The sequence below is a fragment of the Pinus tabuliformis genome, chromosome 4_1 (genome assembly GCF_031772625.1).
Source record: "Pinus tabuliformis cultivar Carrire ecotype Pingquan chromosome 4_1, CPIR1, whole genome shotgun sequence".
Taxonomy (NCBI): domain Eukaryota; kingdom Viridiplantae; phylum Streptophyta; class Pinopsida; order Pinales; family Pinaceae; genus Pinus; species Pinus tabuliformis.
This window is the reverse complement of record NC_142303.1, coordinates 324,679,184-324,823,362: the sequence shown is the minus strand read 5'-3', so window position 1 is coordinate 324,823,362 and position 144,179 is coordinate 324,679,184.

Here is a 144,179-nt window from a genome sequence, read left to right as displayed (position 1 = left end):
TGAACATGCTTCTGAATTAAACAAAAGTTCCAAGACACATATGTACATCATACATCACTAGTCCCAATAGTGGGACATTGTGGCCACTCCTCGCTCCTCAATGAATTGGATGAAAACTCGCTATGCTTCGTGGGAGGAGCCAAGGTGAAAATTTCTTGCTCATACAATGGGAGGGGTATATATATCCAAGGATGGTGCTTTCCCATTGTGAATCTTGGACTACCCTCATGACCGCTCAATTTCGTATGAAATTTCAACTGACATGACTCTTCATATTCATTGTGTGTACACTGGACTTTCACTTTACATTACATTCCGTTACAACATATATGGCCCATAGTAGTGGTGTGGCCTCAACAACTCATTACACAAATTGACATGATACTGCTGACATGGACTAACTGACCATGGTGGCAATGTCAAGTTGTTGTTCCTGCTGAGTGATGGATGAGAGAGTTAAGCTAATGGGCCACTGTCAATGTGATTAATGCCTCCTGATGCATAAGTCGAGTTCTCCATGTTGTAGCTATTATAGGCTTGGGTCTCCACATAACCGATGACAATCCACCTTCATGATACCAATCTGGTATCTATATCGCATGGCCTAGTTTCCCTTTATCGTTGGTGAAGATGGCATTCATTGTTTCCTTTCCTATTCAACTCAAGACACTTTCATGATATTCACGATCTGGTGTATGCATTGACCAAGGGGCAGTTATCATCTTCATATTTATATGTTTTATGTTAACATGCCCCAGCTTAAATAATAATGCTTCCCTCCTTCTGTGAGGATAACACATCCATTGAGAGAGTAGGATGTGTCCCTTTCACTTACTACAAGTCACCTTCAGGCACAAGTCGCAATTGGAAGGTGACTCACATTGCCTAGAGCATATCAGGTTTTAGAACTACAACTAGTGGAGATTGCAGGGTTGCCAATTTAGGGTTTCGCCCCAAACCTTAGTATGGTTAACATAATGAAAGCTAGATTGGAGTCTTGTCTACCCATGCATGGTGCCACCACTAATTGAATTGCATAATACATAGGGATAATCTCCAAAGTCCTAGGAAAGTCACCACACCTCCAAAACCCTAATGCAATGGGAGGGTCGATGCGTGAGATGAGACATGACAAAAGAATGCAATATATATTGCACGATTGCACGTGCAACTGCATTGACAGGGTCTCATAAGAACAAACCATGGGGGGATTAGCCAATCAATAACTGGAGAATCCCTTAATGGCTTGAGACAAGCAGAGGGGTACCCCAAAAATTTATATATGCCCAAACATTTTGGGTGGTGTTGTAGAGGCTACAACAGGAGGGTAGGACCAAGGTGAAAGCATGGACCATGGTGAGTTGTTTGGAGGATACCAAGACTAAATAGGTGCATTATGACTTGAATTGAAAGAAGGAGGATCGTGTATACCTTGCATACATTGTTGATATGGTGTAGGGCCTTGTGGCCGCCTTTGGTTGTGTTGACGGTGTGGAAAATCCGTCAACCAAGGGGATCTCCCTGATATGAAGTCCCAACTAAACCTCACACTATTTGGTGTAGGAGTCCCATCCAGTATAAAGGTCTAGTTGCCATATCCTCAGAGATCTACTTTGGCTCTAGCTGTCATCACATGAGAGTGTTACGCTCGTATCTTCAAACAACAATGTAAGTGTGCCTAGTGAGTGCATAACGTAATCATGCCAAGGTTCTCTTTCTACAAAATGGGGAGAAAAGTGAGCCTCTAAGTGAGAGGTAATAGTACCACCAAGGAAGAGACACATGTGAACTAGGAATGGTTTGTCTAGCATCCAGTGGAATAGTCCATAGTGGACGCAATAGTCGTTAAAACCAAAGTATGAGGGAAGACCCATCCACCATCTAGTGGAGTAGTCTACAACGGATGTGACGGTCGTTATAACCAGTAAGCGAGGAAGGTATTTCAAATATCCTATAAAGTAGTCCACAAGGATGAGATAATAGTGATAACCAATACAACACATTCCCAACAAGGTAAGTAATAAAATAACCGAAAGAGTTCAACTATCTTAGTACATGTGAAATGAACATGAATTACAAATGACGAAAGAATAGTCTTACAAACATCTACAAAACATGCATGAAAATGTGTTGGCCTGAAAAGGCTTTTGAATTAAGAAAAATTTCCAAGACACATATGTACGTCCTACATCACTAGCCCCAATAGTGGGACATTGTGGCCACTCCTCGCTCCTCAAAGAACTGACTAAAAAATCTCTATGCTTCGTGGGACGAGCGAAGGTGAAAATTCCTTGCTCATAAAATGGGAGGGGTATATATAACCAAGGGTGACGTTTTCCCCTTGTGACTCTTGTACTACCCTCATGACCATTCAACTTCCTATGAATTTTTAGTTGACATGACTCTTCATCTTCATTGTGTATTCATTGGACTTTCACTTTACATTACATTCGGTTACAACATATATGGCCCATAGTAGTGGTGGGCCTTGACAACTCATGACGCAACTTCACGTGACATTACTAACATGGACTGGCCAGCTATGGTGGGAATGACCATCTTCTAGCATGTTTGCTTCTTCTTCATCCTGTTCTTCATCTCGCCATGATCTATCAATGTACCTACTCCTGCAATTCACTCATGACAGGACAACATCAAATCCAAAACCTCCTAGTCAAAGATGATGCATTATTTTTCATGGACCGAGCCTGGTGTTGAAAAGGGTGCAACAAGAATGCTAAAAATAGAAATTGCTAAAAATAGCACTGATATAAATATCTGGGCTATAAATAGCAGTTCAACCATTGGAGGTCTTAGCTACAATGGGTCAAAAGTGAAAGTGCTAAAAATAGCTTTCCTAAAAATAGCATTTTGGGATCCCTTCTTAGTTTAGTCAATCCCTGGACTAAACATAGGAAGTAAAATTCGAATTTGATATCAATAGCAGTTTGAAAAATAATTAATTAATTCATCTTGAGTTAATTAGTTAAGGAAAATCAAACTTGAAGTTTATGTGAGCACATGCAATAGTTTCTCCATTAATTGAGGAATTTAACCTTCAGTTAAAGAGATAAGGATGAGTTGTAATATTTAGTTGTAATCAGTTGACTTAGTTTAACTTAGTCAAGTCCAGTCAGATTAATTTAACAGTTTGTTAAATTAATGAGTTCAATTAGTTAATGCTTGCACAAATGTAACTACTGTATTTCAGATAACTGAGTATTCACTCATGGATAACTCATGCATGTCAGTTCAATCAGAGACCCAGTTGAGATCAGATGGAGGGACAGTGTACTATCAGTTGCTAGGATATTCCTTGGTGAATATTTCTTGCATGTAGAAGGAATATTATTCCTTATGGATTGCGCAATTGGACCTGAGGTTACAGTGAGTGTGATGAGGCCAATTCACACATGTGATATCATTGGACACCAATCAAAACTGTGCAAGGAAATAGGAGGCTTGGAGGGCTTGAGGAAGATATATTCTATGTCTATTGAGTATGTGAGTTGTATTGTTTGATTGCAGAGAGAGCAGGATAGCTTGAGAGATTATTCCTTTTGTAACTTGAACAAGATTTCCACTTGTATGATAATACAGAGTTGGGGTTTTAGGCTGGTGCTTTCCCCAGTGATATATCTTCTGTGTTATGGTTGATTACTTGTCATTCTCATTTATATTTGTTCATGCTTGATGTTGCTCATGTTCAATTAAGCTTCTGGTCAATTGTTGTAGAAGTAGATCAAGTGTTTTTCTTTAGTACATTGCATTACCAAGTGATCTACAGTGGGAAATTTCTACATGGTATCAGAGCAAAAGTGATCAAGGAAGAATAGTATACAAGCAGGAGAAGTTTGAAGTTTGGTTCTGAATATTTAATTGAGTTCTTATCACATCTATTTCATCGATGGCGTTCAGTGGTTTAAGACTCAAATATGCACTTGATGGCAGTTCGAATTATATAGCCTGGAAGGATCGCTTGGAGGTAGTATTGGAAGATAAGAGCCTTAAGGACTTCATTGATCAAGAAGTCCAGAAGCCGACTGATGCTACTCAACTGGCAGAATGGAAAAAGGTTGTGGCTAGAGCAAGGAGAGTCCTCTCGGAGGAAGTTCAAGATCACATTGTCTCGAGCCTCCATGGGAAGGAGACTCCATTTTCAATGTGGAAAAAATTGAAAGATATTTATAAGAATAGCAGCGCTCAAAGAAAGTTGGCGTTGAAGGACAAACTTCGCAAGATCAAGTGCGAAAAGGGTGACACAATCTCTACGTTCATGCAAAATCTCACCACCTGCAGGGATGAGCTTGTAAGTGTAGGGGTCGTGACTGCTGATGATGACATGTTGAGTCTAGCACTCCTCTATCTTCCAAAGAGCCGGTATATCTACCAGGACTCAGTTGATGGAAGAGAGAAACTGCCAGATTGGGAACGACTTTGGTCAGACCTAATTGTTGAGTGATAAAAGGTGTCTTTTTAACCCCTATTTATCTTACATTAATTATCAATCTAGGTATGATTTTTTATCTCAAAAGTGTACTCAGTCTGAGGCGATCACCTGATTAAAGAGTTTGCAGTAGAATGCTAAATACAAGAGTAAACAAATGCTGGTAATAGAATCTACTTGTAATTAAAAGAAATGCTTTGAAACTTAAATCATTCATTCAGTAAACTAAAACAATTTATCAGTCAAGGATGCAATAGTGATAACTCTTTCCTCTATCAACTGATATAAATGAAATTAACCATAAACAGGATCTCCAATCTGAGAACTTAGACAACAATAGCCAATGTTCTTTATAGCTATTGATCTTTCAAACCACTCTAGAGCAAACAACTGGAAATGGTAATTCAATTGGAAATGCTTACTAAAACACACTTGTTGCACTATCAATTAAAAGGTGAAAGAAAATCTTTGCAGAAAAGAAACAGTGACTAAGTTTGTTGGAAACCTGAACAGTAAAGCTTAATCTAACAGAAATGAATTGAATAGCAAAGCTTTACTCTAAATGGATTGAACAACAATCTAAAATATAATGGAACAATAAAGCTAATTAACTAGAAATACACAACGACTGTAAACTAAATTGAATCAGTAATCTTAGCCTAGCTAATGGACATTAACCACAGGGATAAAGGAACGACAAATGCAGTTATAATTGAACGTTAGTTAAATGAACAGCAATCGCAATTGTAAGTGAACCGTAGTTAAATGAACAACAATCGCAATTATAAATCAACAACAGAATCTGAATTAGACAGTGCAATATTGTTTTAGAATAAACAGCATGACATTTTAAGTTATGAATAATAATCTTGCTATCCAATTACGATTTCGATATAACAAAGCAATTTAGTTAAATGTTCAGAAACAGAAGATTACCGTATAAAGAGAGTTAAGTAAATGCAAAGGAAATTAAACCACACATGATTGTAATTGTAAAATAGTGATACAAGAAGCAAGTGGATCCACTAGGGTCGGGCCCTTAGCCACCAGTGAAGCACCGTTGAGTTTACTCCAGGATCAGATAATGGAATAGAAACTTAGTTATATATTAATCATATACAGCAAGGTTTACAACTATCGCTCTTCAAAGAGAGTCGATGATAAAATTTGAGATTACAATAGTAAGTTCTACAAATTGATAATAATCTCCCCTGGGCTGCAAGCGCTGTCCCTTTTTATAATGGCCAGGCAGAAGTATCAAGAGTATAGATAAGTCTTGAAGCAGCAATCCCTAGGGATCAAACGATCCTGAGGGATTCACTATATCTTTGATCTCCAGTTTATCATTTTGTCTTCTTGCGCTGATGCCACGTTTTCTCTTCCTGTTCTTGGACCATGCGCTCCAATCTTGATCTCCTTGTCCAGATACGGCTTCCTGTCGAAGGGACAGTAGTTGCTTCTGCTTTTTCTTTTCCTCCTGAATAGTGATTTTCTATTTCCTTCACTTTCTGTATAGAAAAAGACAATAATTAGTTATTTTGTATCAATCACAAATCTCCTTAATTCTATCATAATTCTTTAACATATTACCATCTTAGAATGTAAAGGAGTTATGATTCAAAGGAAAAGATAAAGAAATAAATGGTAAATACATACCTTTTCCATCGCTCAACACACCCCCCTGCTTACCCTTTTTCATGCCCTCATGAAAACCATGTAATTTACATGCGAGGCAATTAGGGAATAGGCTAGAAAGTGATTTTCATGAAGTGGTCTAAAACCATGATGTGCAGATAAAACTTCAAAAATGCACCCTGTCTGCCCTTCAGGAAATTCATATAGGGCCTTATACCCTGCTGTAGGATACCAGATAATTGGACTTCGAAACCTACAACCTAGCCAATATGGGCCTTCTCTCAAGATGAGGTTACTATAGGTAACCAGGCGACCAGCAGCTAACTTAAAATTTTCGTAATTGAATGGCTCTCTATCCTGAACATTCCGATTGGAAGTCTTCCATTGGATTTTAGTTGCTGCTATGGTAAGGTCTTTGATGGATAGGAAGTATTCTACCCATTGCTGGACAACTGCTCTATGAATGGGTCCCAATGTCTGAATCACACCCTTCTTTCTCATTAAGCTTCTATGCTTATCCCATAGTTGTAATGGGTTTTTTTGGTTCACTCCTTACCCTAAGGTCTAACCCGTTTTCTTGTCTATGAAAGGTGTTATAAGCCTTGAGCCACTTTAACTGGTTAACAACAAATGAAATGAATGCTTGAAACTGGACATCACCCACAAAGGGACTTGGATTCATTTCCATTTCCTCCTCCAATATAAAGTTATGCAAATAAAACTCACAGAGTAATCGTTGAACTTTTACTCCATAGTGTTTATAGCAGTTAATGAAATCATCAACAGTTTTTAATTCTATAGGCTTCCCTACCTTAACAACGTTAATTTTTAACTGAAAATATCTTTCTAATAAAAACAAAGCATAATTTTTGGCAGGGGACCTACATGCTAGAACATTTGTATATAGAGAACAGAGAGTATCCATTTGACTCATGACTGTGTCTAGTCTATTGGTTCCTTTTTAACATTTTCCTCCGCCCTCTGACATCTATCGAAGGCCTCGCTCTCTAATGCATTGATGTTCTTTACTTGCTACTATAAATTTTGATATTTCTCCTGAGGAATAGTTTCTTCTGTGAGCTTTTCTATAGTCTGCCGAGCTTGTGCTAGATCCTCTTGGAGTCTTACTACCCTAGGTTCATTGTTCGTCAAAATACTTTTAGGTTGAAGATCTATCTGGATCTTCTTATTGCAACATCTGGTTTCCTCAGTCTGTGTTTCTTTGTCATGAACTGTCCAGTTGGTCGTGATGCTAGAGGACAATGCCTCTGTCTGGATGTCCTTATTACAGACTAGTGTGTCTTTTGTTTGGGCCTCTATGTTTGTAATAGCCACATGCTGTTCCTTGTTGTCCCTAATGGATATGGGCTTGGTTTGAGTCCCCTTGGCCTTTATTTTATGGGGTTTCGTCTGGGTGGCTACATCCTTTGTTCTTGGGGTTATTTTTTAGATTTTCCCCATTTTTAGGACCCTTATCTGTTGTCTGAGTTGTTTTACTATATTTAGTAGCCTTTGTTGTTCCTTTCACAACTTCTTGATTTCATTTGTCTTCTTCTTATTTTTCTTGAGAGGAACAGCTGATTCTTTGAGTGGACTTGGTTGTTCAGCTAGGTTTTGTTCTTCAAGGACTGTGCCCCCACCCTGGCTTATTTCCACATTTTCTATTTGGAATACTTTTTTAGTGTTCTCGTCCTCCTGATTAGATTTCTCAATGGAGGTAGCCCTAGTTTGATATGCTATTTCCCGGGTGGCTTTTGCTTCTACTTCTTCCTCATCATTCATTTCTTCAGATGCACTCTTATTGTGAGTAGAGTGTTCCTGTGATTTCCTTGCCTCAATATTGAGGTTGAGCGGGCTCTGAGGTTGAATGTACTCACCCAGATTGGCCAAAATTTGGGCCAATTCATCTTCCTGTAGTATATTTCGTAGTGGACTTGCGCTGGAGGTTGTGGAAGATTCTGCTTCTTCCCTTTCTCCCTCATCCGAGTGCTTAGTTTCTTCCTCCAATTCTTCTTCCAATTCTTCTTCCATGTTTTCCCCTCCTTTGATTTGTGGGGGTTGCTCATCCTCTGAGCCATATATCTCTAAGGGTTGGCTACTATTATCTTGGAGACTTCCCATCATTCCCCCGTTTCTCCCCAATCTGGCAGACTGTCTGCGTTTCTGCGGTCTAATTGATGTGCTAGTGGTTCTTTTTCTTTTTGGGGATGTTAAGGCCTATCCCCCATCTATTGAGAATACCAATTATTCCCAACTAATCTGCTACTAAGCAAGACTATAACTGATTATTAGTCGAATTAAGCCATGATGACTTACTACCGTCTCTGTATGACGAAATTTCCTTATGCTCCGAGCAGCATCATGCAATAAAAAATTTAAGTATGTGGGAAAATTTACAACACATTTTTGTCTTAATACTGCTAATAATTTGAGATGGCATGGTCTTACCACATCCTTTCTCCCATCGCATGTGATGTAGCTTTGCACTATTCTAGCTAATTCTGCCCAAGGTTCTCCCAGGGTTGCAGGCAGGAGTCCTTTTCCTTTGATGGTAAGGTTTTGTCCTTTGTCACAAAACATAGCTATAGCCTCCTGAAGTCTCACCTTTCTCTGGGTCCATATTGGTCCAATAGTTGGTAGTCCCAATACTTCAGCAATTACCGCATCTGTTACTATTATTTGCCTCCCCCTCATCATGGAACAATTTTCCTGCAAATTCTGCAGAAATTCGATGGCCACCATTTCATGAGACTAATGTAGTCGGTTAAGGTAGGAAATCCACCCTGCTCTCACTAGAATTTTGTGTGTAGCGTTGAAGATTATTAACACCTGTGGTTCGCTGCGTATTGATCTGCCTCCCATTTTGTTCAAACTTAGCACATTGTTAATTTTTACAGAGAAAAAACATAGAAATTACAATGGAATAGCAAGCCGTGCATATTGGGAAATATCAATGCCATTAAACTTGCTATTTTCGAGTTCTGATGGAGTCATAGTACCTCCAAATAGGGAGTTGACACATATGCCGGTGTATTCTGGAGATCACCCGCGCCCCCCTGAAATATGATAGGTCGTCATCGACCGACAAATGAAGGAGTAGCATGTGGGACTGCAGTCATACAGTTAAAAGAAAGGAATGGCGTATATATCCATGAAATGATTACAAAAAGTAGTGATTTACTGAAATTGAGGCTTATGATGAAGATCGCGAATAGATATGGAAATGTTATGAAATGATGCGAAAATAAGGGAGAGGACAGCTGACGTAAGTAAAAACACTTATACAGTCATTATCCACTTTAACCATTATGATTGATTTTTAAACGATATTTCATGTGTAAGAGGTTCGAAAGGGTTATATAACATAATATCATTTGAAATCAAGATAAAATATAAGAAAAGGGTTTATAATGACTATTGATGTATGAAAAGTATGACTTCAATACCATCAACAAAGCTCTGTTGCCCACAGGTGTTCATAACCTTGACAAAGTTGCCTTTTTCACCCTTGGAACCATAATCCTTTATGTATGCCTAGGAAAGTATTGTGTGATGTCAGAATGGAGGCCATTGTACTAGCTTGGTAACTAGATGAACCACAATGCGATTCACCAAGAAGGAGTGAAAGGTGGACAGGCCGGCTCGTGATAAGACCTCCTGTTCCAAGGAATTTTTTTCTTTCTAATATGCCTCTTGGATCATCTCCCTGGTGTGGTGGCCATAGTGGGAATGCCACTTCACTGCTTCCTTATGATCATGGTAGGCTGACTCTTGATGAGACCCCCTATCCTTCATCTAGCAAATCATGTTAGTAATCATATAGATATATATTTTCTCTTTTTTTTCTTTTTCTTTTCTTTTATATAGCACTTTCCTATTTATATACAGAGGATGGCTCAACACTCCTTAAGAGTAGGGATGGTGGAAGAAGTCTGAACATCTCAATAGAGGAAAATATGCCCTTATTCTTATTCAATAATAATGATCAAAGAGAATTATGAGAATTAAGGAATAACCAACATGATAAAAATAATCAATCAAATTAGGTTTAGCGAAAATAAATACAGCAAAGTGATATAAATAGTTGTGTCCTTTCCTCTTTTTTTCTTATTGATACAAAGCGATTTCTCTAAAGATAACAATTTTTCTTTGGTTTGTTGATTTCAGTATCCTCTAGCTTTGGTGTTCTTGCATAAATGTATACCTATGCCTTAAAGGGATCATGAACAATGAACCATCATTCACAAAAATCCTCTAAATGATGTTCTTTAAGAAACACGCACACACACAAAAAATGCACTCAAAAAGTGTTGTTCCTTAGATGGAACAGCTGTTGTTCCTTAAGAGGGATAGCAAAAAGAACATCTGCATGCAAAAACCATGGTTCCTTTAAGAGGAACAACAAACAAAAGAAAAGGATACACTCGAAACTGTTGTTCCTTAAGAGGAACAACAAATAAAGCAAACGCGAAATAAAATACCGATCCTTTGGCGGAACAACCTAAGATCATCCGAAATCGAAACTGTTGTTCCTTTGGAAGGAACAGCAAAAAGTAAAAATGCGAAGGAGGGTTGTTCCTTTAAAAGGAACAAAAAAACAATCTAGCGGAAGTGCTGTCCCTTTAAGAGGAACAGCAAAAACAACTTGGCGGAAGTGTTGTTCCTTTGAGAGGAACAGCAAAAACAATTGGGCAGAAGTGATGTTCCTTTAAGAGGAACAGCAAAAAAAATCAGGCAGAAGTGCTATTCCTTTAAGAGGAACAACAAAAATAATTGGCAAAAGTGTTGTTCCTTTAAAAGGAACAGCAAAAACAATCACACAGAAGTGTTGTTCCTTTAAGGGGAACAGCAAAGATAATCGGGCAGAAGTGTTGTTCCTCTGAGAGGAATAGAAAAAACAATCACATGGAAGTGTTGTTCCTTTAGTTGTTCCTTTAAAAGGAATAGCAAAAATAAGCACGTAGAAGTGTTGTTCCTTTGAAAGGAACAACAAAAAAAACAAACATGCAGAAACGTTGTTCCTTTGAAAGGAACAACAGATGTTCCTTTGAAAGGAACAACATATGTTCCTTTAAAAGGAACAACAAAAACAAACACGCAAAAATGTTGTTCCTTTGAAAGGAACAGCAGTTGTTCCTTTAAAAGGAACAGCCAAAACAAAAGTGCAGAAATGTTGTTCCTTCGAAGGAACAACAAAAATTGTAAAGTACGCAGAAGTGTTGTTCTTTAAAGAGAAACCATTGTTGTTCCTTTGGGAAGGAACGACAGCTATTCCTTTAAAAGGAACGACAAACAAATGTAAGTGCTAAAAATTGTTGTTCCTTAAGAGGAATGGCTACTATTCCTTAGAAGGAAGAGCAGTTGTTCCTTAAGAGGAACAACACGAAAAATATAGGCACGCAAGATTGTTGTTCCTTAAGTGGCACAGCAGTAACAATCTGTACACAAAAACAGTTTATACAGGAAAAATTCAAAGAAAAAGAGTTATATACAAAATTCAAAAACAAAAGAGTTATTTAGTGAACTTCTGTTGAGGAGGGGTTATCTTCCTCAGCAAGAATCTGCATAGTGGAATCTTCCCGTAATTGCTAGTAAAAGAATTCTCGAGTGAGTGTTTATGGCAAAGTCGCACTCGATGACCGTTTGCTTTGAACGAATGTCCAGCTCCATCAATGGTAATCAATGTAATGGTGCCATTGTCATGCACTTTCTGTATCTAATAAGGTCCAAACCATCGTGTCTGGAGTCTTCCTAGGAAATCCTGAAACTTGGAATCGTATAGGAGTGCCCAATCTCCTTTATGGAAGATTTCATTTTTTGATCAAGGCGTCGTGCCATTTTTCTCTCTGTTGTTGAATTAATGCAGTATGTTGAAGGGTCGAGAGCCTAATTTCATCTAGCTCATTGATTTGTTGTAGTCTGTTAGTCTGGGCCTCATTTAAATTCAGACTGATCTCCTGTGCTGTTCTTAATGTTTGTATTTTAAACTCTATTGGAAAGATGGGTTCTTTTCCAAATACTAGCTGATATGGTGAATAGTCGGTGGTGTTTCTCCATGTTGTTCGGTATGCCCACAAGGCTTTGGAAATCTTGAAGCCCAATCATGTTTGTGCGATGCAACTAGTTTTGTAAGTATTTCCTCTATCACCTTATTCGTGCTCTCTACTTGGCCATTTTCTTGTGGGTAATACATAGTGGTAATTTTGTGCTGAATGTGATAATTTTTTAATGTTGCAGCGATTTTATTACCTACAAACTGTGGCCCTCCATCCATGATTATGTCCCTCTGGAGGCCATATCGCATAAATATTTGGAACAGGAAATGAATCACAGAGTCCTCTGTAGCTCTTGGAAGTGCCTATGCTTCAACCCATTTGGTAACATACTCTATTGCTACTAGAATATATGTTTTCTGATTTGATGATGGGTTGATCGAACCAAAAAAATCGAGTGCCCAACACTCAAATGGTTCAATTACTAACTATGGGTTTAAAGGCATTTCGTCGGACTATCCAGGGCATCCTGCTCTTTGGCAACTGTCATAGGCTTGAAAAAATTTCTTAGCGTCCTTAAAGATTGTGGGCCAGTAATAACCTGTTTGCAAAACCTTATGACCAGTCCTGCGATCTGCAAAATGTCCACCACACGGTCTATAATGACAATCTTTTAGAATGTCAAATATTTCATCTTCTTGTACGCATCTTCTGATGTGCATATCTGGCCCTATATGAAATAGGTAGCCCCCAATCCAAGAAAATTGGGTACTACGTTGCACAATCTGTTTTCGTTCATTGGGGGTTAGATGCTTTGGTAATTTGCCTACTGCTAAATAATTTGTAACATTAGCATACCAGCGTGTCTTGATAGTAACAGCAAACAAACATTCATCTGGGAATTGATCTTCGACTGTTGCTACATCCGTTGGCTTCGGCATTCATGAGAGAAAATCAGCTACAGGACTCACTTTGCCAAGTCAATCTTTTATTGTGATGTCAAATTTCTGCAATAAAATCAACCATCTTGTTACTCTACCGTTTGTAACAGGTTTATTTGCTAAATATTTTATGGCAGAGTGATCTGTATATAAAACAACAGGATATCTAGTGATATAATGCCTAAATTTATTTATAGCATGTATTACAGCTAAAAACTCTTTTTCGGTTACTGTGTAGTTTAGTTCAGTAGTAAATAAATTATTGCTAATATAATAGATTGCATATGGTTTTTTGTCTTCTTCCTGTCCAAGGACTACTCCAATAGCTGTGTTCAGAGCATCCGATGAAATTTGAAATGGCAGATCCCAATTTGGGCCTCTGAGCACTAGGGCTGTTGACACAAGTTTTTTCAGATCCTCAAAAGCACGGTCGCATTTATCTGTCCAAATAAAATCAATATTCCCTGTCAGTGCGTATAGAAGTGTAGCTATTTGAGAAAAATGCTCTATGAATCTCCTATAATAACCAGAAAATCCTAGAACACTGTGTACCTCAGTCTGTGTGGTAGGAGTATGTATTAACAAAATTATTTGAATTTTGGCTAGATCTACCTGTATTCCAGCTGCTGAGATATAATGATCTAGGATGAGCCCTTCGGTCATCATCATATGGAACTTTTCATGGCTCAAGAAGATCCTGGTGGCGATACATCGTTGCGGCACCTTTTCCAATGTGTCTAGTGCTAGCTCAAAATCATCTCCGTATGGTGTGAAATCATCCATATATACTTCGAGCCCTTCATTTATTGAATCTGAAAAGATGTTGAGGATGGCCCTCTGAAATGTGGCAGGGGCATTGCATAGGCCAAAGGGTAGGACTCTGTAAGCAAATTTTCCCCAAGTACAAGTAAAAGTAGTTTTATCCTAGTCTTCAGGGGCAATCTAAATCTGATTGTATCCACTGAAGCCATCCAATAAAGGAATGAATTTCTTTCCTGCTAATGTGTCTAATACCTGATCAATGAATGGAAGGGGAAAGTGGTCTTTTTGGGTTTCTTTATTTAATTCTCTATAGTCTACACAAATCCTCCACTTTCCATTCTTCTTTAGCACCACTACTAGTGGAGAAATCCACTTGCTGTCAGATATGGGGTAAATAAATTTTACATCCAAAAGTTTTTGTAATTCAGGTTTCACAATATCATTAAGATGAGGGTTGAGTCTCCGTTGGGGTTGGCGAATCAGTCTAGCATCCTTTTCTGTATAAATGTGGTGTGTACACAGCTGGGGATCAATTCCTTTCATGTCTTGATAGCCCCATGCAAAAGCTTCCTTGTATTTTCTCAGTAGTTGGACCAACTTTTCTTCTTGTTCAGAAGTCAGGTTTTTGTTAATGTTCAAGGTTTTTCCTCGCTGAATCTCTATATTTTTGTTGTTTGAAACAGAGGTAGTAGGTATTGATTGAACATGGGTGTCTTTGAGGGGATCTTCTTCTAATTCATTTTCAAATGCTGCCTCTATCATGTGACATTGGAAATGGGATCTGGTTTCTGGTTGATTAATGAAACTGTTAGTGATGTCATCCTATGTTTGGTCTTTAAACTCGAAGGCATCTTCTGTGGTTAATGGTGATCTAATGTTTTCAGTCAAGTATGATACGAGTTGTTTCTTTTTTTTGATGATTGTTAAACTTGGCTGGGATGGAGGGTACAAGGCCAAATTCTTGATATTACTCCCTCTTGCTATGGTCATGCTACCTTGTCAGTAGCCAATGTAAGCATCAGCAGTTGCTAGCCAAGGTCTACCTAAGATTAAAGGGTGTCAATCGAGTCGTTTTTTGGGGTTGATTATCAGAATGTCGGTAGGGTATTCCTATGAATCTACATATACCATTACATTGTATAGTGTACCTTCTGGCCTAATTACCAATCGGTCAGCTAGTTCCAATAAGGTGGTGGTTGGTTCCACTGATGTAATTCCAAGTTTTTGACAAGTGGTGGTTGTTAAAATATTAATTGCAGCCCCTAAATCAAATAGGGCATTTGAAAAGGTTTTTCCATTGATTTGCACCATAACTATAGGATTCCCTGGGTCCTCATATTTTATGGGTGCCTCTCTTCCTGATAGTAAGTCAGATAGGGTGTCAACTACTTGGACGGTTGGGTTAGTTTTTATTCTCCTCTTTGGTTTCTTTATACACAATTCCTTGATGGTTTTTGCGTAGATTGGGATATCTTGGATTGCCTAGAGGAGTTGGATCTTTATACACAAATTTCTTAATTCCCCCAGAAGATCAAAATCAGGATGTTCTATAGGGCACGATATGATTAATCATTCTAGGAATGGGGGAGAAGATGTGGTTGCTTAGTCATGAGTTTGTTGTCTGACCACATCCTCTTCTTGTAGTGGTTGTTCTATAGGTAACCAATTTTCAACTTGAGCATTTTTATCTCCCTCAGTTTCTATTATGTGCCCAGACCTTAATTGAAGGTCGTTGCACTCCCTTACGTCGGTTTCTAGTTCTGGTGTTTTGATTATTTGAACAGATTGAACCAGTCTATTATTAGGATTCGAGTTGGATTGGGCTGGGAGTTGCGGTCTTAAGTTGGACTGGGGACTTTGTTGTAGTGTCTATGGCGTTGGCAGTGTGGGTTGAGGGAGAGGGATGGTTCCAGCTGGTTGATTCATTGGTCTTTTCCAGTTTGAGTGCCAGGCTTGACTCTGCAAAGTGGAAGGGGACCATTGTGTTGGATATGCATTGTTTTGCCAACATGGTGGAGAGTAGAGAAAGTTTGGCCAATTAGTTTGGCTTGTTTGATTTGGCCATGGTGATGAAGGAAATGGTTATTGTGACCAGCTTGGAAAGGGTGGTTGATTTTTCCACATTGTATTATATTGTTGAGCATGATATTGCGGAAGTTGGAAAGAAGAAGATGGATCGGAGGGCATACCTAGTTGTCATGGCTGTCATTGATGGTGCTAATTGAGTAGGTACACTAGTTCTAATTCTTCTTCCGCTTCTTTGTACACTCCTTTCAAACCCGGGAGTGAGGGGTAGTTCTCTGTTGAGTAGTCTTTTGTGCAAATAGCGAGACATGAACTGCATCTAGTGGGCACTCTTTATGGTTGTGTTTCTTTTTGCATCTAGGGAAGAATATTGCTAAGTTTTGCTCTGGTTCTATTTGCTTTTGTTTCGCCTGCATAATGTCGAGTTGTGTTGTCAGAGTCCCTAGAATATCGGTTTTAAAGTCTTCCAGTAGATTCCAAATTTCTGTGCGGGTTACACCTCCACCGGAGATCTTGTTGTCCCTTGTGATTATGTCATGTTCTGTCAGTTTTAGCCTTGTACTGCCTCTCGAACTCCTGATACATAAATCAATAATGTCAGCAAAAATTTCTTGATATATGTCACATTTTCCCATAATGTTTAATGTTTCAACCCATTGTTCCTTCATCCCTTTAATTAATGTAGTTTTTAACACATTGTTAGGTAAGGGCAAAGATGCATAAGGAGATCTCTGAAGATTGTATTGGAAGCATTCTACATATTCCTCCAATGTTTCATTAGGTCTGGATGTCATTTGAAATATTTCATCCTTTAATTCTCTGGACCTGCAATAATCCTGATATTTCTTTAGAAAAGCACCTTTCATTTTATCCCAGTCATTTATAACACCTCCACCTAACCCCATCAACCATCATAAAGCTACTCCTTTTAATGTGAAGGGAAATAATTTTAGCTTTTAGGGATTGGTGGTATAGTCATACCCCCAGCATAATACATCGAATTCAAATAGAAATGCATCTAGATCTTCTGATGTTAGGCCATGGAATGTAGGAATATGCTGGAGAGGAATGGCCTTCATAGGTGCATTAACTGTAGTATCTACAATGGGATATTGCAGTGTGGAGGTTTGAGGTGTTTGCTGGTTCTGGGCCATTTGATCAAATATGTGCCAATATCCTTCTAGGATTTCTAGGGAGTTATTCCTAGGCTGACTAGAAGGAGTAAGAATGGCCTTAATAACACTTCCTTGGTCTGGGATGATGAGAGTTCCTTACTGAACTAATATCTGGGGAGATCTTAGCTCTTCAAGTTCTTTAACTTTGTTCTGGATGATTTTGATAGCACTTCCCTTATCTAGGCTGCTTAGTGGCTGAACTATTCCAAGAGGAGATCTTGGTTCTTCTGTTTCCCCTGTTCCTCATCCTCCTTAAAAAATATTACTAAGGTTCCCCTTCTTGTAATGATTTTGGGCTAGAATTCTCAATTTCTTGAAAATCTTGCTCCTCTATCTGGCTATGCAACTCAACAATGTCTACAAATGGTGATTCTGTGGCTTGAAGGGAGCTGGTAGGTTGTCTAGAAGCAACTTTTCTAGGACCTACGGATGGCTAAGATTCTGCTTTTTTAATGATATCATCTATAAAGGTCGATCGGCCAAGGGTCACGGTCCCTTAGCTTTATCATGTTTGGGTAGTGGTTTTGGATTCTTTTCAAGCTTTTTCTGCTTAGTCATGCACACAAATCAAATACTTATTTCTACCCAAAATAATCAACAAATCTGCAAGAAAGCGGGCGGGGGAGCAGGGTTGTTACATGCTCCGTACGCAGGTTCTTACCTTTCGTTTTTAAAACCCAACTCTCTCCTAGCAGGGACTTATCAAATGCACACTACTCTTCATAAAAATAAATGGCTACACTCTCCCCGGTAACGGCACCAAAATGTTGAGTGATAAAAGGTGTCTTTTTAACCCCTATTTATCCTACACTAATTATCAATCCAGGTATGATTTTTTATCTCAAGAGTGTAATCAGTCTGAGGTGATCACTTGATTAAAGGGTAATGTCTTCTAGTTTGCAGCACAGTGCTAAATACAAGAGTAAATGGATGCTGGTAATAGAATCTACTTGTAATTAAAAGAAATGATCTGAAACTTAAATCATTCATTCAGTAAACTACAACAATTTATCAATCAAGGATTCAGTAGTGATAACTCTTTCCTCTGTCAACTGATATAAATGAAATCAACCATAAACAAGATCTCCAATCTGAGAACTTAGACAGCGATAGTCAATGTTCTTTACAGTTATTGATCTTTCAATCCAATCTAGAGCAAATAACTGGAAATGGTAATTCAATTGGAAATGCTTACTAAAGCAGACTTTTTGCACTATCAATTAAAAGGTGAAAGCAAATATTTGCAGAAAAGAAATAGCAACTAAGTCTACTGGAAACCTGGATAGTAAAGCTTAATCTAACAGAAATGAATTGAATAGCAAAGCTTTACTCTAAATGAATTGAACAGTAATCTAAAATATAACGGAACAGTAAAGCTAATTAAGTGGAAACACACAGCGATTGTAAACTAAATTGAATCAGTAATCTTAGCCTAGCATAATGGACATTAACATAGGTATAAAGGAATGACAATTGCAGTTATACTTGACTAGTAGTTAAATGAACAACTATCGCAATTGTAAGTGAACCGTACTTAAATATAAGTGAACTGTAGTTAAATGAACAACAATCGCAACTGTAAATGAACAGCAGAATCCGAATTAGATAGCGCAATATTGTTTCAGAATAAACAACATGACGTTTTAAGTTGTGAATAATAATCTTGCTATCCAATTACGATTTTGATATAACAGAGCAATTCAGTGAAATGTTCAGAAACAGAAGATTACCGTATAAAGCGAGTTAAGGAAATGCAAAGGAAATCAAACCACACATGACTGTAATTGTAAAATAGTGATACAAGAAGCAAGTGGATCCACCAGGGCTGGGCCCTTAGCCACCAATGAAGCACTGTTGAGTTTACTCTAGGATTAGATAATGGAACAACAACTGAGTTATATATTAATCATATACGAAAAGGTTTACAGCTATTGCTCTTCAAAGAGAGTCGATGTTAAAAGTTGAGATTACAACAGTAAGTTCTACAAGTTGATAATAATCTCCCCTGGGCTACAAGTGCTATCCCTTTTTATAATGGCCAAGCGAAAGTATCAAGAGTACAGATAAGTCTTGAAGCAGCGATCCCTCAAGATCAAAGGATCCTGAGGGATTCGCTATATCTTTGATCTCCAGTTTATCGTTTTGTCTTCTTACGCTGATGCCACATTTTCTCTTCCTTTTCCTGGACCATGCACTCCGATCTTGATCTCCTTGTCTGGATACGGTTTCCTGTCGAAGGAACAGCAGTTGCTTCTGCTTTTTCTTTTCCTCCTGAATAGTGATTTTCTATTTCCTTCACATTCTGTATAGAAAAAGACAATAATTAGTTATTTTGTATCAATCACAAATCTCCTTAATTCTATCATAATTCTTTAACATATTACCATCTTAGAATGTAAAGGAGTTATGATTCAAAGGAAAATATAAAGAAATAAATGGTAAATACATACCTTTTCCATCGCTCAACACTAATGCAGGAGGGGATAAGGTGGAGCACTAGGGATGGATCTTCATCAAAACAGGATGATGAAGAAAATATAGCTTTAGTGAGTAAAGCTAAGAAAGGGAAAGGGAAGGCGTCCCAATCCAAATCTTCTCATGGTGGGAAGAAGGTTGACAAGTCGAAGGTGCAATGTTTTCATTGTCATGAAGTGGGCCATTATGCTATGAATTGTCCACAGAAGAAATCCAAGAAGGGTTCCTCAAAGGGATCTAGTGTTGATGCACTAGATTCACAATTTAAGCTAGATTTCTCGCTTATCACATGCATGGTTTCATCCATGGTGGGATGTGTTTGGTACCTGGACAGTGGAGCTTCTATCCACATCTCAAGTGACAATAATCTTTTCAGTACATTGGAGGAGAAGGATCTCCAGATGTGGATCGAGATGGGCAATGATGGAAAATATTATGTCTCAGGTGAAGGTACAATTGTGTTTCATAGGGAACATGGTGCTCGTCTCACCCTATTTGTTGTTAAATATGTACCAGGTTTGAAAAATAATCTTGTGTTTGTTGCTATGCTAGAAGATAAAGGCTATGATGTAGTCTTTAGTAAAGGAAAAGTGTTCCTGAGGCATATCGAAACCGGAAAAACCAAGCGAATAGGGATTTGAGTAAAGAATCTCTACAAGCTAGAGGTAGATGACTGTGTTGCACTGAGTTCCAAAGCAGAGGTGGTGCAAATCCAAGATGTTGGTGAGCTATGGCATAGGAGATTGAGCCACTTGCATCATAGAGCCTTCAAGATCGTGCATCAAATTTCTACCGGCTTACCCAAGGGAAAATTGGAGCAAACAGACACATGCAAAGGATGCACCCTAGGTAAGTATGCGAAAGCTTCCTTTCAGGATTGGGATAGTAGAGTTGGAGCAATCCTGGAGCGAGTTCACTTAGATGTATGTGGACCATTCTCTATAGCCTCCACCGCTAAACAAAGGTACTATGTTATTTTCATTAATGATTTTTCTCGTAGATGTTGGATCTACTTTATGCAAAAGAAGGATCAGACCTTCTTGAGGTTTTGTGAGTTTAAAGCCTCGACAGAGAAAGAATCTGGGAAGAAAGTAAAAGCCTTGCGTAGTGACAATGGTGGAGAGTATGTTTCCCAGCATTTTAAAGACTTCTGTGTTGCAGAAGGAATTAAACGGGAACTGACGACACCTCATAACCCACAACAAAATGGGGTGGCCGAAAGGAAGAACAGATCTATTGTGGGAGTAACCTGAGCAATGTTGCATGACCAAAGCCTACCACTTCATCTGTGGGTTGAGGCATGTAATACAACCGTGTACCTTCAGAATAGAAGTCCTCATCGTGTTTTGGGGATGAAGACACCTATGGAGGATTTTTCGGGGAAGTGACCAGATGTGAGTCACTTCCGTATCTTTGGATCACCAGTTTTCTGTCATGTGACCAAAGATGCTTGGAAGAAGCTAGACCCAACAGCTAAGTTGGGGATACTTGTGGGGTACACAGATACACCCCACAACTATTGTGTGTTTCTGCCTGCCAGTCAGAGGACCATAGTGCGCAAGGATCTGAAGTTCGACGAGCAGAGAGCCATGCAAGTGTCACTTGAGAGGGGGCTCAAGTTGCATGGTGATGAGGAAATTTTAGTTCCAAAGGAGGAGGAGCCTCTTGATGATGTGGATCAACCACATGCAAAGGATTCAGTAGTGGAGACCACCACTGTTGCAGAGTCTTCCAGAGACGGGCAGAAACACTCACGGGAAGCTGACAGATTGATGCAGGATGCGAGAGAGAATGTGGGGTAGCCATCCTCTCAGCGCAGACAGAGGAGATCTCCCGAGAGATACACTAGCTACATGGCCCTGGTTGGGGAGTTTGTAGTGACCGAACCTTCTTCTTTTCAGGAGGTAGTGCAGCAACTAGTCTGGGTTGATGTAATGGTAGAAGAGTATGATTCTATCATGCGGAATAGTGTGTGGGATGTTGTCCCTAGAACTGGGGACAAGTCAGTGGTTAGTTCCATATGGCTTTACAAGTTAAAGCAAGAAGCTAATGGCAGTGTTTAGAAACACAAGGCAAGGTTTGTTGCCCAAGGTTTATCACAAGTTGAGGGGATAAAATACGATGAGACCTTTGCTCCCATAGCAAGGTACTCATCTATCAGATCGATGCTAGCTCTATCATCTCAGATGGGTTGGAAGATCCATCAGATGGATGTGAAGACGATGTTCCTCAATGGGAAGATTGAGGAAGAGGTATACATTGAGCAGCCCGAAGGATTTGAGACCTTCGATTGCGAGTCGCATGTTTGCCGACTCAAGCAAGCACTGTATGGGCTAAAGCAAGCACCCCATGCTTGGTATACTAGGATCGACAGCTATTTCACCAGGTTGGGCTTCACCAAGAGTGAAGCAGATGCGAACCTATACCACATCATGGTAGATGGTAAGCCCTTGATTATTGTACGTTATGTCGATGATTTGATTTTGATAGGTAATGAGCAACTGATATAGTCTTGCAACGAGGACCTTGCAAGAGAGTTCGAGATGAAGGACATGGGCCTCATGCACTACTTTCTAGGCATGGAAGTGTGGCAGAAAGATGGGGAAGTATTTGTGTCTCAAGGAAAGTATGCCAATGAGATACTCAGGCGCTTTCACATGGACAAGTGCAAGCCCATGCAGACTCCTCTAGCTGGGAACTGGAGGAAAGAGGATGCTACTTCAAGTGAGGTAGTAGCTGCTACTATTTATCGGAAGCTAGTGGGTTCACTCATGTATCTGGTGAACACACAACCCGACTTATGCTTTGTGGTGAACCAGCTGAGTCAAGCTATGGTTCAACCTACCAAGCTGTTTTGGAAGGAAGCAAAGCATGTGCTGAGATATCTCAGAGGCACTACACAGTACGGATTATGGTACAGACGGACAAAGGGAGTGAAGCTACAAGGCTTCACGGATGCGAATTGGGCTGGTAGTCCATCAGACCGAAAGAGCACTTCTAGAGGAATATTCAACCTTGGTTCAGCTGCAATTTCTTGGTATAGTAGGAAACAGAGATCAGTTGCACTTAGCTTAGTAGAGGCTGAATACATGGCTACGAGTCAGGTAGCATGTGAGGCCATTTGGATGGGGAAGATTCTAGTGGGATTGTTTGGTCAGATGATGGATCCTACAGTGATATACTGTGCTAATCAAAGTTGCATAAAACTCTCTAAGAATCCAGTGTTTCATGACAGGTCCAAGCATATAGATATTTGTTACCATCATCTATAGGACTGTGTGGTCAAGAGGATCATGATGTTGCAGTATGTTTCGACCGAGGAGTAGGATGCAGATATTTTGACAAAGGCATTGTCAAAATGCAAGTTTGAGTTCCATAGAGATAGGATTGGGGTTACTGATAAGCCCTTTCTTTTTGAGAGGGAGTGTTGAAAAGTGTGCAACAATAAATGCTAAAAATAGAAATTGCTAAAAATAGCACTGATATAAATAGCCGGGCTATAAATTGCAGTTCAGCCATTTGAGGTCTTAGCTACAATGGGTGAAAAGTGAAAGTGCTAAAAATAGCTTTTCTAAAAATAACATTTCGAGATCCCTTCTTAGTTTAGTCAGTCCCTGGACTAAACATAGGAATTAAAATTCGAATTTGATATCAACAACAGTTTGAAAATTAATTAATTAATTCATCTTGAGTTAATTAGTTAAGGAAAATCAATCTTGAAGTCTATGTGAGCACATGCAACAATTTCTCCATTAATTGAGGAATTTAACCTTCAGTTAAAGAGATAAGGATGAGTTGTAATATTGAGTTGTAATCAGTTGACTTATTTTAACTTAGTCAAGTCTAGTTAGATTAATTTAACAATTTCTTAAATCAATGAGAGTTTAGTTAGTTAATGCTTGCATGCATGTAACTATTGTATTTCAAATAACTGAGTATCCACTCATGGATAACTCATGCATGTTAGTTCAGTCAGAGACCCAGTTGAGATCAGATGGAGGGACAGTGTACTATCAGTTGCTAGGATATTCCTTGGTGAAGATTCCTTGCATGAAAAAAGAATATTATTCCTTATGGATTGTGCAGTTGGACCTAAGGTTACAGTGAGTGTGATGAGGCCAATTCACACATGTGATATCATTGGACCACAATCAAAACTGCGCAAGGAAATAGGAGTCTTGGAGAGCTTGAGGAAGATATATTCTATGTCTATTGAGTCTGTGAGTTGTATTGTTTGATTGCAAAGAGATCAAGATAGCTTAAGAGCTAATTCTTTTTGTAACTTGAAAAAGATTTCCACTTGTATGATAACACTGAGTTGGGGTTTTAGGCTGGTGCTTTCCCCAGTGATATATCTTTTGTGTTATGGTTGATTACTTCTCATTCTCAGTTATATATGTTCATGCTTGATGTTTCTCATGTTCGATTATGCTTCCGCTCAATTTTGATAGAAGTAGATCAAGTGTTTTGCTTTAGTACATTGCATTACCAGGTGATCTACAGTGGGAAATTTCTACACCTGGGACAAATGACAAGTTGGAAAGAGGGCCTAGTAACTGCACACAACGCAGTTCCAGGTGACATGGAGGGAGACTAGTCACTGATACTACACAAAGTGTAGCTTAGGATAAGATGAGGAACTCTGAGGCACAGTATTCACTGTCATGGAAAACTGAACAAAGGCCAGTGGGAGGTAGGATTGCAAATTTGAGGTCACTAGTGGAAGTTGCAAGGTGGGAACTTGAGGAGCACCTCTACACAATTTTCTGAGGGAAGACAAGACAAGGCAGCAGAGGGACTAGAGAGGATAGTTTTGTGCAGTTTCTCGGAGCGGTGAGTCCCGGCTTAGGGAGGTCGTTGGGAGGACACCTTTGCACAAATTTTGGGAGTAGTGCAGGCTCAGGTCTTTGCACATTACAGAGTTCCAGCAAGTAGAGAGGAGGCCTGATGATTGATCTTTCGAACTGTGCAGTTCGGGTCAGGATTTGAGGCAGTTTCTACCAATTTTGGGAAGGAAGGAAATTTTCTCACCTCTAAGATTGCATAGTGCAACTATCTTGGGGGAAAACCTCAAAAATTGTGTAGTTCCAAGGGGCAGAGTAGCATCACTAAGGGTTGATACTGCACAGTGCAGCTCAGTCGGGGTCCGATGAAGTGGAGTTGTTCAGCGAGAAGGATTTTCAAGAAAATGGCTAAGTGTGGGAGGCAAGTGAATTTGTGAGGACTCGAAATTGTGATCACACACTTAGCATACTTTGACAACATGACAACATAGACCACCAGGAAAACAAGACAAAGCATTGCCCTATGTGAGACTATCTAGAGTTAAAAGCAACAAGTGTGACACTTGGGATAGACCTTTGGACGAACATGACGACACTTGTGCGACAGTGCTTACAACTTTGTGTGTGAGTGTGATAGGTGTTTACATAGTTAAGACAACTTGTATAAACAAAGACCAAACTTCAAGCTCACCAAATCAGTTCGCAACATGACATAACAAACAAACATGTCAAAAGACGACAATGGATCCAACAAGTGAAAGTGAGCAAGACATGTAGATGAAACACATGGAATGACTTTCAATGCTTGCAACCATGCATGTTATTGAAGATAGAATGAAATGACAATGATAAGCAGTCCTTGAAGCTACAATAAGAGGTGTATTTCCAAAGATGTGCTTTTTTTTCCATACCTACCCTCCAAAGGGTTATGCGTCAGATGGAGTCATCATGCGGTCTCAATCTTCTATCTTACTTCCTTGGTCTACTTATCTTTCTCCTAAGCTCCTTGAGAGTCATCTAGCATGTCATCCTTTTTCATGGCCCATGAGAGACACAATTTCGCAGTTTCAGTGGGCAGTGACTTCTGCGAGATGAGACCCTGGGAGGACACATATACGTAGTTTCAGGATGCGAGGCAAACTGGGCAGCTGAGGGACGAAAATGTGCAGTTTTAGGATGCAAGGTAGACTGGGTAGCTGAGGGAAAAAAATACACTAAGCGAAGGACATTGGAGGAAACCACTGTGCAATTTTGAATGCTAAGGGAGGCTGGGCTCTCTACACATTGCGCAGTTCCAACAAGCAAGAGAAAATCTTACGGGTTGAACATGCAAAGTGCATAGTTGAGGAAAGATGGATGAGGCTAGGTTGCTAAGGAAACTCCAAAATTTGGCTAAGTGTGGGATCAGTGGAACTAATGCGAATAGTGATAGAACTTGACTACGATCACACACTTGAACACTTAGTGATACAACATAGATCATCCAAAACATATAACACATACTTCGCTTAATGCAACAACCTTTGTGGCAACTTACGAGAAGTGCGGCTCCGATGATAGACTTTAAGAGGATAAAAGAGACACTTATGCAAGATTTCATGAAATGATTGCAAAACATGTCTATGTGGTGAGGACAACCCGTTCTCATAAAACTTTACCCTTGAAGCAATAAAAACTTCCCTTTGCATGATAGGCAATAATCCTCATGCCTAAAGATGACATGTACTATATAAAGATAAAAGCATGACCGAATCTTATCGAAGAGGGGAGCTTGAGATCATCATATTACCAATAAGTGACTAAGGAATGATCGATCACCAGATCCACAGTAGGCTCTGAAATTTGAGTATAAGCCAAAATGTTGGAGGGTGTTGCAACCACTACAACACTTGGCAACACACTGGTTGAATTTCAAATTCTTTGTCTTGGTTCGTTTTAGTGCAAGGCATTGGTCCACCATGGAGTATTGATTCATCATGCAGATTAATTTTGCTTCTCCACTTACCCCATGGGCAGACATGGTCCCCTTTGTACCATATTAGTTGTACACAACATAAGATTTAGCCAGATCATAGTGCTTCGAATTGGGAAGGGTAGTTTAGCTCACAAGCTTAGGATTTTCAGAGTATATTTTTTCATCTCTCGTGTTGCTCCACTACTAGTAGGCCTAGACAGTACCCTGGTGGAGTCACACAGGAACACAAGCATTTCTCCACAGTTAACAAACTTGGATAGTACCCCGATGGAGTTTCTTGCTTCACCTCTCTGTGTAGGAAGCATTTCTCTTCTTTCACCTTTGTTATTTTTTAAAGAGAATTGTGCATAGCCACTTATTTATTTTTTGGGCGGAAGAGGGATCCCAACTTATTAAAGGTAGGAGAGGTTTTTCCTTCAGAGAAGAATATAAAGACCTCTGATTTAGTTTTTCTCGTTTATAATTTCCCCCTCTCCATTTTTACTAGTTGGATAAGCTTAAAAAAACCAAAGCAGAAAACTGAGTACAAGCATGAGGTTCCCAGACTGGAAACAAGTTCATGGTTGGACCAAAGCTCTCCTTATGGATGAATCATATTTTGCTTCAAGACTCCAATAGCTAAAAGTTACAACCAGACACAAAAAATATGGACACGGGACTAGCCAAGGGTTGCAGTGTCACAAGACTCTTTGAACTTCAATCGCATGCACATTCAGAAGTCAAGACGCAGGTCCAGGCACAAAACTTATTCACGTAGCAAAAACAAATGGAAACAAAGAAAAAAGAAAGAAGACAGAACTAGGAACAAAAATAGAAAGATAAGAGAAAAAAATGATTAAATAAAACATGATGTAAAACCAGAATCAGAAAACTAGGATGAACCACTGAGGACGAGTAAAAGATGAGTGTAAGGAAAGGAAAACTAAGATGCAACTAATCCTACTCCTATCCTAACAGCTAGACAGTTGGGGTTACGTGTAATGAAATTTCTAGTGAAGCCACCATAGTCGTTCCCAACCTGCATCTGCAAAGATATGAATGATTAAAATGGATAAAAGGTGATGTGAAACAAAAAAGACAAAAACTGGAAAAACTTGCACACGGGAAGGAAGGTCTTGCCTGTGGGTAGAAAGATGTGTCACAACCACTACTTTTACCCAATCCACATGCTTACCTATTTGATGGATACAACTTTTCAACAAACTTGGGAAGCCTCTTGTGAGTGTGTCCTCATCTGCACTGAGCTTCTTAGCAAGCGTGAGGAAGGATTGAAACTTATTTCTTGCAATAGATTTTGCCAAGTAATATTGTTCCAGCCATTCAGTGATTGGATCGCAAAAGTCATAATGGCTACTTGGAAAGCCTCATGATCTTTGAAAAAATGATTTTTCAATTCAAGAAGTAGGATCACGATGGGAATCTCGTAAATAAAAATATATTTGATCATCCTCGATGGTCATGCCAAGACAGTGAGGACCTGATAACCATTAGCGAAGGTTGAAGTGCCTCACCTTCTTGATGGAAATCTGAAGAGAGATATGTTAAGGAATGAATATTAGAGAGTGTGAAGCAACTGTCATTAAATGTGATGATGGGAAAATGATAAGTTGAATGACAGTCACCCAAGATAGAGAAATAATCAAATGAGGTAGTTGAGACATCATATTCCCAGTTTGCAATGAACAAAGAAACACCCATGTGAACAATCTTGTGAATGCTCTGAACAATTGAACCAAGTTCGTTATGAGCTAGATATGACGGACCACCTTCCTGCAACTGGTGACCAAATGCGTAAGAATCATAGTCATCACAAGAATTAAAAAGGATGCTAGCACTGTGAATGCGTGAAACCAGTTAAGGTATGGTGAATGGGGAGGAAATTTATTCATGTGGCAGCTTGTGCATTCATCATCACCCATGGAGATTTTTGGTGTGATGAGCAAATGATTTGCAGTACAAGATTCACAAGAAGACCGAGGAGATGACCATGAAGGGGGAAATTTGATAAGTATGACTACAGGCAAAGATAATCTTTGAGATGATCAACTTCATAATTCCATGACTTCATGAGATATGAGCATCCTCAACCCAAGTTTGACATGAGAAATTTGCATGAAGACAGCAGCATTGTAACAGATTCCTGAATTCGATCATAAGTGAAATTTTGAAAATTTGAGAGATCACACTCGGAATACCAAACATATTTTACACATGAATTCATCGAGTGCATCCATGCAGATAGAGAGATTTTGCATGGTAAACTAGATCTGATTTGGTTCGGGTGGCTTACCAGAGTCGCGAAGTCCTTTCATAACCATCAACAGACATTGAAGAGCCTTAACTCCCTGGAAGGTCCCGAAACTTTCTAGAATTGAAAAATCACTCTTTGAAGCTTGAACCAGATCATGCATGGCTTGAGGGTGTCTGTTGCTGCTAATTTGAAAAATTCTCTCTGGATGGTAGCCATCTTTGTCACATGTTTCAACAATAATGATATTTCTCAATTGAAGAGGCCCTTCTGATGGTACATCCAAAGATAAATGAATTGATGAGCTCGTATGAGAAAGATGATTTTATGAGTTGTCTTCATGCAAAATGAGAGATGACGAGAGGTGGGAAGAGTCCTGTGTGATTATAATGTTTTCAATTTTATCATGGACAAAATCACAGCCTTGTGTCAATTGAGGAGATAACTCATCGAGTGAAGAAGCAAGAGAACATGGAGTGTCTCCAAAACATGAAGATGCATTGCAAATGGTAGGATGCAAGGGAAATTGAGGTGAAGAGGAAGTTTCAATATGGAAGTCTTCTTTGACCGAAGCGTATTCTAGATCTGAATTAGAATCTTTATGAGAAATCGGAAGATCACATGTTGTTGTTGGGCATTTGTCACGGCATACAGTCATGGCTTTATCATCATTGGGATGACTACTGCCCAAGGTTGGGGATTGATTGAAAGAATTGATTGTACAAGATGTTCCACCAAGATTGGTAGATTGAGAATCATTCAGAATGGAAGCTCATTACTTTGATGCAGACAATTTTGAAACAAAGAGGCAAGATTGATAGTGTCCTGACCTTTCTACTCCTCCGCTTGCATAATGTGATTGTCTTGCATCTGATCGCAATTTGAGCCAGCAGCTTGAGAATCAAGAGAATGCGAACAACTGGTTGGTGAAGTGGATTGATCAAGCGAGTCATGGTACAAGAAGTCACGACTTGTAGATGATAGAGGATGGTAAAAATGCAAATCAAATTTGAGACTTGAGTTATGAACAGTGATTTCCTCTTGAGAAAATGGAGGAGAGAGTCTTCGTTGTAGGCTTCCTGATCGATTCTGGAATTTCCTCCATTGAAGCGGGAGATGGATGAGAAGATGGTTTGGAGACTTGATGCAGAAATTTCTCAGCATGATGATCACCACAAGGGGGCACCCACATCGGGACTGGAAAATGAGGAGGACAAGGAACAAATGGTGTGGTGGGCTCCTCCTCTGTAATCTGAGGTTCCTCATGATCCGCAAGAGTTGGGGAAGAAGGGAAATCAAGAGGTTCACCGTATTGGGAAACATGAACCAAGCATTTAAACTCTTGTCTCAAGAAGTCCAAGTTCGAAATTTTCTCAGAAGTTTCACAACAAAGGTGAAGGAATCAATCAACAAAGTCCTCAACTGATTCATGAGGCTCCATTCTTAAATGGAAGATTTTTTCACAGACATCCTAGAGGATATACTTATTGAAATATTGCATCATCATCTCGACAAGCTGACTGAATGAATCGATAAAAGAAATGGGTAATATATGACACCAATGTTCAACACGACCTTTGAAAGTGAGGGGAGGAATATAGCCTAGACATCTTCAAACTTTATTTGGTGACGATGGCAAAGAGTCATAGCTTTAAGCACATGCACATGAAAATACGGTTCACCCTCACCATAGAAATTCAACTCGGATAGGTCATGAATAACTTCCACAAGGGTGGTATAGTTAGGTTTTTTAGAAAAACATCCCTGGATTATGATTTTAGGAGGACCCATTTTAAAATAAGAGATTCAAACAAGACTCTATGGGCATAGCCTGTCATTTACCATTCCTTCAACGCCATTTTGTTGACAGTGCTGGAAATCTGTCAACCAAGGGGATTTCCCCGATATGAAGTCACAACTAGACCTCACCCCATTTGGTGTAGGAATCCAATCTGGTATAAAGGCCCGGTTGCCATATACTTAGAGATCTGCCTTGGCTCTTGCTATCAACACGAGAGTCTTACATTGGTATCTTCAAACAACAAGGTAAGTGTGCATGTTGAGTGCATAATGTAACTATGTCAAGGTTCTCTTACTGCAAAAGGGGGAGAAAAGTGAGCCTCTAAGTGAGAGGTAATAGTACCACTGAGGAAGAGATATTGAAAATAGCAACAAGAAATGATAAAACTAGAATCCAGAAATTCCAATTTAATTTTTCCTTGAATTAAAATGAGAATTAAAATCGAATTTTATTCTCGTAGCAACTTGTAATAGTTAACTAGAGTGAGTTGACTTAGTTAACTTAGGAATTTCGAATTGGAAGTCTTTCTGAAGTCATGTATATGTTATTCCTATATTATAGGGGTCCAAGATATGTTAAGTATGAGTTGTAATTAGTTAACTCAGTTTACTGAGTTAAGTCCAGTTAAATTAGTTCCAAACTGTTTGAGGAACTAATAGTGAGTTAACAGCTAGTTGATCCATTAGTGCACTCAATTAGTGCTACTCCAATTAACTGAATATTCACCCATCAGAAAATCATGCATGTCAATTCAAAGAAAGACCCAATTGAGACTAGATTGCAGGGACAATGTATTATTTGTTGTATAATTTTCTAAGTTGTACAAATGGTGCATGCAATCAGGAACTGTACCTAGTTTGGATTGCATAGTTATGGATGAGGAGTTTCCCTTTAAATATGGGTTAATTCTCTCAGTAATTGTGCGAAGAATTGGAAGCTTCGTGGCTTGGAAATTTGGCTAAGTATTGTCCAAATGAAGTCATCAAGTGGAGGATAGGAAATACTTCTTTAGGTTAAGCTCAAGGTTGATCATAGCATATTGTATTCATCTGAATTCTTTGAGCAAGGGCGCAAGGAAGTAGGAGGCTTGGAGAGAAGATAAGAGGCCTGGATTTGGCTTGATCTTGCTTGTGAGTTGGAAATTGATTTTACTGAGCATTGGGATTGCTCTTGTAATAAAAAGCATTGTATTATCATATTGGATTTCTGATTAATGCAATACAAATAGTGGGGTTTTGAGTTGTGGCTTTCCCTGGATACTTATTGTGTTATGTGCCATTGATGTTCTTCCTCTTGTCGATTATTGTTTTTCTCAACCTTTATGTGCTTCTATTGTAAAGATTAGAAGTAGATTCTTGTTTCTTGCTTTAGAAAATTGCATTAGTTTGTGAATCTACAAGATTTTCTACATGGTATCAGAGCAAGATTTTTTTAGGACACGAGTTTGAAGAGAAGATATGAAACATTTTGTGCAAAATTTTTAGAAACAAAAAGAAGATATGGATTTGCAGTGCAAAAATACCCAAATTAAAAAAATAAATAAATAAATAAATATAAAAAATATAAATATTATTTGGCCAAATCGGAGTTCAGATGAGGGAGATATTACTGATTTAAAATCTGCTCTTTTTCCAGAAAATTTTGTGACGGCAGGACAGAGGAAGATATGGTGAGCCTTGCTCTTCTTGGACTCCTAAAGAGTTGGCATAGTTATCAAGACTCTGTCAATGGTCAGGGGAAGCTTCCAGATTGGGAATGAATGTGGTCAGATTTGATGCAAGACGAGATCAGGGGGAGCACTAGAGATGGGACCTCTTCCAAGGAAGTGGAAGAGGATTGTGCCTTAGTGAGTAAGGAAAAGTGGGCCAAGGGAAAGAAGTCCCAAGGCGAAGAGGGAGGAAAGAAGATGGACTTGACAAAAGTCAAGTGTTTTCATTGTCACAAGCATAGGAAATATGCCAAGAACTACCCACAAAAGAAAGAAAGCAAGAAGGAGCCGACAGTAGCGGCAGCAAGTGAAGCTCTAGCTTCACAATTCAAACTTGATTTCTCTCTCATTGCATGCATGGTCGGCACTGCCATGGGAGGCGTGTGGTATCTTGATAGCGGTGCCTCATTCCATATGACAGGGAATAGAGATCTCTTTAGTGATTTTGAGGAGAAATACCTCATGCGGAGCATAGAGTTTGGAGATGATGAGAGGTATAGAGCTATCAAGATCGATATGGTTACCTTTCAGAGGGAGTGTAGCTCCCCTCTCAGGATCACAGATGTGATGTATGTTCTAGGACTAAAGAAGAATCTTGTTTCAGTCGCGGTATTGGAAGATCATGGCTATGATGTGGTTTTTAGTAAGGGAAAGGTTTTCCTTAGACACATCACCACGGGACAGGTGAATGATCCCCAAAAAGATCTTTAATTGAAATTGTGCTTTTTCATTATTAGAAAGTGTTAATGCATGATTTAAAAACACCATTAAATACATAAGCATGCAGAACTGAATAATAACATTGTAGCAAATTAGAACAACAAACCATGAGAAGAAAAGTGTCGCAAGAGATTGATAACGGAGTTCGGCTATCTCAAAGCCTACATCTCTGGGCCCAGTCTTCAATGGGGAGGCCTTTATATTAGAAATTCAAAGCCCAACAAATACATCAAAGTTACATCAACAAGATCCCTGGCTAGTCCAATTGTGTTTCGCTCAACCTTAGAAATCCGACGCAACTGACGGCGCTAAAAAAAAACCCCTACAACTCTCGGAATAAACCTACAAAATTATGCCTCCAAATCTCCAAAGCTACACAAAAGTTCTTCTTTGTTGTATAAAATGTCACAACTCTCATCTTTTTACATGGCATAACATTACCATATATATAATATTTTGGTAACCAAAAATATCCCTACATAACCACACTAGTTGGTTCGAAACGCATCGACAAATAAAAAAATCATTAACCCTTATCGCTCCATATTAATCTCACCCTAACCTTATTCCAACAAACCCACCGCATACAATTTTTAACATATACATTGGGTTTTAATGTTTCAGTGGAAACAACCCGCATATAACATAGCCCTGTGGCTTGTCGTTGAACTGCAATTCTCAGCGATCACGATAGCGATCATGATGGAATCAATGGATCACGTGGCAAGAGCGGTGATACCAACATCAACTCCGACGGAAAGCTATGATGACAGAACCATGGCATATAACATTATAACCATACCGGCGGAAAGCTATGATGACAGAACCATGGCATATAACATTATAACCATACGGTGGTTTCGGAATGCTCCCAACTCCGTGGTGGTGTTGTCATGTACACATGGTTTAATATTAAAGTCCACCATGCTTTTCATTATAATGTAAACGTTAATAATGTTCAACATAGGTTTTGTTTTTTTTTTAATTCCGCTCATTTATTTTCAACATATATGTTATGAAACTTTAATTACGTTAACATGGTTTGTAATATATGTTTATAACCCATGCTTATAATATATGTTTTGAAACATATTAATCCACCACCATATATTTTATGCTAAGGAATGAATCTAATGTCATATTTTAATATCTGGTTTTTTTTGTTTTTAAAAATGACATTTTAATGTATTATCACCATGTATAATTATCTTTTAATCCATTCAATCCATTATTTCACTTTGCAACCAAACTAAAGACATTACCACTGTAATGAAGCTGGAGATCTGCCACTAAGATGAACCTGTGCTTCTACCATGTGTTAAGCAGTAAAACATTGTTTCATCACAAACTTCCACAAGTAGTTGCTTATTCATCCGGAGTCCAAATGCACCTGTTCAAGTTGCGTTGGAGTCATTTCTGCGAGCTCTATGCAATGACACTACTTCCACCTGAATCCATTAACTTTGAAGTTTATACTTTTTTCTAGATCCTTGATCAATTTCGGATCAGTGAAACAGATCGGTGCACAGGTCAAGAACATGTGTTCTCTTGAGGTTCAATATGCATGCCAAGCCTTTAGGAGAAAGTCAAAGGTTAGTGACTTGGTGGTTGAGAGGGAGAGTAAATTAACTCTCAACATGAAACCCCAGAAGAAGCATCTGAAGTAGCTTCAAGAAGTTGTGGAGCAGCCACAACTAGAGAAGATGAGAGGAGACCGAGTGGAGAAATCCACTCAAGTAGAGAGGGAGTCTTAGAAGCTATCTCAGACAATTATGGAGCAGCCACAATTGGAGAATCCGAGAGGAGACCGATTGGAGACATCCAATCATGCAGAGACCTCCAGTAGGGGAAATTTTGAGCCAAGTGGGCAGAGGGATCACATGCAGCCATACCTCTAGGTGTGAGGTGGGGTGATTTGAAGTGGTAGTCCCAAGAGGGCTGAAATTGGGCAAGTTCCATTGAGTGGTTTTATCTCATGGATCGTACCTTGCTATGGGAACCCAAATTACATAGTAGCAAGAGGAATCAGTGGGATTGATGTAGTCAGAGATCAAAGTGACATAGGCTAGAGTAGTCAGATACTGAAGAGCATAGGGAGTGTTGACAACAGTGCAAAAAGGCAGAGTCAACAAAAGCGCATAGTTTTCAATCGACAGAGGCAATAATAGTCAGAGGCTTTGATGATAGAGGCATCATTATGATTTAGGTTGGATGTTTTTTTTTTGTGTTTCTAGAGTTGCTATAGCAACAACACTAGAGAGAAGTGTTTCATGCAAAACATTCCAAAGGTTCAGGATCAGGATCGAGTTGAATTCCTTTCTTGTTGAGAGGGAGTATTGAAAATGCCAACAAGAAATGATAAAAATAGAATCCAGAAATTCTAGTTTAATTTTTCCTTGAATTAAAATGAGAATTAAAATCGAATTTTATTCTCATAACAACTTGTAATAGTTAACTAGAGTGAGTTGACTTAGTTAAATTAGGAATTTCGAGTTGGAAGTCTTTCTCAAGTCATGTATATGTTCTCCCTATATTATAGGGGTCTAGGATGAGTTAAGTATGAGTTGTAATTAGTTAACTTAGTTTGCTAAGTTAATTCCAATTAAATTAGTTCCAAACTGTTTGAGGAACTAATAGTGAGTTAACAGTCAGTTGATGCATTAGTGCACTCAACTAGTGCTACTCTAGTTAACTGAATATTCCCTCATCAGAAACTCTTGCATGTCAATTCTGAGAAAGACCGAGTTGAGATTAGAGTGCAGGGACAATGTACTATTTGTTGTATAATTTTCTGAGTTGTACAGATGGTGCATGCAATCAAGAAATAAACCTAGTTTGGATTGCGTAGTTATGGATGAGTTTGGATTGCGTAGTTATGGATGAGGAATTTCCCTTTAAATATGGGCTAATTCTCTCAATAATTGTGCAAAGAATTGGAAGCTTGGTGGCTTGGAAATTTGGCTAAGTATTGGCCAAAGGAAGTCATCAAACTAAATATGGGAAATACTTGTGTAGGTTGAGCTCAAGGTTGAGAAGAGAAGATTGTATTCATTTGAATTCTTTAACCAAGGGCGAAAGGAAATAGGAGGCTTGGAGAGCAGACAAGAGGCCTGGATTTGGCTTGAGATTGCTTGTGAGTTGGAGATTGATTTTACTAAGTTCTGGGATTGTTATTGTAAGAACAATCATTGTATTATCATCTTGGATTTATGATTAATGCAATATAGATAGTGGGGTTTTGAGTTGTGGCTTCCCTGAATACTTATTGTGTTATGTTCCATTGATGTTCTTCCTCTTGTCGATTATTGTTTTGCTCGATATTTATGTGCTTCCGCTGTAAATAGTAGAAGTATATTCTTGTCTCTTGCTTTAGCAAATTGCATTAGATTGTGAATCTACAGGATTTTCTACAAGAGACACACATGAACTGGGAATGGTCTATCCAACATCCAGTAGAATAGTCCACAACATATGCAAAAATCGTTAAAAAAAGTATAAGGGAAGACACGTCCAACATCTAGTAGAGTAGTCCATAATGGATGTGACGACCGTTATAACTAGTAAGCGAGGAAGGCATGTCTAATATCCTAGGAGTAGTCCACAATGATGAGACAACATTGATAACCAATACAACACATTCCCAACAAGGTAAGTACTAAAATAACTGAAATAGTTCAAGTATTTTAGCACATGTGAATATAACATGAATTACAAATGTTGAAATAATAGTCTTACAAATATCTACAAAACATGCACAAAAACATGTTGGCCTGAATAGGCTTCTGAATTGTGCAAAAGTTCACTAGCCCCAATAGTGGGAAACTCCTCGCTCCTCAAAGAACTAACTGAAAAACCTCTGTGCTCCGTGAGAGGAGCCAAGGTGAAAATTCCTTGCTCATACAATGGGAGGGGTATATATAGATAAGGGTGATGCTTTCCCCGTGTGACTCTTGGACTACCCTCATGACCATTTAACATCCTATGAATTTTCAAATGACATAAATCTTCATCTTCATTATGTGTCTGTTGGAACTTCATTTTACATTACATTAGGTTACAATAGATATGGCCCATAGTAGTGGTGTGGCCTCGACAACTCATGACACAACTTGACATGACACTACTAACATGGACTAGTTGGTTGTGGTGGCAATGTCAAGTTGGTGTTGCTGCTGAGTGATGGATGTGTTCTTGGATGTTCTTTGTCTTCACCTTCGCATGGCTTGATGTTGCAGGGTCATCTATGGTCTTGGTCTTGTAAGATGGTTACATGCATGTATTCCATTCGCTTGGACTTCTTTCATCCATCCAACTACAAGTAAGTATTCTAGCATGTTTGCTCCTTCTTCATCTTGTTTGTCATCTCGCCATGATTTGTCAGTGTACTTGTTCATGCAATTCGCTCATGACGGGATGAAATCAAATCCAAAAAAGCCTAGTCAAGATGATGCATTTTTTTCCATGGACTAGTCCTGGGTTAGATGATGGGCTGGGAAGAGGGTTGAGTAACTACACACTGTGAAAGTTCTAGGTGACAAGGAGGGAGAATGGACACTGAGACTGCGTAGAGCGCAGCTCAGGCTTATATGACGAACTTCGGAGGATAGTCTTCACTGTCAGGCAAAACTGGGCAGAGACCACTGGGAGGCAGGATTACGCATTTGAGGTCACTAGTGGTAGCTGCAAGGTGGGACCCTGAGGGGCACCTATATATAATTTTCTGAGGGAATAGAAGACAAGGTAGCAGATGGACTAGAGAAGACAGTGTTTCATAGTTTCGGGGAGCAGTGAATCCTGACTGAGGGAGGTCACTGGGAAGACACTTCTGTGCAGTTTCTGGGAGCAGTGAAGTCTCAGACCTCTACGCATTGTGAGGTTCTAGTAGGTAAGAAGGAGGCTTGATGACTGATCTTGCAAAGTGCATAGTTCAGGTCGGGCTTTGAGATAATTTTTTACGCAATTTTGGGAATGAAGAAATACTGGTCACTTATGGGATTACAAAGTAAAACTTTCCTTGGGACAACCTCTAGCACTGCGCATTTCCAGGCAATAAAGTAGCATCACTAAGGGCTGAGACTATGCAATTCAGCTCAGTCGAGGTCCAGTGAAGTGGAATTGTTCAGTCGGAAGGATTTTCAGGAAAATGGCTAAGTGTGGGAGGCAAGTGAACTTGTGAGGACTCGACATTGTGATCACACACTTATCATACTTTGACAAAACTACAACATAGATCACCAGGACAACAAGACAAAGAATTTCCCTCTATGAGACTTTCTAGAGTTAAAAGAGACAAGTGTGACACTTGGGGTAGACCTTTGAATGATTGTGATGACACTTGTCAGACAGTGCTTAAAACCTTATGTGTGAGTGCGATAGGGGTTTACATGGCTAGTACAACTTGTGTTCAAAAAGACCAACCTTCAAGGTCACCAAAATGGTTCACAACATGACATAACAACCAAACATGTCAAAAGATGACAATGGATCCAATAAGAAAAAGGGAGCAAGACACGCAGAGGAAACACATGGAATGACTTTCAGTGCTTGCAACCATGCATGTTATTGAAGACAAAATTATATGACAATAATAAGAAGTCCTTGAACCTACAATAAGAGGTGTATTTCAAAGGATGTGCTTTGTTTTCCATACCTACCCTCTAAAGGGTTATGCATCAGATGGAGTCTTCATGCAGTCTCGATCTTATATCATAGTTCCTTGGTCTATTATCTTTCTCCTCAACTCTTTGAAAGTCATCTAGCATGTCATCCTTTTTCATGGCCCCTGAGAGACACAATTGCACAGTTTCAGCAAGCAATGACTATTGCAAGATGAGGCCCTAGGAGGACACATGTGCACAATTTTGGGATGCAAGGCAGACTAGTCAGTTGAGGGAAAAAATTGCATAATTTTAGGATGCAAGGCAGACTAGGCATCTGAGGGACAAAATTGTGCATTTTCTGGAGACAGTGGGTTACGGCTGAGGGAAGGACATTGGAGGAAACCACTACATAGTTTTGATTGCTAAGGGAGGCTGGGATTTTTGCGCATTGTGCAATTCCAACAGGAAAGGGAAAAACTTGAGGGTTGCAGATGCAAAGTGTGTTGTTCAGGAAAGCTAGATGAGGCTAGGTTGCTAAGGAAATTCCAGAATTTCGCTATGTGTGGGATCAGTGGAACTGATGTGAATAGTGATAGAACTCGACTATGATCACACACTTGAACACTTAGTGATTCAACATCGACCATCCAGAACATATACGCATACTTCACTTAATGCAACAACCTTTGTGGCACCTTACGACAAGTGCAGCTCCGATGATAGAATTTAAGAGGATAAAGGTGACACTTGTGAAAGAGTGCATGAAATGAGTGTGAAACATGTCTATGTGGTGAGGACAACCCATTCTCACAAAAATTTCCCCTTGAAGCAAGACAAACTTCCCTTTGCATGACAGGCGATAATCCTCATGCCCAAATATGACACGTACTATATAAATATAAAAGCGTGAAAGACTCTTAATATCGAAGAGGGGAGCTTGAGATCATCAGTTTACCAATAAGTGACTAAGGAACTATCGATCATAGGATCCACAGTAGGCTTCAAAATTTGCGTACAAGACAAAATTTTGGAGGGTGTTGTAGCTGTTACAAAAAGTTGACAAATAAAAGATGCTCCATGCATCCTTCTTCTCCTTGATACATCATCTTCATACCTGGAAGAGATGGACACTTGTTAATTGCATGATTTCCTCACATAGAGTAGATTTCTATTACATTTAATGGACACTCATTTCTAGGCTATCTCTTGGTGAATTTAGGGGAAAATATGGCTAATTTCGTTTCTGCCTCCTCTTGTTTCTTCTTAATATGCATTGTGTCCATCTACAAGGAGAAAGTATGTAACATTTCACTTTAAAAATCCTCTAACATTCTTCCTATTCCATTCTTGATGGTTGAGGTAGAAGGTGAAGAACTTACCAAACCTTAGCTTCATCGACCTCTTTTCCTTGCAAGCCTAGATCGGTTCTTGAACACTGTCTTAGTTTCCTAATAGTTGAGCTGGTAGATATATCCATTAGACAACAGGTTGAGGGTCTCCATGAAGTATTCCTTGACCCATTAGAGTAACACTAGGTTCATTGATTTTGGATCAAGTGTGTAATTATCTCACCTATAACTCAGTTGGAATATTTATTCAAAGTTCTTAAGGGACTCATCTAGCCCATGCGTCATCCTAAAGGCTTCTTCATTTTTTCCCCTTGCACTATAATAATATTTGTATTTTGTGTTTAATTATTTTTTGCATATGAGCCCAAGTAGTGATGATGCCTCCTTCCAAACTCATGAACTAGCATGGCTGCATCCTTGAGGGTGTAAGGAAACAATTTAATTTTCTTCTCATTATATTTCTAATCATATGTACTAAGACTATAGAAAATTCAAACATGAAAGTGTCAGGGTCCTCAGAAGATAAGCCATGAAAGTGTGGAAGAGCAGTGGGGTTAATGTTCTTCATTCTAGCCTCCTTATTCATCTCCCTTATAGGAAAGAATTCAAGTTGCTTGTTTCCAGCCATTTCTTCAATAGGTTATGGAGGTTCTTCTTCCCCTATAGCCTCCTCAAAAATATTTGGTTTCTCACCCAAAAGGTTCTCCAAATCCTCTATGGTTAGAACAGTAGGTCCACAGTCACCAAAAAGTGAAGGTTGTAGGAAAAAAAATATTTTAGTTGTCCCTAGCTGTATGAGGCACGAAATGAATGTTTTTCTCCTTTTTTCGAATTTTTATAAACATAAATACTGATGCAAAAAAAAATTGTCTTTTTTTCAGGAAATGGAATGGAAAAGAAAGAAACTTAAAGCATATGACAATAACTACTTCGACACCTCCCCGACAATGACACAAAAAAGTGATGAGCCCTAGTATTACAACAAGAATGTTGAAACTCCCAAGCTACCAACTTTAATTACCAATCTAGAGTTCATACAAAATTAAGAGGTGATAGTGCTATATGCACGACAAGAAATATTCTACCTAAGTTTCTCTGAAGCAATGAATTGAAATGAGATGTGTAGAGACCATTTTGAAAAATTCCAAAGAAGACAAACTATTGAACTTAACCTTGCAAGAAAATAGACAATTGAAGCATTACTTGTTCTAATTCATGAAAGAAACATTAATATATTTGCATGAAAGGAAATTTTAAAAGAGAAACCCTAATCTATTTTGCAGAACTAAATAACAGGAAAGTATCCTTGAGCTAGTTGCATGAAATTAAAAGCCATGAACTTGATTCTAATCTATTTGCAAGAAAAAAAAATATATGCTATTGCAACAAAATTATATTCTGTTCTATTTGCAAAAATCATTAAATGCTAAAAAGTGATCAAGGTAAACTATTTTTATGCTACTTAACTTATAACCAAAACAATTTACCTTACTTGCAGAATAGAAACTACAACGATGAAAGGAAGGTATCTATAGGGTTTATAATCTTCTCAAGTTTGTTTTTGGGGATTAGAGTATGTTGTGGAGTGACGATAAGCAAAATTAAGCTTAAAAATCAATTTCAGGCGCATTTTGAAGAATTATGTGTAATGTTATAGGTTTGCTATAGGATTGCTACATGATGCCCTGTTTTTCTACATGATTGCATTTGAGAGCAATCTAAAGGTTCTAGGATCATTTTGAATGTTGGATAAGCTAGTATGATGCTGTGTAAGGGTACAATCGACCTTTTCAAGCCCAAATCTACTTAGTGGACCAAATTGTGCAAGGAAAAAAAAAACAAAACTAAGAGTCTCCTGTAGATCGGTGGTGTAATTTCCAGTGCTTAGACAATTTTCAAAAAAGAGTAGGTGTTATCACTCAGAATTTTCTCTAGAAGTTAGCAGAAGAAAGAAAATGATCGAGGTAACCACAAGCCAACTTTAAAGCATAGGCTCTAGCCAAGCTCTGGCTCAGAGAGGGCTCTCTCTATATGATTTAGCTTTGTTTGCTATGATTTCAGGCTAGTTCTTAAGGTTTAGGGGGTTTTTGATTTGTATTGAAGATTGGACGGCGGAATCCTTCAAACAGATGGATAGAATGATTTCTTTAGACCATTGGGCTATGGATTCAACACAAGGGAAGTAGAACTAGAATTAACTCACTAAAGGGAAATCTAGCAGAGTACAGTGCAGGTCTCTAGGCCAGATGGGTGAAATGGTCTTAACGAGGGTGAGAGAGAAATTAAGAATTCTCAGACTGGGATTAAAACGAGGAACAAAGGATAATCAGAAACAAAGGGCAATTAAGAATCCTTTGCTATAGATTACAGAGAGACAACCTAAACTAAGGAGCAATTAAGAATTCCTTTACTTAGATAATCAGTAATAAACATTTAAATGCATAATAGTTAAAACGGAGTGAAATTAAGAAAATTATGAGATATCATTCCATGTTATAGCATTCAGATTGAGATATACACTAAATATTATGGAAAAACTTTAAGAAAGATAACAACGATATGAGAAAATACTTGTCTGCACTTCGCTCTACACATGAATCCTGTGAAATATCTTGTCTTTATTGATCAATCCAGCTTGCTAGTCCAGTCAGTGATACAATAGCTTTATAGTCTTTTGATCAAGAAGTGATCTGAAAATCACTCTTGAGTGATCTAAATTAAGAATTATTTGAATGAAGGTATTACAGACTCATGTGCTGGTGTGTGTCTATGTTATTTTAGGCAACAGAACAATTAGATTGCAAAATACACAGACACTAGAAATATGGAAAACAGCAAGAGAAACACAGTAAGCAAATACAAGAACACAAAAAATTAATAAGGAGTTCACCCTATCCTCCAGGGCTACATCTCCGGTCCAACTTTCAGTGGTGGCCTTCTTTTATTATGTCTTTAAAGCAGAGATTTACAATGAGGAGCTCAATTTGAGTCTCCTGAAATAGAAATGATGCTTGGCAGGGTGGTTCTTGGATTCCCCAAGCCATTAGAGTGCATAGACTCTTTTCCTTACCAGCTCTTAACCTCTCTGGTCTTCAATGGGAGGAGCCCAATGTGGTGCTCGATTCCTGACAGATCCTCTTAGGGATTGCTCGATGCTGCCTTATGCTGCAGGTCACCTCGGCTCTCTATCTTTCTGCTTCTTGCTTTACTGTCTCTTCTTCGCTCTCGCTTTCTCTATCTTTGTTCTCCTCTCTCATCTTCTGTTCTCTGTCTATTCATGGCTAAAAGCCAATCTGTCTCATGACTACTTGCTTCCTCTTTCATCCCTCATCAGGTCACATACTGCTGCTCACTTGGAGTTCCCTGCCTCTGTGTCTTCATCAACGGCTCACAGGGAGTGGCCACTTGTCCTCTTGCAAACTACGCTAGCTCTTCCTCATCGGTTTGGTTTTTCGGTTACACTGTGGAACGAGTCATCCACCAACTCAGCAATTAAATCGGACGTCAAACTTATCTATGTCGCGGCTTAATCCCCTGTTAAATCCAGTTTCTTCATTGGGCACGATCTCATTCATTAGATCTAGAGACCCCAGATCCTACAACATTTTCTTATTTCACGCGGTTGACTTGCTCGACCGTTAGCACACGATGAGCAGCAGTTTTCTCTGTCCTCCACCTGCCACGCATCGGGCACTAAGTGGATTCGCTTGTTTTTCTCCAAATCCGCTTACCGCCCAAGGGTGCCCCCAATATATACCATCATTTTTGGAGTGCGAGTCCTGCCTTTATCCTTCAACGCTTTCCCCATGGTTTTCCCGGCTTCCATGCGACCGAGCACTCGGGGCCTTTCCTTCTCGAGGGGTTTTTCCAAGTGATGCATCCGAAATGCCCTATGTTTCCCGATCTTGGCTTCCTAATGGCTAGTTTTTCCTCCTGAATGGCCTCCATGGGCCTTGGTCAGTGCGCTTTGACCGAAGTCCTCGTCGTTCCTCGTTGGCTACAAACTACCACTGTCAGAGGTCTTCCTAATCGTTCTGTGTTCATAAATTTGAAGTCTATCGTGTTTTGATACAGCCATGGCTCTCTGATTATTTTGCTCGATCCAATTCGGATCACGGCCTTCCCACTGAAAAATATTTTGGACCACCAAAAGTTGGTTTTCAAGCATCAACTAAGTGAGGATACAATTGTCTCACTTGTCCAATCTCTATCCACTTTTCACTGCTCGGCTTTGAACCTTTGAGCCCAATTCTGAGGTACTCAACATCTCCTCTACACGTTGTCCTCACCTTCCTGTCCAAAACTGTGTCTTCCTGCAATTCATTAAGATATTCAGGTAGCAGGTCATCAATAGAAGGCAATTGACTCTTCTCTTTTGGATCCTTAATCAGTGAGGGTTCAAACAATCTCAAGCAATCTGCATTTATGACTGAGTAGATGTGCATGTAAGCTGGTAGATCAAGGCGAAAAGCATTCTCACCAATCTTCTCAAGTATTTTGAAAGGTCCATACCTAATGGGATTTATCATTTTACCTTCACCTTGCATCTTGTCCTTGCTGATGTACAGCCAAACTTGGTCACCAACTTGGAAACTATGCTCTGTCTGATGCTTGTCATGCCTTGCCTTGTATTTGGCTTGGCTCTTTTCCAGCTGTTCCTGTACTGGCTGGTGGATCTCTTGGATCTGTTCAATGAACCTGGTTTCCCTGTCCACATCATTGTGTCCCTCAACTGTGGTGTCTTTACCAAAGACAAAATCCAAATGAGACCTTGGTGTGAAACCAAAACAGGTCTCAAAAGGAGATCTCTGTGTAGAAGAAAGTTTTGCTCTATTGTAAGCATGCTTGTTATAGACATCTTTGGGCACTGCAACCCCAATCATATATGTCCATAAACCAAGGGCTTCTGAGTCCCTAAAATTTTTGTTTCATGCCCTAAAGGAACAAGGTCAGCTAATGACATCATCTCCCAGAAGTTCTCCACAGAAAACTGCTCAGAACTGGTCAAAACTGGACCATACAGGTTGCTCAGTGCTAAGGGTGTGATGCATCTCACCTGCCCAGTGTAAAAGGTGCGATGCATACTAAAAATCCCTTCTGAAGGGTGCAATGGGTGAGAATGGACAAATGGCAGAGACATTTTGTGAGGTGGATGATCATGGAATCTTCCAGAAACTTCGCCTGTGACACTTGCCTCTCTGAATTCGCCCAAGGATGAGTAAGAGATCATCAATCTCCAAGTGGAATCAAGAACTATCAGAGAGAAGTCACTAATCAAAATCCCAGAAGCTGACTCACCTCTATCCAATCATCTATATATGGATCCCTCATCCCAGAGATCCAGAGGCTGGAATCTTGCATCTTGTAAGGAAGTGTTGTTGGTTTCCTAGTGGAATATCATATTGTTGGGTGATCTAAGCTTTTCATGAGGTGAAGAAGGGCTTTCATGCTGGGAGGATGATGCTAGGTCAGATCAATGGGTTGTAATCCTCTCTTCTAATCTTTACATCAAAAGAGCTATTCAAGTTTTCCTCCACATTCTCGTATGTCTAATAGTATATGCATTTGTGTGGTCAATATATATCTGGTCCTATATTGTTTATGATTGTAGATCTTTGCACTTTGAAGGTATTATGTTTTTTTGACTTTATAGATACTCTTTGAAGAGGAGTGGTTAATGGAGAAGCGGCAAAGACCTGTCGATGAGGAGAAGGAACAAGCAAAGAACCGAGCAAAAGATTGAGGTTGGTATTCTTTGATCCTCTCCTATCTACTTCTCATAAAGGAAAATGAAAGTAACTTTAATCTGTTTGTTTCTAAGATAGCTACCCGTCTTAGTGGGACTAGCAGCTTTGCATAGACACTAGATTTCCCGATAACAAATGGTGACTCCACTGGGGAGCGAATAGATTGTTTGCTTGTCTATATTTGTTTGTTTTATAAACTTTACAGATGGAGCCTGAAGTCAAGCCAGCTAGCCTTCGAACTGCATTTTCTATGCAAGTGCAAAGTAGATCAATGCCACTTCAGTCTATCTCCGGGTTTTGTTTATAAACTAAACAATCGATTTGCAAACATCCTAATTGCCCTGGTGGTGGCTCTAGTAACCTCATTAGATCAGCCCCTGTGATTTCTATTTATTGACTATCAGTTGCTCGGCCTAAATCCCTGAACTAAGCTGCAACTATGATCAGGAACCAAGTTAAAGTCTCGTACTAGTACCATCGCACCCTCTCTTCAAGGAAATCAGTGTGCATCGCACCTCCCGTGTGCAGTAGGTGGGATGCATACATGTTTCCCTGTGTAACAAGTGCGATGATCAGATAAGGCTAATTTTGCCTCCATACTTTGGTTTTTCTTCACTCTCTTTAGCTCTATTCAAGAGTTTTGTTGTCTGTGATCAGTATACCACTGTGGAAACCCCCTTCCTTTCCATCATTCCACCTCCATCGTGCAAAGAACTGTGAATGTTTTTATGTATTGTGCGCCATTTTCAGTTCTCTTTTACAAAGAAGTAGTGTAATCGAACTGTCACTTCTTGATTTGAAAGTGTCACAAGTGTTGTTTTCAGTCAAAGGAAAGAATCCTATTGCTCTTGATGGTCAATTATACTGTTACTCTTGTATTTGATTTGAATTAGTATTTTTTCAAGTGGCGAAAGCAGTTTTCGATTCAAAATCGCAAAGTGTCATCATTATCTTCCTTTCGTTTTGAAGAGAATTTTGTTAGTACTGTCGCTTTGAAAAGATAATTCAAATTTGTGCTTAGCATTCTTTTTGTCATTCACACATTAAGAAAGCAAAAAACAAATACATGCATGTGTATTTGCATTTAGACTACTTGTTGGTTTGATTTAGGATAGTGCATCTAGTGTGTGCTCTGTGCTCTATGTTGAAAGAATCTCATTTTTCTTTCCTTAGTAGCTAGGGTTTTCATTGCAAAAAGAAGATTAAATGATTGTTTATCATCTTAGACTGCATTTTAGGAATTATATATCTACATCACGCGGTGAACCTGAAAGGAAAATTTCTTAAGCAAGATCAACTGTAAAATAAATTCAATGAACATAAAAATGCTTTGGAACCTAACGCACAACATTTAGAAGTCTAGGCTAGAGACGTATTTTGGCATCGTAAAGCCTGGTAACTATCGCTTTCATTGCTGGTTGGGTGATTCCTCCTCTTTGAGACGACAAGTGCCAGTACGGACTTGTGCTCCCACGTACCGTCAAGTATATATTGGGAGACCACAATAGGCTATATCCTTTATCCTTAGGAAGATGAGTCTGCCGCCCTATTGATCACAATGCACTGAACACAGCATTCAGAAAGATTGACTATCATACCGTAAAAAGTATTCTGCAGTTTTGTGATTGGTTTGGTAATCCCTCTGTCTAGATTTCCAAAGTATTCTCTTTCATTCCTTTTCATACTCCTCAAAGGAAAAGGTCCATTTGAGCACTTGTCACTTCAGGCTCATTAAAAATCAAAGGCGACTAGAGTCATCTTTCATTTTTTCTCGACTCTTAAAAATTGAAAAAGCAAGTTGTGTCAAAGCGTCTAAAATTCATTTAATTCGGAATCATTTTCCCCATATTTTTAGTTGATCAAGTAATCCGCAATTGTGGGGGAAGGTCAATCGAAACCCGTCGTTCGCGGAGACTTATGAGTCAACCATCTTTATATCCGGAAACAAAACTATTCCGGACAAAGCGAACTCGTTTAACCAGATCAAAGTCCCTTGGTTTGGTTGGAACAAGTGTTCCAACACCCTCAGAGACTCCGATTACTCCAAACGTTTCTAGTATCCCTGCCTCTATAGAAGCAGTTCCACAGCCACAAGAGGATAGTAGAACTAATCCTAGTGTGACGGTAAACACTTCTATTCCTAAACTGGCTCAATCTACAGTTGATTCGGAAGGTGTTATTCCCCAAACATTTGTCGCTGCTGAATCTATACCTTCTTCGACACCGGAAATATTTTACAGACCTGATGGTGTACCTCTTCCACCTGGATTGATTGCTATAGAAGAGATTGTGGAGGATCATCCATCTAGTACTCCATCACATTTTGGAGTTGGGATCACCCTATATCCTTCTTAGTCAGAAATTAGTCTCCCGTCATCGGAAGTTCCTGTAGAATCGCTAGGAAATATTTTGGATAGACTAGATATGTCTAAACAACCGTTGACATCTAGGACTGTGTCATCTGACACAGCAGTGGCAGAACTTCCTACTGTTACTCCAACAATGTTCGCCAGCATACCGTCTATCCCAACTAGCTCTCAATGGCTGGATGGAATCCATCCAAGGGTTGTTTCGACAGTATGGTCTGTTCCTATTTGTTCATCCGGAATAACATCTGGAATCTCTTATGTTGAGTCTCAACAAATTAATCCTTCGTAGTGTCAATTTGGGCAGTCCAGTCCTCAAAGGAAAATCATTCCTTTGAGCACTAGATTAACGTTGTATGGGGTGCAATATACCCTTTCATTGTCTCCTTCGGGAGAACAAACATACGAGAGTTCACAACAGAATTGAGGTTATGCTGGAATTACATTTAGCGGTTGGGTGCCGATACTACCTCAACAACCAAGATTTGTATACTCAATGCAACAAAGTCTACCTGTGTCAAATATCCCCACTACACTGGCTATTGTGACGGTGTCGCAAGTACAAGCGTTGACTGTTGTATGCAAACCTCAAGTTTCTCAAGTCGCAATATAATAGCCTCTTGTCTCTACGCGCCACCACAATCATCGATTAGTGGCTCCTTAACTGGAGTGACCCAGGCTCAAACGAGTACCATCACCCCTCATCTTGGTCAAATAACCAGTATTGGACAACAGCAAGTGGTTTCAAAACCATGGCTGGTGCAATATCAACAACCGCAATTTCAACAAGTTTACCAAGGATCTGAGCACCAAATCTTTGCAAGTAATGGGCAGTCATATATTCAAAATGGTCAACATCAACCGTTTCATAGTGGTTATGCCCATCAACCTTACCAAAGTTATTAACATCAAATGCACTATGCTGGTATGCAAAGACCCACTGCTGAGGCAATCCCATCTTATCCTCGGTATGCTTCGCCAAACCTGAATCAACATTTGTCCTTCGTGGCAACTTTAGAGTTACCATATCTAAATTGGCTGACAAACGATCCAATTGCTTACGCCCCTTGGTGGCTAGCGATTCCACATAAACATTCGTCGGATATTCCTAAATTTAATGGAAATCCGGGTGAAGACCTGTCGAATCATGTGATGACCTTTCATCTGTGGTGTTCATCTAACACTCTAAATGAAGATTCGATTAGGCTTCGCCTTTTTCAACGAACGTTAACTGGTCTGGCAACAAAATGGTATATCGAATTTCCTGGAGCTTCATTCGATAACTTCAGCACCCTAGCCACAACCTTTTTAACCCATTTTCAATTACCCATAAGGTACGAAATAGGAACAAAGCTTCTTACCAATTTCAAACAAACAACGGCCACTCACATATCTGATCATATTCATGAGTGGCAACATCGTCGTAGAATGGTAAAAACATATGTTCTTGATCAACTGCTAGTTGAATGGTTTATTAAGTCATTATTACCTTCTATTATGGAAGATGTGGCAAAGGGAGGAGTCGTCACTAAAGAGCAAGTCATTGCTCGTGCGCAATATCTAGACTTGATATATACTCAGTCTGGAACGCTCTACGATAAAATCCCTGATGCTCCTAGACCAGAATTCTACGTTCCTCCCCCTCCTAAATCAAGCAAAGACTCTCATGCCGGCAATAGCGTGATAGGTGCGACTAGCATGAAAACCATAAAAGCTACATCAAAGAAGGCTCATACAGTTTCAAGTCAAAATGAAAATGCGGAACTTCTCACCTCAAAGGTATATGTCGTGTCGACTGACAAAGGCAAAGAACCAAAGCAACCAGGGGGCAAGAAGAAAAAGAAAGGGAAGAAGAAAAAACAGGAGGAGTCGTCTCCTGAAAAATCTTCTGAAAACCCTTCTGGAGATAGGAAACCAAGTCATCCATGCTTCATATGTGATGAGGATCATTGGACAAAAGATTGTCCACATAAAGCCGAGCTTAGAAAATTCTTTAAGAATTCAAAAACCTCGGCAGTATTGACTGATCCATTCTAAATCCAGGAACAAATCTGGTTCCTAGTGACAATGCTTCCCCGTCTCAAGTGCTAATGTTGTCTGTTTCGAAGCAGTAAAATGATGCTTTGATATTGACAAGGAATAAAGATTACGGGAATCCACAGCTGTCGGACAACAAGGCTAATGATCAACCTAGTAATTCGACAACAACTTTGACCGAAGTTGTGCCACCCATCATTCCTGAACTAACGATAAAGCTTCCGAAGGGAGTAGTACACAAATCAACATTTAATCCTCATGCCAGAGCAGCACAACATTATAATATATTGGAGGATCTAGCCCAATCGTCGTCCGCTATGTCAACACTTGAGGTACTGCAAAATTTACCCTCCCGAAAGCAAGCTTTATTATCAACGATAGGTGGGATTGAGCCAATGGATTCTAATCTTGTGTCCTTTAATCACAAAGGATATGACCCCCAGTTACCAGCTCAACTAGCTTTCCTTATTCAAGTGAAAGCCCTCAACAAAACTATTCATCAAACAATTATTAATGAGGGGGCATCTACATGTATTATGTCAATGAGTTGCTGGATAAAATTAGTATCTCCACCTTTGTCGCAATCATCGACGACATTAAAAGCATTTGATGGATGAACATACACCCCATATGGCATTTTAAGTAACTTACAAGTCGAAATGGGGGGAAAAACAGTAGAAATTGATGTTGAAGTTATCGACGGAAACCTCGATTACAACATCCTACTGGGAAGGCCCTGGATATACGCCATGGCTGTCATTGTGTCAACCTACTTCAGGAAGATTGCATTTCCCTTCCAAGGAGGAATTACAATCGTCGACCAACAAACATTTCTCCCCAACAGTTCACAAGTTACGGGAAGCATTCCAATGATCCACTGAAGCAATCATCCGCTTCAAATATCAGAGTAGGCCTCCTAAAAGACCCTACCTTAATGGGTACTTTTGCCCTACTGCCTCCGAGTAATCTGGCTGAAGTGGCCACAGTGGAAACCTATAATATGATACCTTCTATATCTAAAAGATTCAGAAGATTCCTGAACATTTTGACAGCATGGATCATCGCCATTTTAGAAATATTGTAGCAATCAATTTTGTTGGCCTGGGGGGCAAACCCAAATCAATGCTCATTGAGTGTTTGGATAGATAGGTCTAAGGAATATGGCACCTCTTCAGATCCTTGGTCACATGTAGATTCTACAGACGAAGGAATCAATCCGTCAATGATGATAGGAGGGGCACCATGGGAAGATTACCACCATCATTCCCATCTTCTGGATTACCACGAAGATTATTCCAGCAACCTTAATCATCCTTCAATTTTTGATTTTCTATCAAATACTGTAAATATGGTGGATTATGAGGATAGTTCTTTTACTGTGTCAACCTCATTAAAAAATGAAACGACTCGCTTTCCAAATTGAGTCTTTGATTAATATCTCGTAAAATCCAAGTCGAGTCTTTCAAAGATCTCGAAGGTAAACCTTCATTCCAATCACCGTGTTGAATGCAATGAAGCTTGGGGGGCATGCACCTCGATTTGCGTTATTATCCTAGGGGCATTCAAACTTATCACGAGCAGTGTTACCACAGGGTTCAAGCTTGTTAAAAAATAAACCCGCCATGAACAGTTTTACGCAAAGTTCAAGCTCATTAAAAATTAAACCTGGAAATGAGCAAATGTTCCCCCCAGAGTTTAAGCTCATTAAAAAATGAACCCAACTCTGGTAAATAACCATTGTGAATGCATTATCATCAGCTTTTGAGACTTGGTCATGTTCTCATCATCACCTCCACTCTGTTTTAGCCGATCATACGCCTCCATTTGATTGTTTACCCTTTTGAGGAACAGCTGTGACGAGTGATTTTGTTAGCCATCCTTGTGACACTACCATGATTAAAAAATTCCAAACCTTACCTGGAATTAGCTGCTACCTGGAAATATCACTCGTTCCTCAAGAGGCGAGTCTCCTTTAAGCTCTTTTCATCTGACTCGTAAAATATGAAAAGATTGTCGAGCAGTTGGCCTCTCCAGCTCGTTAAAGCTACCAGGAGTGTTATCCCTCCTCTAGATTTTAATCTTTTTGGACCTGAGGGATTATTACACAAAAAGATCGAGTGCTTGTCTTGTTTGGCTCGTTAAAACTATCGAAAATTCATCCCTTTCGTATTATTTTATACTTTTTCGAACTTAAGGATTACATGATGAAAAAGGATCACTGGAGTTTCCTTTCTGACCCTTTTCAGACTCTCTAAAATTAAAAAAGGACCTAGTTGTCTTTGTCGTTAAACTCGTTAAAACCAATAGCGACAAACTTGTCCATGCAGACAAGAACAAGTTTCACTGTCGCTAGGCTCGTTAAAACATAGCGACGAGTTTGACCAAAGGGAAAATTATAGAACAAGCATATGTTATCCTCCTCAAGCTTGATAAAAATAAAGAGGTACTGGTCAGCAATGACTGGGGAAAAATTGGGAAGAAAACTTGAAGAAACTTTATTGGTAGCAAGTCGCTCTTGAACATGACACTTTCACTCCATCACCATGATTGAGTCGGGTTGGGTTAATCCATTTACTGGTCATATTACCATTGGTCCACCGTACCATCCATCTTTGGGGTTAATGCTACCAATCCATTTTAGTGTTGCCGATATGTTCAAGAGAAGTTGATCAAAGAATTCACCAACTCATCTTGTGTCTCATCCGCTGCAATACCTTTACGCTTCATTCTTTCATGACCGCCACCCTGAACTCTGTATCATCAAATAGTATTCACCTCCAAAAGTCATTTGCTCCATTCCGTGTCGTAGATGTGGGATTCATTAAGGCCCTCATATGACGGGTCACTTCTTGTCAACATTAGCTCATTATCCAAGAAGTCGACCTAGGAACAACCCTTTCAGTACTTTGAAGCTTGCATGCCTTAATGGCAAGTTTCTCACTTTCGGTGATAGGTTTACATCAATGGCCCTCAACCGAGAGATTTTTCGTGGTGTTTGACGCCAAGTCCCATTTTCACACCACGCAAATTGTACTGTCGTACCTTGAGGGTCATCATCATTATCGGTAATTCCTCTCGCTCCTGTTAATAGCTTACATCATTGGCTAGTAATCAGGCAATGTCTTTCCATGTTCGACTCGAGAACATTTTTCACATGGATCGACTTGTACTTCGGGCAAAGATTGGACGAGTTTGAAGACCCCGGATCTAGTTTCATCCATCCGGGCTGCAATATATTCAGGAAAATAAAGACATCAAATGTACATCATTGTTGCATAGATGATCATCCGAATCAAAGGATCATGTCTCTATCAGAATCATTAGTTTGCCACACAGACGGTTGTCTGTCCTATGTACATGAAAATGAATTTATAAAGCTGAGCATGGGAATGCCCGCCTCGGCTAGATCATGAAAATGTTATGAAGATAAAGTATTGTATTGTATCTTATTATAGGTCGCCTTCCAGTTTGAAAAACCTCGGATCCTCATGATAAAGCATTTCACCTGACATCAAAAGATTAACGACCTCATGCTTTAGGGGGCAACTGTTATAGACATTTTTGGGCACTGCAACCCCAATCATTTATGTCCACAAACCAAGGGCTTCTGAGTCCCTATAAGTGTTGTTTCATGCCCTAAGGGAACAAGGTCAGCTGATTACATCATCTCCCAGAAGTTCTCCACAGAAAACTGCTCAGAACTGGTCAAAACTGGACCATACAGGTTGCTCAGTGCTAAGGGTGCGATGCATCTCACCTGCCCAGTGTAAAAGGTGCGATGCATACTAGAAATCCCTTCTGTAGGGTGCGATGGGCGAGAATGGACAAATGGCAGAGACATTTTGCGAGGTGGATGATCATGGAATCTTCCAGAAACTTCTCCTGTGACACTTGCCTCTCTAAATTCGCCCAGGGATGAGTAAGAGATCATCAATCTCCAAGTGGAATCAAGAACTATCAGAGAGAAGACACTAATCAAAATCCCAGAAGCTGACTCACCTCCCTGCAATCATCTATATATGGATCCCTCATCCCAAAGATCTAGAGGCTGGAGTTTTGCATCTTGTAAGGAAGTGTTGTTGGTTTCCTAGTGGAATATCATACTGTTGGGTGATCTAAGCTTTTCATGAGGTGAAGAAGGGCTTTCATACTGGGAGGATGTTGCTGGGTCAGATCAATGGGTTGTAATCCTCTCTTCTAATCTTTACATCAATAAAGCTATTCAAGTTTTCCTCCACATTCTCGTATGTCTGATAGTATATGCATTTGTGTGGTCAATATATATCTGGTCCTATATTGTTTATGATTGTAGATCTCTGCACTTTGAAGGTATTATGTTGTTTTGACTTTACAGGTACTCCTTGAAGCGGAGTGGTTAAGGGAGAAGCGACAAAGACCTGTCAGTGAGGAGAAGGAACAAGAAAAGAACCGAGTGAAAGATCGAGGTTGGTATTCTTTGATCCTCTCCTATCTACTTCTCATAAAGGAAAACGAATGTAACTTTAATCTGTTTATTTCTAAGATAGCTACCCGTCTTAGTGGGACTAGTAGCTCTGCATAGACACTATATTTCCCAATAACAATGTTGCACATAACACAAGTGTTCATCCCAAAGCTTAGGATGTTTGCTGCGATATCCTCTAAGTAACTGGATCACTGTCCTATTAACTACTTCTGTCTGGCCATCAGTTTGTGGATGAAAAGTGGTGCTTTTCTTCAATTTGGTGTTCATCAGTTCCCACAGACTTGACCAAAACTTCCCCACAAATCGGGCGTCTCAATCAGATACAATGGAAGTGGGTAATCCAAAATGAACCCATACATGTTCAAAGAACAGTGTTGCATTTTGTTCAGCTGTAATATATTTATTACAAGGTATCAAAATACACATTTTGCTGAACCTATCAACAACAACATATATATAATCATGACCTTTCCTAGATTTAGGCAGTCCTCCAACAAAATACATGGAAACACTTTCCCAAGGGTGAGAAGGAACTGGTAATGGAGTGTACAAGCCTAGTTTTCTATTGCTGGGCTTGCTTTTAGCACACATAGTACACCCTCTTACATATCTAGAAATTGTCTCATTCATTTTTGGCCAATAACAAAATCTTTGCAACTGTGCAACTTTTTTACTTACCCCAAAGTGACCTGATATTAGAGAAGTGTGTGCTTCTCGAATTATCTTTACTCTTTCAGTTTGTGGAATGCATAACTTCCCACATTGTTACAAGACTCGGTCCTTTACATGATAGTTCAATTCTTCTACTCTTCTGCCTTGACTTAAATTTGCATATACATCTTTAAAGTCTATGTCTTGATCATATTGTTCAATGTAACTCTCATGTAACACAGAATTATGCTTAAGTATAGTAGATGCATTTATAATGGGTCTAGATAACATGTCTACAACTTTATTATATATGCCCTTTTATATCTGATGACTAAATGGAACTGTTGTAGAAAACCCATCCATCTATAGTGTCTTGATTGCTGCAACTTAGTTTGGGAGTGTAGATATTGAAGTATTTTATGATCAGTATGTATGACTATCTCTTTGCCCATTAAATAATGTTTTCACTTTTTCACACTCTGAACTAATGCATACAATTCTTTATCATATGTAGGATAGTTAACTACTACAAAATTAAATGTCCCATAATGATAACATATGGGTTTACTGTGTTGTGTCAACACTACTCCCATGGCATAGTCACTGGCATCCGTTTGGATCTCAAATGGTCTCTGAAGATCAAGCAGTGCTAGTACAAGTGTTGTACTAATATTTTTTTTCAAGGTGTTGAAGGCTTTCTGCTGTTTGCCTCCCCACTGAAACACCTTGTTCAATCTTGTTAAAGAAAGTAAGGGCGCTGCAATTGAGGAAAATTTAGAAATAAACTTTCTCCAATGTTGTGTTGCTCCTAAGAAGCTTCTCACTTCTGTAGCAAATTTGGGTTTAGGCCAATTCACAATGACTGCCACCTTAGAGGGATCTATCTTCAATTCACCACCCCCTACTAAATGACCCAAATAATTTAGAGATGTTTTGCCAAATTCACATTTTGAGAGTTTAACATAGATTTTTTCTCTTTCAAAACATCTAGTGTCTGCTTAACATGCTTTAAGTGTTCTTCCCATGTTTTTATAAAAATAAAAATGTCATTTGGATACACAATAACAAAATCATCAAGAAAAGGTCTGAGTACATCATTCATTAATCTCATGAAAGTAGCAAGAGCATTAGTTAAGCCAAAAGGCATAACCAGCCACTCATACAATCCCTGCTTTGTTTTGAAAGCAGTCTTCCATGCATCTTGTTCTACAACTCTGACCTGATGGTATCCACTGTGCAAGTCTAGCTTGGAGAAATAAACAACTTCCTTCAATTGATCCAAAATATCATCTATGCGAGGAAGGGGATAACGATTTTTTATTGTTATCTTATTCGGTGCTCTGTAGTCAATTCACATTCTCCACGAGCCATCTTCCTTTCTCACCAAAACGATTGGTGACCCACATGGTAATGTGCTAGGTCTGATGAACCCTTTCTCGAGCAACTCCTACACCTTCTTCTTGATTTCAGTATTCTCTAAAGTAGACAACCTGTACATTCTAATGTTAGGCAATGGAGCATCTTTCTGCAAAATAATATCATGAACTATTTCCTTTTTGGGTGGCAGACCTTTATGTTCTTGAAACAAGATATCATACTCTGAAACAACCTTTTCTAAATCAGCTTGATGTTCAGCATTACAGCCCTCAAATACATTGGTTTTATCAGGTTTCTTCTCCTTTACAACCATTAGTAAGAATTGTTTACATGAATTTATCATTCTTTTCATCTGCCCTGAGTTTATGAGAGTATAATTATTCTTGAGCTTATGAGCTCTTACAAAGTATTCGATTACATCTTTAACAAGTAGATACTTGTTCTCAGCTCTATAGAAAACAACTTTTCTGTCATACAAGTAACGACTTCCTAAAACAATTCCACATATATCCAAAGGAATTATGTCTAACTCAACCTCATCTACAAACGCTAACCGAAAAGAAAACTTGAGTTTGCACTATCTAGTCACTTGTAGTTGTGCTTTGTCATTCAACCATCCTAATGGTTATGGTTTCTTGTGAGGTGTAGTTACTAATCCCAACTTCTTTACAATTACTTCAGAAATTAAATTTACTTGTGAGCCACTATCAAACAAAGTATCAATCTTTTAATGTTTGGAAATAACTCAAATATGGAAAAGCTCATGTCTTTTTCTCTCATTTTCTTCATCAATAATAGATTGTGCAGAATTACTAGTAGATGCTTCAGAATTCTTACCTTTTATACCCGTGGTTGCAATAGTTGTTTCATCTCTTGAGTCTGACCCCAAATCCTTCTGAATAGCTGCATTAGTCTTCTTCTTCTTGCCCTCTAACTTCTTAGGTCTCAGCTCTGGATGCAGAATCCAACAGTGCTCATCATCATGCCCATCCTTTTTATAATGAGTGCATGAAGCCTTACTTTTCTGTGTAGTATTAGTCTTCCTTGCTTTCCATTTCTGCTTTTTTCTCCTTATTCTTGCTTGCAGTGGGTTGGGATGGTCCCCCAACTTCTGGACTTCCATTCTTTCCTCTAGCTTCTAGATGAGTAGCTTGTACAGATACCTCATCTATACTAGTGGGATTAAACATGAGGATAGTGTGCCTCATGTAGCTGTGTAGACCACCAATGTACTTCAACATAGTCTCTGATGAGTCTAATGAGATTCATAAAATCAATGCTCTCTTTCTACATTCTTGAGTGTACCCTTGCACACTTTTCCCTTTCAACTGTCGAAGATTTTGCCAACTCATCATGGCTTTCTGCATGTAGGCCAATGGATAGAACTGGTTTTTGATTGCAGAAACAAATTCACTCCAGACAGAGATAGTTTTACCATGTCTTTTCATGTCAACTTGGGTCCTACCTTCCCACCAAACCAACGCAATACCTCCAAGGCGTAGGGTTTCCAGCTGAATCTTGCTCTTGTCTGAATCAATACTCTACACTCTACAATACACATCAATTTGTCTAATCCAATTGTCCAACTTTTCTACATTCAACTCTCCATCATATATAAGTAAATCAAATTTAACACCTAGTTTGATCAAATATGCTTTCTTTTTATGTTTAGGGCTATTAGGAGGTGTGAGAAAGCTTTCCTCTTTCCCTTTTCCTTTTGAGTGGTCATGGAAGTGAGACTCATCCTCTACTTTGTCTTGCTTGAAGCCTGATGAATATTCCTCCTTGTGTTTTCTAAAGTCCCTATACATTTCCTCTATCATGGACTTTATGGCTAGGAAACTATCTATGAATTGAGGGTCTGGTCCTACAAAACCTTCTTCTGACGTTGTCTTCTGAGGATAAACTCTCCCAATTTTAGGATTAGTTTCAACCAACTCTCCTTCTCTTAACTTGAGCTTTGATCTAGTTAGCATTCAACAGCTAAACCAACAAAAGCTTGTCTAACCTTAACAACCTAGAGCTCTAATACCACTTGATCTGAAAATCACTCTTGAGTGATCTCAATTAAGAATTATTTGAATGAAGGTATTATAGACTCATGTGTTGGTGTGTGTCTATGTTATTTTAGGCAACGGATCGATCAGATTGCAAAATACACAGACACTAGAAATATGGAAAATGGTAAGAGAAACACAGTAAGAAAATACAAGAACACAACAAATTAATAAGGAGTTCACCCTATCCTCCAGGGCTACATCTCTGGTCCAGCTTTCAATGGTGGTCATCTTTTATTGTGTCTTTAAAGCATAGATTTACAATAAGGAGCTCAATTTGAGTCTCCTGAAACAAAAATGATGCTTGGCAGGTAGTTTTGGATTCCCCAAGCCACTAGAGTGCACAGACTCTTTTTCTTACCAGCTCTTGACCTCTTTGGCCTTCAATGGGAGGAGCCCAATGTGGTGCTTAATTCCCGACAGATCCTCTCAGGGATTGCTCGATACTGCCTTATGTTGCAGGTCAGCTCGACTCTCTATCTTTCTACTTCTTGCTTTACTGTCTCTTCTTCACTCTCGCTTTCTTTGTCTTCGTTCTCCTCTCTCATCTTCTGTTCTCTGTCCGTTTCATGGCTAAAATACAATCTGTCTCATGACTGCTCGCTTCCTCTTCTGTCCCCCATCGGGTCGCTTGCTGCTGCTTGCTTGGAGTTCCCTGTCTCTGCGTCTTCATCAACGACTCACAGGGAGTGGCCACTTATCTTCTTACGAACTACGCCAGATCTTCCTTGTCAATTTGGTTTTACGGTTACACTGTGGAATGAGTCATCCACCAACTCAGCGGTCAAATCGGACATCAAACTTCTCTATGACGTGGCTTAATCCCCTGTCAAATCCGGTTTCTTCATCGAGCGCGATCTCAGCCGTTAGATCTGGAGCCCCCAGATCCTACGACATTCTCTCATTTCACGTGGTTGACTTTCTCGACCATTATCGCACGATGAGAGGCGGTTTTCTCTCTCCTCCGCCTGCCACGCATCGGGCACTGAGTGGAATCGCTCGTTTTACTCCAAATCAACTTACCGCCCAAGGGTGCCCCCGATATATACCGTCGGTTTTGGAGCGCGGGTCCCACCTTTAGCCTTCAGCGCTTTCCCCACAGTTATCCCAGCTTCCATGCAACTGAGAGCTCGGGGCCTTTCCTTCTCTAGGGGTTTTGCCCCCTCTGTTCCCGATCCAAGCTTCCCAATGGCCAGTGTTTCCTCCCGCGCAGTCTCCATGGGCATCGGTTAGCATGCTTTGACCGAGGTCCTTGTCATTTCTCGCTAACTGCAAACTACCACTGTCATAGGTCTTCCTGATCGCTCTATGTTCATAAATTTGAAGTCTTTCCTCTTTTGATACAGCCATGGCTCTCTAATTATTTTCATGGATTCAATTTGGATCAAGAATTCTATAGAAATGTCTAAGAATCCACCCTACATACTTCGATTTGTGAAGTATTTATACAAAATTTTATTACAAAATATCTCAAACTAACTTGAGATTTAATCTAGGAAATACAAATACCATCTTGCAAGAAGATAGAGACAGCTATTGAACTGCTTTCATGATGTCCCATTTATTTTGGTGATGCTGGCCTTTATGGTTTGGTTTGTAGCCCTTTATGCTCTTTGTTGTTTGAACTTTCACGTTGGAGGCTCTAGTTACTTTTGGATTTTATCTGATACTCTTTGGCATTGATACTCTTTAATCATGCTGACCTGCCTTTACCTTTTACCCTGCTGACTGTAGATTAACCTTTTTACTACATTTTCTAATAATAAATCAGTCAATTTTTCCCATAATTCTGCATTAGGTAACTTGATTTTCAACATCCTTCTATATATCTCATCTGCCTCGGTATACTTAGAAAAAGTATGCCTAGTGATGAATAGGTGTTTTACCTCGTGCTAGAGGAAAAACAGGTTTTCAAATGTCAAGTAAAGAACTTTACCTATTGGCAATGCCTTTATTGATGATGTACTGACCTGTTCTTTAGCTACCTCTTTGATATTGTTGTTATAATCATGTTGTATCATGAGCTTGTCATTTATGACCAAGGGACTGGGTAACCCTTTCTCTCTCAAAATTTGAAACTTGGTCATAAATCTATCAACTGCTGCCTGCATACTTTGACACTTGTCCTCCAAGTTTAACATTAAGTTTCTCTTGGAAAGGACCTTTCTTACCTCCAATATTGTTTTTGTCCTATCCTCTTGTTGTGGTAAAACACAAACCCCCCCCCCCCCATTTTTTTGTTTATGTACTTCAATAATGGGGACCCTTTCTATTAATTTTTTGGCTAAACACCTTCTATGATTTGTATTATGCTAATTATCCTACAATTTTGTAATTTTTCATTCTTGTCGGATTTCCATTTTGATTGTTTCATTAAATCCGATTTTTCACAAGCTTTCCAATGATACTTGTTTCGCTCTATTTGGTCAACCAGTTTATAAATGGTATACCTTTGAAGTTTGATCATTTGTGTCGCCTGGGTTAAAAAATGCATCAAATGTACAAAATAACATTTTTTAGTTCAAATATACATTTATTGTAAATATTAATCTTTATTTGATTTTTTATTAATTTTTAATTTTTCTCTAATAATCTTGCTAAAAGACCCAACCAAATTGTAGAACATGTTAGAGTCGGTCTGGTCATCCCTCCGTCAGAGATCAAAAGTCTTTTTGCATTTCATTTTTAGGTGTCTCACTCGATTCACTTAGTTGCATTCCACTAGGGGCATGCCATAATCTGACGGAAGGGCTTTGTCATTCATCCCCCTCATGCTTTGCACTCTTGGCTCAGGTCTGTTCATCAAAATCAAGTTTTCATGTCTTTTGATCAGCAAGAATTATTTTCAGTCACTAGGTCTAGGGTTTCACAAAATGTGTCTTCACAACGTCCAATAAAGTCAGCAGGCCAGAGGGAGGTTCTTACAAAGTTTTCATACAGATATTTTCATCATCATATGAATGGTTTGTGACTGTTCTTCAAAACTCTGTTTTGAAAAAAAGTCAAACATTTTGTCTTTTTGTAATAATTTTCAAATTTTTCAGTTTTTCAAATCTTCAGGCGCAGCCCTGGTCTCCTTTGCCAAATTCCATGTCAACTGTCCCTGCAAAAATTGCCAAAAAATTTCATCATTTCAGTGAAAAATCAAAAAGGAAGTGTGAAAAACATAGTTGCATTAAAGTGTGAAAAAGTGCCAATGTCAAACATTATAAAAATGGGTTTTGGAGAATCAAAAATCAAAACCATGTCTCATGTCTTTATAAATATTTCTCCATGAGGGTCAAGGTCATTTTGAATGCCAAGAGTAAAGAGATAACAGTTCAAAGCAATTGCTTGAGTTTGTGAGCGATTTGGGTGAAGTTGGAGGAAATTTGGCCGCGCGGCGCACAGAGCAGGTGGCACGGCGCACTGGAGAAGCGCGGCGCACTGGGAGAAAATTTCCAGTGCAAATCTGAACGGGCGCGGCGCACTGGCAGAGTGCGGCGCATTGGGTATGCAGCGCGACGCACACACCTGAAAGCCCGAATTTGCTCCAAATTTCTTCAAATTGCCCTTTATTTGTGTGGATTTGCCAGGTAGGGTCAACATATTGATGTTTCATCCATTTTTGTGATAAGGAATGGTGGTTTATGAATGTAAATGATTGAAACAAAAATCTAAACCCTACTTCAAAAGTGCCTCAAAGGAAAATTGCTGTGGGTGTCAAAATCAGTGTTTTGCTACCAAAATTGTCACTTCTTCTTCCTATTCTTCCTTTGTATTTATCATTCCATAATTTCCTACCCCCTAAGCTCATCAATCCCTTCTCCTAAATGCTCTGTCCCAAGTTCCCCAACCTCATACCCCAAACCCTATACAACAATCCCAAACCCTAAACCCTATTCCCATACATAAATCCCTCAATCCCTCTCCCATATTTCCCTATCAAATTTCTCCCAATAATTCCCATTCCTCACTGTTATTTCCCCTTCCTAACAGTCCCTGTTGCATTTGTTTTTTCCCTTTGGTGATAGACTTTGGTGGCAGACTTTGGTGGCAGACTTTGCACACAAAAGAGCAGTCTAAACAGTTTTCATATACTAGCATCTTTTTCTCCAAGGCAGTTTGATAAAACAGCAGTCATGGCATCTGAGCATTCATTGGACTATGAAGTGGAAACCCAAAGTGACTAACCCTTGGAAGAACAGGCAACCCGGAGGCCTCATAAAAGTGGCAGACATGTAAGAGAAGAACTAATCACCCTTACAAAATTGCAAGCCTGCCCTCTTGCCATGTTCTGTTTTTAGCATCAATCATGCTATGAGATTTGTCAAAAGGTGGCTAGTGTTCAATTTCATCACGAACTAGCTCGTCTTTTTGTGCTACACTTACATGGAGATCAAGCTATCTTAGCCGGTGTCACCTTCACGCTTACACTAGAATCTGTCTCATTAGCAACCGGCATACCGAACATTGGAGAACCATGGCACAAGAAGAAGAAGATTGACCGGCAACATTATGAGTCATACATTAAAACTGGTTTCTTGAGGCAGCTCAAGAGAGTCTTCCCATTCCGATATATGAAAGATGAATATGCTCCACTAATGAAGTTGATCATGAAATATTTCAACTGTGAGGGACAGTTCTCTCGTCTCTATGCTTATTACATCAGATTGCTCATGCATTTCACTAGGGTATAGATGATGAACATTCCGTACTTATTTTGCCGGAAAATAGAGAGGATGACCACCCTTGTGCAGCACAAAACACCTCAGCAGCAACTTAATAGTGTCTATCATTTTTCTCTTATTAAGAAATTGGTGGTTCATCAGCTTGAATTACAGGGCATCACCTGGGATAATTTCATCTCTCTTGATTTCTTCAGAGCTTCACAGGGATTATCAAAGGTTAAGCATGAAGGTGAACCTTCTCATCAGTATGAGCGCCATGAGACCACTAGTGTGCCGGTATTCATCACATATCAGAGAGGCACCAGACATTTGTTTGTAGCGGCAAAGCGAGTGTTATCTCCACCCGGGGTGGAAGGGGCCTCGCTTTCTCCATCAGCACCACCAGTACAGGACAAAGGCAAGAGGCCAATGCAGGATGAGGGGCCTTCAGGTGAGCCTTCAGGTGAAAGAGAGACTGACTTCATTCTCATTCATGATGATGATACAGATACGGGCCCACAAAGTGCCAAACTTAGGGAGATCATCCAGGAGCAGCAAACAGAGATCCAAGCCTTATCTCTTGACTTGGAGAGAGCTAAGTGGACCATGAGATATTTGGAGTAGAGGAACAAACAACTTGAAGATCAGCAAGCAACCATGGAGTTACAGAACATCCGTGAGAATCGCCAGGCTGCACAAAGGAGAAGAATTGAGCTCACGTCATTAGAGCAAGAGATTAATGAGGATCGAGACTCTAATCTCGAGAGAGTTAACATGCACTTAGAGAGGCTGCTAGAGAAGGCTAATAAGGACCATGCATTGCTGAGACACATGGCTTTCCACTACATGGCACGAAACAAGGTGTGCAAGGCCTGAATCAGGAATTTGAAGGCAAAATTGAGGAAGGCAATAAGGAAGCAAAAGAGGAAAAGAGAGCTTGATCATGTTTAGATATTGGATGAAGCCTCTTTAGCCCAGCATAACACTTAATGAAGAAGCTCCAGCCCAAATTTAAAAAAAATTGGGGCATTTTTGGCATTTTGGAAAATTTTTGTACAAAAAACAGGGTTTTTCTCCCTGTGCGCCGCGCGCTTATGATAGGAAGATCCAAATGGCATTTCTATTTTTGGATTTTTCATGAAAAATCATGACTTCTGGTGCATGGCCAAGAAGTTTGGGCAATTTTTGAGTCCTCAGGAGGTCAAAAACACTCAAAAAATGACCTCTCTGCCCCTATTTTGACACATAGGAAGCAGTCTTGGGAGATTGAAGTTTTGAAGGGGCAAATGGGCACCAAATTTAGAAATTTCACTTGGGTTCGAAAGTAGACAGGTAGGGATTTCCAACAAGCACACTTGGGCTCAATTTGGATTTCAGGAAGTGCCTCAAACTCAGTCTCAAAGTGGCGCGACGCATAGAGAAATTGGCGCGACGCACAGAGGTTTTTTGCCCAATTTTTCACCTTCCAGCTCAGAAATTCGGCTAGTTTGACTAGTTTTGCTTTGTGATGTAATTTTTGATCTATCTTGATGTAATTGGATGAACATGATGTAATTTTTGCACTTATTTACTTGTTCTAGAGGATTCATTCACTAAAAAGTGAACATTTAATGAATGAATTAGTTTCCTACCTTATAGAGGCAAGTTGTTTTGACTGCCTAGATTTTAGTGCTTTGTTTAGAATTGGTTGAAACATCTCCTAGAATGATGAGCTCGACCCCTAAAGGCAAGGAAATAGGTTTGGCTTCCCTATATTATGTATTTTCTAAGTCATTTTCAGGGTTGGACACTAGGGATTGCTTTGGCATATCATTGTACATTCTATCTTTGTATTTTGGCTAAGGAAAGACCAGGGTTTTGCAGCACTATTGGGATCCATGTGGCTTTATGTTTTGATGGTGTGCTTCTCTAAGTAATTGTAAGTTTATTAGTGTTATGTGTATCATTTTCCTCTCTTTTCTTCTGAATTTGAACAAATGATTGATTAAGGTGGAATCCATTAACTGTTATGCTTTGCCTTTGAATTTGTTTAAATTTCCATGTTTTCATCTGTTTAAGGAGAATTCTTGAGACTCTCTTGCTCTCCTTAGCTCCTCACCATTTTGATATATACATTCACTCAATTTAAAGCATCAAAACGATTTCCTTCCTTGCCCCAATCAGAACTCTGCAGAAACTGTGCCTCATCCCCGAGCCTAATTTGCCTTTCCCTATTTCCAGCACAAAACCCCCAAAAACTCAAATCAAACCCTTGTGCTTCATACCTAGCCTAAAATTAGCTTTTATTTCAGTCATCTCGAGCCCCATCACTTTTCTTTTGCCAAGATTGACCTGGAGAGATCCCTCTCCTGGCCTCGTAGGGCTAGCTACGAGGCTGAACGTGGTTTGATGTGGACCTAGAACCTTGTCTTTTCAGCCTTTGGCAAATCTAGGCTCTAACATAGTGGCGAGTGCACTGGGAAAGAAAATGGTTTTCTTGTTGATGTCATTGGTTTTCTAAGCTATAGACAGAGCCTGAAGTTATGCCAGGTAGCCTTCGAAACGCTTTTGCTTTGCATTAGCGCAAGTAGATAAACGCTGCTTCAGTCAATCTCCGGTATAGCTTGTAATCGTGACACTTGACTTGTAAATCGCCCCAGTACCTTTGAGAATTCTAAGCTTTGGATGATAAGTTTATAATTTGAAAGGTTGAACAAGTTGTTTATGTCCCTCTGATTTCTTGAAAATAACACACTGGCTTCAAAGAGATATACCAGAGCTAATCAAGATCCAAATCCTCCCCCTTTTTACGAGAATCCCAATTTGATTTCAAGAATTGTTCGTCAAGAGAGTTCTGTAACTCTCGTGTTTAAATCTCGTTCATGTCCTGCAATTTTTAAGTATCTTGAAGAGCTTGATTCTGATGAAAAGTTGGAATTTTCATTGTTTGAAACCAAATCTGGAAGTGCTCTTGGTTCTATAGTTCCAAATCCTGACTTTGCTGCAGCTCTTGAAGTTGAAAGAAATAATAAATCAATTGAGAATTTTATCTTAAAGCACCTCCAAAGTGAAATTCATGCTTCAAATATCGCTGATTTCCTAGAAGCTGCATCAACATCCCTTGGATCTTTCGTAACGGCATCCACTTCGAAAATCCCTACCGTGCCTCCTTTCATTCCCACCTTTCCCCCACAGCCTACTATTGCTGATCAAAAGTCTGCTGTAAATTCACCTCCATCTACTCCTTCTACATCCAAAATTGCTTCACCTCCACATTCACCTCCTCATACACCTCACACATCAGCTGCACCTTCTCCCCCAACATCTCTGAGGCCGATTGCCAATCCACCAAGAGCAATGGCTACTCGGTTTACACCTCTCATGCTACCTCAAGTTTTGGGTGACATGCCCGCAGATTATCAGAGTAAAATTCCTTTGTTTGATGGCACTCCTCAAAGTACCACGGCTCAGCAACATATGGACAAGATGATGGATTTCTTTGAGCTTCATGAGATTGATGCTGAAAACGTGACCATGAGATTATTCGTGTAGACTTTCGCAGGTGAGGTGAGAAAATGGTTCAGAGCTTTGACAGCTAGAAGTATTCCCACGTTATAAGAGCTTCAAAGGCAGTTTTTGGATCGTTGGGAAGTCAAGAAAGATCCTCTTCAGATCACTTCTGAATATACCAAGATCAAGCGAAATGTTGGTGAGTCCATGCAAGACTATTGTACTAGATTCAATGTTGTTTATAATGTAATTCCTGATGATTTAAAGCCAACTAGAAGGTCAGCTTTGCTTAAATTCCCGGATGGTTTTGATCCAGACATGGCTTATCAATTGAGAGAGAGATATCTAGCTACCTTAGAAGAAATGCAGAAAATTGCCGTTAGTGTTAAGGCAAATTTGAATGACAAGAGAGATAGATTGAAAACTGAGAAGAGAGTTTCAATAAAGGAAGAAGCTTCTACTTCAGATCAGGTGCTTTGCAAGGTAGAAAAAATGATTGAAAGGTTGACACTTGATAAGCTTGAATCGCAGATCCGAAATCCTAATTTCCGTGGACAACAGCAACCTCAATTCGGTAGATCAAACAACGTGAGCAGCAAGCACAAGAACCGGCATCGCAACAGCAGCAAGTAAAGACACCTCTTTAGCAGAATTTTGTTGGTCCCGAATCTGATGATGAAGACCATGTAATAGGGGAAGAAAATCACTTCTTTGCTCCTGATGATATGCCCACTTTTATCACTGAAGATGATGAATATGCAGAAAGTTTAGTTGTACAGCAGGATACAGATTTTATCTTGGTGAATGATACAGCTCTTGAAGAGGAGTCGGATGAGTATCAGAGAGGGTATATGCATGCCTTGTATGCCCAGCAGCGTCAGTATTCATTAAGAAATAGAAATGTCCCCATTAATCCAATCCAAAAGAGAAAGGAAGGTCCAGCATCTAAGAATGAGCCACCTGTTGCACCAAATAAAGGGAAAGAAGTTGTTGATCCTATGCCTAACAAATCTCCATCAGCAAATGAACGAGTCAATCAGCCCATTGTACTGAAATATAAAGCTGAGAAGAAAGAGGTTCCAGCCAAAGAGGTAGAGAAGACTTCCACTTTTAGTTTAGAAAATGAAATTTCTAAATTGAAGGTATCCATTCCCTTGACAGAGCTGAGGAGGAACAACAGTTATAGAGGTCATGTTTCCAAAATTTTGAATTTTGATCCAATGTCTAATATGGTGAGTGTAGAAGATGATCAACCTGAACTAATTTTTGGACCAGCATTGAATGGTAAGTCTCCAGACAGTGATGTGCCTCCTTTTTATATCAGTTTGAGAGTGCATGCGTTTGTGTTGCATAATGCTATGTTCGATTTTTGTGCCTCCCACAATCTTATGCCTAAGGCTATCATGGAGAAATTGGGTTTGGACATCACCAGGAAGTATCATGATCTCTATTCGTTTGATTCCAGTAGGGTGAGATGTATTGGGCTTATTAAAGACTTGGTGGTCAGTTTGGATCAAATTCCGGCAAAGAACGTTTTGATGGATGTGGTGGTGGCAGATATATCTCCTAGATTTGGAATGCTCCTTTCCCGATCTTGGGGAGCAAAGATTAAAGGAACTATGCAGCTTGATTTCTCCTATGCAACAATTCCTGTGTTTGGCCAAATGAGAAAACTTTATCGGGAGCAAAAAATGAAATACATGATTACAAGCAAGGAGAAACCAATTAATCATCCGATTAATTATGTACATACAGGTTTAGAGTCTTTTGTTTTGTATTCAGATAGTTTCAATGAGATTAATAGTCAGTTAGTTGCAGCAGATGATATTCCAGAAATAGCAGAGAATTTCAGAGAAGTTTTGAAGAAAGAAAGTCAAGAACAGGGCAATACCATTCAGTGATCAGAAAAGGATAATGGATAGCAAGCAAAAAAAATACAGCAAATAGAGTTTCAGCACTTAGAAGAAGAGGAAGATGGCCTCTGGACTATGGATTTCGATGGAGCAGTGGGAAGTGATGGTTTTGGAATTGGAATTTGGGTACGCAGTCCTTTGTCTGCTCCAAATAAAGTGCCGAGTAATGTGCGGGTACGTTCTTACAAACTTGCTTTTGATTGCTTGAACAATGAAGCTGAGTATGAGGGTCTGATTACTGGCCTAAAGATCCTAAGAAAGCTTAATGCTAAGAGGATTTTTGTATATGGTGACTCCAAATTGGTGATTAAGCAAGTTAAAGGCGAATATCAAGCAAAGCATCCTCGGATGCAGGCATACCGGAATGTTGTTTTAGACATTTTGAAGCTGTTTTCAGATTACACTTTGACGTGTGTGCCTCATATTCAAAATAGTATTGCTGATGCACTAGCTAAGGGAGTAATTTGAAGATTCCTATGAATTCAAGTAATAAATTTGAAATCCATGTGAAACATCGTCCGACTGTCCCGGACAATCAGAGATATTGGCAAGTTTTCCAAGATGATGAGGAGATTGATGATTTTCTGCAAAACAAAGGTAAGTTCAAAGATATCTCAATTGATGTACAACATGATGACGGAAAAGATGATGTGCAGATCAATCAAATGGAAGTGTTGCAGCTCAAGGATAATGTGATTCCTAAAGGCTTGATATCTTTAGAAGAACTCTTTAATCATGATGACATAGCCCGCAAACCAACATTGCAGCCAACAGAGAAGGGACTCGAAGAGCTGAATATTGGCACAGCCGAACATCCAAAGATGGTAAAGCTATCCAAAACATTGCCACCAAAGGTAAAGGCCAAATATATCAGTTTGTTGCCATCTTTTGCCGATGTGTTTGCTTGGGACTATTCTGATTTGAAAACATATGACACCAATATAATTTAGCACACAATTCCTATTAAGCCTAATCAGAAACCTTTTAGACAGAAGTTAACAAGGCTTAATCCAAAATTGCTGCCATCAATTGAGAAGGAGATCAATCGGTTGTACAAATCAGGAATCATTGTTCCCATCCGTTTTTCTGATTGGATATCTAATTTGGTGCCCGTACGAAAGAAGACAGGTGAGATTCGTTTGTGCATTGATTTTAGGAATCTCAACAAAGTTTCATTGAAGGATAATTATCCACTGCCAAAAATGGATCACATACTTCAGCGAGTAGTTGGAGCATCTCGCATGTCACTACTCGATGGTTATTCCAGATATAACCAAATTTTAGTCCATGAAGATGACCAAGACAAAACAACGTTCACCACTCCGTGGGGAACCTTTCATTACGCCAAAATGCCTTTCGGTTTAAAGAACGCGGGTGCCACTTTTCAGCGGGCAATGGACTTGGCTTTCGCGAATGAGAAGGATGTCTTCTTGGTTGTATACCTTGATGATTTGACCATGTTTTCCAAATCAGATGAAGAACACTTGTATCATTTAAAAGTTGTCTTTCAAAACTGCAAAAAATATGGTGTGTCGCTGAATCCTAAGAAGAGCTTGTTTGCCATGGATGAAGGCAAACTACTTGGGCATATTATCTCAAAGGATGGCATTTGTATTGATCTAGCACGTGTGGAAGCAATTCAGCAAATTGACCTGCCCCAGAATAAGAAGGAGATTCAATCGTTTAATGGTAAAATTAATTTTATGCGTCGCTTTGTTCCTAATCTTGCTGAACATCTAAGGGAGATTACAAACATGCTTAAGAATGACAGCCAAGTGACGTGGACGGAAGAGGCTGTAAAATCTTTTAATTTAGTAAAATTGGCTCTTTCTTCGGCCTCGGTTCTAATCAGCCCAGATTATACTCAGGATTTTATATTGTTTTCATTTGCTTCGGAGCATACTATGGCAGTTGTATTAATGCAGAAAAAAGATAAGCATGAAAGACCCATTGCTTTCTTCAGCCAGACAATAAGAGATGCTGCATTGAAATACAACATTATTGAGAAGCAAGCCCTTGCACTTGTTAAAGCACTGAAATATTTCCACGTTTACATTCTGCATTCCCATATTTTAGCTTATGTTCCTAACGATGTTGTCAAAGATGTTTTGGTCCAAACATATCCTGAAGGAAGACATGGAAAATGGATTGCAGCTTTGCTGGAGTATGATGTAGAGATAAGGCCCACGAAGCTTGTTACAGGATAGGGATTAACAAGGTTAATGGCTGAATCAAATCTGCATGTCTTAGACATAAATCTGATTGTTGCTATGTCCAATGAAAATGAGGAAGGTTCGTCCATTCAAGTTGCTGAAATCTTTGTTCTTTCTCCATGGTATTCAAATATCATATATGTACTTCTGAATTTGTCCGCGCCGCCTGGTATGGCTAGAAATAAAGCTAGAACTCTTAAGTTAAAGGCTGCTAAGTTTTGTATTTTGAATTCTGCACTTTACTGGAAAGATCCTGGTGGCGTTTTGCTAAATTGTTTGGTGGAAGAAGAAGCGAAGTAGGTCATGGATGATTTCCATAAAGGAGATTGTGGTGTTCACCTTTTTTGGAAAACAACGGCAAATAAAATTCTGAGGGCTGGATTCTATTGGCCGACATTGTTTTCTGATGTGTTCAAAACTATCAAGAGCTGTCATAACTGCCAGATTTTTGAAGGAAAACAGAAATTACAGCCTTTGCCGCTTAAGCCCATTGAGGTGAATGCCCCTTTTCAGCAGTGGGGGTTGGATTTCATTGGTGAAATTCATCCCGCTTCTTCAGGTTAGCATTGATGGATCCTCACAGCAACAGATTATTTCGCGAAGTGGATCGAAGCAATCCCCACTAGGCAAGCTATGGATGCGGTAATAATTTCATTTCTTGAGAATAATATTTTTTCTCGTTTTGGTTGCCCAAGTTAATCACTGATAACGCAACAGCTTTCAAGTCAAAAAGGATGGTTGAGTTTTGCAGTAAATACCACATTACTTTGGGGCACTCAACTGCCTATCATCCACAAGGAAATGGATTAGCGGAGTCTTCCAAAAAATATTTGGTTAATATCATTAAGAAGATGCTGGAAATCAACAAGAAGAGTTGGCATAAGAAGTTGGTTCACGCACTCTGGGTAGATCAAGTGAGTCAGAATAAATCCAATGGTATGTCCCCCTTTGAGCTAGTTTATGGAGTTGATACCCTGTTCCCTACCTCTCTTGCAGCGTTGGTAGTCAAACTTCTTCATGAGGCTAGTAGTGAAGATGACCCAATGCAGAGAAGACTAAATCAAATGATCCACTTGCAGCAAACACGGGAAGATGTTTTTCAAAACAAATTCAAGTTGCAGGAGAGAATTAAAAAGATTTATGACAGAAAAGCAAAGTCGGACACATTTTAGTTGGATGGTGTGGTTTTAAAATGGGATGCAAGGAATGAAGAAAAGGGAAATCACGGTAAGTTTGAAAATATCTAGAAAGGTCCTTTTAAGATCGCAACATATCGAGGTCAGAATGCCTTTCTTTTGAAGGAGATGAACGGGGAAGATTGTCCAGGAGGGTCGGTCAATGGTCGGCCGCTCAAGCGGTACCATTTCTAAGTTATTTCTATTGCTATCATTGTCATTGCAAATGCCATTTTGTTTCAGTTTCACGGCAAGTGTGTGTTGTAATCTTTTCTTCAATCTGGGGCCCGAAGTGAAGGCTATAATTCTGAAGAAAGGTTTCAGTTTTGAGTTAAGTTTGTCGAGTCAGTTTTTTAGTCATTTCAGTTTTATCATTGAGTTGTTTTGAGTCAAGTTTCAGTCAAATAAATTGAGTCGGAGTCTTGTATTGTTTGTCGAAATAATGACTCCATAGCCCAATGGACGAAGGCATTGTCTAGTTCTCCCAGAGATCTGTCGTTCTTGGCACCTCCAAGGAGCTACTACCCCCATTGGAGCCAATGTTAGAGTCGTTCTAGTCATCCCTCCGTCAGAGATCAAAACTCTTTTTGCATTTCATTTTTAGGTGTCTCACTCGATTCACTCAGTTGCATTCCGCTAAGGGCATGCCATAATCTGACGAAAAGGCCTTGTCATTCATCCCCCTCGTGCTTTGCACTGCTGGATTAGGTCTGTTCATCAAAATCAAGTTTTCATGTCTTTTTATCAGCAAGAGTTATTTTCAGTCACTAGGTCTAGGGTTTCACAAAATGTGTCTTCACAATGTCCAATAAAGTCAGCAGGCCAGAGGGAGGTTCTTACAAAGTTGTCATTCAAAGATTTTCATCATCATATGGATGGTTTGTGACTGTTCTTCAAAACTCTGTTTTGAAGAAAAGTCAAACATTTTGTCTTTCTATAATAATTTTCAAAGTTTTCAGTTTTTCAAATCTTTTGGCGCAGCCCTCGTCTCCTTTTCCAAATTCCATGTCAACTGTCCCTGCAAAAATTGCCAAAAATTTTTATCATTTTAGTGAAAAATCAAAAAGGAAGTGTGAAAAACAGAGTTGCATTAAAGTGTGAAAAAGTGCCAATGTCAAACATTATAAAAATGGGTTTTGGAGAATCAAAAATAAAAACCATGTCTCATGTCTTTATAAAGATTTCTCCATGAGGATCAAGGTCATTTTGAATGCCAAGAGTAAAGAGATAACAGTTCAAAGAAATTGCTTGAGTTTGTGAGCGATTTGGGTGAAGTTGGAGGAAATTTGGCCGCGCGGCGCACAGAGCAGGTGGCACGACGCACTGGGAGAAAATTTCCAGTGCAAATCTGAACGGGTGCGGCGCACTAGCAGAGCGCGGCGCGTTGGGTATACGGCGCGACGCACACACCTGAAAGGCCGAATTTGCTCCAAAATTCTTCAAATAGCCCTTTATCTGCGTGGATTTTCCAGGTAGGGTAAACATATTGATGTTTCATCCATTTTTGTGATAAGGAATGGTGGTTTATGAATGTAAATGATTGAAACAAAAATCTAAACCCTGCTTCAAAAGTGCCTCAAAGGAAAATTGTTGTGGGTGTCAAAATCAGTGTTTTGATACCAAAATTGTCACTTCTTCTTCCTATTCTTCCTTTGTATTTATCATTCCATAATTTCCTACCCCCTAAGCTCATCAATCCCTTCTCCTAAATGCTCTATCCGAAGTTCCCCAACCTCATACCCCAAACCCTATACAACAATCCCAAACCCTAAACCCTATTCCCACACATAAATCCCTCAATCCCTCTCCCATATTTTCCTATCAAATTTCTCCCAATAATTCCCATTCCTCACTGCTATTTTCCCTTCCTAACAATCCCTATTTCATTTGTTTTTTCCCTTTGGTGGCAGACTTTGATGGCGAACTTTGCACACAAAAGAGTAGTCTAAACAATTTTCATATACTAGCATCTTTTTCTCCAAGGCAGTTTGATAAAACAACATTCATGGCATCTGAGCATTCATTGGACTATGAAGTGGAAACCCAAAGTGACTCACCCTTGGAAGAACAGGCACCCTGGAGGCCTCATAAAAGTGGCAGACATGTAAGAGAAGAACTAATCACCCTTACAGAATTGCAAGCTTACCCTCTTGCCATGTTTTGTTTTCAGCATCAATCATGCTATGAGTTTTGTCAAAAGGTGGCTAGTGTTGAATTTCATCATGAACTAGCTCATCTTTTTGTGCTGCACTTACATGGAGATCAAGCTATCTTAGCCGGTGTCACCTTCACCCTTACATCAGAATCTGTCTCATTAGCAACCGGCATACCAAACATTGAAGAACCATGGCACAAGAAGAAGAACATTGACCGGCAACATTATGAGCCATACATTAAAACCAGTTTCTTGAGGCAACTCAAGAGAGTCTTCTTATTCCGATATCTGAAAGATGAATATGCTCCACTAATGAAGTTGATCATGAAATATTTCAGCTGTGAGGGACGGTTCTCTCATCTCTATGCTTATCACATCAGATTTCTTATGCATTTCACCAGGGTACGGATGATGAACATTCCGTATTTCTTTTGCCGGAATAGAGAGAGGATGACCACCCTTGTGCAGCACAAAACACCTCAGCAACAACTTAACAGTGTCTATCATTTTGCTCTAATTAAGATTTTGGTGGTTCATCAGCTTGAATTACAGGGCATCACCTAGGATGATTTAATCTCTCGTGATTTCTTCAGAGCTTCATAGGAATTATCAGAGGTTAAGCATGAAGGTGAACCTTCTCATCAGTATGAGTGCCATGAGACCACTAGTGTGTCGGTATTCATCACATATCAGAGAGGCACCAGACATTTGTTTGCATTGGCAAAGCGAGTGTTATCTCCACCCGGGGTGGAAGGGGCCTCGCTTTCTCCATCAGCACCACTAGTGCAGGACAAAGGCAAGACGCCAATGCAGGATGAGTGGCCTTCAAGTGAGCCTTCAAGTGAAAGAGATACTGACTTCATTCTCATTCATGATGATGATACAGATACGGGCCCACAATGTGCCAAACTTAGGGAGATCATCCAGGAGCAGCAAAAAGAGATCCAAGCCTTATCTCTTGACTTGGAGAGAGCTAAGTAGACCATGAGATTTTTGGAGCAGAGGAACAAACAGCTTGAAGATCAGCAAGCAATCATGGAGTTATAGAACACCCGCGAGAATCGCCAGGCTGCACAAAGGAGAAGAATTGAGCTCACGTCATTGGAGCAAGAGATTAATGAGGATCGGGAGTCTAATCTCGAGAGAGTTAACATGCACTTAGAGAGGCTGTTAGACAAGGCTGATAAGGACCATGCATTGCTGAGACACATGACTTTCCACTACATGGCACGAAACAAGGTGTGTAAGGCCCGAATCAAGAATTTGAAGGCAAAATTAAGGAAGGCAATAAGGAAGCAAAAGAGGCAAAGAGAGCTTGATCGTCTTTAGATATTGGCTGAAGCCTCTTTAGCCCAGCGTAACACTTAATGAAGAAGCTCCAACCCAAATTTCAAAAAATTTGGGGCATTTTTGGAATTTTGACAAATTTTTGTACAAAAAATAGGGTTTTTCTCCCTGTGCGCCGCGCCACGTGGCGCGCGCTTATGATAGGTAGCTCCAAATAGAAAAAAATTTATATTTTTGGATTTTTCATGAAAAATCATGACTTCTGGTACATGGCCAAGAAGTTTGGGCAAGTTTTGAGTCCTCGAGAGGTCAAAAACACTCAAAAAATGACCTCTCTGCCCCTATTTTGACACACAGGAAGCAGTCTTGGGAGATTGAAGTTTTGAAGGGGCAAATGGGCCCCAAATTCAGAAATTCCACTTGGGTTGGAAATTATGCAGGCAAGGCTTTCCAAGAAGAACACTTGGGCTCAAATTGGATTTCAGGAAGTGCCTCAAATTCAGCCTCAAAGTGGCGCGACGCACAGAGAAATTAGCGCGGCGCATAGAGGTTTTTTGCCCAATTTTTCACCTTCCAGCTCAGAAATTTGGCCAATTTGACTAGTTTTGCTTTGTGATGTAATTTTTGATCTATCTTGATGTAATTGGATGAACATGATGTAATTTTGGCACTTATTTACTTTTTCTAGAGGATTCATTCACTAAAAAGTGAACATTTAATGAATGAATCAGTTTCCTACCTTATAGAGGCAAGTTGTTTTGACTGCCTAGATTTTAGTGCTTTGTTTAGAATTGGTTAAAACATCTCCTATAATGATGAGCTCGACCCCTAAAGGTAAGGAAATAGGTTTGGCTTGCCTATATTATGTATTTTCTAAGTCATTTTCAGGGTTGGACACTAGGGATTGCTTTGGCATATCATTGTACATTCTATCTCTACATTTTGGCTAAGGAAAGACCAGGGTTTTGCAGCATTGTTTGGGATCCATGTGGCTTTATGTTTTGATGGTATGCTTCTCTAAGTAATTGTAAGTTTATTAGTGTTATGTGTATCATTTTCCTCTCTTTTCTTCTGAATTTGAACAAATGAGTGATTAAGGTGGAATCCATTAACTGTTATGCTTTGCCTTTGAATTTGTTTAAATTTCCATGTTTTCATCTGTTTAAGGAGAATTCTTGAGACTCTCTTGCTCTCCTTAGCTCCTCACCAGTCCGATCTATCCATTCACTCAATTTAAAGCATCAAAATGATTGCCTTCCTTGCGCCAATTAGAACTCTGCAGAAACTGTGCCTCATCCCCGAGCTCAATTTGCCTTTCCCTATTTCCAGCACAAAACCCCCAAAAACTCAAATCAAACCCTTGTACTTCATACATAGCCTAAAATTAGCTTTTATTTCAGTCATCTCGAGCCCCATCTCTTGTCTTTTGCCGATATTGACCTGGAGAGAGCCCTCTCCTGTCCTCGTAAGGCTAGCTACGAGGCTGAGCATGTTTTGATGTGGACCTAGAACCTTGTCTTTTCAGCCTGAGGCAAATCTAGGCCCTAATAGAACACTTAAAAATGTGTTTTTTGGAATCTCCATAATTTATTCTAATTTCCTATTTTAAAACAAATTACCAATCCCAAAATCTCAAGATATCATAGTGGCTGAAGTTCATTCCTTTTTATTACCAAAGTGGTTGTATTTTATAACAGGAGAATCCCACTTTAAGTAGACCCCATTTTGTTTCATCTTCATAACTCCACCAATTCACAACGATCCTAGACCCCAATTAAAAATATATATAAAATTTTATAAAATCTATCGAATCCATCGGATCGCAAATTTACCAAGAAAATAATTTACAAACCCCCGATCGAAAGTTTCATGCGATACGATCAAAGTTAAACCATGACTTTCATTTTTCATTCTCACATTCATTTGTTTTGAATTGAATTCGTTTTTAGTAAATGGAATGTTATGTCAACTTATGTTATAAAATGTAAATTAATTTTAATATAAATTAATTAATTAATATATATATATATATATATATATATATATATATATATATTAAAATTAATTGTTAATTAGATTAATATTGATTATTAATTAGTTTATAAATAATTAATTTGTTTTATATTTAGATTAGAATTAATTATTAGATAATTAAAATTTAATTTACGATTAGATTTTTAATTAAAAAATTCTGATTTTTTGGCCCAACAGAAATTCTAGAATTCTCGCAGTTTTGACTCATTAATTTTGGAGACTCATAGATTAAGTTTTAGTTGACCAAATGAGACTCAGGACGGCTCATCGGAAAGATAAAATAAAGGAGAACATTTCTAAGGAGGTTTCACTAATAGACTTGATTATTTATTGGGTCTAAAAATAGGCAGAATATCATGCTCCGAATTTTTAAAACAAAATTAATTTTCTGAGTTTTATTATCTGCATTTTCAATTGCCCAACCCTCTTCTAAATACAAATCCATTCGTCAATGATATCCTTGGCCAATTAAATCATTACAAGCATCAATAGAAAGCTAAAATTTCATTTTCAATTATTTATTTAATTAAAATCAATTAAATTTGTTTTAATTCCATATTTGGCATTTTAATTTTATTTTTACATTTTAATTTTGTTTTGATTTGTTTTTATAGGAAAACAGTTGAAAAGATGAGGAGAACAAGATCTCAATCAATGATAATGCTCCAGTAACTAAAGAATAGAATTTTGTGAAGATGAAAATTGATTGAGAAAATATCTTCTTCAACAAACTCTCTTGTTAAGAATTCCTTCGCAAATAATATAAATAGCAGATTGCAAAATGTAATAAGGGATTCTCTTCTCTTCTCTACAATTCTGGAATTCTAAAAGCACTTCTATAATAGGGATTTAGAGTTGTAGGTGGGAGGAGTAAAAATATCAAATCTTGGAGATTATTGAGGTTTTTCTTTTACATTTTGAGTTATGTATAATGAATAGAGTCTGCACTATTGTAGCTCTTCTTTTGAAAGCAGAAGCTCAGGCACTATAAAACATTGATAGAAACCAGAGCTAGAGAATGGATTCAATAAAATTGGTATTTCAAATGCTATTATTTTAAATGCTAGTTTCATTTTATGATGACAGGAATGTGTCAATTTACTTTCATATTTTTGCACTTTTGTCGATATGGGTAATTTGTCTCTATTTTATGTTATTATTTATCTCTGCTCATATGGGCTGAATTCTGATTTCTGAGTAACTATTTACTCGGAAATCTTTATTTTAATACTAGTTTAATAAATAGTTATATGTTGTGAACTTTTCCCGCATATTATTATTTAATTATTCAAGTTACTGATTAAATGATCAATATCATTTTGCGAACTTCTTCCTAAGTGTTGTTGATTGATTATTTCAGTTAAGAGGTCTTAATAGGATGTGTTTCAGTGTTCATAATTTCAATTAATTGAACCACTTCATTAACTTTATATTCATTATAAACCAGACATATTTAGATCCCGATTATTTAAAATTATCTTGCTCTTAATTGGGTTAGATCTATATCTGCCTAACTGAGATAGGATTAAGATAGTTCATTTTATTTGCATCTTAGAATAAGTTTGCATATAAATTAATTTCTACATTCTTTTAAGTCCTCTTCCCAAATGGGCAAACTTTAGTTGTGGATTGGCTGAGCCCTAAATCAGCTTAAGGATCAACTTCTTACCCACTCAGCAAGAGGGTTGATCTGATGTTTCTTCTCCATTGATAAATGAAAGTCATTTTAAATCCATTGGATATTGAGAGAAGGTAACTGGACCTAGTTAAACCAGTCGGAACTACCATTACAAACGGAAAAGGATATGCTTTAAAGTTTGGACTGGGTGGTCATCCCCCATGTTGTTGCTACGATTTTCGAGGCTTCAAAGTTTTGGCGCTAGAAGGAGGGCATGAAACATGTTGTCTATTGGAGTCTTTTGAATTTTACATTTTATTTGATCACAATGGCTCCTCTTAAACTTCCAATTTGGAGTTGTATCCATGGACGTGCATCTTCCAATGCTCCACCCAAAGTGGTAAGACTCTTGTCTCAGATAAAGTTCAATGGTAAGAGAAATTCTTTTGCTTTTAATCATGTCTTTCAATTTATTCAAAATTTTTCTAATTCTAATTTTCAAGGAATTGATGAAGGCATTTTATGTAGAATTTTTACTCTCACATTCACGACAAAAGCCAAAAACTGATGTCGAACTCTTCCAATTGCCTTAATTCACAGCTGGGATCAATTTGTTACAATTTTCATTTGTAAATTTGACGGCTATGATTATGAACAGGTATGTGATAAAATTGAATATCTACAAAAGTTTGAAAATGAGTCTGTTATTGATTTTAATATTCGATTTCATTTGAATTGTTTAAAATTTAAAGTCGAAGATAAACCTCCAGAAGAAGAATCATTAAATTGGTTTGAACATATTTTTTCTCTTCCTCCCCTTTATAATCCATATGAAATTAGTTCAAGATTTGTTCCATCCCCTTCCAACATAAATGAGAATTCCAATATGGACGTGCAAATAAATTATGATGAAGTGGTCTCACAAAGCTTAGAAAATATTTCTATCCAAATGCAAGAAGACAATAGCAGCAATTTTGGAGAAAGAACTGCCTTAAAATCTAAAAATGATTTTGAATTGAATTCAGAAAATCATATCGAAAATGAACAAGTACAAGCAACAATCAAAGTAACCAATAACTCACAAATTGTTGTACAAATTTCTGAATTTTTTCATGATGAGAAGATGCCAAAATTAGATAAGCAAAGCAACCTTCTTCAAGAAAGCATGAGTACACAAACGAATGATCTAGAATCTAAAATTTATAGTGAACAGAATGCACAAGAGTTCTCAAACAGAGAAACTTTTAAGTTCATTATTTCTGATTCGCATTTTTCCCTTTATCCTGATATTTTTACTGATGGTAATTTCTCCCTCTTGGTATTAATGATATTTCAGAAAATACAGAGGTTGATTTAAATAAAATGCCAATTAGTTTTTATCAAGATAGAGAAACACTAATTAATCATTCTTTTAGCATTAATAAACATGTACTTTATATTCCTTCTTGTTTTGATACATTGGATGAGATCGAATGGAATTCTAATAAGTATCGTGAAGTCATTTATGATAATTACTCTGACAATGAAGATGTTGATTTGTATTCTTCTCAAGTCAATCCTCATGAGAAAATAAAAAACAGATATGAGGATGAAGAATTCTTTAATTCAGAAATCATTCCAACTAATCCTCATTCTCAAGCAGCAAATTATCTTCATGATTTCAACATCCAAGAAACCATTCCAGTTTATGATTCATATCATAATCAAGCTCTCGTTCCTATTCATGGTCATAATTATCTTTCTAATTCACAAGTTGGAATTGACAATCATTCAAATTCCATTATTCTGGCCAAATCTTGTGAAAAAAACATATTTCAAAACAATCCCAATTGTGTTGTAATATTAGTTGTACCAATAGTGATTTTATTTTATTTTTGTTTCCTCACTTATTTTGTTTAAAATCAGATTTAACTTATGATTTTATTTTTCAATTTTTTAATACTTTACGCTGATATATTGAACATTATACTATCAAACACTATATTGATGTATTTCCCTATTGGAAAATTGAAGTTTCATATTATAATCATGAACATCAAAACCTATCAATATTTCAATTTCAATCGATGCTAATTTTTTATCAAAAGCTTCTATCTTCTCAAAGTCAGTATCAACAAAAGAGTGCATTTTTAAAATCTCACCAACAGTCTAATTTAATTAATAATTTTTCATTATATCTAAAAAAATTCCATCCATTTTTCATTAAATAATTTGAAAAATATTTGGAAAGTTTTCCTTCATGGAAGATTGTTGATAGTTTAACACTTACACATAACACTAACAAAGTTTTTCAGGTCGGTGAATCTAAAGGCTCATATCCACAACCTAGCCTATTATCTTCTCTTTTTAATCTCTTCCAATCAATAATGAAAATCCATTCAGATTTCTATGATCCAATTGAAATCCAGTTGGAAATGGTATTTCAAAAGAAGGGGATTTTAAATAAATTGCTAACAATAAATGTACATTTTGTTTTCATATTTAGCTTTCTTACTTTAATTAGATTTGTATTTCTATTATTAATGTTTGAACTGCACATATATGCAGGAATTAAAATGAGAGAGTGGTTACATTGGAAATATGACTATACCTAACAATTTTCATGTATATAGTTAAGATAGGAATAGAATTAATGTAGTTAATTTACTTATATAGTTAAGATATTTTTAATAATTTTGCAGATAAAAATAAAGAAAGCAATCAACCCTTCTCATATCATATACATGTTCAGAGAAATATTTTCCTCTCATCGGAAACTTTTTTATTTTTGCTTCCCATATTTAAATAATAATAAAAATTTTGCAGCAATACCTCTACCCATGACTACTTCTCTACCTATGTCGAATAATGTCTTGACTAAATTTAATTGAGTATGCACTTGGCACACATCACCTCAAAGCCACTTTCCTCTATTTCAAGATTTTCTTCTTAGATTGTCATGTTGAAAGTTTCAATGATGCAAAAGCTTCCTGATATAATTGTCCCATAAAATATATGACTACCTAGGCTCGTAAGCTTAATGCCAATTCAATTATTATTAATCAGTCTTACTTTTTGCTATAAACACATGAAGCTCATGTTATCTTCCTCATAATTTGTTAAAGTGACCTTAAGGGTGTCCATTTTGCTGAGTGCACACATTTGAATCTGTGTTGATAATCTTTCATAATCAGTGGTTGTATTCTATTTTGATCTTTAGTTTATTATTTGATGTTGTAATATGCACCATATTTATTTACTAAAGACATTATTGAACAACGACCTTAACAATATAGACTTCGGTTAAAGTTAATTCGGAATGAGCAAAGGTAATAATTATTGTTGCAATTCAAAGGGGAGCATATTTTCATTTACATTTCTGGTGAATTCTATGAATTTCAGAATTCCTGAACATGAATAACTGATTTTATTTTAGCTAATTGCACACTCTAGTTTAAAATAAATAATGAGGATTTTAAACAAAATCTGAATCTTGAGAAATCCATGGAAGAAATTGAAGATTCATGAGATAAAATTTACAAACAATTTTCTTCGAGTTTTTCATTCATTTTTGAAACTTGAAGTAAGTAGCAAACCCATTTCAAATCCACAAAAGGTTCAGGGAAATTTTGTTTATTGTTCATTAGCATTTTGAGCATTCTTTAATTTTTTCTTTCGTTCATTAGAAAACCCAATAGGCCTTTAAAACACTATCGCAAAATTCATATCAAAATATTTCAACTTGACTTTCATATCACTGATACTACAATAAATATACATTTGTGATATTCCCTTCCCACTCATCTTTGTCAATTCTTTCCTTTCAATATTACATCATCCATATCACAACTATTTGTATCACAATCAGAAGAGACTCTTAGCGTCACTGATAAAAAATTGCTAATACTAGACCTTTGATGTTCTTTTACACGTCTCTCTCGCAAAATTCCACAATTATCACATTGTATATCGCATTTCACATTTTGCATATCCGATAGTTGACTTTTCGAATATTGCTATGTTCACTCAATTCCAGACCCGATATAAAATTTAAATTAAGTTCATTAAAAATATCGTGTCCATTTAATCGCAATAATGGTAGGGGCATAGGTTTAAAAGTCCCGATGTTCTGAATCCGATACGATATTAAATTCATATAATAAATTTATCAGGTTTATTCTTCATCGCACATAGGCATATCAAAATGTTACATCATATATGTAAATTTGACGATCACCAATTTCTTTTGAGATCCAAAGCCGGTCCCACCAATTTGCCACGTCATCCATCGCATCCCCTTAGTTGCAGAATAATATCGGCATTTCCAGCATGATTATTTCCCAATCTCGCAATCGCCTCATCGCAACTTATTATGCTCATATCACAATTATGAATCTATGATGTGCGATGTGTAAAGTGTGATGTACGATGTGATTATTCCCTGATCCTTGATATAACGGTTCTTCGATATTCCCATCGCATCGCATATTTTCACATAGCATATGTCCATATCACAAATTTTCCACCACAACAAAAATATCGCATCGCAAAACTCAAATGAAGCATTATCTTAAGATTTTTCGATAAGATAGAATCTGATACATGCCCCTTTGCCATTAACATTCAATTGTTATATCCCATATCGGCATAGGTAAAAATCGTGGATTGAAATTTAAGTATGGCAAAGAAACTTGCGATGTGAAACGTCCACTGAGGCATTGCGTTGTATAAAATATTTTTAGGCAATCTTGGGTAATCACTATGGTATTAAAGCAATTGATAGGAAATTTGCAACAAGGTTAGATCATTTCAATTTCTCTTATATTTCAGTTTTAGATATTCCACTCCATATTTAATATGAAATTTAAGACCTTCCCATCTATACATATAAATTTCATTATCTCAGATTTGGTCTTAATTCTGGACAATTTATGGAAATGGAGTTGATATGAAACTTATAATATTATGAGAACATTCATCGTTGCAAGAAGCATAATTTCATTCTCATTTCTGATGGATTTGTTTTACTTTTGATTCCCTGAACACAAAGCATTATCTCCTTATAGTTTACTGCTTGTTTTGGTTTAAATAAAACAAATAATGATTTTGGGTTATAATATTACGGTTAGTTCAACTTCTTCATACTTTTGATTTTAATTACAAGAAAAAGTTAGCTAGCATTGGAGAAGATGATACCTCACAGGTAAGATTAAATGCAATTTTTCAATGGTAGGTTTCATATACCCACTTTCATTTATTTTCATTACTTTAATTTAGTTCCATTTTTGTTTTTAAATTCTGCTAATATAAAAACTCTGTTTTGCAGCTCTTCATAAAAGCTTTCAATCCTCCACCATATCAGATTTTGAAGCCCTATACTCTTTTCCTAGTTTTCTTTCAAGAAGCAGCGATAATAGCGTTCATTTTATTAGAAAATGATTAAAATTATGCTTTGAAACAAAAATATTGACACTAGATAGAAATTTTTTTCATTGTGGCTGAATTTTATCATCACTGCTATCTGAAGCCTAAAACGCTTATAACCCTACAAGGTAAAATTTATCTGAATCTTGACAAAATAAGGAATGGTTACATGATTATTTTCTTTTACTTCATTTTGTTGAGACATTGGTATAAACATTCTTGTTGGAGTTTATCTTTTAAAAACTGGATTTTCCTTTCTGCTCTTACCTTTTTTACTTTTATTTTTATTTATTGATTTCTTTTATCAATTCAGATTAGGAATTCTTTACCTTTTGTTTTTTCAGTTTTAGTTTTGGTGGCTTTGCCATAATTTATACAAGAGGCTTTTTTGTTATCTAACAATGGTTGGCATACGCAGAAAAAGAATGTTAATAGTCTACTCTTGGCTTTTTCTTAAATCTATTAATAAAGTTTGTTTTTCTTATTATAAAGGTAGACATACTTAGGGAAGAGATTACAAAACAAGAGAAGTTGATAAAGTATCATAAAAACTGAGAAATTTCTTTTTTCATCAAAATTGTAATTATTTTGAAATTTCAATATTTTATTAAGATCTTTCAAAATTCTATTATCAGCTAAGAAAAAAAAAATAACCAATTAAAAACACTTTACAACGAAGCACCTTTGACTCTGAAATTGTCATTTTTAACTCTTAAGGAGTCAATAATTCTCCCTGTCCAAAAAAATCTTGTTTTTCTAGAGTGTAATCCAAAAATATATTTAAACTTAAAAGATAAGAGGTCTCATCATGAGCCTGCTTACCATGATCATAGGGGAAAAAGAAGCTGACATTACCAACACTGTTAAACAAACCAGGGTAATGGCTTATGACTGCAAACTATTATAAGACAAGGGGTCTCATCACGAGCCAGCTTGTTCAGTCCAATTATAACCAGTTAATAGCATTGTCAGCTATCTGGCTACCAAACTAGGACAATGGCTTTTAAGAGCTAAAAAATAAAAACAAATACAAAGAAAATAAACATATATAAATGGATTTATCTCTAGGTCAATAATTCATAAATAGATGGGATTCTGAATCGTTGACAATTAAAATATAACCCTGTCGAGACTATAAATGTTTGCTGGCAGCAGTGGCTCTACTTGTGACAAATGAGTATATTTTAAAAGTTAAGTTGTAAAATGACCCCTTCTTTATCTCTACAACTAATTAAACATTGATATAGAGTTATGAGATATTTTTATTTATGAGGATTTTAAGAAAAATTGCAGCTAGATGATTTTTGTTTTTATTCAGACTAATGAACCTAGTCAAACATTTCAAAAATAATTCTCTCTTCTTTAATTATTTTTACTTTAATTTTAGGAAAATTTCATTCATATAAAATAGAGATAATTGGTTCTTCTCCCCCTTTGTTGTGGTAAAACACAACTCCCCCATTCTTTTATTTATGTACTTCAATAATGGGGACCCTTTTTATTAATTTTTTCGCTAAACATCTTCTATGATTTTTATTAAGTTAATTATCCTACAGTTTTGTTATTTTTCATTCTTGTCATATTTCCATTTTGACTGTTTCATTAAATCTGATTTTTCACAAGCCTTCCAACAATACTTGTTTCGCTCCATTTGGTCAACTGGTTTATAAGTTTGACCATTTGTGTCACTTGGGTTAAAAAATGCATCAAATGTACAAAATAACGTTTTTAGTTCAATTATACATTTATTGTAAATATTAATCTTTAGTTGAATTTTTATAAATTTTTAATTTTTCTCTAACGATCTTGCTAAAAGACCCAGCCATATTGTAGAACACTTAAAAACGCGTTTTACAGAATCTCGGTAAGTTATTCTAATTTCCTTTTTAAAACAAATTACCAATCCCGAAATCTCAAGATATCAAAGTGGTTGAAGTTCATTCCTTTTTATTACCAAAGTGGTTGTAGTTTATAATAGGAGAATCCCACTTTAAGTAGACCCCACTTTGTTTCATCTCCATAATTCCACCAATTCACAACAATCCTGGACCCCAATTAAATATATATATATATATATATATATAATTTTAGAAAATCTATCGGGTCCATGGCATCGCAAATTTACAAAGAAAATATTTTACAAACCCCCGATCAAAAGTTTCATGCGATTGCAATACGGAAGTTTCATGCAATACGATCAAACTTAAACCATGACTTTCATTTTTCATTCTCACATTCATTTGTTTTGAATTGAATTCATTTTTAGCAAATGGAATGTTACATTAACTTATGTTATAAAATGTAAATTAATTTTAATATAAATAAATTTAATATATATATATATATATATATATATATAATTTAATTAAAATTAATTGTTAATTAGATTAATATTAATTATTAATTAGTTTATAAATAATTAATTTGTTTTATAGTTAGATTAAAATTAATTATTATATAATTAAAATTTAATTTAAGATTAGATTTTTAATTAAAAAACTCATATTTTAGTCGAACGACAGAAATTCCAGAATTCTGGCAATTTTAACTCATTAACTTTGGAGACTCATAGATCAAGTTTTACTTGGCAAAATAGGGCCCAAGACAGCTCATTGGAAAGATAAAATCAAGGAGAAAATTTCTATGAAGGTTTCACTAACAGATTTGATCATTTATTGGGTATAAAATAGGCAGAATATCAAGCTCCAAATTTTTAAAACAAAATTAATTTTCTGAGTTTTATTCTCTGCGTTTTCAATTGCCCAAGCCTCTTCTGAATACAAATCCATTCATCAATGATACCCTTGGCCAATTAAATCATTACAAGAATCCATAGAAAGCTAAAATTTCATTTTCAATTATTTATTTAATTAAAATCAATTAGATTTGTTTTAATTCCATATTTGGAATTTTGATTTTATTTTTACATTTTAATTTTTTTTATTTGTTTTTATAGGAAAACAGTTGAAAAAATGAGGAGAACAAGATCTCAATCAATAAGAATACTCTAGCAATTAAAGAATATAATTTTCAGCAAATGAAATTGATTGATAAAATCTCTTCCTCAACAAACTTTCTTGTTAAGAATTCCTTTGCAAATATTATAAATAGCAGATTGCAAAATGTAATAAGATCTTTTCTCCTCTATAATTCTGGAATTCTAAAAGCACTTTTGTAATAGGGATTTAGAGTTGTAGGTAAGAGAAGTAAAAATCTCAGATCTTGGAGATTATTGAGGTTTTTCTTTTACATTCTGAGCTATGTATAATGAATAGAGTTTGCATTATTGTAGCTCTGCTTTTGAAAGTAGAAGCTCAGGTATTGTAAAAGACTATTGGAGATCGGAGCTAGAGAATGGATTCAATAAAATTGGTATTTCGAATACTATTATTTTAAATGCTGGTTTCATTTTATGATGACAGAAATGTGTCAATTTACTTTCATATTTGTGCACTTTTGTCAGTATGGGTAATTTGTCCCTATTTTATGTTGTTATTTATCTCTGCTCTTATGGGTTGAATTCTGATTTCTGAATAACTATTTACTCGGAAATCTATCTTTTAATATTGGTTTAATAAATAGTGATATGTTGTGAACTTTTTCCACATATTATTATTTAATTATTCAAGTTACTAATTAAATTATCAATATCATTTTGCGAACTTCTCCCTAAGTGTCGTTGATTGATTATTTCAGTTAAGAGGTCTCAATAGGATGTGTTTCAGTATTCATAATGTCAGTTAATTGAACTACTTCATTAACTTGATATTCATTATAAACCAGAATATTTAAATCCCAATTATTTAAAATTATCTTGCTCTTAATTGGGTTAGATCTATATCTGTCTAATTAAGATAGGATTAAGATAGTTCATTTTGTTTGCATCTTAGAATAAGTTTGCATATAGATTAATTTCTACATTCTTTTAAGTCCTCTTCCCAAAGTGGAAAACTTTAGTAGTGGATTAGTTGAGCCCCAAATCAGATTAAGGATCAATTTCTTGCCCGATCAGCAAGAGGGTTGATCTGATGTCTCTTCTCCATTGATGAATGAAAGTCATACTTTAAATCCATTGGAGATTAAGAGAAGGTAACTGGACCTAGTTGAATTAGTCGGAACCACAATTCCAAATGGAAAAGGAGTTTCTTTAAGGTCCAGACCGGGTGGTCATCCCCCATGTTGTTGCAGTGATTTTCAAGGCTTCAACACCTCTATATCCAATTCTTGAAGTTTATACTTGTTTTTATTGTTGAGGAAGTGAATAAATATAGTTGCATCTTTAGGCATATCTCCTAGTTCTTCCTTGACTTTTTGGATAGCTTCTGTAGCTACCTTTATCAGGTTTATCTGTTCAAAAATCACTTGAATTTATGGCCAAATATCATTAACAAAGTCATTGATATTGGCCCATAATAGTTCCTTGGCTTTCCCAAGGGGTTCCTTTAGTGTTAGATCTTTCTCCACGGCCTTTAATCTTTCATTCATTCTGGCAACTTTCTGCACTTCTTCCTTGTGCATGATCTTGGCAAGCTTGCAATTTGTTTCCAAGCTTCTCACCTATTCTTTCAGTTTGTTCATTTATGTAACCTGAATAGACATTTCCTCCATGGCTCTGACTAACTCTGCTACTTTTTCTCCTGTTGCACCTGCTGCCGATGTAGACTCTATTGAAACTAGTTGTGATGTAGGCATGGGAGCTATGGGAGCCAATGAGGCTACCAGCATTGAAGGGACTATTGTTGAGACTGTTGGGATGACATTTGTAGATGTAATGGCAATATCACTTTGCTTCAATTGAATTAAAGTGTCTAGTTCTTTCTCTATCTCTTTTAATTGATCATTAAGTTTTAGGACCAAGTTCATCAACTCTTCATGTCTGGTTTGGCTCTCTAAGACCTCCTGTGTTTGGGGATGTTGCAGCTGAGGTATCTTTAGCTGTTTCTTCAGTACAGCAATGTCATCGTTTTTATTCTTTATCAGTTGTTCAGTGGCTTTAATATCTTTGGGATCATGTCCCAATTCAATCACTAAGTCTTTCAAAGAATTGATTCTAGTATCCTTGGCCTGTGAGGAGGCCTTCTCTAATTTATATTGAGCTGAGATATTGTTCAATGAATTCTACAACTAATGAATAGCTATGGCTTTACCTGTGAGGGTGGATTATATCATCTCTCTAGCCTGTTTGTGCAGTTCAATTTTGTCTATAGGGTGAATATCCGTTTCCATCACTTCAAAATCAACTCTCTTGAAATTTGCTAATGTCCTTGGTTGTGGTGCAGTTGGTTTTATGAAGGACATCTGTAATTTTCCCTCCTTGATGTCAAAAGATGACATCAACCTTGTCTAATTGGTGAATTTGATTTTGAGGTACTGAGCATAAGTTTGGGCTTTCATCTTCTCATTTCTCATCTTGATCTCTTTATATCTATCTTTTATATCCTTTTCCTTATCAGCAAGCCTACTGAATGAAGATACTTCTACACTCAGATGCCTTTCCAAGATCTGGGTTTTTGATGTGGAGGGCCCCTGCGTTTCTTCAGATAAAGATGTGCCTTTACTTCTATCCAACTTAGTATCAGTTATTTCTACTAAGCCTTCTATGTCTTCCTACTCTAAAACAAGATTCAACCTAGGTTTTTTGCTCTGATTGGTCTCATACTGTACATTTGACGTGCCCATTCCTGAACTTGAGGGTTCCTCCCTAGACCTTTTGGGGTTCTTTTCCTCATTCTCAGGAGTCTGCATGATAGTAAGGGTACTCATGGTTGGTTCTTGTCATTCAGGTACCTGCAGAAATGAGCTTTCGTCAAACTATCTTTCTAAGTCACATAAGGCATTCTCTACATCTACCTTTGTATTGTCTCTGTCTACAAGAGTGTTTCCAACCCACTCATGTTGATTTGCATATCTTTCTATCTCTGGTATGGGGTGGTGAATATAAGGTTCCAACTTGGCCTTCTTTCTCAATCTAGTCATAAATTCTTGAAGGTCATACCTCCACATGAAACTCATTTTGAACTTCATTTGCCGCAAAATCTAGTCTGTCTCCTTCCCTGCCTCTCTAGAATTGCAGATGAAGGGGCCTAACTGGTTTTTTACTTTGAACTGTGATCTTTTCTTGGACGAGACAAAATTTATCTCGTCAGAATTCATTATTTTTCTATAGTACTCTAGAGAAAATAACCTCATGGGGAGGTACTTGGGTAGTTTATATGGTGCAAGCTGGCAACCATAAATTCTCATCTCTGTGTGGTTTTGCTAAAGGTACCAATCTCCCACTTTGCTTTGTTTAGACAACTAAAGGACCCTTTTGATCTCTGGATTTATCCTGGGTGGAGGGCTTCCTATCAGCGCAGTCATGACTGGATGGACAAAAGAATCTATGAAATCTGAATAGGTATATGGTGACTCATACTTATGGAACAGTGGGGTCCAAAAGATGATAGACCTGGGCTGACCTTTGGTATCCAACTTCTAGAGGGGAAAAGGAAATATGTCTGGTTGATAGTATAGGAACATATGATAGAGGACATATGAGTATTTAAACACTCTCATTATGCATCCTGGTGAACTGTTCATGCATTCTCTCAACTATGAACTCAACATAATTGTACAAAACAGTAGGAGGCTATCCTAGGTATAGGTTGACATGAAGACCAGGACAAGCTCGTCAACAAATTCATCAATGGAGTAGCCTAGGACACATGATATCATGGTGATGATTTGTTTTCCCCTTTCAGAGAACATGGCATAAACATATGCGAGGGGAATTTTAGGAATGTGTTGCTCTTCAACAATGAAATCTTGGAACAATTGGGCCAGTCTAGAGGGACTTAACTTGGAATATTGGTCTAACAAATCTCCAATTGAGAGTGGGGTCAGGTTTGGTCCTGGTTGGAGTTGCAGCATTTCATTTATGGACTCAGCTGTAATGGTGAACAAAATCTTTTGATTAGGTTACATAATAGCTCTCAGGATAGGAATGTAATAGAGATGGCACTAGTGGACAATTTCAGGGAAAACATGTGCCTATGGGAACTGGTATTTGGGAAAATTTGACTTCCAAAGGCCAATATCATCAACATGGTTGAGGTATCTGTCCCTACTTAAATAATGGATTTTAAGCAGGAGGTTCTGAGTAGATGTATCCTTGAGTTGGAAATCTCTGTTAACCAAGGGAAGGTGGTCGAGGTCCAAATGGGGAGTCATGATAGGTCTAATGTCTAGGGCAACAGGGCAGCCATTATTCAGTTCTTATGGATTTGAATTAGGCTATGGAGGTTTATTCAAAGATTTTGAATGGAAATTGGAAACTATCAGAGGTTTTGGCCGCAAGTTTTCAAATATAACGTATTTTTCAATTAATTTTACTTAATGAAAATAATTGACAAGCTGAATGTTTCCAAATTTGAATGGGGAGTGGTATTCTATGATGAAATGCCTGGAATTGGGCGAATGGGCTTCAAGTTGATGGTTCAGGGTAGTTGCAGAGGTTTGTATGGTTCTGGTATGGACTGAGAGGTCAGTTGGGTTGTCTGCACCATCTTCTGGAGTTAATTTGGAGGTCTGTTAGCAAGTTCGGCGTTTGCGGGAGTCGCAAAATTTTTCAGAGCTTACAGAGAAAATGAGTGAAAAAGGGCAAAAGGAGGGATTTGCGGCCTTTTATAGAAAAACAATTATTTTTGGCGGGTTCATTTATGAATGAACAGTTGGCGGTTTTTTCAGTTAAGTGGGGAAGCGGTTTTGCTTGGCCATCACACCGCTTTTATGGAGGGGGCGATATTTGGGAGGGGTCACCCGATGTACTCCAGCATTTGACACGTAGCAGTAGGGGGGTCGGGGAAAACTGCTTTATCAAGCAGGTAAGGTTCGGTGATCAAGTTCAACTGATATGGCTGTAGGCCGTCGGATGAGGGGAGTGATGATCAAACAAGAGTCGGGTGAGGGAATTGCACGAGGGATAAAGCAAAGGCTTTCGAGGGGGCCCATAGCTTTAATCTTCGACGGCATGGGATTAGTTTAGGATTTAATCACTGGATTAGTAGATCGGACGCTGCTTAGTGACAGGATTAGGCGATCAGGTAGGGTTAAATGCCAAGATTAATAAATTTTGTCGATACATGGGGTAAAGTGCATAGTTTATAACTAAACTAGGGGTTGGGTTATTTATATAAAGGAATTAATTAATACGGGATAATGGAACTTTGGAGATTATATAATAAAATTAAAAATTAATATGAAGTGAATGAGCGGAGTGGGTAATATCCCTTAAGCATAATATAACATGTAATATTTGGGTGCTTTACATACACTTAATACTCAAGATAAAATTATTTTGTGGGTTTTTGAATGAAATATATTTTAATGTGGGGGGTTTATTTTTCTTAGGTAAATGAAGTTTAACCTTAGGAAAATGGGTTTTATGAAGGGAAATCAATTGTTTGTAGGGGATTTTAACATTTGGTGTCCTTAAGTCATTAAGCCAAAGGTCTGGTCCCACCAAGAGTTAGAGAAATGCTTTGAGCCTCTTTGACTTAAAGGATTTAAGTACTTAGTACTTATTTATGGGAAATTAGTAAGTAGAGGGGTGAAATGACTGACGGGATGTTAAATAAACCAAGTTGTAAATCATTTTCCTTGCTTTGTTTACTGCTTATGCACATTTGAAAGATGTATTTAGACATGACATAAGTGCTTTTGCGTAATCACTTGATATTTCGGCAACCTTTCTTCTACTTACCCATTTACTTACCCTACCATTTTTTATTCATTTTATTTGGATGCATTTAGGCTAGCAAACCCTTATCAATCCCAGTTTTTTTTACAAAGTAAGCTATCTAACTATAACCTTATATCATCCAAGGGCTCAGATTAAACTGATGAGCTCCTTTTATTTTCTCTACCTATCTAATGATTTTCTAAGATTAAACTGTTCAGTCAGATTTTATTCTCTAACTATAAACATAAAATTCAAAGCATGGTATAATCAAGATTAAACAATTTGATTACCATGGATTGTGGCATAAATAACAAGCTGCACACAATCATTATTATGCATAAAAGTAAATAGTAGTGGCATTTTGACTTGCACACTTTCATGGTCTCTTTTGTTTTTTGGGGTTCATATATTTTCATTTTTTGACCTTTTCTCATTCTTTTTTGTCCTTTGATTATTCTTTTAGGACATACCCTCTTTACATTTTTAAATTTTTTTAATATGGAAAACATTTGCAGAAAGAAAAGGTATGTACAATATTACAAGGCTTAACCTTAGTCATTCAAAATTATGACTCCTATTGGTATAGGAACCTAACAGTGGCTCCACTTGGGGATGGCATTTTCTAGTGAAATGTCAAGAACTTTAAAGATCAGTGGCCTTTGAATTGTTGTTTGATGTTACTTTGCAAAGTGTTCTTCTTTGTCTCTACATTATTGATACTTATGACAGTAAATATTTTAAAGTTTAGGGCCTTCTCTTCGGGCTTCAACTTCAAATACACCACCCAATCCACACTAGACTTTGTAAAATAAAGTATGTACAAAATGGGAAATGAACAATTAATAACTTGGTTCAAAGTAATGTTTTAGCATTCGACCATTCACTGGCCCACCTTCTGCATCTATACCATCAATTTATCTCAAAAAAAAAGCATTGTTTCCTTTGAGAGCATAAATGGCATAGGGACCTTTCCATAGGAAATCAAATTTCCCATGTTTGCCTTTGTCTTCCCTCCTTGAATCCCACTTGAGCACTTTGTCACCAAGGTAGAAATCTTCAGCCTTGGTTCTCTTATCAAAAATCTTTTTAATCCTTTCCTACACAACTTGAGACCTGATATAGACCTCTTCTCTGGTTTGTTGTAGATGAATAGTTTGGTTGATTCTTCTTTGGATACTATTTGGTTCAACCTGCAATTCTTGAAGTATATTCATTACTGGTATTCCCAAGGAGGATGGAAAGACAACTTCCATCCCATAAACTAGTTGATAGGGAGAAGTACCAGATGATTTCTTAGTAGTCAATCTGTCTGCCCATAAGGCATTGACTAGCTTTTTATTCCAAGTTTTCTTATTGTCCTTTAGTAAATTCTTGATGATGTTTACCAAGCTTTTGTTTGAGTATTCTTCCAGTCCATTACCTTGAGGGTAATAAGTTGTAGAATGGCCCAGGGTGATATGATACTTATTACAGAAATTTATCATTCTTTTGGATTTAAAGGTTGTTGCATTATCATTAATGAGCTTAGTTGGACATCCAAATCTTGATATAATATTAGTTTCAAGGAAGGTTATGATAACAGTATATGTGGCTTGCCTTGAAGGTATGGCCTCTATCCATTTTGTGAAGTAGTCTGTGGCTGTGAGGATCCATTTCTGCTGGGCAAAGAAGGGTGGGTGAATTTCACCAATGAAGTTTAAACCCCATTGTTGAAAAGGTATTTCAGCAGAGATTGGCTTGAGGGGTAAAGGTAAAAGATTTTTCTTCCCCTCAAAAAATTGACATTTGTGATAGGAGGTCACATATTTTTTGGCACCAGCAAACAAGATAGGCCAGTAAAAACCAACTCTAAGGATTTTATCTACAGTGGTCTTCTAATAAAGGTGTCCTCTAAAGTCACCTGCATGAAAATCTCGCAAAACTTTTTCAGATTCTTCTTTTAATAAGCAATTAAGAAGAATACATTCATGATCTCTCCAAAACAAAGCATTGTCTAATATACAAAATTTCAAGGATTTCATCTTCAAAAACTTGCTTTTAGTCCTAGATAATTCAGGAGGAGCTTGTAAGTTCAGTAAAACATAAATAATATCAGCATACTAAGGTGATTCAATAAAAGCCTGGCTAATTAGTGGAGTCGCCATCTCCTCTTCATTATCTATTGCTGTAGCCTGCAATAAAGTTTATATCCAAGGACTGACAGTTCGATTCAGCCATAAACTCGGATAAACATTGGCCTTTGATTAGCTTAGTAGGTTTGATTTCTATATCATACTCTAAAATAGTAGCAATCCACTTTCCCCTCTTTCCATTAGTACCATCCTGAGTTAGGATGACTTTGACTACTGAATTTGGAACGTAGGCTACTATATGAGAATACAAGACGTATACCCTAAAGTCCTTAATGGCTTTGTCTAAAGCCAATGCTTGTTTTTCCATTATATTGTACTTCAAGGGGGCATCTCTCAGGGCTTTGCTAAAGAAAGCAATGGGTTTTTCATAGCCCTAGTCATTTTTCTGCAATATAACTGCAGAAATTGTGTGCTCAAAAGCAAAGGAAAACAAGATGAAATCTCTGTCGAATTTAGGACTGATTAACACGTGTTTTAGTTAAGGCCAGTTTAATGTCTTCAAGTGATTTTTTAGCCTCATCAGTCCATTTTATGGTGGATTCCTTCTTCAGCATGTTTTTTAGTGATCTAATTAACTCTACTAGATTAGATATAAATCCTCTAAGAGAATTAATTTTCCCTAAGAAAGCTTGTAACTCTCTAATGTTCCTAGGGTGTTTTATTTGCAAGATGGCTTCTATTCTCGCAAGGTCTATTCTTATACTATCTTTGGAAATTAGGTGATCTAAAAACTTTCCTTCTTCTAACCCAAACAAAAACATTTAGGGGTTCAAGGAGATTCCAAATTTCCTTCATTTAATAAAAACTTGTCTTAAATGATCCAAATTTTGATTGTCAGATTTGGAAAATACGGTAATATCATCTAGATATATCACAAGAAAATCATGAATTTCTTTTACAAAGGCTATATCCATAGCCCTCTGGAAAGTGGCTCATGCATTCATGAGCCCAAAAGGCATTTTCACATACATAAATGTGCCCCAAGGAGTAGTAAAGGTGGTTTTGGGTTAGTCATCTGGATGAACCAAGATTTGATTGTAACCAAAAAACCCACCCAACAATGAGATTTTGGTTGATCCAACTACTCTTTGTAAAATTTGTTCCATTTTGGGGAGAGGGTAATTGTCTTTCAATGACACTTTATTGAGGTTTTTGAAATCCACATAGCATCTGATCTCACCAGTTTTCTTTCTAGTTGGCACCAAGTTTGATACCCAATCAGAAAATCTAATTGGTGCAATTATTTGGGCATCATACATCCTCTAAATTTCTTTTCAATTGCGGGTAATAAGACAGGATTGATCCTTCTAAGTTTTTGTTTGAAAGGCTTTTGATTTTCTTTAATAGGAATTGTGTGTTGGATGATGTTAGTGTCATAGGATTTGAGGTCCTCATAACTCCAAGCAAAGACATCCTGAAATTCTTTCAAAAACTCAATGTATTTTACTTTTTCAATTGGAGGTAATGATTTTGAAAGTTTAATCAGTTTAGAATTTTCATTGGTGCCTATATTACATTCCTCTATATCAGACCTTAATGGTTCCGTTTTAGGTTTCCTAAGAACATCATTTGAATAAAATAAATCTTCCAAAGGGGTTAATCCCTTTGGTAAGAAGTTATCGTTGAGATTAATTACTTCGGTTTCTTCACTGATTATTTCATCAATATCAATTTTCTTTAAGTTATCTATATCTGATTTAGTAAATTTAGTTGGGTTGAGTCTATCTAGTTCATCACCTTCTATCTCATTTATTTATATTTTATCCTTAGTGTCAGGATCTATGGATGTATCAGTATCTATATTGTTATTTACAAACTCTTCTTCTGAAAGTAAAAAGTTATTTATCTGTTTGTCATTAGAAAATATTTTTCAATTCTTCAAATTATCTAGAATTGCAGGTTTGTGCCTAACTTCAGCAGTGTACTGATGGTTAGGTTGGAAGGATAATTTGCAAGTGCTAGCAAACATTGCTAAACTATGGGCTTGCATATTGTGTTTTCTAGGGATTACTGCAAGCTTTGTTTCTAGAAAAGTGTTAAGTATTTCTACAATAGTTCCTTTGTAACAACTTAATCTAGGGTCCTTTGTCATATATACAGCATCAATCTATTTTATAATTAGTTCAGAGTCTCCCAAGACAGAAACTCTTTTAGCTCCTAGACTCCTAACTAACTTAAGACCTAAAATTAATGCTTCATACTCGGTCATATTATTAGTACACTTAAAATTCAATATATATGCATGGCCTTCTGAGTGATAATTCTCCAAATTATATATCCACACTCCTGCTCCTGCTCCTAACTTATTGACTAACCCATCAAGTTCTAGATTCCATAATATCTCATGCTTATAATTTTCACTATCTGGTGCAACAAAATTTTCATCATTTATAGCAGTTTGACCATGTTGTTCATTGAAAAGTTCTGTAGTTTGGTTAGTTTCATTTTGTGTAGAAACTACAATTTCTTTTGGTTCTGTATTAGTACTGTCTAAAAAAATTTCTTGTGTTTGATCAACATTATACTGGATAAAAGAATCAATATCTGAATGTATGGAGTAGATGGGAAACTTTTGAGGCCGATCCTAGCTACTTACCATATATTTCATTAAGGTTTCTTGTTATAGTTTCTTAGGTTGTCCAAAAACAGAGATTATTGCATATGACATATCTAGTTGTAAGGATCCCTGAAGTTTGGCTCTCCATGATCTATATAACAGCATGCCATACTTTGGTGGGATGTCAGCAACTACAATATCCATAAAGATGCTTTTGGCAGGATATTGAACTAAAGTGACACACAAGTCTTTGATCAATCATAGACACTTTCCTTGACTGGAGTCAAATGAGAATAAGTCTTTATAAGGCCTTGTAATGTCTAGGTTTAATTTCTCCATTATTGATTTGGGCATTAAGTTGTGAGAGGCCCCAAAATCCAACATTGCATTGTGTAGAATTTTTTCATGGATACTAAGGCTAATGTAAAAAGGTGGAACTCCCCCTTCTAATGGTTTTCCATTAACATCTGGACCAAAAATGAGTTCTAGCTGGTCATCAAACAAGTTGACAAAATCCTCTTTTTTAGCAATGATTAAGGTCTGGTTTATCTATTATTTGTAAGTTTCATTATTTATTAGTTTTGTTAAAGGAACTGAAATCTTCAGCTTTGCTATCTCTGCTCCCATATTGAATGGCAAGGAAACTTTTTTTGTTTTAATGTTTTGAATTTTTGCAATGGGGACTTCAGTAGGCTTATCTTCTTTTCCTTTATTAGGGATCTCCTTATGTGGATTTTCAAGTCTGATGTTTTGAGATTTTTCCACTGGTTCCTTAGGTGGAATTGAAGTGAATGGTGGATCAATAGAAGGTTCATCAGAGGTTTTATCTACAATGGTGGGGCCAGAAGGATTTTGGTTCTGCCTAGGGAGAATTTGGAGGATTTTTGAAACAGGGGCTTCTTTTATTTTCTTGGGTTGACTTTGTACTATTTTCTTGGTTTGGTCAGGGACATCAGCATTCTTTTTGCTTCTTAGATTGTACTGTATATGTACTTCAAAGATGGTAGAATCATATCTTTTTTTGTAATCAAATGATTCTCCAGACTGTATCTGTAATTGCTGCAACATATGCAGTTCCTACTCATCTTGGGTTAGAAAAATGGTTTCATCATCATTTATTCCCATTAGGTTAATTTGTGTATCTTGTCTTGGGTCTTCAAGATGGGATGTCTCTGCATAATTTTCTTGAAAAGGAGGCCTAATGTTCTGATCCGATCCATTTTTCCCAAAGTTTTGGTTTTGGTTTTTTCTAAAATTTGGGTTTCTACATGGAGGTGCTTGTTGGTTATCTCGTTGGGGTTTCCTTTCTATGTTATCTATTCTATCCATTAGTTTTTCCATACTTTTGGCTAAGCTATCTATTTTAATGTCAGAGGGTGAAGCTTCATCCTTTGCAGTTCCTCTTCTTTCATTTCTGACTCTAGCCCTTTTAGCTAACAAATTAGCTTCAACACTAACAGCTACACTTTGCATTTCTTCTAATGTTGGGGGGTTTCTTTCCCTAAGTTGGTATGCCATATTTGTGTCAAAACCATCAGGGAACTTTATTAATGCTAAGTCAGGTGGGGGTCTAAGATTAACTGGGATGACATTATATATACTATTGAATCTAGTGTAGTAATCTTGAACAGTTTCATTAGGTCCTCTTCTAATATTCTCATATTCTGAAAGGATTTGTAGGGGATTCTTTTTCTTTTCCCATCTATTCAAAAATTGTTGGTGAAGTGCATCTAAACTATCAATACTATTAGCAGGCAATGCTCTAAACCATTTCCTAACATCACCAACCAAAGTCTGGGCAAAGAATCTCATTTGAACATTATCTGTGTCAATCTCGTGCAACTCAAAGTAATCTATTATCTTGTTGACATGCTGTTGTGCAGTGTAATGTCTTGTGCCATCAAATTGAACAATTTTATTTTGGTAGTCTGTTGGCATAGTACCAAGTTGGGTAGGTAAAACAAGAGGAGCATATCTATTTGCCATGGCTGTAAGCTGGGAGGGGTTAAGATGTGGATGAAGAATGGATGAAGAACCAAGACTAGTAGGTGATGAATGGGTAATGATGGGTTGGTGAGGGAGAGTAGGTATAAATGGTGGTGAAGAATGGACTTCAGAAGGTATTATTGATGAATTTGAAGGGAACAATGGTGAACTCAAAGTAACGAACGATTGTTCAGAAAGCTCAAGGTTTGTGGCAGTATTGATGGATGATTGTGGAGATTTCAGAATGCATTCATCAATGGATTTGTTGGCCTGTTGAACTTCAAGGTCTGTAATAAAGTTAGGATCTAGAATAGTTTCACTAAGTGAATTTTCGGATTTTGTTCTAAATAATGAAAGATCAAATGGCACATCAAAGGGAAGCTCTTCTTAAAATAACCACTCATCAGGACATGAATTAGCTTTAACTAATGGTATCTGGTGTTATAGAAATATTTGGGCACTACAACCCCAATCACATATGTCCATAAACCAAGGGCTTCTAAGTCCCTAAAAGTGTTGTTTCATACCCTAAAGGAGCAAGGTCAGATGATTACATCATCTCCCAGAAGTTCTCCATGAAAAGCTACTCAAAATTGGTCAAAGTAGGACCATACAAACTGCCCAGTGCTAAAGGTGCGATGTATCTCACCTTCCACATGCAAAAAGTGCGATGCATACTGGAAAGCCCTTCTATAGGGTGCGATGAGCAAGAGCAGACAAATGGCACAAGCAATTTGCTAGGTGGAAACCCAGAGAATCTTCTAGAAGCTGCTCATTTGACACTTGCCTCTCTGAGTTCGCCCAGGGATGAGTAAGAGATCTAAAATCTCCATGTGGAACCAAGAACTATCAGAGAGATGACACTAATCAAAATCCCAGAAGTTGACTCACCCCCCCTGCAAATATGTATAAATGGATCCCTCATCCAAGAGATCCAAAGGTTGGAATTTGGTAATTTGCAAAGGGGGGCTGCTGGTTTCTCTTTGAAGACATTGTTGGGTGATCTTGCTTTGTGTGACGTGAAGAAGGCTTTCAAGCTGGGAGGATGGCACTGGGTCAGATCAAGTGGTTGTAATCCTCTCTTCTATGAATTTTACTAATAAAGCTATTTGAGTTTTCCTCCATATTCTTGTGTATCTCTAAATATTGTGTTGTTATATGCATTTATATGGTCAATATATATCTGATCCTATATTGTTTACAGTGAAAGATCTCTATGCTTTGATGGTAGTATGCTGCTGTGAATCTACAAGTTCTCTTTGAAGCTGGACAAGTAAGGAAGCAGTGGCAAGATTCTGTGAAAGGGGAAAGGAAAAATGCAAGGAGCCAAGTGGAAGACTAAGGTTGGTACTCTCTGCTTCTTTCTCATCTCTCTCTCGTAAAGGAAAAAACAAGTAACTTTAATCTATTTGTTTCTAAGATAGCTACCCATCTTAGTGGGACTAGCAACTCTGCATAGACACTATATTTCCCGGTAACAAAATGGAAACTCCGCTAGGGAGCGATTAGTTTGATTGCTTGTCTCTGTTTGTTTGATTCATAAACCACAAACGGAGCCTGAGGTCAAGCCAGCTAGCCTTCGAACTACATTTTCTATGCAAGTACAGAGTAGATCAACGTTGCTTTAGTCAATCTCTGAGTTTGTTTATGAACTGAACAATTGACTTGCAAACATCCTAAGTGCCCTAGAGGTAGCTTGAGTAACCTCATTAGATCATCCCTATACTTTGTAGTCACTAACTATCATTTGCTTGGCCTAAATCCCTAGACTAAACTGCAAATTGTGACCAAAAAACAAGTTAAAGTCTCATCCCTGGACCATCACACCCTGTCTTCTTGGAAATCTGGATGCTTCGCACCTCCCGTGTGCAGTAGGTGAGATGCATCCCTGTTTCCCTGTGTTACAGGTGTGATGATCAGACAAGACTAGATCTGCCTCCAGATTTTGGTTTTTTCTTCACTGTCTTCAGTTTTATTCAGGAGTTTTGCTGTCTGTGATCAGTAGACCACTGTTGAAACCCCCTTCTTTGCATCATCCAACCTCTATTGTACAAATAATTGTGAATGTTTTTATGTATTGTGCGCCATTTACAGTTCTCTTTTACAAAATAGTAGCTTAATCGAACTGTCATCTTTTGATTTGGAAGTGTCGCAAGTGTCATTTTCAGTCAAAGAAAAAAATCCTACTGTTCTTGATAGTAGATTGTATTTTTACTCTTGTATTTGATCTGAATTAGTAGTATTTGAAGTGTCGAAAGCATTTTTCAATTCAAAATCGTAAAATTTCGTCTTCTCTCCTTTTCGTTTTTTGAAAAGAAAATCGTTAGTACTGTCGCTTTGAAAGAAGAAATAATTCAGATTTGTACTTAGCATTCTTTTTTTCATTTACAAATTAAGAAAGCGGAAAACAAATCATGCATGTGCATTTGCATTTAGACTGCTTGTTGATTTTGATTTAGGACAGTGCATCTAGTGTGTGCTCTCTGCTCTATGTTGAAAGAATTTCATTTCTCTTTCCTTAGTAGCTAGTATTTTCATTGCAAAAAGAAGATTAAACGACTGTTTATCATCTTAGATTGCATTTTAGGAATTGTATATCTACATCACACGGTGAACGTGAAAGGAAAATTTCTTAAGAAAGATCAACTGTAAAATAAATTTAATGAACATAAAAACGCTTTGGAACCTAACGCACAACATCTAGAAGTCTAGGCTAGAGAAGTATTCTGGCATCGTAAAGCCTGGTAACTGTTGCTTTCATCGTAGGTTGGGTGATCCCTCCTCTTTGAGACGATAAGTGCCAGTATGGACTTGTGCTCCCATGTACCGTCGAGTATATATTGGGAGACCACAATAGGCTATATCCTTTATCCTTAGGAAGCCGTGTCTGTCGCCCTATCGATCGCAATGCACTGAACACAGCATTCGGGAAGATTGAATGCCGTACCATAAAAAGTATTCTGTAGTTTTGCGATTGGTTTGGTAATCCCTCTGTATAGATTTCTAGAGTAGTATCTTTCGTTCCTTTTCAGACTCCTTAAAGGAAAAGGTCCATCTGAGCACTTGTCACTTCAGGCTCATTAAAAATCGAAGGCGACTAGAGTCATCTTTAGCTTTTTCTCGACTCTTAAAAATTGAAAAAGCAAGTTGTGTCAAAGAGTCTAAAATTTATTTTAATCAGAATAACATCACTGTTCCCTCGTTGGTCTTAGGTTGAGAAAATGGAGTCCACCAACCAATGATTTCCCCTTGGGGGAAGTCCCAGTCCTTTCACCTCTTGGAGAGATGTTGGTGCACCTCATATGGCCACATTGTCCCTTCCAGGACTGACAATTGGCCTGCCGGTATGGCTTTTCTCAACCTTTTTCGTTCAAAACACCGTGATTCCCAAACAATCAAATCAGCAACTAGATGATACCAGACTTTCCCCCCAACATTCTACTTTGTTTGTCTCTCCCTCTACTTCTTCCCCTTTGCTTGGTAAAGATAGTAAAACTAGAAACCAAGTAACTGAGAAGAAGAAGAAGGGGAAGGAGAAGAAGAAGAAGGAGCCAACAACAAAAAGGGGAAACTATACATCTTCTAGCGAAAATCCACACACTGAACCATCCAAACCTAAATCTCCATGTTTCATCTGCAAAGGAGACCACTATCACCGAGATTGTCCTTGCATCCCACAGATCCTAAGGGACTGGTCTCCCCGCTTGCACAATGCGGTGTCGTTAACCTCTGACGATCATGTTGAAAGTATACCGTCAACTAGTGAAAGTGAAGTCACCAGATAGAAAGGGAAATCTAAATTTCCCTGCAGACTGTGTGAAGGCGATCATGCCCTCCATCATTGTCCCTTCCTGGACGAAGCTAAAAGAGTCTTGGGTAATCGTCCTGTATCACCGCAGTGACTCCCTCCTGGGTACAAGAAACTCTTTCCGAATCCATTGCTAGTTGAAAACCCAACTGACCCACCTTTGGAGTCGGTCAAAGCACTTATCATTGAAGATAAACCCTCTGAGTCTGCATCGAACCAAAGTCAACAGGTCGAGATGGTAGTCGACCCCATCTTGACTTTAGAAGATTTACCTTCAGATGATACAGTTACCGAAGAGAATGAGAACAACACCATTCAAATTCTTTTCATAAACACAGACTCCGATGAGCATGGGGGAAATCTGCCCATTCCTTTACCGCAAGAAGGAAATTTGTTAGAGTTGTATCCAACCGTTTATTCGGTCCCACCTCCAAGCAACCTAGTCGTTTCCTTCGATTGGAATCTACTAGGCAAACCCTGTTTACCATCTAATGTACCATTTCGAATCATAGTGCAAACTTACAAAATGGTCATGGTTGGTACCATCATAGATGAAGGGGCTTCCATGAGTATCCTTTCCTCAACTGCTTGGAAAGCACTTGGTCCGCCATCGCTTTTTTCTTAAGATGCGATATCTGACAGGCTTCGATAAAGGAACCAATCGGCCGTTAGGGATCCTTCCAAATTTTCCTATAACTTTGAGAAGGAAAATTGTTTATCTAAACGTAATGGTAGTCCAAGGACCTTTAGATTACAATCTGCTCCTTGAGCGCGACTACATTTATAGCATGGGAGCCATCATCTCCTCACTCTTTCGAGTAATGTGTTTTCTGCATGAAGGCAGAGTGGTCCAGCTCGTAGACCAACTTTCATTCCCCAGTTCACACATAGCTAATAGTCAAATGCCATCCCTAATAGGTATTTTTGCACAAGGAATGTCTCAGTAATCTCTAGTCCGTCCACCTGATGAGTGCGAGTGATTCAGTGGTCAAGACTGAAACCCAGGGGGCATGCACCCTGGCTTGCTTCGGCAGGAAAACTTCAGGTATAGGGTAGGTTTCCGCAGAGGATATATGACTGGTCTAACACACCCGTCCATTTAGGAAAATGGGATTAGACTGGAATAAGATACCTGTGTTAGAAGGTAGGCCTTTCCCGATAGAACAAATGTTTTGTCTGCAAATTGAAGGGTAACCTGAAAAGGTAGGCTTTTCCCGGTAGAACAAGTGTTTTGTCTGCAAATTGAGGGGTAACCTTGGAAACTCTACTTCGCTATACCTAGGGGCATGCAAAATTTTTGTGTGAAAGTGAAAAGCGACCATTTATGTTCTTAGTTTGTAGGTTCTTAACCCTTTAAACTTGTAGGAATGGTCGTTCCTAGCTTACATAATAAAAGGAGTCAGAGCATAATTTCGAATGGTGCAAGCTCCCTAAAAAATGAACCTATAGATGAGACATTCTTATTATACGACTGGCACGAGTAGGTTTACACGAAGTTCAAGCTCGTTAAAAATTAAACCTAGCAATGAGCATATGTTCCACCAGAGTTTAAGCTCATTAGAAAAAATGAACCCATCTCCGGTAAATAACCATTGTGAATGCATTATCATCAGCTATTGAGCCTTGGTCGTGTTCTTACCATCACGTCCACTCTGTTTTTTCCGATCATTCACCTCCATTTGATTTTTTACCCCTTTTGAGGAATAGCTGCGACGAGTGATCCTATTAGCCACCTTTTTACACTGCCATGATTGGAAAGTTCCAAACCTTACCTAGAACCAGTTGCTATCTGAAAACATCACTCGTTCCTCAGAAAACGAGTATCCTTTAAGCTCTTTTCATCTGACTCGTAAAATATGAAAAGATTGCCGAGCGATTGACCTCTCCAGCTTGTTAAAGTGATTGGAAGTGCTATCCCTCCTCTAGATTTTAATCCTTTTGGACCTGAGGGATTATTACACAAAAAGATCGAGCGTTTGTCTTGTTCGGCTCGTTAAAATTATCTAAAAGTCATCCCTTTCACATTGTTTTATAATTTTTCGGACTTAAGGGATTATATTATGAAAAAGGAACATTGGAGTCTTCTTTCTGTCTCTTTTCAGACTTTCTAAAATTGAAAAGGACCAAGTTATCCTTGTCGTTAAACTCGTTAAAACAATAGCGACAAACTTGTCCATTCAGATAAGAGCGAGTTTCACTGTTGCTAGGCTTGTTAAAACATAGCAACGGGTTTGCCCGAAGAGAAAATTATATAACAAGCATATGTTATCCTCCTCAAGCTTGAAAAAATAAAGAGGTACTGGTCAGAAATGACTGGGGAAAATTGGGAAGAAAACTTAAAGAAACTTTGTTGGTAGCAGGTCACTCTTGAACATGACACTTTCACTCCATCACCATGATTGAGTCAGGTTGGGTTATTCCATTCACTGGTCATATCACCTTTGGTCCACCATACCATCCACTTTTGGGGTTAACACTACCAATCCATTTCAGTGTCGCCGATATGTTCAAGAGAAATTGCTCAGAGAATTCACCTACTCAGCTTGTGTCTCATCTGCAACAATACCTTCACGCTTCATTCTTTCATGACCACCATCCTAAACCTTGTATCATCAGATCATTTTCACCTCTACAAAATCATTTGCTCCATTCCATGTCATAGATGTGGGATCCATTAATGCCCTCCTATGACAGGTCACTTCTTGTCGACATCAGCTCATTATCCAAGAAGCCAACCTAGGGACAACCCTTCTAGTACTTTGAAGCTTGCATGCCTCAATGGCAAGTTTCTCACTTCTGGCGATACATTTACACTAATGGCCTTCGACCGAAATATTTTGTGTGGTGTTTGACATCAGATCATGTATTCACACCACATGAATTGTACTGCAATACCTTGAGGGTCATCATCATCATCGGTGATTCCTCTCGCGTCTGTTAACAACATACATCATTAGCTGGTAATCGGGCGATGTCCTTCCATGTTCGACATCAGAACAAATTTTTCACATGGATCGACTTGTACTTTCAGGCAAAGATTGAATGAGTTTCGAAGACCCTGGATCTAGTTTCATCCATCCAGGCTGCAATATAATCAGGAAAATAAAGACATCAAATTTACAACATTACTGCATAGATAATCATCCAAACTAAGGGATGATGGCTCTACCAAAATCATCGGTCTGCACACAGACGGTTTTCTGTCCTATGTACATGAAAATGAATTTATCAAGCTGAGCATGGGAATGCCCACCTCAACTAGATCATGAAAATATTATGAAGATAATGTATTGTATTGTATCTTATTACAGGTCACCTTCCAGTGCGAAAAACCTCGGATCCTCATTATAAAACATTTCACTCGACATCAAAAGATTTATGACCTCATGCTTTAGGGGGCAACTGTTATAGAAATATTTAGGCACTGCAACCCCAATCACATATGTCCATAAACCAAGGGCTTCTAAGTCTCTAAAAGTGTTGTTTCATACCCTAAAGGAGCAAGGTCAGCTGATTACATCATCTCCCAGAAGTTCTCCATGAAAAGCTACTCAAAACTGGTCAAAGCAAGACCATATAGGCTGCCCAGTGCTAAAGTTGCGATGCATCTCACCTGCCACATGCAAAAAGTGCAATGCATACTGTAAAGCCCTTATATAGGGTGCGATGAGCAAGAGCAGACAAATGGCACAAGCAGTTTGCTAGGTGGAAACCCAGAGAATCTTCTAGAAGCTGCTCATTTGACACTTGCCTCTCTGAGTTCGCCCAAGGATGAGTAAGAGATCTAAAATCTCCATGTGGAACCAAGAACTATCAGAGAGATGACACTAATCAAAATCCCAGAAGCTAACTCACCCCCCTACAAATATCTATAAATGGATCCCTCATCCAAGAGATCCAAAGGTTGGAATTTGGTAATTTGCAAAGAGGTGCTGTTGGTTTCTCTTTGAAGACATTGTTGGGTGATCTTGCTTTTTGTGAGGTGAAGAGGGCTTTCAAGCTGAGAGGATGGCGCTGGGTCAAACCAAGTGGTTGTAATCCTCTCTTCTATGACTTTTACTAATAAAGCTATTTGATTTTTCCTCCATATTCTTGTGTATCTATGAATATTGTGTTGTTATATGCATTTATATGGTTAATATATATCTGATCCTATATTGTTTACAGTGAAATATCTCTATGCTTTGATGGTATTATGCTGTTGTGAATCTACAGGTGCTCTTTGAAGCTGGACAAGTAAGGAAGCAGTGGCGAGATTTTGTCAAAGGGGAAAGGAAACAAGCAAGGAGCCAAGTGGAAGACTAAGGTTGGTACTCTCTGCTTCTTTCTCATCTCTCTCTCTTGTAAAGGAAAAAACAAGTAACTTTAATCTGTTTGTTTCTAAGATAGGTACTCGTCTTAGTGGGACTAGCAGCTCTACATACACACTAGATTTCCTGATAACATCTGGCTCACTGAACTTTCTTCTTTTTTGGATTTTCTTGAAATTAGGTTGGGAGTATCAACTACTGGGGCAGGGTTTGGGTCTGGATTAGCCCTAGTAAAATGAGTCTTCCTGGAAGCCAGAATTTCAAACTTTTTAATTGCTTTTGTGAGATTTTTTCAATATAAATTCTAACAAGTGACTTTAAGAGGGTTAGAATGAAGATTTAGAATTTTCTTAAAGCTTTATTAGGACTGAGGATTTGATGTCCCCAGTATGGTCACCACTATGTTATCACTCAGAATTTTCTCTAGAAGTTATCAGAAGAAAGAAAATGACTGAGGTAACCACAAACCAACTTTTAAGCATAGGCTCTAGCCAACCTATGGCTCAGAGAGGGCTCTCTCTATATGATTTAGCTTTGTTTGTTGGGATTTCAGGCTAGTTCTAAAGGTTCAGGGGGTTTTTTATTTGTATTGAAGATTGGATGGTGGAATCCTTAAAACAGATGGATAGAATGATGTCTTTAGACCATTGGGCTATGGATTCAACAAAAGGGCAGCAGAACTGGAATTAACTCATTAAAGGGAGTGTTCAAAGGGCAAGCTAACATAGTACAATGCAAGTCTCTGGGCCAGATGGGTGAAATGGTCTTAACCAAGGTAAGAGAGCAATTAAGAATTCTCAAACTGGGATTAAAACGAGGAATAAAGGATAATCAGAAACAAAGGGAAACTAAGAATCCTTTGCTATAGATTACAAAGAGACAACCTAAACTAATTACAAAGAGACAACCTAAACTAAGGAGCAATTAAGAATTCCTTAACTTAGATAATCATTAGAAAACATTTAAATGCATAACAGTTAAAATAGAGTGCAATTAAGCAAATTATGAGATATCATTCCATGTTATAGCATTCAGATTGAGATATGCACTAAATATTGTGGAAAAAAATTAAGAAAGATAACAACAATATGAGAAAATACTTGTTTGCACTTCGCTCTACACATGAATCCTGTGAAATATCTTGTCTTTATTCATCAATCTAGCTTGCTGGTCCAGTCAGTGATACAGTAGCTTTACAGCCTTTTGATCAAGAAGTCTATAGAAATGTCTAAGAATCCACCCTACATACTTTGAATTGTGAAGTATTTATACAAAATTTTACTACAAAATATCTCAAACTAACTTGAGATTTAATCTAGGAAATACAAATATCTTCTTGCAAGAAGATAGAGACATCTATTGAACTGTTTTCATGCTATCCCATTTATTTTGGTGCTACTTGCCTTTATGGTTTGGTTTGTATCCCTTTATGCTCCTTTTTGTTTGAACTTTCACGCTGGAGGCTCTAGTTACTTTTGGCTTTCATCTAATACTCTTTGGCACTGATACTCTTTAACCATGCTGACATACCTTTACCTTTTACCCTGATGACTGTACATTAACTTTTTTACTACATTTTTCTATAGTAAATCGGTCAATTTTTCCCATAATTTTCATTAGGTAACTTGATTCTCAACATCCTTCTATATATCTCATCTGCCTCAGTGTACTTAGCAAAAGTAGGCCTAGTGATGAATAGGTGATTTACCTCATGCTAGAGGAAAAATAGGTTTTCAAATGTCTGGTAAAGAAATTTACGTGTTGGCAATGCCTTTATTGATGATGTACTGGCATGTTCTTTAGCTAGCTCTCTGATATTGTTGTTATAATCCTATTGTGTCATGAGCTTGTCATTTATGACCAAGGGACTGGGTAACCCTTTCTCTCTCAAAATCTGAAACATGGTCATAAATCTATCAACTGCTGCCTACATATTTTGACACTTTTCCTCCAAGTTTAACAGTAAGTTTCTCTTGGAAAGGACCTTTCTTACCTCCAATATTGTTTATGTCATATCCTCTATATCCAATTCTTGAAGTTCATACTTGTTTTTATTGTTGATGAAGTGGATAAGTCTAGTTTCATCTTCAGGCATGTCTCCTAATTCTTCCTTGACTTTTTGGATAGCTTCTGTAGCTACCTTTATCAGGTCTATCTATTCAAAAATCACTTTTGATGGCCAAATATCATTGACAAAGTCAATGAAATTGGCCCATAATAGTTCCTTGGCTTGCCCAAGGGGTTCCTTTAGTGTTAGATCTTTCTCCATGGACTTTAATCTTTCATTCATTCTAGCAGTTTTTTGCACTTCTTCCTTGTGCATGATCTTGGCAAGCTTGCAATCTGTTTCCAAGCTTGTCACCTATTCTTTTAGTTTGCTCATTTCTATAGCCTAAATAGACATTTCCTCCATGGCTCTGACTAACTCTGTTGCTTTTTCTCCTGATGCACATGTTGCCAATGTAGACTCTGTTGAAACTAGTTGTGTTGTAGGAATGGGAGTTGTGGGAGCCAATGAGGCTGCTAGTGTTGAAGGGACTGTTGTTGAGACCGTTGGAATGACATTTGTAGATGTAGTGGAAATATCACTTTACTTCAATTGAATTAAAGTGTCTAGTTCTTTCTCTGTCTCTTTTAACTGATCATTAAGTTTTAGGACCAAGTCCATCAACTCTTCATGTCTGGTTTGGCTCTCTAAGACCTCCTGTGTTTGGGGATGCTGCAGCTGAGGTATCTTCAGTTGTTTCTTCAATGTAGCAATGTCATCATTTTCCTTATTTATCAGTTGTTTAGTGGTTTTAATATCTTTGGGATCATGTCCCAATTTAATCACTAAGTCTTCCAAAGACTTGATTCTAGTATCCTTGGCCTATGAGGAGGCCTTCTCTAATTGATATTGAGCTGAGATATTGTTCAATGAATTCTGAAAATGATGAGCAACTATGGCTTTACCTATGAGGGTGGAGTATATCATCTCTTCAGCATGTTTGTGCAGTTCAATTTGGTCTATGGGGTGAATATCCCTTGCCATCACTTCAAAATAAACTCTCTTGAAATCTGCTAATGTCCTTAGTTGTGTTGCAGTTGGTTTTATGAAGGACATTTCTAATTTTCCCTCCTTGATGTCAAAAGTTGACATCAACCTTGTTTGATTGGTGTGTGTGAGTTTGAGGTACTAAGCATAAGTTTGGGCTTTTAGCTTCCTATTTCTCATCTTTATCTCTTTACATCTATCTTTTATATCCTTATCCTTATCAACAAGCCTCCTGAATGAGGATACTTCTACACTTAGCTACCTTTCCAAGATCTGGATATGTGGTGTGGAGGGCCCCTGCGTTTCTTCAAATAGAGTTGTGCCTTTACTTCTATCCAGCTCAATATCAGTTATTTCTATTGAGCCTTCTATGTCTTCCTACTCTAAAATGGGATTCAGCCTAGGTTTTTGTTTTGACTAGTCTCATACTGTACATTTGATGTGCCCATTCCTGAACTTGAGGGTTCCTCCCTGGGTCTTTTGGGGTTCTTTTCCTCATTCTGAGGAGTTTGCATGATAGGAAGGGTACTCATGGTTGGTTCTTGCCATTTAGGTACCTGCAAAAACGAGCTCTTATCAAACTGTCTTTCTAAGTCACGTAAGGCATTCTCTACATATACCTTTGTATTGTCTCTGTCTACAAGAGTGTTTTCCACCCACTCAGATTGATTTGCATATATTTCTATCTCTGGTATGGGGTGGTGAATATAAGGTCCCAACTTGGCCTTCTTTCTCAATCTGGTCATAAATTCTTGAGGGTCATACCTCCACATGAAACTCATTTGGAACTTCATTTGCTACAAAATTTGGTCTGCCTCCTTCCCTACCTCTCTAGAGTTGCAGATGAAGGGGCCTAACCGGTTTTTTACTTTGAATTGTGATCCTTTATTGGCCAAGACAAAATTTATCTAATAAGAGTTCATTATGTCTATAGTTCTATAGAGAAAATAACCTCGTGGGGAGGTATTTGGGTAGTTTATATGGTGCAAGTTGGCAACCATAAATTCTTATCTCTGTGTGGTTTTGGTAAAGGTACCAATCTCCCACTTTTCTTTGTTTAGACAACTGAAGGACCCTTTTGATCTTTAGACTTATCCTAGGTGGAGGGCTTCCTGTCAACATAGTCATGACTGGATGGACAAAAGAATATATGAAATCTGAATAGGTATATGGTGACTCATACTTATGGAACAATGGGGTCTAAAAAATGACAGACCTGGGCTGGCCTTTGGTATCTAGCTTTTGGAGGGGAAAAGGAAATTTGTATGGTTGATAGTATAGGAACATATGATAGAGGACATATGAGTATTTAAACACTCTCTCATTATGCATCTTGGTGAACTGTTCATGCATTCGCTCAGCTATGAACTCATCATAATTGTGCAAAACAACAGGAGACTGTCCTGGGGTATAAATTGACATGAAGGCCAGGACAAGCTCGTCAACAAATTTGAATATCAGTGGAGCAGCTTAAGACACATGATATCATGGTGATGATTTGTTTGCCCCTTTCAGAGAACATGGCATAAACATATGGGGGGGGGATTTTAGGAATGTGTTGCTCTTCAACAATGAAATCTTGGAATAATTGGGCCAGTCTAGAGGGACTTAACTTGGAATATTGGTCTAACATATATACAATTGAGAGTGGGGTTAGGTTTGGTCCTGGTTGAAGTTGCAACATTTCATTTATGGATTTAGTTGTAATGGTGAACAGAATCTTTTGGTCAGGTGTCATAATAGCTCTCAGGCTGGGAATGTAACAAGCATGGCACTAGTGGACAATTTCAGGGAAAACATGTACCTGTGGGAATTGGTATTTGGGAAAATTTGACTCCCAAAGGCCAACATCATCAGCATGGTTGAGGTATATATCCCTACTTAAACAATGGATTTTAAGCAAGAGGTTCTGGGTAGATGTATCCTTGATTTGGAAATCCCTGTCAGCCAAGGGAAGGTGGTCGAGGTCCAAATGGAGAGCCGTGATAGGTCTAATGTCTAAGGCAACAGGGGTAGCCATTATTCAGTTCTTCTGGATTTGAATCAGGCTCTGGTGGTTTATTCAAAGATTTTGAATGGAAATTAGAAACTATTAGAGGGTTTGGCCGCAGGTTTTCAAATTTAAGGTATTTTTCAATTAATTTTACTTAATGAAAATACTTGACAGGCTAAACATTTCCAAATTTGAATAGGGAGTGGTATTCTATGGTGAAATACGTGGAATTGGGTGAATGGGTTTCAAGTTGATGGTTCACTACAGTTGTAGAGGTTTGTATGGTTCTGGTATGGATTGAGAGGTCAGTTGGGTTGTCTCTAGTGTCTTCTGGAGCGAATTTGGAGGTCTGTTGGCAAGTTCGACGTTTGCAGGAGTCGCAAAGGTTTTCAGAGTTTACAGAGAAAATGAGTGAAAAAGGGCAAAAAGAGGGCTTCGCGGCCTTTTATAGAAAAAAATTACTTTTGGTGAGTTCATTTAGGAATGAGCAGTTGGTGGTTTTTCGGTTAAGCAGGGAAGCGGTTTTGCTTGGCCATCGCACCACTTTTATGGAGGGGGCGGTATTTGGGAGGGGTCACCCGATGTACTCTAGCATTTGACATGTAGCAGTAGGGGGGTCAGGGAAAACCGCTTTATCGGGTGGGTAAAGGTCGGCGATTGGATTCAGCTGATATGGCTGTAGGTCATTGAGGGTGATGATCAAACGGGAGTCGGGTGAGGGAATTGCATGGGGGATAAAGCAAAGGCTTCTGGGGGAGGCCATAGCTTTAATCTTCAATGGTATGGGATTAGTTTAGGATTTAATCGCTGGATTAGCAGATCGGGTGCTGCTTAATGACAGGATTAGGCAATCGGGTGGGGTTAAATGTTGGGATTAATAAATTTTGTCGGTATATGGGGTAAAGTGTATAGTTTATAACTAAACTAGGGGTTGGGTTATTTATATAAAGGAATCAACTAATACAGGATAATGGAACTCTAGGGATTATATAATAAACTTAAAAATTAGTATGAAGTGAATGAGCAAAGTGGGTAATATCCCTTAAGCATAAGATAACATGTAATATTTGCGTGCTTTACATGCACTTAATACTCAAGATAAAATTCTTTGGTGGGTTTTTGAATGAAATATATTTTAACGTGGGGGGGGTTACTTTTCCTAGGTAAATGAATTTTAACCTTAGGAAAAGGGGTTTTATGAAGGGGAATGAATTGTTTGTAGAGGATTTTAACACTTGGTGTCCTTAAGTCATTAAGACGAGGGTCTGGTCCCACCAAAAGTCAAAGAAATGATCTGAGCCTCTTTGACTTAAAGGATTTAAGTACTTAGTACTTATTTATGGGAAATTATTAAGTAGAGGGGTGAAATGATTGAGGGGATGTTAAATAAACCAAGGTGTAAACCATTGTCCTTGCTTTGCTTACTGCTTATGCACATTTGAAAGATGTATTTAAACATGACATAAGTGCTTTTGTGTAATCACTTGATATTTCTACAACCTTTCTTCTACTTACCCATTTACTTACCCTACCATTTTTTCTTCATTTTATTTGGGTGCATTTCGGCTAGCAAGCCCTTATCAATCTCTTTTTTTTTACAATATAAACTATATAATTCTAACCTTATATCATCCAAGGGCTCGGATTAAACTGATGAGCTCCTTTTATTTTCTCTACCTATCTATTGATCTACCAAGATTAAACTGTTCAGTCAGATTTTATTCTCTAACTATAAACATAAAATTCAAAGCATGGTATAATCAAGATTAAACAGTTTGATTACCATGGATTGTGGCATGAATAACAAGCTGCACACAATCATTATTATGCATAAAACTAAATAGTAGTGGCATTTTGACTACACACTTTCATGGTCTCTCTTGTTTTTTGGGGTTCATATATTTTCATTTTTTTACCTTTTCTCATTCTTTTTTGTCCTTTGATTATTCTTTTAAGACATACCCTCTTTACATTTTTTAATTCTTTAATATGCAAAACATTTGCAAAAAGCAAAGGTATGTACAATATTACAAGGCTTAACCTTATTCATTCAAAATTATGTCTCCTATTGGTATAGGAAGCTAACAATAGGAATGGAATGGGGGACGTTGAAGGAGGTGATTCTAATGCATAGAGAATGATGCTACTCTTTTCTATGAACTAATAAACTTCATCTGCACACAAAATAAATGTTCAACTAACAAAGACAAAGTGATTAAATGATTGTTACAACACTAATTGTAGAAAGAAAAATGCATGTAAAGGATGAGTTTAATTTGGAACAAAATCTAACTATTGCATAAGAGAGAAACTATTTTTGTTGCTTTTACACACAGGGTACATAACCAAGATTCCCATGGAAGCTCACTCACTAACCTACAGAAACAATGTTTTTCTTATAAACCAGATTTGCAGAAGAGAAATAAAACTAGACAAAGTGCATGCAACAAAAAGGCCTAAAGAAATGGATAGAAGAAGGGGCTTGCATAATTGGGTTGGGACCTGACCCAAGGAAACTCAACTCCCTTAAAAAAAACTCAGTCTAGATACAAAATGATGCTTTCCATTTAGAACTGTTTAAATATGTAACATTACAATCAAAATAACAAGTAGAAGTATCTTTCTCTAATAGTCACTATCTTGCCTCTAAATTATAATCCTACTGAGTTTCTAAGTTGTCTTATTTATACAAAAGTGAGTGACGGGGAAGCCCTCTTGAAGGGAGGGCTACTTCACTCCAAAAATCCTACAAATTTGGATTTGGTCTCCTAGTGTGCTCGCAGTCACTAAGGGGTAGTAACTTCCCATGAGCCAACCAATTTGTTGATGGGATGATGTAAGGAATAAGCCTCCTAAATATTCTTTTGTTGGCCTCCAACGTGTTCTTCACAAATACTATTATTTTTCCTTCACATTGAATGCATTAGGATACAAGATACAACAAGTATTCCCTAACCTTCCTAGGAATACATTATAACTTGAAAAAATATTATATAATGCAAAAAGAGAGGTTTAAATGTGTTAAAGGATGGTTATATGGGTCTTGAATTGTACCTATTTGGGAGGCCCATCAGAACCTTTCCTAGCCACTCTTCAAGATTCCTTTTCTCTTCCCATAATCCTAACTGCTCACTTTCAGCCCATTGCTTCAACCATTTTGAGTTTCATAACCAATGTATATGGCCCTAGTATTCTTGCTAATAAAAAAATCTTCCTTCAAAACCTCCAAAGAACCTAAAGGCTTATAGAGGAAATTTTTTGGATTATAGGTGGATATTTTAACATGACAAAAAATATCCACGAAAAGAAAGGTGGGATTCATGGAATCGATGAAGAAATCCATCTCTTTATGGAATTTATCCATAGATCCAATATTATAGATATGAGAACACACAATGAATTATACACCTGGAACAATAAGTGAGGAGGATGATTGAGGGGATAAACAATATGCTCAAAAATCAAAGTGATCAAAATTTCTTGAAACTAGCGCCAAATTGTAGATCTTATCGTTCTGATTCGAACAATGCTTGAATCGACTTAATCTGACATTATATGCAAAATCTATCTTGTTCTAAAGTTTTTTGCAAACATATAAAAGTCAACTTGCAGGGTTGATTGGGCAGCTGACTAGGTATGTCGTAGGATGACATTAGTAGTTAACTGGGTGGTACGATGTGCAGTGCGGGTTAATTCCGTGTTGACACATGGCATGGTCGTACAAGGGAAATTTGGTGAGTTTTGATTAGTTGATGTGTTTTGGCTAGCCCAATCAAGCCTTGCTACGTGGCCCTCAGGTTTTATGCAAAAGTTTGTTTGGGGTCTAACCGACCCCACCAGATTCAAATCCATAACCTCACATTTAACAACCGTCTGCTCTACCGTTGGACCATGAGTCTGACTTATTAAATAGCATCGGAGAATTTTAATTTTAATTTTAATGGTTTTGTGGTTGGGGGAGGGGACAAGGTACATGGCCCTAGCCCCTAGTTACATAGCATTACATATGACCACAACCAGAGTGGAGAGGGATAGGTGAGAAGCCCTAGCCCCTGGCCACTTTTAAATGAACATGACCAAAGCGAAATAGATGATGAGGCTTGAGGAGGCCAGGGCTGCCGCGCGGCCTAGCCTGCAACCACATGACAATCAAAACAACCAGGGTCGAAGTGTTGGCAGGTGCTTGGCCTTTGGCATGCACCCCTAGCCACATGGATTGCCATATGACCAACACTAGGAGCCAAATAATTTGTACGTTTGCCTTACAAAATGCACCTTCTTCATTGAGAAATTTCACTACTCCTATGCCAAATTGTCACCTGGGGGCTCAGCCAAAGGCGATTTTCGTTGCCTATTTAGCCATTTTTATCATTTTGCAAGAAAAATAGTAGAGAAATGGAGAAATAGGCCTAACTTGGTCATTTTTTAGCCCTTTTGAGCCTAAGAAGAGCCTACACAAGGGTATTGAGCATTCTTTTTGTGATTTGAGTATTGTATGTTGTTGTAATTTACATTTTGAGCATATAATATAAAGGGCCAACATTAGAAGTTGGACCCGGAGATGTAGCCCAAGAGGGGTGAACTCCGTAATCAAATTGTTGTTTTGTGATGCTACATATTGTTTATTTTTCTCTGATTATATATGCAAAACTTAACTAAAAAGTTTAAGTTTATGTGATTTTTGAACTTCAATCCATTTCCCACAAGACATAAACTAGCTTGCAATTTTCTTTTAAGAAACGTTCAAGTTTTTAATTTCATATCAGTTTGGTATCACAGCGTGGTTGTTTTGAAGGTTTGACTATTTTTGCAAGTGTTTTTGAATTATTACAAAGTCCAAGTTGAGAAGAGGAGAAGGAGTGCTTGAAGAACCAAACCCTCAAATTGGTTCAAGGATGTCAACAACTCCAAGAACTCCACCAGCCATGGCACATGAAGAAGGACATGATTTGATGTCTGAGGATGAGAGAGCTTTCATAAAGGCTTTCTATGATATGTTTGAGATGGTGAAAGTGTTGTATGAAGAGAGAACAACAAGGTTGCAAGGAGAATGCTCAAATCAGCAAAAAGGTTATGGTGGTGACGGGAGAAATCCTCCACCTCCACCTCCTCCTTCACTCCATCTTCACCTCCATCCTCACCTCCTTCAAACCTAGACATACTCCTTCTAAATCTCCAAAAGGACATCCTAAGTCTCCTTTTCTTAAGCTTGATGCCAAGTTTGGATTACCTATGTACGATTGGGAAGCAAATGCTAGAAAGTTAGACAATTGGGTTCGTCAAATTGAAGTATATTGTAGGATTCAAAGAATTAAGGATGATGTTATAAAGATCCAGCTTGCTTCTCTTCATTTGGAAATTGTAGCCCTCATCTGGTGGGAGACCAAAACTCAAGAATATTTGAAGAAAAGTGATAAAATTATCTCTTCTTGGAATGATTGTGTATCTGCATTAAGAAGGCAATTTTATCCATTTGCTTATATGCAAAAATAAATTATGGGTAGGAAAATTTTTAGACAACCTAAAGTTGAGAGTGTTCAAAGTTACACACAAGAATTTCAAAGAATAAATTTAATCTTGGGTGTTGAATTTTCTTCACAAGACACTCTCCTTAAATACATAGGTGGATTACATAGTTATTTCAGACATACTATCCTTATGTTTAATCCCACCAATCTAGATGAAGTATGTGTTTAGGCAACGCAATTAGAAGCAAGAGGAAAGAATGTTCCTCAAGAGACTAGCAAGAAGCCATCCAAATTTGCAGACAAAGGAAAGGGGAAGTTTAAAGGCAAAGGAAAAAATCATTCTACAGTCAGGAAAGAGGGAGAGAAACTTACCTATAAACATGCTCAAAAGAAGGCCATGATGAAGACCGTTGATGGAAACTACATCCAGAAATGAGACCAAAGAAGTTCAATAACAAGGGGAAACAAAATACGGTTGCAACAACTCAACAAAATCTAGGATCTGATTCAGGTGATGAAATCAAAATCATAGCCATGGGAATGAAATGTAAAGCTTATAATGCAAGTACTAGTTCTTTTAGTATGCCTATTGAGTCTCAAAATGATAAAGAAAGAATTTGGCTTTTTCATATCAGGTTCATTATAAAACATATAAAAGTTGACACATTATTTGATAGTGGATCCCAAGTCAGTCTTATATTTGAAGCTATTGTCAAGAAACTAAATTTAGAAACTATACCTCATACTAAACCTTACCCTTTGGGTTGGGTATTTGAAGATTCCAAATTGCAAGCGAAAAGAAAGTGTAAACACAAATTCGCCATCACTGTAAAATTTATTGATGAGGTATAGGTTGATGTTATGCCACTTGACATGTGTGAAATTGTGTTTGGGAGTCCATATTTGTATGAACAAAAATCCATATTCCATCGTCATGAGAATAAATATCATCTTTTTAAAGATGAAGTTGAGTATATTGTTAGATCACATCGCAATAAGATGAACTTATATCTTGTAAGTGTTGGTTAGATGAATGTTGGGTGTGGAGCATGATTATTTAGAGGTCTTTGTTTGAGCTGGATGTATACCACAGGAAGTTTGTACACCCCTCCATGCGGGGGGGTGCGGGGGGTACTTGTCCCCCCCCCCCCCCCCGCGAGGGTTCAAGGGGGCCGATCCCCCCTGGCTGGGGGGTCCAGGGGCCAATGGTCCCCCGATGGGAGTTTCGGGGGCAGCGCCCCCGAAGCTAAAAACAGATGTAAAATTGCCTTGTAAAAGTATAGTAATTTCTAGTCAATCTAGGCCATTCACTAGGCGGATGATCTAACGGTAGAACTTATGTTTAGTTTAGGGTTTTTTTTCCCTAGAGGGCAACCCCTCTCATTGTATTTAGGCTGTGTAATAGATGTGTATTCTCTGAGCGAGAAACAAAGAGGTGAGACTGTGAGAGAAAACAGAGGATATTACAACGGATCTACTGTAGGTTGTGTCTCTTCATTTTGCTAGATAACAGAAAGGAAGAACTGGCTATTCGGGTTGAATGTAACCCAAACTGGGTGAACCATGTATATCTGTGTCTCTCGTGTTTTATGCATTTTCTATGTTTATATTTATGCAATATTCTATGTGTTCCATTGCTCTGTAATATATAATTTTCTAACAATGAAAAGGCTTGTAAATGCTAGTAACAATTTTGTGTTTTTGATGATCAAAGCTAAAGATACTGGTGAATATAAAGCTTTCAAAGGATGTGATTCTGAACTCAAACATGATTTGGTTGAAGTTGTTAACAATTATAACAATATGTTTCAAGAACCTGAAGGGTTGCCTCCTAAAAGAGGAATTCAACATGAGATTCATTTGCAGCAGGATGCACCACTTCCAAACATTAGCATGTATAGAATGTTATTTTTGGAGAATGCAGAGATCAAGAAGTAAATTCAAGAGCTGGTTGACAGAGGGGTTATCAAACCTAACACATCTCCTCATGGGTTTCTTATTGTCTCGATTCCAAAGATGGATGGTACATGGCACATGTGTGTGGATTTTAGAGCTTTGAAAAAACTCACGATAAAGAATCACTATCCTCTTCTACGCATTGATGATTTCTTAGATCAGTTAAAGGATGTTTTTTACTTCACTAGGTTAGATTTGAGAAGTGGTTATCATCATGTAAGGATTGCTAAAGGTGATATTTGAAAAAATTGCTTTCAAGACAAAAAAATGTTTGTTTTAATGGTTATTTATGTCTTTTGGACTTTGCAATGCACCTACAAAGTTCATGAGAGTTATGAATGATGTGTTGAGACCATTCCTTGATGATTTTGTCGTAGTCTACTTAGATGATATTCTAATTTTCAGTAAGACTCATGAAGAGCATGTCAAGCATGTGAAACAAGTTTTAGATGTCTTGAAAAGAGAGAAAGTGTATTTGAAGATGTCTACGTGTGAATTTATGAAAACTTCTTTGGTTTATTTAGATCATATTGTAGGTGGGGGTGAATTAAAGATTAATCCCTCAAAAATTGTAGTCATTGTAAATTGGCCTAAACCCAACAATGTAACATAAGTTAGGAGTTTTTTGGGAGCAACCCAATATTGGAGAAAATTATAGCTAACTTCTCTCTCATTGCAGCATTATTACACGCTTTGGCAAGTGTGAAATAGGTATTTTAGTGGGGAGGAAATCATCAAAAAGCCTTTGACACGTTGAAAGAAAAAAGTAGTACAACATCAGTTCTAACACTTCCAGATCTTAAAGCAGCCATTTGAGATTCAAATTGATGCAAGTGATTATGCCATGGGAGAAGTTTTGATGTAATATGGTAAGCCTATTTGTTATCATTATGAAACATTTACCAATGCAGTATGTTATGCTCCTATACCAATAGGTGTCATATTTTATGATTGACTGATAAAAGTCCCTAATATGTTCATCCTTTCCTTGTTGCAAAAGTTTTCCATATTTTGAAAAGATCAAAAAATTAAAAAATTAAAAGAGGGTATACCCTAAAAGAAAAATCAAAGGGTAAAAATAATGAAAGGGTCAAAAAGAAAAGAAATGAACCCCAAATAAAAGACCAGGAAAGTGTGCAATGCCAAATGCCACTACTATTTCATATCCTGTAAATAAAAGTTTCATGTGCAGTTTGTTGAACTTTATGCTGCAATTGATGAATGGCCAAACAGCTTAATCCTAGCTAGTTCATGTTTCAATTTCCTGTTTTAGAGATAGAGAATAAAATATGTCCAAACTGTTCAACCTTGGCAGATAAATAGTTAGGTAGAGAAGCAAAGGAGCTCAACAGTTTAATTTGAGCCCTTGGAAGAAATAAGGGCAGACTTAGATAGGATTCCCATGAAAAGAAAAGAAAAATTGTAAGGGTTTGCTAGTCCAAGTGCACCCATAGAAGAAGAACAAAAATGGTAGGTATAATAGGCTAGGTAGGCAGTTTTGTTGTTGCAGAAGCATGCTTATGATTAATTTTTCCTCTTAAAGATGTTCATCTTATTGTTATCATAAGTACCATGGCAACTGTTTTGTTACAAATCAAGTGAGACATGACTAACTTCCCTTCATCCTTCCTCCAGATCATTTACTAATTTTCCCCAGGGTGTTGAGATCTGCTTAATATCCCTCTTAAATCACTTCATCTCATTGCATAAAAGGCTTAAGTAAAATCACATTTCGCTTAGGCGCAAAGCCACATTTCCGGTGTAAAACCCTTTTCATTCCCTTTTGCCTAAATTTTGCAACATTATGCTTAGCACGCATTTACTTTCAAAAAAGCTTCATATCAACAAATTAACCGTTATTTTATTAAATCCCTTGTAATTCTTCCCGATCCCCGTATTATGTATATATAGATATATATAACCCCCAAACATTAATATCCCACCCCGATTTTATTATAAATCATAACGCTGTTCATCAGGAATTAATTGTTTATCTTAAATACATTAAGAACCCTCCCCACGCTCATAAGGAGTTAATTAACCTCACGTTAATTAACAAACCCAATCAAGACCCCACAACCTCGCAAACCAATGGTAAGTGACCCCGATGCGATATAAAACTTTAAATATGTTGTATGGGCCCTGCTCCGTAACCCTGAGTCACCTCAAATGAGCGCCAACCGTCCGATCAGAACCCGCTCATCAGATGGCTCACAATCATATCGTGCCCCCCCTTCCATCTGATGTTTAAAGCACGGGGAACTCTGGTATTTCCGCCCGTACCTTGGATGCATGGCACATCCCCGCGCTGCTCGCGGCCCTCCCCACCAAAACCACTCTGGCCCATAAGAGATGCGGGCCAATACCGCTTACCGCCCTCCCGCTGACCCCGCTCGCTGACGTCACTGCCACGTCACTGCTATGTCACCATCCCGTACCCCCGCATCACAACAAGACGTCACATCCCGATGACATCATCCGACCAAAAAGCGCCAAAAAGCCCCGCAAAAGCCAAATTTTGTTAAAAAGTCGAGAAAATGTCATTTTCACCCATTTTCATTCGTTTTTCTCCATGAAACTATTTCATGCAAACTACGTCCAAGCAACTGCTCAAACATACAATTCACCACCTAGCCAAACAAGGTCCAGCATCCTACTTCTCAGCTCGTCGATCAACCTGCAATTGCACTGTTCGCCTCTAAAAAAGTAATTATTTACCCCAATTTGCCACCCGAACCTGTAATTTTGTTTTTCCTCTGTGAATTTTACCCAACATGGCCAAATTCAAGTAAAATCAATCCATAACTCTCAAAAAAAGACACCCAGAGCTGCTCTTTTGCCCATTTTTCCACAGAAACTTGACCTCCAGTTTAAAAACACAGAGAACTGAACATGAAACCCATGTGGCCCTCAATGTCGTGCCCCTCAATGCACCTCATAAAGACCTAGATTGGTTACCATTGGCAGACAAAGATTTTCAAATAAAAGAGTTATCTGGTGATATGAACCATCTCCAAGCATTTTTCAGAATTAGGAATAGTCATTTGAGTAACTCTGATATCTTTGGAATATGGGAATCTAATCTCCCCAGGTATTACCTTCCCTCAGTCAATGTGTTCCCAAATATTATCCACCATTGTTGTGCAAACTATGACCCTGTCAGTAAAGCAGTTATGACTCCATCACAAACTGTTCTTTTCTACATAACTTTTGAATCTATCAATGAGATGTTACACTTCCATCCAGCTCAGCCCCTTGCTCCTCTTTCCATGGGATTTTTGCTTGAGCAAGGCTCTCAATTGCCTAGTGCAGAAATAACCCGAATCGCTAAATTATTCATGAAGCCAGATTGCCAACCCCAAGGCCCACCTCCCTATGTGCATGCCTGGTTTACTGAAACTAGAACGCTTATTCTTGACATGATATCTTTTATCTTGGGATTCAAAACCATTGAATTTTTTCATGAGACCATCTTAGTTATGTTGTCAATGTTTACTCCAAGACAGCCCCCTGCTGTCAAATATGATTATGCCTCTTTCATTGCCAATAAAATCAATGAGCAATTCATAAATCTGGACAGAGAAGGAGTCTTCAAGTACACTTCATTCATATACCACCTTCTATTATATTATCAGCCAGACATTTTTTTATTTCCCATCAGGAAATTGGATTCCAAAGGAGAGAGGAGGTCTGTGATCTTTTGGACCTCAGTCTTCCACAATGTTTGTGAATCCCCTTATACCTACTGTGAATTCATTGACTTGTTTATACATCCAGCCTCCACTCTATTGATAGGAGCTCCTCCTCCTAGGCTCTCTAGTGATATAAAGAAGATTTTACATCTCTCCAAAAACTACAGAATAGGTGACTGGTACCTCTACCAGAATCATACTGAAATCAGAATATATGGCTGTGAACTGTGCCCTTATAAGCTTCCCAAATATGTGTCCATGAGACTATTTTCACTGGAGTATTTCAGGCAACTTATCAATGCTGATTTAACCCACTTTTGCAATGTAAAGAAAAAGGCTCAGCTGAGAATAAGAAACTAGTTAGGCCCTTTTATCATTAACAAGAGGGAGGCATGGGAAGATGTTGATAAGATATTGGGGGAAGACCTTAAATTGAAGAAAAGTTTCTGGTGGGTGCCATATGACCTAAATAGCTTTATAAGTGACAGAAAAGTAAGAAACAGGCTATCAACCTATAAACATTATAGAATCCCTGAAATAGAGAAATTTGCCAATCATGATGAGTGGGTAGAGGGTACATTAATAGAAGAAATTACTAAACAAGAAAAAATGGAAAAAGCTATGAAAGATCTTGAAAAGACCCTTGACCTGGACTCTTTTGGACAGGTATCTTTCAAGCTACCTCAGCAAACCGGAGTGGGTACATCTTCTGCTGGAACTTCACATCAGCCTATACAGGAAACCAGTGCACTAGCTACAGGGTCTACTAAGGGCAAGGAAGTGGCAGGCACGGAGCAGTAGGCAATGACTAATCAGCAAGGACAAATTTCTCCGGTCCAGACCAAAGCAGCAGAGATTCCTGCATTACAGACTCCTCTAAATGAGGAAAAAGGCAAGAAAAGAGACAGAGAGGAGGCCACACCCATCAGTGGACCTGCAGAACAGACAGGTACAAAAAGGCAAAGACTGAATCCTCTATCTGAAAAGGAAATCATTGAAGAAACAATTGAAAGTCTAAGAGGTGAGAGGCTAACTAGCCAACATACCTCCCCAGTGATAGAGACATCAAATAGCTCACACAGGCAGGAGCTAGAAAGGTAGCATAGTGTGGAAGTTTCATCCACTAGGCCACCAAGTAAGCAAACCTCTGACATCAAAATAACATTCACAGAGATAAAGACTAGGAACAATCCACTGAGGCTTCAAATTTACAATCAATATCTTAAAATGGCCCCCACAAAGCAGCAAAGGTTAATGTCATCGTATGACATAAAAGAAGGAAAAATGATCATGAGTTATTTCAAGCCCAAGGTATAGCAACCACAATCAGCAGCTGATTATATCAGGACAAATCTAGAAGTCTTGGCCAAGGACATTCATCCAATAGACCAGATTGAGCTGCACAAACAAATTGGAGAGATGGTATACTCCATGCTAGCCAACAAAGCTATGTTAGCTCATAAATTGCAAAACTCCTTAAATAATACCTCTGCTCAGTTGAATTTAGAGAAAGCTTCTTCTCTAGCAAAGGACAACAAGATCAAATCCTTGGAGGACATCATCATTGAACGGGGACATGATCCCAAAGATGCCAAAGGCATAAAGGCACTAATGAAGAAGAAAGAAGAGGACATTGTTGCCCTCGGAAAACAGCTCAAAATGCCTCCTTCTATGCATCCACAGACTGCAGATGTTGTGCAGCAGAAATCTAAAGAGGACATGATGGACCTGCTCATGAGACTAAATGAGAGATTGAGTGAGACAGAGCAGGCATTGGAGAAAGATCTACAAGAAAATCAGGGAGATTCGACCTCCCAGCCACCTGAAGTAGCTCAAACAGTAACTACTGCCCCCTCCACACTTATAACAACATTGCCTCCCACTGTCCTGGCATCAACAGTAGAGATCATCACAGGTACCACAGCAACAGCACCGGACAACAATACTACTATGAGTACAGAAAAGCTGATAAAAGCCATGGAGGAATTAAAACTCCAAGTGTTAGAGCTGAAGCAAGTAAAGGAGAAGTTGGCAAAAGTAGAACAAAGTTATGATAAATCCAAGATGAATGTGGCAGAGAAAACAAGGGAGATCAAAACATTGGAGAACAAGGTGAGAGCATTAGAAAAGGACCTCTCTCTGCATAAACCTCTAGCAGAAATCAAGGGAATTTTGTGGACCAACATCACTCAATCCCTTAGTGATGTGTGGAGGTCTATCCAAACCATTTATGAGTAGATTGACCTGATAAGAGTGGCCCAAGTGGAAATTCAGAAAACAAGAGCCTTATTGGGACAGATGCCTGAGCAAGCTAAACGGCTAATACATTTTTTTAACACCAAGACCAGTGAAGAGCTGGAAGCACTGGAAATTAGGGACAGAACAGGCACCATTCTAGACATCAAGAGAGTTCTAACCATGAGAACTCTAATGCAAAATTTGGACAGAAGATGCCAAGACATGCAGGTAGAGATTGATTCTTTCATAGAAAAATTTACAGTCCTGCATCAAAAAGGTTTGCCAAGTCCTTTGGGAAATAATGATCGTCTGATGAAACACAAGGACTATGTATATAAATTAAATACATATGTTGTTAATCAAGTTAATACATCATCAAGTACTTCGAGAAAGAAGGCACTTCCATCTGGCCAGGCCCTTTATGACAGCCTGGAAAATTTGTTCTACATAGAGCATGAGGTGAAGCATCTGTTCATCATCCCACCTAATTTCTTCAGGTACACAGAAACTGACGAAACTTTGAGAAAGCTTCAAAGACATAAATTACCAGGACCGGAGTGGTGACAAAGCATGTTAGAGATCCTATAAAATTATCTTTGGTCAATTCAAAATTTTGGACCATCTTCTATAATGTGGAGAACAGAAATAAATCATGGTCATGCAGGTCAAAGCACTTCACAACAGAGTTAAAGAAAGTCCGGCCAAGGCAGAATAACCAGCACAGAGTATCAGTAGAAGACAGCTGTGAACCGACTTGCAGCACCTACCTCCAGTATATCCCATAAATATGGAACAACCAGAACAGCATCAAATTTAATACATCAATTTGTTACTCCCCTGTTTTCGAGACTGTCTGTCTCTATCTTTGTAAAATGCATTAATGATCCCTAGATATTATCTTCTTTATATATTTTGTAAGATATTTGATATTTTTGTATAAACACCCCCCCCCCCCCCCCCAAAAACGAAGTATTTGGGGTTGGTTGATTGGGAAGCATTCTCAGACTTTGTTGTAATTCTGAAGTTTTTGGAATAAAAAGGCTGTTGGAACCATTTTTTTCTATCTTACTAGATGAGGAATTGATGTTGAGTACCATTTTACAAAATTCTTGAATCATCTTATGATCAATAAGTCCCTTCTAACTTGTGACTTACAGTTTCCATGTTTATTATATCATCTATGTTTCATGATCTCAATAATAAAGAGAGAATAATTCCGAATTTTCTTGACTGCACTCTGTCTTCAATCTTTGTTATTTTCTATGTTTTCTTCAGAATTAGTATAAACAGTGAGTTCTTGATTGCTCCTGTTTCCCCTGATTCTTTCATCTTGGATATTTGCTAAGGAATTCTTAACTGCTCCTTAACAGTACTCAGCCATTTTCCCTCTGTCAACATGATGAAGGATTCTTAATTTCCCTTCACCCATTGGCCCCATTCCATCTGATTTCAGCCTACAAATTGTTCCATGTTTGAGTACCTTGCATTGTGACACCTTTCTCTGTTCAGAATCCTAATCCAGGAAGCTATCCTTCTTTGACTCCACCATGCCCAATGGACTGAAACTCTTCAGTTTTACGTCACTATTCTGTTGAATCTCCATTCCTCCAACCAAACACAAAACAAAACCCTTGTACTTCATAACTAGCCTAACACATATCAAAATAAAGCTAAATCATAAAGAGAGAGCCCTCTCTGGATGCAGATTGGCTAGAATCTGTATCTAAAAGATTGGTCTGTGGTTACCGCGGCCGTATTCCCTTTTCTACAACTTTGGGGAACAACTTGAGTGATAACATCATTGGCGACTCCACTAGGGAGATGAATAATTATTTGTTACTACTGTTTATTTCATAAGCTATAGATGGAGCCTGAAATTAGCCAGGTAGCCTTTGAAACTTCTTTTGCTATGCAATTGCAGGAGTAAATAAACGTTGCTTCAGTCTATCTCCAATCTAGTTCATGTATTAAACAGTTGTCCCAAATACTTGATCAGTTCCTTGTTTCACTATATCTTTAGGAAAATTCAAACTCCCATATTTTAAAACTTCCTACAAGATACCATCAAAGTTGTATTGTTAAAATATTCCAAGAAAAACAAAAACATACTCAGAAGCTAGCTCCAAAAAAAAGATCCATTACACCAGATCAAATCCTGATCCAAATCCCCCACCTGTGTTTGAAAATCCTAATCGGATTCCCAGGATCCTTAGAAGCCAAGAGAGTCAAGAACATTCTGCTAGTTCACACCTTGACACACATCAGCAGAACCTTATCCAAACTGAGCTTACATCTGGAAAATCACAAATCCATTCTGCCATTGCTATAGCTTCGCCTAGTTCACCATCAACACTCCAAACCATCTTTTCCACTCTTCTATCCTCATCATATATTTCCGTTGTTATCCCTTGTCTTCCAACTGTCACACTTATCTTTGCAAACATGGCAAACCGATATGCTCCCCTGCAATTACCTGCAAATCCAGGGGCTATGCCTCAAGATTATCAAAGCAAAATCACCTATTTTGATGGTATTGGCACTTACACAGCTCAACAACATACCAAGAAAATGACTGATTATTTTGAAAACTATGAAATTGACGCTGATGATGTAAGAATGAAAGTCTTTGTCCAAAGCTTAACTGGAGATGTTAGAACCTGGTTTAGAGCACTCCCTGTAAACCCTATCAATGATCCAGGGGCTTTTTATCAAACATTCTTGAATATATGGGAAAAGAAGAAAGATCCTCTCCACATTTTATCATAATATGAAAACTTGAAAAGAGGCCCACAAGAAACTGTTCAATATTGTTGTACCAGATTTAATAATGTATACAATGTTATTCCTCAGAATCTCAGGCCTCCTCCAGACTTGGCCTTGATCAAATTCCCTGATGCATTTGACTCTGATATGGCATATCAGCTTAGAGAAAGAGCTCCTCGAAGCTTAGAAGACATGCAGAGTATAGCTGTCAGTGTTGAGGCCAACCTGATTTCTAAATGAGCTCGAGCTAGAGCTGAAAGAAGGATACCCATCAAAGAAGAACCTTATGCCTTTGAACAAAAATTAGATGCTATCATTAAAGGAATGGATAGACTTGGTGATAGAGTAGAAACAATTGAGAGGAAATCCCCTTGGGATGGTCAACCGAGCAACACTGGAAGAAACCCAAATTTTAGAAAAAATCAGAATCCCAATACTGGAAAGGCTAGCCCTGACCAAAACATTAGACCCCCATTCCAGGAAAACTATGTTGAAGCTTCAACTTCTAGTGAACCAACAGAAGATACTCAAATTAACTTAATGGGGCTCAATAGTGAACAGAAAATTTTCTTGACCCAAGAAGAACAAGAAGCTCACACTCTTAATCAGTTCCAAATTCAATCAGGTGAGTCATTTGATTTTAGGGAGGGATATGACACAGCCATCTATGAAGTTCACAAGCAATACAATCTGAGGAGTAGAAGGATAGATGTCCCTGAAGACAATAAACAGAAAGAAACCAAGCAACCTACCAAAGCTAAGGTTAAGAACCCTCCTGTACAAACTCCTCCTAAAACAATTCCTAACCCAAATCATCCAACAGTTGAAGATATATCAGACAGTCAACAACCTAACAGACAACCTTCAACTTCCATTCCTTCCAAAGAAACTGTGGAAGAACCTCCAGAAATTCACATAGAAGCAACTTCAGCTCATAACAATATTCCTGTAAAAGAGATAGACACAGAAAATGCAGCAGAAAAAGAAAACCTCACTGCCCGAAATGCAAAAGTACAAACAGAAAAACCTTTCAACCTTGAGACCGAAATAGGCAAATTAAATATAGCAATTCCATTGTCAGAATTGGCCAAGCATGATGTTTACAGAGATCAAATTAGCAGATCACTTCAGATTCCAGAAAACAGAGATGTAGTAAATGTCCTTGATGATCAACCAGAATTAATATTTGGCCCCGAGGTAAATGGAAAATCAGTGGATGGAGGGGTTCCTCCATTCTATGTTAGTCTGAACATTCATGATAAAATACTTCATAATGCAATGTTTGATTCTGGTGCTTCTCACAACTTAATGCCTAAATTTGTGATGGAGAAGTTGGACCTAGATATCACCAGGCCATACAAAGACTTGTTCTCTTTTGATTCAAGCCAGGTCAGATGTCTAGGATTGATCAAAGATTTATGTGTATCATTAGTTCAATACCCTGCCAAGACAACTTTAATGGATGTAGTGGTAGCTAATATTCCACCAAAATATGGCATGTTGTTATCTAGATCTTGGGGTGCAAAGCTCCAAGGATCTTTACAGTTGGACATGTCCTATGCCACCATTTCAGTATTTGGCCCGCCAAAGAGATTGTACCGAGAAACTCTAATGAAATATGTGGTCAACAGCCAGGAGAAACCCCAGAATTTTCCCATCTATTCCATGCATTCCGACATGGACTCCTTCATCCTATACAATGCTGAAATTTATCCCCCAACTGATGTCAAGGCTTTACCCTTAGAACAAGAAAAAATCATAAATGGAAAATCTAGTGTTCAAACTCAAGAAATTTCTGAAATAATTGATATAACAGACACACAAAGGAAACCAGATGAAACTAAAAATCCAGATTCCCCTAGTAAACAAATTTCCAAGACTCCTGATACTAACTATGAACATGAGATCCTTTGGTACTTGGAATTTGATGGATCAGTTAATAAATTAGGGGCAGGAGCAGGAATTTGGATACATAATCTGGAAAATAATCATGTTGAAGGACATGCTTACAGACTGAATTTTAGATGCACCAATAATATGGCTGAATATGAAGCCCTCTTGCTAAGACTTAAATTGATCAAAAGCTTAGGGGTCACCAGGGTATCAGTATTAGGAGACTCTGATTTAGTCATTCAACAAATGAAAGGGAAATTCGTCACAAATGATCACAGATTGAGATATTATAGAGGAGCCGCAATTGAAATACTCAATACCTTTCTGGAAACTCAGCTTGCCAAAATTCCAAGGAAACACAATTTGCATGCTCACAGTTTGACAACATTTGCCACCACTTGTAAATTGCCATTTGAACCCAATCATCAGTTTACAGCTGAGATTAGACACAGGCCAACCATACCTGACAATGTAAAAAATTGGCAAGTGTTTGACAATGACACTCAGATCAACAATTTCTTGACCCTAAAAGAAGAATTTTCCAGCACTAATATGGACACGGGCACTGTTGGAGAGGTTGATCAAATAGACAAAATTGAAACACACATTTCAGCACAAACTGCAACACAAATACTACATCCAACAAAATTTACCAGCAAAGAGTTGCAAGAGCTTAAAAAAATAGACATTGATGATACTATTGGAGGAGAATCTAAAGTTATTGATTTAAAAGACAACTATTTTCCCACGGGATTAACTCCTTTGGAAGACTTTTTCGATTCTAATGATATTCCAAGGAAACCCAAAATGCAGCCTCTAAATGCAGACATTGAGGATTGTAACATAGGAACTGAACAAAATCCTAAAATGATAAAATTGTCCAAAACTTTGCCTCCTGACCAAAAGCTTAAATATGTTGAACTGTTCAAGGAATTCCACGACGTTTTTGCATGGAGCTACGAAGATCTCAAATCTTATGATACTTCTGTGATTCAACATACAATACCCCTCAAGGAAAATCAAAAACCTTTCAAGCAAAAACTCAGAAGGGTCAACCCGGTACTACTCCCTTTAATTGAAAAAGAAGTCAAAAGAATGTATGAAGTTGGAATAATTGCACCTATCAGATTTTCAAAATGGGTCTCTAATTTAGTGCCCACTAGGAAGAAAATAGGAGAAATCAGATTGTGTGTTGATTTAAGGAATGTGAATAAAGTCTCTTTAAAAGACCACTACCCCTTACCTAAGATGGATCACATTTTACAAAGGGTAGTAGGTGCCTCTAGAATTTCACTGCTGGATGGGTTCTCAGGCTTCAACCAGATTTTAGTTCACCCTGATGATTAGGAAAAAACTGCTTTTACAACCCCATGGGGAACTTTCAAATATGTGAAAATGCCATTTGGACACAAGAATGCAGGGGCAACCTTCCAACATGCAATGGACATAGCTTTTGCTAAATAAATTCATGATTTCCTAGTCATATACCTAGATGATCTCACTGTGTTTTCCAAATCAGACCAACAGCATTTAGATCATTTGAGACAGGTGTTCTTAACATGCAGAAAATATGGTATATCACTAAATCCAAAGAAGTCATTATTCGGCCTAGAGGAGGGAAAACTGTTGGGCCACATAATCTCAAAAGATGGCATTAAAATTGACCCTGACAGAATAGAAGCCATTTTGCAAATACCTCACCCTAGAAGTGTCAAAGAACTTCAAGCTTTCGTAGAGAAAATCAATTTTTTAAGAAGATTCATACCTAACTTGGCTGAATTAATTAGATTGTTGAATAACATGTTGAAAAAGATTCCAAGGTTAAATGAACATTAGAATCCAAACAAGCATTTGAAGAAATCAAAATAGCTTTGACCAAAACACTAGTCCTTACAAGCCCAAATTTTGACAGAGACTTCATAATCTTTTCATTTACATCAGAACACACTATTGTTGTTGTTTTACTATAGAAAGATGATTAAGGATGTGAAAAACCTATAGCCTTTTTTAGTAAAGCACTGAGGGATGCACCTCTAAAATACCCAATTATGCAAAAACAGGCTTATGCACTTGTGAAAGCTATCAAAGACTTCAGAGTCTACATATTATAATCTCATATAATAGCCTATGTGCCAAGCACTGTTGTTAAAGATATCCTGACCCAAGAGGGGATTGAAGGCAAGAGAGGTAAATGGATTGCTACTATATTAGAGTATGATATTGAAATAAAACCTACAAAGCTTATAAAAGGACAGGGATTGGCTAAACTCATGACTGAAACCAATTTCCAAGCCCTGGATATTAATAAACTAGATAATGAACAGGAGATGGCGACTCCACAAATCAGCCAGGCCTTCATAGAATCACCTTGGTATGCTGATATATGTTATGTATTATTAAACCTACAGGCTCTTCCAGGGTTATCCAGAACAAAGAAAAGGTTTATAAAAATGAAATCTTCAAAGTTTTGTATTTTAGATGGTGCTCTCTTTTGGAAAAATGATGAAGGTATTCTATTAAATTGTCTAATAAAAGATGAAGCTGACAAGGTACTCAAAGAATTTCATGCAGGGGACTGTGGTGGACATCTTTACTAGAAATCAACTGCTAATAAAATCCTAAGGGCTGGATTTTACTGGCCAACCTTGTTTGTTGATGTCAAAAAGTTTGTCACTACTTGCCATAAATGTCAAATTTTTGAAGGCAAGAGGAAACTTTTGCCTCTACCCCTTAAACCAATTTCCACTGAAAGACCATTCCAACAATGGGGTTTAGACTTCATTGGGGAAATTCATCCCCCCTCTTCTAGCCAACATAAATGGATCCTGACTGCTACAGACTATTTCACCAAGTGGATAGAAGCCATCCCTTGTAGACAAGCCAATGATTTAGTGATCATGCAATTCTTAGAAACCAACATCCTGTCCAGATTTGGCTGTCCTGAAAAGATTATAACTGATAATGTTGCTGCTTTCAAATCCAAGAGAATGATCAGTTTCTGTCACAAATACCATATCACTCTAGGCCACTCCACAGCCTATTACCCTCAAGGTAATGGTTTAGCTGAGTCCTCCAATAAAAGCTTGGTCAGTATTATTAAGAAAGTATTGGAAGAAAACAAGAAAAATTGGCATAAGAAGCTTATAAATGCATTATGGGCAAAGAGGTTAACTACCAAGAGATCCATTGGAACTAGTCCCTATGAGCTTGTCTATGGTATGGAGGCTGTATTTCCTTCATCTCTAGGGGTACCTGTAATGAAATTGTTGCAAGAATTTCAAGTATAGCCCAATGACATTCAAATAAGGATAAATCAAACTATACATTTGCAGCAGACCAGAGAAGAGGTATATCAAATATCTCAAGTGCTACAAGAAAAACTCAAGAAGATATTTGATAAGAGTACTAAGGTAGAGGATTTTTTCATAGGAGACAAAGTTATGAAATGGGACTCCAGAAGAGAAGATAAAGGAAAACATGGGAAGTTTGACTTCCTATGGAAGGGACTTTTTATTATTCAGGCCTCACAGGGAAACAATACCTACTTTTTGAGAAGCCTAGATGGTACAGAAGCAGAAGAAGGACCAGTCAATGGTCAGATGCTGAAACACTATTTTGATCCAGTTTGTTGATATATCAGAACTCTAACTTGTACATAAGGATGTTTAGTTTCTGTAGTTTATTACAGCAATAAGAATAGGAAGGAATGTGTAGAAAATTTTAAGGAACAGTCAAGGAACTTTACCACTTTTTGTGTTACCTCATTTTTTAGTTTATCAGAAATTGTAGAAGACTTGGGAGCTGAAAACATAAGAACAAACATTCAGACAAACTATCCAAAACAGAGGTGTAATTGTTTGAATCAACTCATGAAAGATGTGTATATTTTACATGGTCCTCTGTACAGTTTTGTTTACTTACAGCAAAGGAAGATTTCAGAGTGAAACAAGAATTGTACATAAGGCCATCTGACCTGTCGTTCTTGACTTTTCACCAGGAAAAGCCATCCCCAAGTGGAGCCGTGTTATGCTCCTATACCAATAGGTGTCATATTTCATGATTGACGGGTAAAACTCCCTAATATGTTAATCCTTTCCTTGCTGCAAAAGTTTTCCATATTTTGAAAAGATAAAAAAATTAAAAAATGAAAAAAGGGTATACCCTAAAAGAAAAATCAAAGAGTAAAAAGAATGAAATGGTCAAAAAGAAAAGAAATGAACCCAAAATAAAAGACCAGGAAAGTGTTCAAGGCGAAATGCCACTACTATTTCATATCCTGTAAATAAAAGTTTCATGTTCAGTTTGTTGAACTTTATGCTGCAATTGATGAATGGCCAAACAACTTAATCCTAGCTAGTTCATGTTTCAATTTCCTATTTTAGAGATAGAGAATAAAATCTGTCCAAACTGTTCAATCTTGGCGGATAAATAGTTAGGTAGAGAAGCAAAGGATATCAATAGTTTAATCTAAGCCCTTGGAAGAAATAAGGGCAGACTTAGATAGGATTCCCATGAAAAGAAAAGAAAATTTGTAAGGGTTTGCTAGTCCAAGTGCACCCATAGAAGAAGAACAAAAATGCTAGGCATAATAGGCTGGGTAGGCAGTTTTGGTGTTGCAGAAGCATGCTTATGATTAATTTTGTCTCTCAAAGATGTTCAGCTTATTGTTATCATAAGTACCATGGCAACTGTTTTGTTACAAATCAAGTGAGGCATGACTAACTTCCCTTCATCCTTCCTCCAGATCATTTACTAATTTTCCCCAGGGTGTTGAGATATGCTTAATATCCCTCTTAAATCACTTCATCTCATTGCATAAAAGGCTTAAGTAAAATCACATTTCGCTTAGGCGCAAAGCCACATTTCTGGTGTAAAACCCTTTTCATTCCCTTTTGCTTAAATTTTGCAACATTATGCTTAGCGTGCATTCACTTTCAAAAAAGCTTCATATTAACAAATTAACCATTATTATATTAAATCCCTTGTAATTCTTCCTGATCCCCATATTATGTATATATAGATATACATATAACCTCCAAACATTAATATCTCACCCCGATTTTATTATAAACCATAACGCTGTTCATCGAGAATTAATGGTTTCTCTGAAATACATTAGGAACCCTCCCCGCACTCATAAGGAGTTAATTAACCTCACGTTAATTAACAAACCCAATCAAGACCCCACAACCTCGCAAACCAATGGTAAGTGACCCCGATGCGATATAAAACTTTAAATATGTTGTATGGGCCCCGCTCTGTAACCCTAAGTCACCTCAAATGAACGCCAACTGTCTGATCGGTGCCCGCTCATCGGACAGCTCACAATCATATTGTGCCCCCATTTCCATCCGATGTTTAAATCACGAGGAACTCTGGTATTGTCGCTCGTACCTTGGACGCGTGGCGCATCCCCGCACTGTTCGCAGCCCTCCCCACCAAAACCACTCTGGCCCATAAGCGGCGCGGGCTAATACCACTTACCGCCCTCCCGCTGACCCCGCCCCCTGATGTCACCACCACGTCACTGCCGAGTCACCATCCCGTACCCCCATGTCACGACAAGACGTCACATCCCGATGACATCATCCGACCAAAAAGTGCCAAAAAGCCCTGCGAAAACCAAAGTTTGTTAAAAAGTCAAGAAAATTTCATTTTCGCCCATTTTCATTCATTTTTCTCTGCGAAACTATTTCATGCAAACTACGTCCAAGCAACTGCTCGAGCATACAGTTCACCACCCGGCCAAACAAGGTCTAGCATCCTGCTCCACAGCTCGTCGGTCAACCTGCAATTGCACTGTTCACCTCTAAAAAAGCAGGTATTTACCCCAATTTGCCTCCCAAACCCGTAATTTCATTTTTCCTCTGTGAATTTTTCCCAACAAGGCCAAATTCAAGTAAAATCAGTCCATAAATCTCAGAAAAAGACACACAGAGCTGCTCTTTTGCCCATTTTTCCACAGAAACTTGACCTCCAGTTTAAAAACACAGAGAACTGAACATGGAAACCCCTGTGGCCCTCAAAGTCGTGCCCCTCAATGTGCCTCATAAAGACCTGGATTGGTTACCCTTGGCAGACAAAGATTTTCAAATAAAAGAGTTATCTGGTGATATGAACCATCTCCAGGCATTCTGCCAAATTAGGAATTGTCATCTGAGTAACTCTGATATCCATGGAATATGGGAATCTAATGTCCCCAGGTATTACCTTCCCTCAGTCATTGTGTTCCTAGATATTATCCACCATTAGCGTGCAAACTATGACCCTGCCAGTAAAGCAGTTATGACTCCATCACAAACTGTTCTTTTCTACATAACTGCTGAATCTATCAATGAGATGTTACACTTCCATCCAGCTCAACCCCTTGCTCCTCTTTCCATGGGATTTTTGCTTGAGCAAGGCTCTCAATTTCCCAATGCAGAAATAACCCGAATCGCTAAATTATTCATGAAGCCAGATTGCCAGCCCCAAGGCCCACCTCCCTATGTGCATGCCTGGTTTACTTAAACTGGTAGGCTTATTCTTGACATGATATCCTTTATCTTGGGATTCAAAACCAGTAAATTTGTTGATGAGGCCATCTTAGTTATGTTGTTAATGTTTACTCCAGGACAACCCCCTGCTGTCAAATATGATTATGCCTCTTTCATTGCCAATAAAATCAATGAGTATTTCATAAATCTGGACAAAGAAGGAGTCTTCAAGTACACTTGATTCATATACCACCTTCTGCTATATTATCAGCCAAACAGTTTTTTATTTCCCATCAGGAAATTCGATTCCAAAGGAGAGAGGAGGTTTGTGATCTTTTGGACCTCAGTCTTCCACAATGTTTGTGAATCCCCTTATACCTACTATGAATTCATTGACTTGTTTATACATCTAGCCTCCACTCTATTGATAGGAGCTCCTCCTCCTAGGCTCTCTAGTGATATAAAGAAGATTTTACAGCTCTCCAAAAACTACAGAATAGGTGACTGGTACCTCTACCAGAATCATACTGAAATCAGAATATATGGTTGTGAACTGTGCCCTTATAAGCTACCCAAATTTGTGCCCATGAGACTATTTGCACTGGAGTATTTCAGGCAACTTATCAATGCAGGTTTAACCCACTTTTGCAATGTAAAGAAAAAGGCTCAGTTGAGAATAAGAAACCAGTTAGGCCCTTTTATCATTAACAAGAGGGAGGCATGGGAAGATGCTGATAAGATATTGGGGGAAGACCTTAAATTGAAGAAAAGTTTCTGGTGGGTGCCATATGACCCAAATAGCTTTATAAGTGACAGAAAAGTAAGAAACAGGCTATCGGCCTATAAACATTATAGAATCCCTAAAATAGAGCAATTTGCCAATCAGGATGAGTGGGTAGAGGGTACATTAATAGAAGAAATCACTGAACAAGAAAAAATGGAAAAAGCTATGAAAGATCTTGAAAAGACCGTTAACCTGGACTCTTTTGGACATGTATCTTTCAAGCTACCTCATCAAACCAAAGTGGGTACATCTTCTGCTGGAACTTCACAGCAGCCTATACAGGAAACCAGTGCACCAGCTACAGGGTCTACTAAGGGCAAGGAAGTGGCAGGCATGGAGCAGCAGGTAATGACTGATCAGTACGGGAAAATTCCTCCGGTCCGGACCAAAGCAGCAGAGGTTCCTGCATTACAAACTCCTCCAAATGAGGAAAAAGGAAAGAAAAGAGACAGAGAAGAGGCCACACCCATCAGTGGACCTACAAAACAACCAGGTGAAAAAAGGTAAAGACTGAATCCTCTATCTAAAGAGGAAATCATTGAAGAAACAATTGAAAGTCTAAGAGGTGAGAGGGTAACCAGCCAACAGACCTCCCCAGTGATAGAGACATCAACTAGCTCACACAGGCAGGAGCTAGAAAGGCAGCATAATGTGGAAGTTTCATCCACTAGGCCACCAAGTAAGCAGACCTCTGACATCAAAAGAACATTCACAGAGATAAATACTAGGAACGATCCACTAAGGCTTCAAATTTACAATCAATATCTTAAAATGGCCCCCACAAAGCAGCAAAGGTTAATGTCAGCATATGACATAAAAGAAGGAAAAATGATCATGAGTTATTTCAAGCCCAAGGTGCAGCAACCACAACCAGCAACTGATTGTATCAAGACAAATCTGGAGGTCTTGGCCAAGGACATTCATCCAATAGACCAGATTGAGCTGCACAAACAGACTGGAGAGATGGTATACTCCACGCTAGCCGACAAAGCTATGTTAGCTCATAAATTGCAAAACTCCTTGAATAATACCTCTGCTCAGTTGGATTTAGAGAAAGATTCTTCTCTAGCAAAGGAAAACAGGATCAAATCCTTGGAGGACATCATCATTGAACTGGGACATAATCCCAAAGATGCTAAAGGCATAAAGGCACTAATGAAGAAGAAAGAATAGGACATTGCTGCCCTCAGAAAACAGCTCAAAATGCCTCCTTCTATGCATCCAAAGACTGCAGATGTTGTGCAGCAAAAATATGAAGAGGACATGATGGACCTGCTCATGAGACTGAATGAGATATTGAGTGAGACAGAGCAGGCATTGGAGAAAGCTCTACAAGAAAAGCAGGGAGAGTCGAATGTGGCAGAGAAAACAAGGGAGATCAAAACATTGGAGAACAAGGTGAGAGAATTAGAAAAGGACCTCTCTCTGCATAAACCTCTAGCAGAAATCAGGGGAATTTTGTAGACCAACATCACTTAATCCCTTAGTGATGTGTGGAGGTCTATCCAAACCATTTATGAGTAGATTGACCTGATAAGAGTGGCCCAAGAGGAAATTCAGAAAACAAGAGCCTTATTGGGATAGATGCCTGAGCAAGCTAAACGGCTAATACATTTTTTGAACACCAAGACCTGTGAAGAGCTAGAAGCACTGGAAATTAGGGACAGAACAGGCACCATTATAGACATCAAGAGAGTTCTAACCATGAGAACTCTAATGCAAAATTTGGACAGAAGATGCTAGGGCATGCAGGTAGAGATTGATTCTTTCACAGAAAAATTTACAGTCCTGCATCAAAAAGGTTTTCCAAGTCCTTTGGGAAATAATGACCGTCTGATGAAACACAAGGACTATGTATATAAATTAAGTACATATGTTGTTAATCAAGTTAATACATCATTAAGTACTTTAGGAGAGAAGGCACTTCCATCTGGCCAGGCCCTTTATGACAGCCTGGAAAATTTGTTCTACATAGAGCATGAGGTGAAGCATCTGTTCACCATCCCACCTAATTTCTTCAAGTACACAGAAACTGACGAAACTTTGAGAAAGCTTCAAAGACATAAATTACCAGGACCGGAGTGGTGTAAAAGCATGTTATAGATCTTATAAACTTATCTTTGGTAAATTCAAAATTTTGGACCATCTGCTATAATGTGGAGAACAGAAATAAATCACGGTCATGCGGGTCAAAGCACTTCACATCAGAGTTAAAGAAAGTCCGGCCAAGGTAGAATAACCAGCACAGAGTATCAGTAGAAGACATCCATGTTGAGTTTGCAACAAGATGATGGAGCTTAGTGAAAAGAGTCGCCTTCACTAAGTGTGCCCGAAGGCAAATTATGGCGCAAGTTCTATTTTTGGATCCCAACAGGAGTGACCACAGCAGGGATAATCACAGTAGGAGTGACCACAGTAGGAGTGATCACAGCTAGAGTGATCACAGCAAGAGTGATCAAAGTCTATTTTTAGACTGGCTGTCAAAAATAGAAAAGTCAAATATTATTGTCTCGTAATAATATTTGGACTATAAACTTGATCTTATTCTCTTGGAGCACTTCAGTTTGAGCTACAGATGTGGCACATGCAGCTGTCAGAAGTAAGTATGTTTTCTTATGATTCAGTTGAGTTGTTGCATGCATGACTTCAGTTAGAACTCAATCAATTGAGTTTGGTGGAGTTGATTGTGGAGTTGATGGAGTTGTGTTCAGTTTGACTTGGTTAAACTAGTTGTAATTAGTCTAGCTGCAAATAGACTAATGATGAGTTGTTAAACTAATTATTAACTCATAATGAAACTATAGAATACATCAGTTAACTCAGTTGCATTTCAGTGCATGTTCAGTTCAGCAGGGACAGGTGTTAGAGGATCAGATTGCTATCAGTTGTGACAATAGTTGTGCATGAGGATTTGCACAATCAAGGGATTGAGTATGCCAATGAGTTTGCCCAAGTATTTTCCCAGTATTATAGCCTCTGCTCACGTCTTTCCCAGTGTGAGTGATTCTTTTGAGGTAAATACGAGTTTGGTTAATCCATTCTCATTCATTCTTGAGCAGGTATTGAGTAGTGGAGGCAGGCAAGCAGTGGAATAGATTTGGAGATCAGATCTTAGCTGTATTGTGTGTAATAGGTGGAGTACTGGATTGCTTGTGATAAGCATTGTACTTTGTAATGTTACATGGTCTCAATCATTAATATACAAATAGTTGGGGTTTTTAGCGAGATGCTTTCCCCGGGTTACATACTGTGTTAATGTGTGAATGCTCTTGATGTTTTATTGTTATTGATGCTGCTAAATTGATGATCAACGTAGAGGAGCTTATGTATTGTGTATATATTCCGCAATAGTACATGATCAGGATAATCTCCATTGAATATGTGTTAAATTATTCAAAATTTCTACAATCCATGAACCGACTTGCAGCACCTACCTCCAATACATCTCATAAAGACGGAACAGCCGGCACAACATCAAATTTATTACATCAATTTATTGTGCCCCTGTTTTTGAGACTGTCTGTCTCTATCTTTGTAAAATGCATTAATGATCCCCAGATATTATCTTCTTCAGATATTTTGTAAGATATTTGATATTTTTGTATAACCCCCCCCCCCCCAAACAAAGTATTTGGGGTTGGTTGATTGGGAAGCATTCTCAGACTTTGCTGTAAATCTGAAGTTTTTGGAATAAAAAGGTTGTTGGAACCATTTTTGTCTAGCTTACTGGATGAGGAATTGATGCTTAGGACCATTTTATAGAATTCTTGAATCATCTTATGGATCAATAAGTCCCTTATAACTTGTGTCTTACAGTTTCCATGTTTATTATATCATCTATGTTTCATGATCTCAATAATAAAGAAAAAGAATAATTCAGAATTTGCTTGACTGCACTCTGTCTTCAATCTTTGTTATTTTCTATGTTTTCTTCAGAATTAGTATAAACAGTGAGTTCTTGATTGCTCCTGTTTCCCCTGATTCTTTCATCTTGGATATTTGCTAAGGAATTCTTAACTGCTCCTTAACAGTACTCAGCCATTTTCCCTCTGTCAACATGATGAAGGATTCTTAATTGCCCTTCACCCATTGGCCCCATTCCATCTGATTTCAGCCTATAAATTGTTCCATGTTTGAGTACCTTGCATTGTGACACCTTTCTCTGTTCAGAATCCTAATCCAGGAAGCTATCCTTCTTTGACTCCACCATGCCCAATGGACTGAAACTCTTCAGTTTTACCTCACTGTTCTGTTGAATCTCCATTCCTCCAACCAAACACAAAACAAAACCCTTGTACTTCATAACTAACCTAACACATATCAAAACAAAGCTAAATCATAAAGAGAGAGCCCTCTCTGGATGCAGATTGGCTAGAATCTGTATCTAAAATATTGGTCTGTGGTTACCTCGGCCATATTCCCTTTCTTACAACTTTGGGGAACAACCTGAGTGATAACACAGTAATTAACTATCCAACTTATGATAAAGAGTTATATGCTTTGGTACAAAGTGCGAAGATATGGAAGCACTATTTGATGGGTAAATAAATGAGTATTCCTATTGATCATCAACCTTTGCAATATTTACAATCGCAAACCAAGCTACACCAAGCTAGACATTTCTTGTGGATGGGATTTCCACAACAATTTCATTTGGTAATTAATTACAAGAAAGGTATATACAACAAATTTATTGATATGTTATCAAGGCCTATTATTAATGCATCTGCCATTCTTATGCATAACTCAATCATGCATGAAAGTTATATTAAACAATATGCTCAAGATGGCGATTTTAAACACGTTTATGCTAGAGAATTATTTATTACGGAGCAATGGAACACATAAAATACTGCAGAAATATAAACACAAAAAAACGCATAAAACAAGAGAGACACAGATATACATGGTTCACCCAGTTTGGGCTACGTCCACCCCGAACAGCCAGTCCTTCCTTTCTATTATCCAGCAAAATGAAGAGACACAACCTACAGTAAATCCATTGTAATATCCTCTGTTTTCTCTCACAGTGTCACCTCTCTGTTTCTCGCTCACAAAATACACATCTATATCACAGCCTCAAGTACAATGCCCTCATACAAAGAGAGGGGTTGCCTTCTAGGGCAAAAAACCCTAAACTAAACATAAGTTCTACCGTCAGATCATTCGCCTAATGAACAGCCCAGATTGACTAGAAATTACTATCCTTTTACAAGGCAAATTTACATCTGTTTTTAGCTTTGGGGGCGCTGCCCCCGAGCCCCCACCGGGGGGCCACTGGCCCCCGGACCCCCCAGCCAGGGGGGATCGGCCCCCCCGAACCCCCACGGGAGGGACAAGTCCCCTCCGCACCCCCCGCATGGAGGGGTGTACAAACTTACTGGGGTATACATCTGGCTGAAACAAAGACCTCTAAACAATCATGCTCCACACACAACAGTTTATGCAACTTTGATTTAAGGAAATCATGTTGAAGAGTTGTATTATCATGTTCATAACAAATTGTTGTATCATCTTGACAAGTTGTGTGTTCCACGGGGTGAAGGATTCAATGTCATAAGGGAAGCACACAATTCTCTTATTGTTGGTCACAACAAATCAGTTGCACAAATTTAGATGTATTTTTATTGGCCTCGCATGAATGAGATTGTTTCATTATATGTAAAGGGATGTTCCATGTGTGCTAGTAGCAAGCTTGACAATAGGAAATTGGGTTTGTACACTCTATTTCCTATTCCCTCTCATCCTTGGGAAAGTATCTCTATGGATTTTGTAGGGGGGCTACCAATGTCTAAGAAAGGTCATGATTATCTATATGTTGTGTGGTTTCTTTTAGCAAAATGTGTGTGTTGATGCCATGTAAGAAACAGGTTACAGCTGAACAAACTGCAAAGATGTTCTTCCAAAATGTATGGGTTCACTGTGGGTTGCCCACATCTATTATTTCTGATCAAGATTCTTAATTTTTCAAAACAAATTGGTCAAGTTTATGGGAACTCTTGAACAAGAAGTTGAAAAAGAGCACAATTTTTCATCCATAAAATAATGGCCAAACAGAAGTGGTAAACAAAATAGTAGTGCATCTCCTTCATGGAT